Source organism: Bubalus kerabau, chromosome 2 (genome assembly GCF_029407905.1).
Source record: "Bubalus kerabau isolate K-KA32 ecotype Philippines breed swamp buffalo chromosome 2, PCC_UOA_SB_1v2, whole genome shotgun sequence".
Taxonomy (NCBI): Eukaryota; Metazoa; Chordata; class Mammalia; order Artiodactyla; family Bovidae; genus Bubalus; species Bubalus kerabau.
The window spans coordinates 50141093-50274721 of NC_073625.1; the positions used below are offsets into that span (position 1 = coordinate 50141093).

At 42.1% G+C, this 133629-nt stretch overlaps 2 protein-coding genes and 1 long non-coding RNA gene across 4 annotated transcripts; 1 reads left to right on the top strand and 2 right to left on the bottom strand.

Annotated features, from left to right (window-relative positions):
* Positions 1-8460: 8460 nt before the first annotated feature.
* LOC129644713 (uncharacterized) lies at positions 8461-14698 on the bottom strand. The gene is made up of 3 exons (XR_008710949.1): positions 14561-14698; positions 14090-14442; positions 8461-9194 (listed from the first exon to the last, which is right to left on the bottom strand). It is a non-coding gene; the product is annotated as an uncharacterized LOC129644713 (long non-coding RNA).
* Positions 14699-15213: 515 nt separating this feature from the next.
* Positions 15214-77244, top strand: SCAF4 (SR-related CTD associated factor 4). 2 transcript variants are annotated; one of them, XM_055567696.1, is made up of 20 exons: positions 15214-15347; positions 38419-38502; positions 39033-39077; positions 40278-40439; positions 41996-42131; positions 42456-42595; positions 43200-43376; positions 47350-47534; positions 47901-48009; positions 52268-52432; positions 52970-53055; positions 53762-53952; positions 56629-56729; positions 57164-57277; positions 57991-58147; positions 59223-59380; positions 60733-60898; positions 60988-61074; positions 61232-61423; positions 75934-77244. In XM_055567696.1, the coding sequence occupies exons 1-20, from the start codon at positions 15318-15320 to the stop codon at positions 76875-76877; spliced, it is 3429 nt and encodes a 1142-aa protein (XP_055423671.1). In that variant the 5' UTR covers positions 15214-15317; the 3' UTR covers positions 76878-77244. The 2 variants fall into 2 exon arrangements, with proteins under 2 accessions (XP_055423671.1, XP_055423672.1); XM_055567697.1 differs by having other exon boundaries at positions 61298-61423.
* Positions 77245-79360: 2116 nt separating this feature from the next.
* On the bottom strand, positions 79361-88104 carry SOD1 (superoxide dismutase 1). Its single transcript, XM_055567699.1, has 5 exons — positions 87917-88104; positions 84195-84285; positions 82353-82422; positions 81406-81523; positions 79361-79787 (listed from the first exon to the last, which is right to left on the bottom strand). The coding sequence occupies exons 1-5, from the start codon at positions 87986-87988 to the stop codon at positions 79680-79682; spliced, it is 459 nt and encodes a 152-aa protein (XP_055423674.1). The 5' UTR covers positions 87989-88104; the 3' UTR covers positions 79361-79679.
* Positions 88105-133629: the final 45525 nt, after the last annotated feature.

Sequence of the window (133629 nt, forward strand, 5' to 3'; positions counted from 1 at the left end):
ACTCAAAGACCCAGATATGAGATAACTCTCACACAGTCACTGTCTAATAGATCACTTTAAGCTGCAAAAAACATCAGGACATCCGGCCATGAAAACTGGATCTGTTTATGCAGGAGACATATGTCATGGGCCTGAAACTATTTTCCCAAGGGAGAAATCATAATGAATTTGATCTGATTCATTCAAATTTTCCCTAAATCTCTTGTAGGAACAGATGTAGAAGACGAGTATCTGAGATTAAGAGGATGACAGGCAATCATAAATGAGAACTGCTCTGCTTCAGGAAGTGTATGTTAGATGGGGGGGAGGGGCAGGGGACAGCCCTTGCAAGACCTAGGCTCCCACTCTGCTTTAATCTGATCTCGGGGGAGATGAATCACTCCTTTGATTGAAAGGGGAACCTCAGATCATAAGACATGTTTGAAGAAGGAAATGAATCTCCTCAAATACAGAAAAGCAAAATCCACAACTTCTTGGCAGCAGAGAGTAGGCAAAGACAATCTGCACTTAATGTAATAATAAAAATAATATTAATAATTGTCTTTTGCGACATAGGAAAGGTAGGTGAACAGTTTTATAGGGATCATTTATATTTGTAAACCAAAAGAAACAAGAAGGAAACAGTTATCTTTTTTGAATATAAAAAGTGTGAGATTTACTCTCTCTTAAAGATCTTAAAACTCCAAGTATGTCTCTAAAGAAGATGCATCTAAAATAGAAGTCAACAAACATTTTTTGTAAAGGGTCAGATAATAAATATTTTAGGCTTTATGGGCTATAAATTCTCTGTTATAACTTCAAAATTCTCCCATTATAGTGTGAAGCAGCCATAGGTGATATGCAAATGAATGGGTGAGGCTATGTTTCAATAAAACTTTATTTGTAAAAACAAGCAGTGGGCCAGATTTGGTCCACAGTAAGCCTATCCCAATCTAAAACATTGTTAAAGAAGTAACAAATAACACACTTTCACATAAAACATTTTTTCATGTGGTTAATATCAAGACTACAAATTAAAGTATCTGTAAAAAAATAAAAAATAAAATAATAGTATTTGAGAAGAAATACTCAAAATAACAATGGTGATGATGAAGGTAATAAGAAAGCAAGAAAAAAGCATGTCTATTTATTATTCAACAACTGATTATACTGTGCTTACTAAGTTTCAGGCTCTAGCCCAAATGCTTTATAAATATTAGCTCATTTAATTCCCAAAACACCCCAAGTATTACCATTATTATCTCCATCTTACAGATAAGGAAACTAAGACATAAGAGGCTATCACTTGCCCACCAGCAAAAAGCTAGTAATCATGGGAAGACAAGAAAGTCAAATTGAAAAGACTCTCAAAGGAATATTACTATCAGAAGACTGAATTAAAATTCTCCTTCCACAGCTAACTAGCTTGACCACATAACTAGCTGGTGTGCACTCCTCTCTAAGTACTTGGAAAGCTGTGGCCATAATTCTGCCCTCCCTTTGGACTGCACAGAGTTCCTGCATCTCTCAAATACATTGGAAAGGGGTTCATTACTTCTTTTTGCTTCCACAAAATGTTAGTATCACTACTCAGTTATCTAACAAATATATGTCTGTATGTGTGTGTGTGTGTGTGTATATATATATATATATATATATATATAAAACCAGTTATGAAGCACTAGAAGATACAATTTATTATTTTTTCAGCTCTGAAAATCAACAACCAAAATAGGACATCTAGTATTTATACTAGAACTAAAATTCATGAATGACCAGCCGGACTATTCTCAACCTTGCAGATTTCAGACAAGCATAAAACTCATCTCTTCACTGTCCTGGGCTCTATAATGATTTCTCACATATATGCATAAATCTGATACTAACAACAATTATTTTGCAGACTAGAAATCTAAAATTTAGAGAATTAAATTCACCCATATAAGTTCATATTAAAAACCAGTTCCTTGGATTCTTTCCAAGGCTTCATAATAATAAAGTAGTTCAAAGTGAGGGAAATGGCACAGTGAGGCCTAAGTTGGGTTTATTGTTTTACTTGTTTAAGCATTTTCTTAAATGTTTAATAGTTCATTCTGGAGGATGCTATTAAGAGCTATAAACACAGATTGTATATTGAATCAATTAGGATATTTTCAATCACAAATAATAGAAAACCCAACACAAACTGGCTTCCATAATAAGGGAATATATTGGTTTTCATAATTCCAAGTCCAGAAGTAGATTCAGGGTTGGTTTAATCCATCATCCTGTTCGGTTTTCCTCGGATTCTCTTGGTTCTGCTCCTCAGCCTATAGCAGCTTCATTCTCAGGCTGGTATCAAGATGGTTGCATATAGACCAAATACAGAAGATGCTACTGTCTTTCTTTCTGTCACTTTCTGGATCATGAGAAACTTTCCCCTAGAATCACCTAGAACATGTCATCTTGCATCTCTTTAGACTAAAATCTGTCAGATGCATATTCCTCAGCCAATCCTTGAGGTCAGAGGGACCACCCTGTGCTAACTGGTTTCGCTGTTGTTCAGTTGCTCAGTCATGTCCAGCTCTTTGTGACTGCATGGACTGCAGCACTCCAGGCTTCCCTGTCCTTCACCACCTCCCAGAGTTGGCTCAAACTCATGTCCATGGTTCGGTGATGCCATCCTACCATCTCACCCTCTGTTGCCCCCTTCTCCTCTATTTCTGAACAAATCACTAGCAAGGGGGATTGCATTGTTAAATTTGTCTTGGATAAAGCACAGGTTACCTTTGGAGTTGAGATTAATCTTCTTAACTTCACAGTTGTTAGACAACAGAGGGATGAAATGGATCAGGAAAAGCGTTTGTCACTGTTTTTGGCTGAGCAGCTCTGAACCTCCTTCTTATGTTGGGCATAAGAATCTGGATTTATTTCTCCAGATTATAAATCCTAGTGGAAAGCGGATTCTAATTCCCATCATTAAAAGTGAAAAACAGATTTTGTCACTCCTTAGATGCTTTTGTAGCTAGGAGGTGGGCAAATGACCTAGATTTAGCCAACTGGACCCTTTCCCTTCCTTCAGCCATCCCCAGAGAGCGAATCAGGAGCAAGTGACCCAAGGAAGCAGGGCCAGAATAGAATCTGAATGCTCTGGCTAGCAGGGCTCTTTCATCATGGCTAACTGACCATGGAATTTCTAAGGTCCAAAATCATAAGGAGCCCACTCATGTCTGACAAATCAGAGGAATGGTCTGAGACACTTTAATTAGATCAGATCAGATCAGTCACTCAGTCGTGTCCAACTCTTTGCGACCCCATGAATTGCAGCACGCCAGGCCACCCTGTCTATCACCAACCCCCGGAGTTCACTCAGACTCACGTCCATCGAGTCAGTGATGCCATCCAGCCATCTCATCCTCTGTCGTCCCCTTCTCCTCTTGCCCCCAATCCCTCCCAGCATCAGAGTCTTTTCCAATGAGTCAACTCTTCACATGACGTGGCCAAAGTGCTGGAGTTTCAGCTTTAGCATCATTTCTTCCAAAGAAATCCCAGGGCTCATCTCCTTCAGAATGGACTGGTTGGATCTCCTTGCAGTCCAAGGGACTCTCAAGAGTCTTCTCCAACACCACAGTTCAAAAGCATCAATTCTTCGGCGCTCAGCCTTCTTCACAGTCCAAAGAGAGTCTCAAATCTTAGACCTGAAGTAGCTTATAGACCCAGAGCCTCTTGAATGAAGGAACTACTGATGAATAACTACAATTTCATTGTTGTCGTTTTAGTCGCTAAGTCATGTTCGATTCTTTTGCCACCCCATGGACTGTAGCCCCTCGGGGCTCCTTTGTTCATGGGATTTCCCAGGCAAGAATACTGGAGTGGATTGCCATTTCCTTCTCCAAGGGATCTTCCCAACCCAGGGATTGAACCTTAGTCTCCTGCATTGACAAGGCAGACTCTTTATCACTGTACCACCTGGGAAGCCCAGATCTACAATAAGATCATAAATATGTATTGAAAATCCTCATCCTGATCTTCCTCTAAAATAGTTATCATCATTAGTCAGGGTAAATGTGTACTAAAGAAGGGGAAGTACCTAGATCTTCAGAGGATTATTACAAACTGGTCTATTACTAATGCTAATTCCTATGGAAACAGAATGCCACTGTTGTCTACCAGTCAGAGAGAAGATTATGGGCAATAAGGTAATAAATTGATTTGTTTGTCTTCATTAGGCTCAATGAGCCCCCAAATCTGTGTTCATTTCCTCAGCTTATGGAGTTATAACTGGAACTGATACATAGAACAAAGAGCAATTCTCCACATTGGCTCTCTAGTCCATGAAGTAAGGGCTATTATGATAGGAATGGTCAAGTGCAAAGTCTCCATATATAAAATAGCACATCATAAGTGATATCACATCCCTAGAAGAATTTCAGAGATTAAAAGGTCTGAAAGACCAAAGATGATGATTGCTACCACATTCCGATTTAACTTTCTAGATTGGTCAGTGAAGAAAACCAGGTGGGTCTTAGAGAGTGACAATAGATTATTATAATCTTATTTAATTACGTCTACATCTCAGCAGGCTTCATTTGACAGAAGCGAAAATACAGAGACCCTGGCACTTGGTATGCATCTGTGGATTTGCCAAAGTGTTTTTTCTCTATCCCAGCACACAGAGAGAACCGGAAGCAAGTGTTTGCTTGCTTGTTTTACCTGGAAAGGACAATAGTATACTTTTATTATCTTACCTCATTAAGTTACTTCTCTGGTTTTGTGTCACAGTTGGGTCTGAAGTGACCTCAATTGTCCAAAGGACATCAAGTTGATAGAATCTAGGAAACTGAAGCAGCAGATACGCAGGATGATTGGATTAGACAATTTACATCAAAGGGTGAGACATAAGTCTCAAAAAACTACACTGGATTTAGGGCAGTGGATTTTTGGAAGAGGTGGGGGAAAGGGTCTAATAATGGAGGACATATAGGGCTCTATCTCCAAAATGAAGAGTAAGTTGTTATACCTTGCAAGCCCTATCACTAGGAACCAGGTACCATGTTTGTGGACTTTAGATTTGTACAATACATTGCCATCTGACTCCATGGGTGACTCAACTCTCAATTTGGAGAATGAGATGGTCCAGAGCTGGTCCAGGCTATAGTACCAGCTACTCTGCCATTTAGCACTTGTGATCCAGCTGATCCAATGAGGCCCAAAATGTCTCTGGCCAATTGGGATGCAGTAGAGTCTAGGATGAGATGGATGGCATCACCGACTGAATGGACATAAGTTTGACCAAACTCCAGGAGACAATGAAGGACAAGGAAGCCTGGCGTGCTGCGGTTCATGGGGTTGCAAACAGTCGGACACAACTTAGGGACCAAACAACAACAAGTTTGTGGCAGGCCCTGATAGAAGAACCAAAGCAGACAACCGTATGGATCTAAGAAAAGCTAAGAACTCTGAGCAAATAGCAAACCTTTAGAGAACCGGCTCTAGGGTTAATATGCTACAAGGCAACATGATGTAGTGAGTGAGCAAAAGCTCGCCTGGCTCCAGGCTGCCAGAGTTTGAATCTCATCTCTGTCACTCACTAGCTGTGAGACTGTGGACCACAGCTTATCTTCCTTTTGTCTCAGTTCCCCACCCATAAAGCTGGCTTAACAGTAGGGACTTGTTGAGAGGATTAAATATGCTCATGCATGAGAAGTGCCTGGCATGGTATCCAGCACACGTGAGTGCTCCATAAGTATTAGTTATCACATCCAGTATGTTGAACAAGCATGGATCGTGCCACAAACAAAACCTTAGCTGTGGGTTTCCCCTCAATCCTTCAAGCTCTTCTCAGTGGAATTTATCTTCTCATCAAAAGAGCCTAGATGAAATTCTAGGAAGTCCCATAGCTTTTCCACTCATTTCTAGGTAATACATGAGTCATGTTAAGTCAGTTTTATTAGTTAGAATGTCAGAAAACTCAACTTGACAGTGTTAAGCCTTTACCCTCCCTTGACTTTTTGGCTGGAAGCTTCTGCTCCCCTTCTTCCCCTGCTCACATCCTCTCCAGATTGCCAGTTGTTGCTGCGGTGCCACTGGGGCAAAGCAGGGGTGGGCAAGGAGGAAACAAGGGGTCTAGACCAGCTCTCATTCAGCTGGTGCCTTCACACTGAGTCTCTGGGCTGACAGATGGTTGGTTCTGGCTCTCTCTCATGGGTTCATTTGTGGACTCTTTAAAGGTTTTCTTCTGGACCTTTTCTCCCCTTCTTCCTTTGACCACGAAGGATGTACCTATTCTGTGTGGTCTCTTATATGATCTTCTTTAATCTCTGGGCAAGCAACACCTGGTCAGCTCTGCCTAGGTCTCCAGGTGGCCTATCCAGTAAGACCCCAAATGAACCTTATCACCACTTTGTGCCTCCCATTCAGTCCTGACTGGTTCTCAGGAAACACTCAGAGTCATTTCCCCTCCCATCCTGGATCCAGGCATCACAGGATTGTTTCTGCCACCAGAAAAGGGCTCACCCTCTAGATTTCTTAGGAGTCAGATCCCAGCCCATGGGTTACCTTCATTGCCTGAGACATGGTTTATACCTGTCTCCAACATCCATAGATCTTTTCAATACTCTTCCACTGACCCCTGAAGTCTTCCTCATGAGGCATGAGATTAGAAGAGAGGTCAGCAAACTTTTCCTGAAGAGAGCTGGGTAGTATATTTTAGACTTTGTAGCCTCCAGCTCTGTGTCATAACTACTCAATTCTGCATTGTAGCTTGAAACACAGTATAGAGACAATACATAAGCCATTCAGCATAACTGCGTCCCAGTGAAACTTTATTTATGAAAAGGTGATGCTGAAGCTCCAATACTTTGGGCACCTGATGCAAAGAGCCGACTCATTGGAAAAGACCCTGATGCTGGGAAAGATTGAGGGCAGGAGGAGAAGGGGGAAACAGGGGATGAGATGGTTAGACAGCGTCACTGACTTGATGGACAAACTCCAGGAGATAGTGAAGGACAGGGAAGCCTGGCATGCTGCAGTCCATAGGATTGCAAAGAGTCGAATATGACTTAGCAACCAAACAACAACAACGACAACCAGGTTTGGCCTGCAGGCAAAAGCTTGCCGATCCCTGGGTTAGAGGTAGCATTCCTCCATTCTTCATTTCACTTCCCAAACAGATGGGGTGGAAGCCCGAGAAAGACAGTCACTGAAAAAAATATATTAATTTCTTTATCTATTTATTTATTTGGCCATGCCAGGTCTTAGTTGCGGCAGACTAGACCTGGTCAAACTTGGGCACCCTGCACTGGGAGCAGAGTGTTAGCCACTGGACCACCAGGGAAGCCCCAACAGCCGCTTTCTTATTTCCAGTCCTTACACCAAACCCTCTCTCTTGGTACCCTGACCACTTTTATCACCTCAAAGTGGGGGAGGGTGTTTAAGAGTTTAACAAACACTTTCTCAGACATTTCCCTTGAAAATGTTCATACATGGACTTGCTTCACAATCACTTTGGTAATTGATATCAAACTGGCACCTTAATTGGAAATGAGGCGGGAAATGTTTCAGATGTACTGAGCTGGAAGTGGCTGCAGACTCCAGCTGGCGCGTCCAGTAGACAGCCGAAGGTTGTACCTTGAAAGTCACAATGAGCTGGGCAGAGTTCCTTTCTCAAGAAATGCATAGCTATTCTAACATATGCTGTCTTGCTTTCTAAAAGAATGTGGTGCACACCCTCAATTTCCTTGTTAACTGGGGTCTGACATCACAGCAACCTTGTTGTGACTTTCTGCGAAAAGGATGCCAGCAGGGTTTGGGGGGGGGGGGGTGGTTATGGAAGTGCCTAGAACCAGTTTCTTTTAAAATGAATGGCCCTGACAGTTTTGTCTTGATGAGTTCTTGTGTCTGCTTTCTACAGATTTTTCTGTCTCCTTCCTCACTATGAGCCCTGCCGGCAGCCGCTTGGTGTTGCTGTGTTTACCGTTCTCCAGCAGCCTCCTTCCCTATTTCAGTGCTTTTAATGTGCTTGGACTTAAAAGACTCAAGGTATTATAACTGTTGGATAATTCTAAGAGTGAGGGCTGAGTGACTGTCCAGTCGGTGGCAGGTATGATCTTTATATGTGGACAATAAGACATCTATTTTGGTTGTTTGAAGACTTGTGTTTGTTTAGCTGGAATATCTATTGGGGCTGCTTCCAGACATTATTCATTCACTCGCCCTTCATTTACTTATCTTTTGGTTGAATGCAGGTGCTCAGCCATATTGCTGATATTTTGCCATTCCACCCCTCAAATGACCTTTGTTTTGGATGGGGTTGGAGCCGCTTTTTTAATCTTCCAATTGATTTATGTACATCTGTGAGTACTCTTTATCTATGAATGTTTTTCTGGGCTCTTCAGGAGTGAGCTGCTTTCTAGTTTCCACCCCTACAGACTGTAGCCAGCATTCAAGAGAATGTGTTGAGTACTCACAGATGTACATAATTTCATGTAAATACATATAAATACAAATATTCATTTATATAAATATTCTATGTATTTTTAGAACATTTGTGTGTGTGTGTGCGCTTTCTTCCTCTCCTGCTTCATCCATATTAGGGCCCCTTTCCCAACTGTGATGGATCATGCGCCAACAACTGTACATATATCCTTCCATATATCCTGCATGTGTATACAGTCATACAGCACACACTCACACACCAAGTATCTTTAGATGGCAGTCAATCTTTGTTGTTCATTCAACAGCCATACCTTAGGGCTCTTCCTCACCCTTCTTTTTTTTCAGGTTTTTTTTTTTAAATGTGGACCATTTTTAAGGTTCTTAATGAATCTGTTACAATATTGCTTGTTTCATGTTTTGTTTTTTTGGCTGCAAGGCATGTGGGATCTTAGCTCCCAACCAGGGACTGAACCCACATTCCCTGCACTGGAAGGTGATATCTTAACCACTGGACCACCAGGGAAGTCTCTGCACCTTCTTATTCTTTTCTAAAAATTGTTATTTTTTTAAGTTTTGGTTGTGCTGGATCTTCATTGCTGTGCATGAGCTCTTCCTTCTTCCACTTTCCTTTCCTCAGAGCTCATTCCACTATTTTGGCGCCAACCACATAAAGAGCTCGGAGACAGAGGCTGACACAAAAACAAACCAGGTGGGTCCCTTGAGGACAAAGGAGGATGTCCACATGGAATTTTCTAGTCGGTAGCTGGAAATACAGTTGCCAACCAGGGGAGATTTCAGACCTGTAAGTGGGGAGGGACAGCAATCACTGAGATGTCAGGTGAAATCTCAGGAAGGGGAGGACGCTGGCCAGAGAAGGAAAGCAGACCAAGAAGAAAGAAGAGTCTTGTACAGTATCATTAGTTTATACTTGCTCCGGAAAGCATACAGGCTAAAGCATTAGAAACAATGCTGTTTCCTCTTGAACTCTTTATCTATGAATGTTTTTCTGAGCTCTTCAGGAGTGAGCTGCTTTCTAGTTTCCACCCCTACAGACTGTAGCCAGCATTCAAGAGAATGTGTTGACATGTGAAGGGCACAGAATTAACCGGAATATTGCTTTCTGAGTGTCATCTTTTCTTTCCTCTGAATTGATTTCATCTACTCTTTTTAAAAACAAGTTTGTTTGGAATGGCTTTTAAGAACTATTTCCACACCCACATTATGAACACATGAATCTAAGTCAATGTTCTTTGAGCAAAGGAAAGTCTGCAGGTGGATAAAATGTCTTGCTGACTTCTGCCACATGTGTTTACGATTCAGCAGCCATCTTTCTAACAGGCTGCATTCCTCTGCTTCAAGGTCTGCTCACAAAGGATGGTCCTCATGAATTTTTGTTATTCTCCCAAAATTTCCTATTGGAGGATTTGATTTGTGTGCCTGGAGAGTCAGAGATGGAAGTCTGGCAGTAGCTCTGCAAATGGTTGCCAGGCTTCCCTGGTGGCTGAGATGGTAAAGAATCTTCCTGCCATGCAGGAGACCCAGGTGTGATCCCTGGGTTGGGAAGATTCCCTGGAGAAGGGCATGGCAACCCACTCCAGTATTCTTGCCTGGAGAATTCCATGGACTGAGGAGCCTGGCAGGCTACAGTCCATATCGCAGAGTCAGACACGACTGAGCAACTAACATTTTCACTTCCTATTGGAGGGTTTGATTTGTATGCCTGGAGAGACAGAGATGGAAGTCCGGCAGTAGTTCTGCAAATGGTTGTCAGATATCCTGAAGCAAATAGAGGTGCTGCCATCTTCTGAACCGAAAACTTGTAGTAAATGCTGCCAAGGCACCCAAAGCCTAGCTGATAACACATATTCCCTAAACAACTTGTCTAAAAGACCTCCCAAATACTATCAACATATAAACCAAACAACCCTATTCAGAATAGCACCCCTGCATCTAAATTATCTACTGCAAACAGAAGGATGTGTGCTCAGTCTCATCCGATTCTTTGCAACCCCATGGACTGTACCCTGCCAGGCTCCTTTGCCCATGGAATTCTCCAGGCAAGAATACTAGAATGGGTTGCCATTTCCTTCTCTAAGAAATCTTCCTGACCCAGGGATTGAATCACATCTCTTGCTGTCTGCGCCACTTAAAAAGCCCTCAAACTTAAGGATGGTGCTGGGTGCTCAGATGTGTCCGACTCTTTTCAACCCCATGGACTGTACCCTGCCAGGCTCCTCTGTCTATGGGATTCTCCAGGCAAGAATACTGGAGTGGGTGGCCATTCCCTCCACCAGGGGATCTTCCCAATCCAGGGATCGGACTTGTGTCTCTTGTGTCTCCTGCACTGGCAGGTGGATTCTTTACCTATGCGCCACCTGGGATAGCTAGTGGGAAGTTGCTGTAAAACATAAGGATATCAGATGTCAAATCTCATTCCTTATACATTCAAATCTCAATAGAACGGTACACAGAAAATGTTTTCCTCTGGGCCATCATTCCCTCAGCTCTCATGCAGACTTCCCTGGTGGTCCAGTGGCTAAGACTCCAGGCATTTCTGGTCAGGGAACTAGATCCCATATGCCGCATCTTAAGACCCAGCACAGTCAAATAAAGAAATATTTTTTAAAAATAGCTGCTGCTGCTGCTAAGTCACTTCAGTCGTGTCCGACTCTGTGTGACCCCATAGACGGCAGCCCACCAGGCTCCCCCATCCCTGGGATTCTCCAGGCAAGAACGCTGGAGTGGGTTGCCATTGCCTTCTCCAATGCATGAAGGTGAAAAGTGAAAGGGAAGTCGCTCAGTCGTGTCCGACTCTTCACAACCCCACGGACTGCAGCCCACCAGGCTCCTCCATCCATGGGATTTTCCAGGCAAGAGTACTGGAGTGGGGTGCCATCGCTGAGTCCCAAATGCCAAATATCTGAAGCTGAAGTCACCACCTTCCCCCCAGCTCAAGACTTCAAACTTCCTTGGCCAAATCTAATCCTGAATCACAGGAGGAAAGAAGACTGCAGTTATGAATTGAGGGAGAAGGAACTCCATTAGACTCTGTAGATCCCTTTTAAAATTCTGCTGGTGTTCACAGAAAGAGGTAGAGGAAGGCCAACGGCACAACAGACCTTCCCCCCCCCCCCTTTTCAGATAATAGCAATATAAGGTAAGAGGTGCTGGGGTCATGGAAGCATATGGTGGGAGATGTTGAGTCCGGCTGGGAGGAGAAGAGAGAAGCTGTTCTGCACAGTGCCTGACACAAAGTAGGTATCTGAGAAGTGATTAATAATTGAAAGGAAGTATCATCTGAATGGGCTTCCCTGGTGGCTCACACAGTAAAGAATCTACCTGCCAGTGCAGGAGACCTGGGTTCGATCCCTGGGTTGGGAAGATTCCCCTGAAGGGTATGGCAACCCACACCAGTATTCTTGCCTGGAGCCTGGAGAATTCCATGGACAGAGGAGCCTGGCGGGCTACAGTTCATGGGGTTGCGAAGAGTCAGACACGACTGAGTGAGTAACACACACATACACAATGTCTGAACATCAACCAGGTGCTAAATCGGCCTGCCTACACGAGACGCAGGGAGGGGTTTTACATAAGCGCAAAGGTGTGTCCAGGGAATGACCAAACTTGGGTTGGGCCCCTGGCCATAGGCTGGAAACATGGTGTGGGAGTCTTGGATAGTCTTTGGTAGACTATGGAATATCCAGAAAAGCCAAGAGGAAGATCTTCTAAGAACTGTATTTTCTAACGCAATGGCCCTATGGGTAACTACTTCTACAGAAGCCAAATGGGTTTTAAAAAACATAATGGTAGTTCAACTGAGAGAGAAAAAAGGGAGTGTAATGAAGTAGAGGCCAGATGGGCCCTGAAAGAATATTCTGCTTGTTCCTTCAACAAAATTAAGAGTGCACTTCTCACAACCTAAAAGAAACAAGCACAGTCTTCCTTCATTCTACAGCTCTTTCCTGGGGCCCTTACAAACTTGCTTTCGTAGTCAAGACTGTCGAATACCTCCTGCTGCCTTCCGCTGAGTGCAAGTCAGTTTGGCTTCGGCTCTCCATTCTCACCCACATTCCTGTGGAGGTCCCCAATGCTCTCAGGTACTTTCCAATCTTTACCTTGCTGACTTCCAACTCCAGCATCAGAGGAGGCTGACCTCTCCTGCAGTATTCTTCCTCCGCCTTTTCTCACTCCAGCTTTTCTCCTCTCACACAGCTCAGTTCCCAGCCTCCTTTCCCCTTGTCTGTTTCACTGAGCTGTCAGTTTCAGCTCCTCCCATCACTATGTGCACTAACGACTCCCAGATCTCCACCTCCTCTCAGCATCTCTCCTGACTCCACTGTTTACCCAACTGCCTCTTAGACATCTTCACTTATTTGCCCCAAGTGGCAGCTCAAACTCCACAGGCCCCGGAAGGAAATCATCTGGCCTTGGGCCCGGTAGTTAACTGGGCCTCACTGCCTCAACTCTAAAACAGGGAAGTTACCTATAGTCACATCATACAGAAGCCCATTATGCAGATTAAATGAAATAACACAGACTAGCATGTCAGATAGGGCTTCCCAGGTCGTGCTAGAGGAAAAGAACCCACCTGCCAATGCAGGAGACATAAGTGACACGGGTTCAATCCTTGGGTCAGGAAGATCCCTTGGAATAGGAAATGGCAACACACTCCAGTATTCTTGCCTGGAGAATCCCATGGACCAGAGGACCCTGGCGGGCTACAGTCCATAGCGTCACAAAGAGTTGGGCACAACTGAAGTGACTTAGCTCACACACTCCTTCTAATTATATCACACAATACCCGGGATGGGAAGATCCCCTGGAGGAGGGCATGGAAACCCACTCCAGTATTCCTGCCTGGAGAATCCCATGGACAGAGGAGCCTGGAGGGCTATGGTTCAAAGGGTCATAAAGAGTGGGACAGGACTGAATCGACTTAGCATTCAGGCATACATACGTGAAAGATAAACAATAAAGACTAGAATGCAAAAAGAATCCACCTTCCAATGCAGGGGACACAGGTTCGATCCCTGGTTGGGAACTACGGTCCCACATGCTGCAGCACAACTAAGCCTGCATGCTGGAATGAAGACCCTGAATGCCAATAAATAAATTAATATATATACATATATATAATAAATTAAAAAATAAACCCATGCACTTCATTGAGCCAGAACCTACAGCATCCTCCTTGATGTCTCCCTCTACCTTAACGTCAATTGTTCTGTCCCAGCCCATCCATTCCCCCTTCATAAGGTATCTGACCTTGTCTCTCTACTCCATTGCCTTAAACCCTCAGCATCCCCTGGGGCTAGGGCTATTCTTTCCCTGACCCCACTCTCCTACTCTACACAGTAGTCTTGAAAGAGCGCACTGGACACCATCCTCCTTTTAAAAAACCTTTCAATGGCGCCCTTGGGGACAAAACCCAGACTCCTTGGAAGGGCACAGACTGCTCAGGGCCTGGTCACAGTCCTTGGCACTCTCTAAACTCCAGCTGGTTCTCCTTGAGTTAATGCCACCGTGCTCAGCAAGCTCAGTCAAGCGAGAGTGCCTTCTTCAACCACTCTGGCCGCTTTTTCCAGATACAGGAAGATGCCACTTCCTCTAAGAAGCCTTCCTGGACTTCCAGTCAGACGAGTATCTTTATTCCCCAGGGTCCCTGCCCTAACACTTACCATGCCATCGTTATTACCTGTTCATTTGCCTGTCCTCTCCCACTAAAACGAGCTGTCTGCGGCAAGAGAAATTATCCTTTAATTTCCATATTCCCAGAACCCAGCACAGCGCCCGGCTGACAGTAAGGTTGCGAGGGAAGTGAATCAGAACAGTGTGGCCACCGAAAAAGGAAACAACGCGGTTGTAAGCGAATCCACTCCTCCCGCGGCCGGCAGTACAGGGCTCCCTTTAGGCCTGCGTGGACGTCCAGGGCCTGCATGTCCTTCTCGGGGCTTCAGCTTGAGCAGATGTAACCCGCACCATCAGGGCAGACGGGGGACAGCATCGGCAGAGGCTGCGCGGGGAGCCCGCAAATGCACGCCTAGCGGGCTGAGGTAAAAAAAAAAAAAAGCCTGAGCCCTTTGTTCCAGGCGGCGGAGGATAAGCGGCTCCGAGTCCCCCGACGGGTGCAGGGCCTGCCTGGGCAGGATGGCACACAAAAACGCACCGGGCAGCGCCGCGTCCGGTAGGGGCGCGCGTGTCCGCGGGCCTTCTCCGTGCCCCCTTCCCGGCCCTGAGATTTTCCCCGAACTCTCCAGCGCCCCTCGCGGGGACCCGGTGTAAGTGCCTGGCGGTCTCCCCGGCCTGAGGCAGCAGCAGGCGGGAAAAGGCTCGGCGTTCCGGCGTCACGCGCTAGCGGCTGGGCGGGCGGCGAGCGCACGCGCGCGGGGCGGGGCGGACGCGGGGGCGTGGCCGGCGTGGGCGGGGCGGGGCGGGGCGGGGCGGGAGCCGGGCACAGGAAGCGCTGGGAGGCCGGAGCCGTCCCAGTGTGCCCCGCGCGGCGTGGACTCGGGTCGCTGCCGCCATCCCGCTGGCGAGAGGCAGAGGAGAGGCCCGCCCGCTTGCCGGTCGGGCCAGTGTGGGCCAGTGCGTGAGGGCGCGGGGGGCCGTGTCAGCGAGACGCAGAGCGCAGCCGCCGCCACCGAACGGACATGTTGGAGCCCAGCGCCGCCGCCGCCGCCTCTTTTTCCTCATCCTCCGAACGGGACTGAGAGGGGGCCCGCCACCCCTCTGCCTCCTCAGCCTCAGCCGCCTGCCCCGCCGCCTCGGCCGAGCCTCTTCCTGCCCGGCCTCCGGCTACGCCGCTCGTTGCCTCCGCCGGCCCCTCAAGGCCCGGCCGGTTCCTCAGCTCCTCTCCGCCGCGGCGCGAGGTCTTATGTGACCGGCGGGCCCGGAGCAGCCGCCGTCGCCGCCGCAGCGCGAACATGGACGCCGTCAACGCCTTCAACCAAGAGGTGAGGGGTGATCGGGACAAGGGGGTGCCGGGGGCCTACCAGGGGGAGCCGGGCCGTCGTTTCTCCCGCCGCCTGAGGTTTAAAGCTTAGGTCGGGGTGGGGACGCTTCCTGCCCCGGTTCCGGGGCGGCGGGCCTGCGCGGAGCGGGCCTGTGTGGCCCGGGGAGGTCGCGGCGGCCCGGTCGCCGACCCCACACCCCACACCCCTCCCCCACCGCTCACCCCCGGGCGGCGACCTCAGGCTGCCCCCTCTCGCCCCCTTCCGGCCTCGTCCAGCCCAGCGACGGCCGCCGGTGCCTTTAACTTCGCCCCCCACCCTTTTCAGGTCTGGGCGCTCTCGCCCTCTGCTCCCGTTATTGGCTTCGCGGTGCCGGGAGCCCGCAAGGGGCTAAGAAAGAAACGCGGGCGGGCCTGGGTCGGGGGGGTGGGTGGGGAAGCCGGGAGCATCTGCCGGTCGCGGGGCCGGCAGAGCGGTGGCCTGGGCTTCTCCTGTTGCTCGGGCCGCGCGGCGCGCCGGCTGCTGGACTCTGATCTCGGGTCGGGGAGGAGTTGGTGAGGGTATTCATCCCCCCTCCCTTCGGGATTCCTGCACTTGGGAAATAGAGTTAATAGACGGGGCTCTTTACCCTCCCGAGTCGTGAACTCAACCCTGTTACGGGCTCCATGGCCCCAACGTGACACCTAAAAAGTTGAATGGGAGAGGACAGCATTTGCTCCGCCTTAGACCGCTAGAAAGCCGGCTTTGGCCTCCAGTCCTCCCACCCTCGCACCCTCCTCGCGGTTGGTTAATCCTTGGCTCCCTTCTTTGGGAACATTTACATGTGAAAAACCTCCCAAAACCGGTAACAAAGCTGCCTGCCGCCCTAAAGCTCTCTGGTTTTATCTCAAAACCTTCCAGGTGCTGCTTTTGAAGTGTCGAGTCCACCGATTCTATTTTTCAGAATCCATTTCAGGGGGAGGGGTCTTGACCATTGATAGCAAACGTACCTACAAAATAGAAACAATTGGCATATGTTGAGTTGGATTATCTTCCTTTTCCAAATACCTCCGATCAACCCAACACTGAAAAAAACAGATGTAGCAGTGCTAGATGCCTTGGGACCACGTTGATGACTTGGTGCACCCTGCACAACGTGATTTTGTAGTTTCACTTGTAACAATTAGGGTGCAGTAACTTTCACTTTGTAGTGCCTCCAGTAACACTGCAGTTAGGACCGTTCATTGCCTTGTCAGTTATCCTAGACATGATTTGTCTTTAACTGATGGATACAGAAAGTTGGACAGTGTCTTTTAAAGTTCTATATTGCCTATTTTCAAAATGATGAAATAGTATTTCCTGATTTTCTTTGCTGGCTAGGGAGTTTGTGATAATGCCCCAAAGATTTCAGGATTGGAAGTTGACTTTGTTTCCTGAAGGCAAAATATACTGGAATGTTGGCTTCATGAGGGTGGAGAGTTTCTGTCCTTTGCTTCCTCATAGCACATGCTTGGAAAAAACTTGTTGAATGAATGAGAACTTATACAAATGACACAGTGTTTTAAAAGATAGGTACATAACTTATATAAATGACACAATGTTTTAAAAGATAGGTACATTTCTTTCTCAAGATGAAAACTTTCTGGATGTCTTCAATGAACAAAGAGGAAGGGTTTTAGCATATTCTTAAGACCAGAATTATTCAATTATGATTGAGGCATTATGGACATTAAGCACGTTATTAAGTAAAGTATCATGTTAATTCTGGGAAAATGTGATCAGTAGTTTTTACATTGAAAACCAAGATTAGGAATGATAGTGTCTTCTTGAAAAAGGAAAATGGCATTTTGACCTTTTAAAATGTACAAAGTAAGAGTTTTCCTATCATTGGTCATTTTCCTCTTTAAATAATTTTTATTTCTGTTCCTAGTCTTTATTAACTGCATTATGTTAGGTGTATGTTACCAATTCCAGCTCTTTTCTGCCAAACTTTCTTCCCCAAAAACTTTCTTCTGGAGAAATTAGTCTGACTTCGAAATCCATCTCCTTGTCCCTGCTTGATGTAGTGCTTCTCAGTTAATTCTCCCCATTCATAAAATGTTAGTGGTTAGTTGCTTGTAACCTTAAATCTCCCAAATCTTCATTTTACAAATATTTGAGAGCCTGCCTAGCTGTAAAGCTGTGTCCTAATTAGGATGGCACTGCCACTAAGGATCTCTGCCCCCTAGGAGCCTAAACTAATAGAGGACACAAAACTTAGACAAGTAACTTTAATGTGTGCTGGAACAATTTCCTTTGGGGTCTTTTTAAAGTACTGTGGAGTGGCCATGGGGCATTAGATCTGGGAGAAGAGAGTGTCAGTCTCAGAATTTCCAAAGGTGTAGGAAAAGTCATCCAAAGGCAACATTGGTGAGAAATAAGGAACAGTAGTTTGACTCCTGAGGCTACTGAAAGGGTGGTTAAGGTAGTTTGGGGCCTGACAAGTTTCAAGTCTGTCTAATATGTTTGAATTCCTTTTTCTTTTTTTCCTAGTCTATGGATAAATTGAAAGTTTTAGGTAGGGGAGTAATATAGTCAAAATACTGCTTGATTTATAGTATGTATTGTAGAAGGCAAAGGTTTGGGGAAACATGGTGGGTTGGGGACTGAGGTGGGAGAAGAAAGTAGAATCTGAGCTTGGCATGTCTATAAAGGGACTAGAGAGGAGGGGAAGGATGTGGACCTGAAGAATCTGTGGATTTGACATCTGATAGATTTATAGGCACCTTTTGCCCTGGACATGTAAGCTCTGGGAGAGGGGTGACACATCAAGCAGTCATCAAAAGTATATTTAGTGGAGGGGGAAATATGTTTGATTTTGAACAGTTTATGTTTGAGTGAAACAGTCATGTGGAAATTTTTGGCTAGCAGTTGATCATATTGGACTCAAACTTGGAAGCAACAAAGAGTTGGAGGAAGACATCAAAGAGTCACTCTCAGATTGCCCTAGAGAAAATTGAGAGGGGGAGACAAAATGAATTAATAATAAGCATCTATAGCATGCGAGGTGCTTTGTATATACATATCGAAGTTAATACTCCTTCAACCTTGCGTAGACGAAAGCTGATTTTCAGTTTCAAAGAAATCAAATAGTAGTTCACCCAGGGGCATACTACTAGTTCATGGCAGAGCTGAAGTTTAAATACAGATGGTCCCATCTTAATTACTGCCTGAAAATAATATTTTACATAATACCAAGGGAATGGTCATAGGTTAAGTAATACAAAGGCCACAAAATTTTTTGAGCATATGGGATCTGTAGTTTAAGATCGAATGGTGATGGGAGAGATATGGATAAGAGGTAGCAAATATAAAGTAGTTGGGTGTTTTGGGATTTATTGTTGTTTTAGAAGTTTGGTTGTAAGGTGTTCTGGGGTAAAGTCTCTTCAAGGATGAAGGGAAGAAAGAGCAATTGACAATGTAGTAGACGCTGGTGCTAGCCCTTTGATATGTTTTTATATATATAGTGTATATATAAGGTCTTAACCTAAGTAAGTGGTGTTCAAGCCCTGGTCTTTATCAGATGGGTGTAGATGCTAGAGCATGTTCAGGGAGGGGATGTGCAAAAAAGCATAGTTCAAGTGGCTAGAGGGATTGGTTAACTTAGAACAAAATTGTGGATGAAAGGAAGGGGACGGATCAGAAGCACAGGTAAAAGTATGTATCTGTGATACAGAAAAAGAGGAAGATAAAGATAAGGTTAAAGACCTTTTGAGAGAACTTTCATGGCAAGTGTTGTAAAGAATGGAAAGATGAGTTTAAAAATCAGTGATCACTTAATTGTGTTCTATATTTATATACTCCTTATTGTGAAGGTTTGTTACGTGGATAAAGATTATAGATTGGAATTTTTTAATCCATTGATTGCATTTTTACCCTTTAATCAGTCTTCTCTAAATCAAAAAGAATAACTCTTCCCTCATCCTCGCTTTTCTTTTTGCAGCATCTGTGATTTTAAGATCTTTAATTAAAGTACAAAAAAAGTGCAGAGGATATAACAAAAATTGACAGTTGTTATTAGGTGTTTTTAATTTAAAAATAAAATATTATGATGTCTTCCTTTCCTCCCTTTCCCACCCCTCTACCCACCCACCAACCCCCCAGTCAGAAGCAATCAGGTAATGAATTTAGTATCAATCTCTGTGGTCCCTAAACTGTGTGTGTGTGTGTGTGTGTGTGTGTGTGTATAAAATCTGTTTTGATAACATATTCCCCAGTGTTTTGTGTGTAAAAATTACTAATGCTGTATGTTAAGAACTGTATTGTTCGTTCTGACCATTGTGTAGTATTCTATCATTTGAATAAACCGAATTTTATCTGGTTCCCCAGTTGATGAACGTTTGTTTCTCATTTGTTACTGATAGACACTGCAATCAACGAACTTTCTCAGACATGTCTCTGTGTAAGAGTTTCTCTCAGACAGCTGTTCTCAAACTTTGGATTTTGACTCCTTCAAGCTCTAGAAGTTAAGGACCACAGAGACTTTTTGTATCTATGGATTATATCTTGATATTTGCTGTATGAGAAATTCAAACCAAGAATAAGATTTATTAAAAATAATAAACCTGTTACATATTATCATAAATAACATTTCTAATGAAAAATAATATTTCCAAGACCAAAAAAACCTAGTGAGAAGAATGACATGGTTTTATCTGTTTGCAGATCTCATTTAAACTTAGGTTTAATAAAACTTGAATTCTTGTATATACTTCATTCAGTTTCCAGCTGTTACACAAGTCAGGTAGCCTTTGGAAAACTCCACTGTATACTTGTGAGATTAAGGATAAGGAATGTCTTAGCATTAACATGAAAACAGTTTTTACCTCACAGACCACTGAAAGGAAGTCAGACACCCCTGCCCACCCCCCTCCATCCTGGAGTGACTTTCTAAGAACTACAACATAGAGATGGCATGCATATAATGATACTTTAAAGTGCAGGAAGAAAACAGGAGTACTTTTATATTTGTGTTTATCTTTTTTTTTTTTTGGGCTGCTCCTGATGTTAGTGACAAATGGGATCTTTTAGTTTCAGCATGTGAATTCTTAGTTGCATTATGTGAGATCTGGTTCCCTGACAAGGGATTCAAACTGGGCCCCCTGCAGTGAGAGCACGGACTCTTAGCCACTGGACCACTAAGGAAGTCTCTTTTGTTTATCTTTAAAATCAGACAAATTAAACTTTATGAGTACTTTTAACATATGAGTTGACATTACTGCCCTTAACCACTTAGTTGTCAGTCTTGAACCATGTTACTCTGAAGAAGAATTGAGTTCCACATCTCATTAGGGAGCTTCCTAGTCCCAGTGGAAATTGTTCTATATAAACTGTTCTGTATTTTACCTCTTGATTACTAGTATGATTGTCTTCTAGACTTTAGATCATATGATGACAGTACCTTGTTAACTTTTTTTTTTAACCTGTAATGTTAATCTGGTTGTTTTTGATTATTCCCTTGTTCTCTGAGAGATCTGTCTAAAGAAGCGGACCAGGATTTGAAACAAGTTCTTAACTGTATGGAAGAAACGTATCGGACCAGGGCAACAGAAGTAAATTTTGAGGTTTCTCATGACTCATCTGACTGTTAACGCTATTTATGACAGGGGTTGGAATATTAAAAGTTAGTTGTAATTTTGTTCCTCTTGACTTGCAGAGATTTACTTATCTCTGACAATAGTAGAAGTCTGGCTTTATGATGAGTGGAATAAAGCTGGCTCTTCAGAGCTTTCTGTAGCAGAATTTATCATTGATGTTCTTGTTGAAAACAGCCCACTCCCTAGTCTATCATTTTGTTTAGAATTTTGTTTCAGAAGAAAAAAATACGTCGACATATGATAAGGAACTGATTCAGAGAATAATTGGAATAATGGAAAAGTTGGCTTGTAAATCTTGTGGAACAGAAATCGCAGGGTGGGGGGAGTACCTGATAAACAGTTGACAAGATGGCCGTTGGTTTTTGTGGGAGAGTTTTGTTTTTGTTTTTTATGTGCTCAGTCGTGTCCAACTCTTTTCAACCCCAAGGACTGTAGCCCGCCAGGCTCCTCTGTCCATGGGGATTCTCCAGGCAAGAATACTGGAGTGTGTTGCCATACCCTCCTCCAGGGGATTTTCCCAACTCATGGATCGAACCCACATCTCCTGCATTATGCGCAGATTCTTTACCATCTGAGCCACCAGGAAAGCCCAAGAATACTGGAGTGGTTAGCCTATCCCTTCTCCAGTGGAACTTCTTGACCCAGGAGTCGAACTGGGGTCTCCTGCATTGCAGGTGTATAGTTGATTAACAATATTGTGTTAGTTTCAGGTGTACAGCATAGTGATTCCAGGCTTTTCTTTTTTTTCAAATTCTATTCCATTATTATTATGTTATTACAGAGATACCTTGTTATCTTGTAGTATCAATTGTCCCTTCCCCTCTCCAGCTCCTTTTCTGTTAACCATAAGTTTGTTTGTTATGTGAGTCTGTTTCTGTTTTGAATATAAATTCCTTTGTATTATTTTTTGGATTACATATATGTGATATCAATACTTTTCTGTTATTTCACTAAGCACTCTCCAGATTCATCCACATTGCTGTCAATGACAGTATTTCAGTTTTTATGTCCATGTAATGTTCCGTTACGGAAAGAGTCAGACACAACCGGGTGACTGAACAACAACAACAAAGATCCACTGTGTATATTTACCACATGTTCTTAAGCCAGTCATCTGTTGGTGGGCACTTAGGGCTGCTGTGGAACATTGGGGTGCATGTATCTTTTCAAATTAGAGGGGTGTTTTTTTCCCCTAGATATATACCAGGAATAGAATTGCTAAATCATGTGGTAGTTCTATTTTAGTATTTTAAGGAACCTCCATACTGTTTTCCATAGAGGCTGCACCAATTTACATTCCCACCAACAGTATATAAGAGGGTTCCCTTTTCTCAAAACCTTTTTCAGTACTTATTATTTGTAGACTCTGATGATGGCCATTCTGAATGATGTGAGGTGATACCTCATTGTAATAGTTTTTATTTGCATATCTCTGATCATTAGCGATTTAAGCATCTTTCCATATGCCAGTTAGCCATCTGTTTATCTTCTTCGGAAAAACATCTATTTAAGTCTTTTGCCCATTTTTTGATTGGGGATTTTTTTTTTTTTTGGTTGTATGACAGGTAATTTTTCTGTAGATAATCTGCATGTGTTTAAAACTCATTTCAAATATACTTTGATAACATAGGGAAAACATTGTTATGTAAATGGTCAACCTTTAGAAGTTTGTGATAACGTTTGTTAAGATAATATACAGAATCATTTCAGAGTGACACCATACAACTTTTTAACAATAAGCTAAAAACAAGCTGTACTATGTTATTAGGTAGTGTATAGGATAAGCAGCTATTAACAATTGAAGTTTTGATAGAGTTGGTAATAGTTAAATTTGGTTAGGCTTTACCAAGTTCCGTTGTGAGCTTAGTCAAGAAGAGACATGTTAACATTTCTGTGTTAATATTAAGTATAATTAACAATGTACTGTTCATGATTTTTTTTTTTGCGAACTAGAAGATTAATTGCTGAAACGGTATTATAATTTATTATGCTTCAGTCACCTTCATCCTTTTCAATATTTGCATGGTTTATCAATTAACATTTTATTGTGTTAGGACTCTTTATCGGTGCTTGTGAAGCCATAGGTATTTATAGAAACTTTGATAATATTGAGAAAGCATTGTATAGGTTAGTAGTGAATTCAGCAAGAAATCCAGTGACACTCTGAAGGGGATTTAAGAATTAGAAGCCAAGGTTCAGATGGGTTGGGGGAAATAGCAGGGCTCTTGAAAAGTGGAGAGCCATACAGGTACCCCTTAAAAGTTATAATTGGTGTTTGGATAATTCATGATTTTTGGTATAAATCCAAGTGGATCATGTGGAGGACATTGTAGACAGTAGCATACCTAACATATTTGACATCCTGAGAACTTTTTTTTTTTAGCTTAATTCCTCTTTTACAACAAAATTATTTTCAAATATAATCATGAAATTAGCCAGGAAAGAAATTTGAACTTGATGTCACTTACAAATAAATATTACAACAAAGAAATAATTGATTAATGTTTTAAAATTTCATTAATACTTCTTTCTGTTATATGTAGAAAATCTTACCTACATACTGCTCTATAACAGTAATGAATAATAATATTCAGGCTCTTTTAAGTCTTAACTTCTGCATAATTATTAAATGATTGTCAGTGTTGATCTTCACAGTATTTGAGTTCAGTAGACAATTGTATGGAGAAGGCAATGGCACCCCACTCCAGTACTCTTGCCTGGAAAATCCCATGGACAGAGGAGCCTGGTAGGCTGTAGTCCATTGGGTCGCTAAGAGTCGGACACGACTGAGTGACTTCACTTTCACTTTTCGCTTTCATGCATTGGAGAAGGAAATGGCAACCCACTCCAGTGTTTTTGCCTGGAGAATCCCAGGGACAGCAGAGCCTGGTGGGCTGCCGTCTATGGGGTCACACAGAGTCGGACACTACTGAAGCGACTTAGCAGCAGCAGCAGCAGCAGACAATTGTAGTCAGATTTAGCAGTGTTATCTCCACCTCTAAGTGGTTAAAGAACACTTCTCATTAATTCTATTTACTAAAGCTTGTATGTGTAGCGGCAGATACACAATAGTTGGGAAATCTTAAACATAAAGTTATCTTTGGCAGAAATTTAAGAAAAGCTCACTTCACAATAAATTCTGGAAATCAAAATACTACCCATGTCTTTTTTGACATCAATTCTAGTGACTTTGCCTGGTGACTCAGTGGTAATGAATCCATCTGCCAATGCAGGAGACATGTGTTCGATCCCTGGGTCAGGATGATCGCCTGAAGAAGGAAATGGTAACCCATTCCAGTATCTTGCCTGGGAAATCCCACGGACAGAGGAGCCTAGCAGGCTTTAGTCCATGGGGTCGCAAAGAGTTGGATATGACTTCTCTGCTAAACAACTAGTGACTTCCAAATGTACTGTCAGTCAAAAAAATTTCACTAAAATATTTTCACTCACAGTTTCTATATAGGTCTCTATTGTAATTGATGAACCTCTTTAAAATTATGTGTAATGGCATTCTCCATAATTTTTATTCATGGATCATTAAGCTTTGTGTTTTCTTTAAGACTCACTCTGCTGTTTATAAATATTTATACCACAAAAAAAAAGATATATCAGGAATGAAGAACTGCAGCTATCATACTTTAAATGTACTGTTTAAATATTTGAATATATACACTTAGGAACTGCAGAATTGGAGATGTAAAATGAGCCTGAGGAGAGTACAGGCTATCCTGAAAAACAATCTCGGTCAACCAAATATTTTAGGGAAAGGAATATTTTATCCCTGATATCATTTAGAATTGCTAGTATTTGCTGATGATAAAACAGTTTTCAAACAGTTTTATTATTTTGTAAGTCTTTAAAGACAATTCACCCACTTTTTGCCTGCCCCTGGGTGGACTTCTCCCATTGTTCCACTCTAGGTGTGTTATTACTCTGGAGAGCAGTAACTATCTAATGCTATAGTCTGTAAATCTTCTGCAGTATCCCCTGTGTATCTTTATGCCCTTTATCGTGAATACTCCACTTTAATCCTTCTTTTGTCAGAGTTTAGTCTTAGCTGATGTAGAATTAGAATACCCTATAGAAAGCCTATAATAGGGAAATTTATGGTAATACCCTTTTAAGTTTTCAGAAAACATAAACTATTCTTTAAATAAACAGTCACATATGACCTGGTCCACTGTAATTACAAGTTGCTGAATGATATAAATCACTTTATCAAGGACAGCTGAGTTTGGGGTTCAGTTGGAGATATGTTCAAATCTATATGAAGACCTTAAACATTGTTGACTAATGTAAGAGCATATTTTATAAAGTTTGGAGTTTTGTTTTAATATAGTAGTCCAAAATGGGCAAATCTATATAGAGAGAAAGTAGCTTATTCATGAGGGGATGGAGGAAGAATGGGGATGACTACTAATGGGTATGGGATTTCTTTGAAGTACAATGAAAATAATTCTAAAATTACATAGTGTTGATGGTTGTAACTCTGAATATAGCAAAAGCCACTGAGATGTACACTTTAAAGAAGTGAGTTTTATGGTATATGAATTATATCTCAGAGCTCTTTTAAAAATAACACAGAAAAGTTATGTTTTAACACCATTTTCATTATTTTATTGCTTGATTTGATTGACAGATTGAAAACAATATCTATTAGCTGCTGAGTGGCTCTGCAGGTTGTTTTGTTGATCCTGAATCATAAGTTTGTTGAAAGGATATCTTTAGTTTTTACATGCTATTTTAAGAAGTAATCCAGCAGAGACCGTTCAAGGGAAGGACAGTAAATGAATCTTGCATTTGCTTATTCCCAACTAGATACTAGCATATGGGTTAGGTGTCTTATATATACCTTTCTTTATATTTTATATATACCTTTCTTTCTATTTTATATATTCTATGTATTTCTTATATATACCTTTCTTTCTATTTTAGAGGTAAGGAAGCTGGAAGGGATGGTGTTATTTGACCGAGAACTCTTAAGAGGCTGCTTGAGTCCAATCCACAGCCCCACAATACTGCTCTGAAGTTTTTTGAGCAGCTCATCTTTGTCTACTGTATTGTTTATGAAGGGAGAGGGCTTCCCAAACAACTTTTGTATATTTGACTCAAAGTAACAAGGGCACTGTAATGTATATTTGTGGGAGGATTTGCCAGAGTTGAAGAATGATGAAGTTTGGGAGTTTTTAAGTCATCTACAGTAATGCAGTAGATGCAGTCAGTGTTTTAAACTTAAGATTTGCTTTTTAGATGTTATATTTCATTTGCTAATTTATATTCACAATTAAAAATTTTAATTAATTGGGGGTTTTATAAATGTTAACCTTTTCAGTTTTAATCCCATGCTTGTGTGTAGATCTAGTCATTACAACTTGGTGGGGAGAGAAGTAGATATGGATAAAACATACAATGTATAGGTTAATGTTTTTCTTCTAATCAAATGATTTTATATCCTGGAACCAGTTTTTATTTGTTCAATTAGCCTGGAAGGAACTGTTTAATTCATTAAAATGTTTGATAGCCAGCTTTGGGTAAACACAAAGTTTACTTAGTGAGGCACAATAAAAGCAATTTTGAAACCTGGCAGCTATGCTAGTAAAATGGGGAGTAATGGTATGGGTAGAGTATTTGGCAGTTGCAAAGATAAATCCTGGCCTATTTCCTGAGCAAGTGAAGACAAAGGAGTTAAGGATTGATTGCAGTTCAGTGAATCAAAATGGAGGTAAGGAATAAAGAATGACCTAGTAAGTGGAACTGAGGGGGTTAAAAGGCCTGACAGCGGGGGTGCAGCAGCCTTGGTTCTAAAGTAAAAAGTTTAATTGAAAGATAGACCCTTGTAAATTGTAAGGGAGTTAGTCTTACATGAAGAATAAATTAGGGCATAGTTTGTGGAGTGAGTCATCAGAAATTAACTGCTTAGAAAATTAGTTCTGGCAGCGGCAAATGGTAACAGAATTAGGGATTGGTGATATAATTAAATAGGGAGGAAGTTTAAACTACTGTTTGCTATATTACTATATTCTATTTTCATAATGCACATAGAAACATAAATAGTTAACTTGAAAGTGGTTTCATACATAATTTAACAGTATATGTTTGCGTTTATATGTGTGTATTTTGTAAAGCATTTCCCTTGGTTCTGGAACCAGGAGAAAAATTGGTGAGTTTGTGGGTAAGTGTAGTAAGGTAAAGAAGTGTAGAAAGGAGTAAGTATGAAAAATTTTAAGACTCTTTAAACTTGAGAATAGTATATGCATCTTTGCTGTTTGTAAAAATACCTGGTTTGTAACCTTATGGGGAAATAAGTAGAACTGATTTGTAGAGTTTAAGTAAAGACCCTGCTCCATAGGAGCAGAGGAACTGTGTAGTTTCTTTTTTCCCATCTAAAGAGCCATGTAAATTTGCCCTGTTATTAGACATACTGTATATTAGTGCCAGACCTGTCTTATCTCCATACATTCCTTTAACCAGGTGGAAAATTGATTAAATATTTGGGTTTCAAAGGATTTGACTCTCTGGAAGGTAAATATAACTTACATGGGAGTAAATCCCTGGATTGGGAAGATCCTCTGGAGAAGGAAATGGCAACCCACTCTAGTGTTCTTGCCTTGGAAATCCCATGGGCAGAAGAGCCTGGAGGGCAACAGTACATGGGGTCATAAGAGTCAGACACAAGTTAGTGACTAAAACAAAACAACAAAAATCATGTATCAGTAGTTAAAGGGATGCTTTCTTTAATGCACAGAAGTCAAAAAATATACTTAAGTGATGTTTCAGTTTTGGGTTTTATGCACAAAGACTTCAGATATAAAGATTTTAAATGGCAGATTTTATGTTTATTTTAAAAATTTTGTTTTAGCAGTTTGAAAAGTTATATTAAAGATTTATAAGGCATTAATTTAAACATATGTGTTAACTTCAAAGATATGGTTTACTCCACAGACAAGTCGTACTTGGTAATGATGGTCCTATATATTGACAATCAAGTTGGAGAAATGCATTTCTGTGTCTCAGACACAAATGTAAAGTTTTCCATTTTTAACCCATGATTTTAATTTATTTATTTTTGAACTAATGCAAATTAGGTAAATTTAAGTAAGAAAATATCCCACAAAATATCTTTAACATTTTAGAGTATGTCAGTCTTTTTTTCCCCTTCCACTTGTGTTTGGATATGGTTACCAGATCTTTTTGATAACATGAATTACTTTCTGATTTTAAAAGCCATCTTGGGGATTTGGGGAACATCTGATTTAGATAAATTTCTAAAAGTGGAATTGTTGGTTTAAAAGATATGGACTTTTTGAGTTCTTGATATATATAGCTTTAGATTTCTCTCTGAAATTGAAACTTGCCCGTTAGTTCTCATCAGCAGAGTGCTTTCTTTGCTTTTTGCTAATCTACACTCATGCCTATTAGATACCTAAGTGAACTGTTATCTCATTGTCTTAATTTGTACTTTTTTGACTATTGGTAAGACTGAACATTTTTTTCCATGTTTATTAATTAGTTTCTGGCTCTATTTGTTATACTTTGTACAGTTTCCAGTTTTATTGTTTTTCTTAGTGTTTGTTATTGATTAACTCATGCACAGTATTCTGCTTTAGGGTAGAGTGGTATAATGGTACTTGTCTAACATGCTTGGCTTGCAGCTCTTCTTTCCTTCCCTGCCCCACCCGCTCTCTCTCTCTGTCTCTTTGTCTCACGTACATTCACACGGTCACATTAAGTGCCCAGTATTAAAGAATTAGCTCAAAGTTTTGGTAAAGGCATAAAAGGAAATGCCAGTTAAGAAGAGACTGTAAACTATCTCTTAACTGATTGTTCTAGCACTATTTTATAGAGCTGGCTTCAGGCTATAATTAGAGGGACAAAGCATCTTTGTGGAGATGATTTTAAGATTTTCCCCCTGTGTTTTCTTTTGTTAAATTTAATGTGTGCTTTTATAAAGTATATTTTATCAGTAAACATTTAAGTTAAGTTGGCTTTAACTCTTGATTTGGTTGAAGCCAATGTATCAGATTTGATGAGACAGATGAACAAAAGAGGGAGGGAGATTGTAGACTTGAACACTTTGATAACTTGATCCGTCAGAAGGGAGATTTGAGTACCAGCCTGTTACTGTGAGTATGTGTATGTATTTTTGGAAGCATCCAAATTTTTTCTTTAAACTTTGTAATTAATTATTAATAACTGGAGCTTAAGGCAGAATTTGTCATCACGGAGATCATAATAGCAAAGGAAAGGAATACTAGATATCATAAAGTATAATTCATTATAGTAAGTTTAAGAGGATAAGATGGGATAAGTACACCATTGAAAGAGATTCTGCCTAGAGATTTCTAGTCACTTGGAGCTAGAACATATTCTCACAGACCAAATTAAACATTTTTCTTTCATAAGGTGTGTTTCATCTAGTGAGGACTCCATATATTTCAGATATTTGTCATGATTTCATCTTGAATAAATTAGAAAAAATATTGATAAGTTGAGAGTATTGTTAAGTGAATTTTATCTAACTGGCAGGTCCACGGAATATTAGATAAAGTCTTCCTACAAGTTGCAAGTATCAGTTCAGTTCAGTCTCTCAGTCGAGTCCGACTCTTTGCGACCCCATGAATTTCAGCACGCCAGGCCTCCCTGTCCATCACCAACTCCCGGCGTTCACTCAGACTCACGTCCATCGAGTCGGTGATACCTTCCAGCCATCACATCCTCTGTCGTCCCCTTTTCCTCCTGCCCCCAATTCCTCCAAGCATCAGAGTCTTTTCCAATGAGTCAACTCTTCACATGAGGTGGCCAAAGTACTGGAGTTTCAGCTTTAGCATCATTTATTCCAAAGAACACCCAGGGCTGATCTCCTTTAGAATGGACTGGTTGGATCTCCTTGCAGTCCAAGGGACTCGCAAGAGTCTTCTCCAACACCACAGTTCAAAAGCATCAATTCTTCGGCGCTCAGCCTTCTTCACAGTCCAACTCTCACATCCATACATGACCACAGGAAAAACCATAGCCTTGACTAGACGGACCTTTGTTGGCAAAGTAATGTCTCTGCTTTTCAATATGCTATCTAGGTTGGTCATAACTTTCCTTCCAAGGAGTAAGTGTCTTTTAATTTCATGGCTGCAGTCACCATCTTCAGTGATTTTGGAGCCCAGAAAAATAAAGTCTGACACTGTTTCCACTGTTTACCCATCTATTTGCCATGAAGTGATGGGACCAGATGCCATGATCTTCGTTTTCTGAATGTTGAGCTTTAAGCCGACTTTTTCACTCTCCACTTTCACTTTCATCAAGAGGCTTTTTAGTGCCTCTTCACTGTCTGCCATAAGGGGGATGTCATCTGCATATCTGAGGTTATTGGTATTCCTCCCGGCAATCTTGATTCCAGCTTGTGCTTCCTCCAGTCCAGCGTTTCTCATGATGTACTCTGCATATAAGTTAAATAAGCAGGATGACAGTATACAGCCTTGACGTACTCCTTTTCCTCTTTGGAACCAGTCTGTTGTTCCATGTCCAGTTCTAACTGTTTCTTCCTGACCTGCATACAGGTTTCTCAAGATGCAGGTCAGGTGGTAGTTGCAAGTATAGGTCTTTCTAATTTTTAAAAAACCGTGGTGTTGGAAAAAGCCATCTATATAGCAGATTCATGAAAGTTACAAACTAATTGGAATAGCTGCTACGTTGAAAACAGAAAGTGATTTCTAGACTACCTAAGTAGATTGAAGGACTGTCAGAAACCAACATAAAATCAACATGAAGTTCTAGTTCTGATGAAGATTGCAGTGAAACAGTCTGAGAGTTTTAATTGGTTATAAATATGAGTTAATAATGAATTGAGCACTATATATTTAAACTGCACTGGATCTTCATTGCTTCATTGGCTTTCCCTAGTTGTGGTGAGGGAGGGCTACTGTTTATTGCAGAACGTGGGCCTCTCATTGCACTGGCTTCTCTTGTTGTGGAGCACAGGCTTATGGGATCTTTCAAGACCAGGGATTGAGCCCATGACCCCTCCCTTGGTAGGGAGACTCCTATCCACTGGACCACCAGGAAAGCCCCAACTATTTAACTTATATGCAGAGTACATCATGAGAAACGCTGGACTGGAGGAAGCACAAGCTGGAATCAAGATTGCCGGGAGGAATATCAATAACCTCAGATATGCAGATGACATCCCCCTTATGGCAGACAGTGAAGAGGCACTAAAAAGCCTCTTGATGAAAGTGAAAGTGGAGAGTGAAAAAGTCGGCTTAAAGCTCAACATTCAGAAAACGAAGATCATGGCATCTGGTCCCATCACTTCATGGCAAACAGATGGGTAAACAGTGGAAACAGTGTCAGACTTTATTTTTCTGGGCTCCAAAATCACTGAAGATGGTGACTGCAGCCATGAAATTAAAAGACACTTACTCCTTGGAAGGAAAGTTATGACCAACCTAGATAGCATATTGAAAAGCAGAGACATTACTTTGCCAACAAAGATTTGTCTAATCAAGGCTATGGTTTTTCCTGTGGTCATGTATGGATGTGAGAGTTGGACTGTGAAGAAGGCTGAGCGCCGAAGAATTGATGCTTTTGAAGTGTGGTGTTGGAGAAGACTCTTGAGAGTCCCTTGGACTGCAAGGAGATCCAACCAGTCCATTCTGAAGGAGATCAGCCCTGGGATTTCTTTGGAAGAATGATGCTAAAGCTGGAAGTCCAGTACTTTGGCCACCTCATGTGAAGAGTTGACTCATTGGAAAAGACTCTGATGTTGGGAGGGATTGGGGGCAGGAGGAAAAGGGGGCAACCAGAGGATGAGATGGCTGGAAGGTATCACCGACTCGATGGACGTGAGTCTGGGTGAACTCTGGGAGTTGGTGATGGACAGGGAGGCCTGGCGTGCTGCGATTCATGGGGTCGCAGAGTCGGACACGACTGAGCGACTGAACTGAACTGAACTGAAGCAGTATTTTAAAAAAAATAATAATAGATTATTTCCCCTACCCTAGAGTGACCATGTTCTGAATCCTAGAACCTGTGAATGTGTTACCTTACTTGGCAAAGAGACTTTGCAGATGTGAATAAGGGTTTGAGTTGAGTTAATTGTCCCATGTTATCTGGATGAACCAAGTGTAACCCCAAGGGTCCTTAAATGAGAGAGACATGAAAGTCAGAGAAAGTGAGGTACAGTGAAAGCAGAGGCTAAGGAAGGACAGAAGATGCTATGCTGCCAGCTTTGAAGATGGAAGAGCCAAAGGAATTTAGGCACCCTTTGGCTAGAAAAGGAAAGAAATAGATTTTGACCTAGAGTGCCCAGAAGGAAGGCAGCCCTACCAATGCCTTGATTTCAGACTAATGAAGTTGTGAATTCCATAAGTGTTGTTTTAAGTTACTGAGTTTGTGGTAATGTGTTCCTGCAAGAAGAGGAAACTGATACAAAAGACAACCCACTAGATTCCACAGGAATATATCCAGGCCCTCTTTATTTTGTTTTATCATACTTTTAAAAGGAATTAGCCAGTGTATAGTCAGATCTAGAAATCATATCATTTGGCTAACAGTTGAAGCCGATAAGAAAACATGCTTACTTATGTTTATTTTCTCACATGAGAAAGATCACTATTGTTCTGTGCTCCAGAGGCAGAACTAGAGCAGGAAAAGGGAGGGAAGGTTATCAGAAGGGAGATTTGGGGTCAGTACAAAGATGACAGCTGTAACCGTTGGAGCTGATTAGTTATGAGTTAGTAACCCTGTGAACTAATATGGGACCTGCCAGATACATTGTGAAAGCAGTTCTGAATTTAGTATGAATACTAGATTAGGTAGTAGGTGCTATACAGCTGCAGAAGTCTTTGATACTGCTGTGTTTTCAGTATAGAGAAAATTTCTCCAAATGCAGCACTTGAATAGTAGATGTAACACAATAAAGTTTTTATGCTAAGCCATAATAAAAAATTGGGCTTCCCTGGTGGCTCACATGGTAAAGAATCCACCTGCAAATGCAGGAGACCTAGGTTCAATCCCTGGGTCGGAAAGATCCCCTGAAAGGAATGGATACCCACTCCAGTATTCTTGCCTGAAGAATTCCATGGACAGAGAAGCCTGGCAGGCTACAGTTCATGGGTCACTAAGAGTTGGACACAGCTGAACCACTAATGCCTTCAGTTTCACGACAAAAACTTGAGATCTATGTTAAGATTCCCAGGGCATTATGTACTTCTTTTTACCGAGCCATTTATGTGTCAGATCTAGGCCAAGAGATTTATATATACATTATCTCATTTAATCCTAACAGTTTTATGAAAGTGAAATCGCTCAGTTGTGTCCGACTCTTTGCAGTGCCGTGGACTGCAGCCCACCAGGCTCCTCCGCCCATGGGATTCTCCAGGCAAGAATACTGGAGTGGGTTGTCATTTCCTTCTCCAGGGGATCTTCCCAACCCTGGGATCAAGCCCAGGTCTCCCGCATTGCAGGCAGATGCTTTAACCTCTGAGCCACCAGGGAAGCCCAACAGTTTTACGAAGTGAATTGAATATTACTAATCCTCTTTTTCATACATCATTGAAATTCAGAAAAGTTTTAACTAAACTTGTCAAAGTTTATGCAGTCAATAAATAGTAGAGTATCATGTTATTTTGACTAACCCTCAAACCCTGTGAATTCTACAGGTGTGATGGGCCAAATTTAAAATTGTTCTTTATTGATAATAGGAATCATTGTGAGTGATTTTTTTTTTCATAATTTTTAGAATACTTTGTATATCAGGCACCCAGGAGAACAGTATTCATGTTTAGGTTTTCTAATAGTCATTCAACTGATGACAACAAAAAAAACAAACTTGTGTCTGTTGCTAGCAAGTATGTTTTTCTTACTAAGGCTTTCTAAGGAGGTTTTGTACCTTTTGGGGCCTACTGCTGCTATTATCCTGTATAACAGAATTGCATCATTTTCTGTGGGTGCGTTGACACTTTATGTTTTTTGACAGATCACATTAATTCTGAATGCAGATGTGTAGTAGCAAAGAGAATGCTGCACCTAGTGATGTTTATTGAGCATTTGCCCAGTTGCAGATGATAATACTAATCATTCAGTTTAGTCGCTCAGTCGTGTCTGACTCTTTGCAACCCCATGGACTGCAGGATGCTAGGCTTCCCTGTCTGTCACCAACACCCGGAGCTTGCTCAAACTCATGTCCATGCCATTGAATGGCATCGGTGATGCCATTCAACCAGCTCATCCTCTGTCATCCCCTTCTCCTTCTGCCTTCAATCTTTCCCAGCATCAGGGTCTTTTCAAATGAGTCAGTTCTTCGCATCAGGTGGCCAAAGTATTGGAGTTTCAGCTTCAGTATCAGTCCTTCCAGTGAACACTCCGGACTGATTTCCTTTAGGATGGACTGGTTGGATTTCCTTGCAGTCCAAGGGACTCTCAAGAGTCTTCTCCGACACCACAGTTCAAAAGCATCAATTCTTCGGCACTCAGCTTTCTTTACAGTCCAACTCTCACATCCACACATGACTACTGGAAAAACCATAGCCTTGACTAGGTGGACCTTTGTTGACAAAATAATATCTCTGCTTTTTAATATGCTGTCTAGGTTGGTCATAACTTTTCTTCAAAGGAGCAAGCGTCTTTTAATTTCATGGTCGCAGTCACCATCTGCAGTGATTTTGGAGTCCAAGAAAAGAAAGTCTCTCACTGTTTCCATTATTTCTCCATCTGTTTGTCATGAATTGATGGGCCTGGATGCCATAATCTTAGGTTTTTCAATGTTAAGTGTTAAGCCAGCTTTTTCACTCTTCCTCTTTCACTTTTGGGCTTCCCTTGTGGCTCAGCTGGTAAAGAATCTGCCTACAATGTGGTAGACCTGGGTTTGATCCCTGGGTTGGGAAGATCCCCTGGAGGAGGGAAAGGCTACCCACTCCAATATTCTGGCCTGGAGAATTCCATGGACAGAGGAGCCTGGCAGGCTACAGTCCATGGGGTCGCAAAGAGTCGGATACTACTGAGCGACTTTCACTTTCATCAAGAGGCTCTTTGGGTCCTCTTTGCTTTCTGCCATAAGGGTGGCATCATCTGTATATCTGAGGTTATTGATATTTCTCCCGGCAGTCTTGATTCCAGTTTGTGCTTCATCCAGCCTGGCATTTTACATGATGGAATGTTAGTCAAGCCATATGAAAAAAACTATAGCATTAAAGGTTTAGTTTCTGGCGTTTGTCCTGGTGTTCCTTTGTGTCGCCCCCTTTTCTGTGCTACATTGAAATATTTGGTATACTGTAGTTAGTTGTATCTGTGTTCCCTTCTTACTCATCTTCATGGTTTTGATTCTGTAACCTCTCAATTTCTAGCAGGACGTCTGCTTTTTCAAGATCCATATTCCAGTCTGCTGAAATCTCTGCCTGGATTTTCAGTAGGCATCCCAAGTTAAATTCAGTATGTCTCATCGTTATCCCTGAACCAATGCAATATATATAGAGAGAGATGAGCACAGATGCCTACTTGGTATTTTGCCTGCATTCTCCATCAGAGTTAATGGTCTTTGCATGTATTTACAACAAGCAGCATTGTATAAGGAGTTGACTACATGGTTTATCCAGTGGTCATGTATGGATGTGAGAGTTGGACTATAAAGAAAGCTGAGTGCCGAAGAATTGATGCTTTTGAACTGTGGTGTTAGAGAATACTCCTGAGAGTCCCTTGGACTGCAAGGAGACCCAACCAGTCCATCCTAAAGGAAATCAGTCCTGAGTAATCATGGGAAAGACTGATGCTGAAGCTGAAACTCCAATACTTTGGCCACCTGATGCAAAGAACTGACTCACTGGAAAAGACCCTAATACTGGGAAAGATTGAAGGCAGAAGGAGAAGAGGACAACAGAGAATGAGATGGTTGGATGGCATCACTGACTCAATGGACATGAGTTTGAGCAAGCTCCGGGAGTTGGTGATTGACAGGGAGGCCTGGCATGCTGCAGTCATGGGGTCGCAGAGTTGGACAGGACTGAGCGACTGAACTGAACTGATAATCTTAAGGATTGTGAGCTTTACAATCAACAAATTCTAGGGCAACTTCCCTGGTGGTCTAGTGGTTAAGAATCTGCCTCGCAATGCCAGGGGTGCAGGTTCGATCCCTGGTTGGGAAACTAAGATCCCACATGCTGTGGAGCCGCTGAGCCTGCCTGCCACAGTGAAAAGGTCCCACATGACGTAATGAAGATCTCGTGTGCCACGACTAAGGTCTGGCACAGCCAAATAAATTAAAAAAAAAAAAAAAACAATCAACAAATTCTAGTCCAGACACATTCCCTGGGAATCATTTGAAAGCAGATGTAATCCTTTTTGGTATCGGCTCAAAACAGCTGTGACAATCTATGTTAATTGTTAATATGATTAAATAAGATGATGTACCACCTTATACTTAGGCACTTAGTGTTGATTCAAAATCAACTTCCTCTTTTCTTGAGTTGTGCCTTCTTTAGTGGAATAAATACCCTTCTTCTGTCTGTCTCTTAAATGGTAGCACTTAAATGCTCTCTTGCTGGTTTATTGCCTGAGTGATAGTTATACTGCTATATGGTATAATCTGTACTTTAATTTTTTAAGATAAATGATTTAAATATAAACTGTAGAGCATTTCATCAGAAGATAACACTAATCTGTCTTGTCTCCTCAGTTGGCTGGGGTTTTTTGTGTGTGTGTTGTTTTTTTTTTTTAATATGGGGAGTTCCTTACTGTAGAAATAATCAAGAATGTGGGACATTAAATGAATATTCGTCCTGGCTTAGGCTTCAGAGAAATATGATTCTCTACGCTTTTAATGGCCAGAAAAGTAGTTCTCGCTGTTACTCATTCTTGAGATTGTGTATAAACTTTTTTTGTATCCAGTTTCTCTGCTTTAAGATCCAGAAAAGGAAATAGAACTGTAGTAATAAATAACTGTTTCAATAGCTTTTGTAACTTAGAAATGGGCAGAATATGCCCTTTTATAAACTGTGTGCTGCATATATTTTTCAGTTTGTATTGGAGCTGAAATACTTAAAATCGTTTCTTAGTTTCTCATTGGTTTATATAGTTTTAAAGATTACTGTCTCTAGTTGTTTTTCAATTAGTGAGCATTTATTTTCACGGAGAATTTTTATTTTGTTGGAAATAAAGAATCATGACCCGAATTGGATAATGCCTTTTTAAAAAAATCAGTCTTTGTGTTAGTATCTTTGTTTTTCCCATTCTCTGTATTTTAGTATTGTTTTTCTTGTTCAGTCCTAAGTCATGTCCAACTCTTTGTGACCCCATGAGCTGCAGCATGCCAGGCTTCCCTGTCCTTCACGATCTCCCGGAGTTTAGTCAAATCCATCTTAGTATCATTTATCAAAAAATTCTACCTTTCTCTGCTTAAACAAAGTACGTTTTTAGTTCTTATATTGATCATATCTTGCATTGCATACTTTTTTAAAAAATTACTGTTACCACTATCTATAGTCCCATTGTGTCTGTAGTTTTGAAAAACTGCAAAAATTCTGTTGCCAGAGTATTTTGTTGACAGGTAGGGCTATTTATTCTGGAAAAGGAGACTTGTTCTTTAGGGTACCTTTTTAGTAGGTGTCCAGTAAAGATAGTCTGTGTCTTAGGGGTTCCGTATTTGAAATTCCAGCATTAGTTGGAGAGAAATGGAAATATGATTCATGTAAGACTGATAATGCTTAGAAGGCCCTGAAACTTATTTCAAAATGTATTTTTAGAAGAATATGTATGCCTATGGTTAAAACAAAAACAAGATTTTAAGAAACTAGATATAAGCTTCTTCTTAATGTCAGAATTTTATCTTTATTACTCTTTATGGGCTCTCATTATATCTTGGTTGGGTTTAAATTTTAGGGGAAAGGAGTGTGCCTGTGTGGTTTCATCTCCTGGGACTCCCTGATTGTTGGATTTACTGTAGTGAAATTTGTTAAATACGGTGTCATTTTTATTCCTGACTAATCAAGAAATTGTGAATTCATGTTTTATAATGACGTGTTAAGTTTCTTACCTGATGTAATACATGTGTATCTCCAAATGAACATCAGAATTATTTGAAGTCCTCCAAAATCTCAGTGAGGTTTGGATTTGAAATATTAAATATTGAGTCACAGTATTGCCATTTTCAGTATAGGAACATGGTGTGTTTGTTTCCATTCAAATCAGTTTTGAGTTCTTCAGTAGGGTTTTATAAATTTTCTGTTATAGATTTTGTCAATTTTTTTTACCTTTTCCCCCTTTTTTGCTGATTTTAGCATAATCTTTTCCCATTCTGTTTTCAAAGTGGTGATGCTAGTATGTAAGAAAGCTCTTCGTTTTTCTTTACCAGACAAATTATTAAACCTAGTTTCAGAAATTTTATTATTTAGTTAGAAATATATTTGTCGAAATGAAGGGTAAACCTCTAATTTTACTTTTAATTAAAACTTTTTTCCTTTTTTTTTTTTTTAAAGCTCTTTTCACTTATGGATATGAAACCTCCCATCTCTCGAGCCAAGATGATTCTCATCACGAAAGCTGCTATTAAAGCTATAAAGGTAAGAGTAAAAGAAATATATTAATTTGGAAAGTGTTTTTAAAATGTTGAAAATATTATTGTTAAATTTGAGGTTTCATACTGTGAAGTACTTCAGGCCTAAGTCAAAGAGCACTAACCAGGTTTTGCTGAAAGTACATAATAACAACTGTATGATGTATCTACATTGTAACATATTTCAAAATCTGTTATGTTGTATTTCCTCTTTATATTTTTTAACTTTATTGAGGTATAGTTGACAGATTTAGTAGTTAGGTAATAGAGCACGGTTTGATGCATATGTACATTGTGAAATAATTACCTTATACTAATTGACACATCCATCACCTCACATAATTACCTTGTTTATGTGTGGTTAAGAATTTTTTGAGTTGTTGACTATGGATTATTTACTAGGGTTCTTTCAGTATTACCTTGAGAATTATTCAAATTGTACAAATTTTGAGGTTTTCGGTATTTTCTAATTATAGGAAATGTATTGAAGAGAAAAGTGTGTTAGCTGGATAATGATATTCTTTTTGTTCTTTTCAGCTTTATAAGCATGTGGTTCAAATAGTAGAAAAGTTCATCAAAAAGGTAACTATCCATTTTATTATTACCTCATTTTAGTTATGATCAGTATTGTAATGTACTTTGTGAGTTGTAATTTGAATAATTACTTCTAAAGTCACTCTACAGAAAAGTTGTCACTGGGAGTCTTGTTTTTTTGTTTCATAACAAAACAAAAATATATAGCAGTACTGTTGATTGAGTACTTACTATGAGTCAGGATTCAAAATAGGTTTTTGTCTGCTTGAGCCTTCTCTCCCCATTGCCCTGACGACTCTTTTGACTTTTAACTTATCTTGTAGTAGTACTTCAAATGAAATCACTCTGGTGTTTTCAACTTCCCTTTCTCCCATCATAATTAAACCACTTTTCACTTCTACAGTTATATGTTGTTTGATAACATATGTAACATTAGCACATGTCTATGTCAGTAAAGGACTGAGAAAGGAGACTTAGACATCATTGTCTTCTCCCCCAACCTAGAACTGTACCTTTTTTTTCTTTAACTGTTTTGGCCATGCCACGTGGCTTGCAGAATCTTAGTTCCCCAACCAGGGATCAAGCTGTGCCCCCTGCATTGGAAATATGGAGTCTGTTTTCCTTAGTATAAATTTCTAGAAATAGGGTTGTTGGATCAAACAAGGCTTTGTGTTTATTTCTAAATTATTTTTCATAAAGGTTGTACCACCAGAAATGTTTGCAGGTGTCTGTCTATTCATTTTATCTTGTCAGTTTGTAAGGCCAAGAATGACTTTGCCTTTTGGGTTTTGTTTCTCTGATACTGTACTTTAATAGAATGGAAATTAATATTTTGGTTAAAATTGGCTTTTTGATAATTTTAAAAGTTAAAAATTATTTTTTGAGCAGGATGAATGAGAGTAGATTTTTCCATAATAAGTAGATCTGTATGGAGGTGGCTTAGGCATTGATAAAGTAATGCTGATTCTAGGAAGTTGGAAGGCGGGGAGGACAGAGGGATCAGAAAAAAGTAAAATATTGGGAGTCTGAAACATCAAGAGAATGGTAGTTCTCTACAGACCTGTGGGAATCTTGACAGGCTTGCCAATAAGAGAATTTAACATTTAAGTAGTTAATTACTTAAATTAATAACTTTAGTTATTTCTGTAGAAATAACCTTGGATATATAGTTTCATAAGAGTGAGATTAATGGGTGTCAAATTGTGATTTACTTTTCTTGTATTGACTTTACATCTTTAATCTTTGTAGTGTAAACCAGAATACAAGGTTCCAGGATTATATGTAATCGACTCAATTGTGCGACAGTCTCGTCATCAGTTTGGAACTGATAAAGATGTTTTTGGGCCAAGATTCTCTAAAAACATAACTGCCACATTCCAATATCTGTATCTTTGTCCATCTGAAGATAAGGTATAGTTCATAATTTTTAAATTAAACTTGTATTCTTACTCTATTCTTAAATGTATATTAGGTATTTAAAGCCTACTGTATTATTAGAAAGGTAATCATATAGTGATCTCTGTGAACTTGAAACAAAACCCAATTTTTTTCTATAGTAGTCATATCTATTTTCTTGTGAAGTCCTTCAGAAATGTTGTACTATTGAAATACAAAAGGAGCATCAGTTCAGTTCAGTCGCTCAGTTGTGTCCAACTCTTTGAAACCCCATGAGTCGCAGCACACCAGGCCTCCCTGTCCATCACCAACTCCCGGAGTTCACCCAGACTCACGTCCATCGAGTCGGTGATGCCATCCAGCCATCTCATCTTCTGTTGTCCCCTTCTCCTCCTGCACCCAATCCCTCCCAGCATCAGAGTCTTTTCCAATGAGTCAACTCTTCACATGAGGTGGCCAAAGTATTGGAGTTTCAGCTTTAGCATCAGTCCTTCCAAAGAACACTCAGGACTGATCTCCTTTAGAATGGACTGGTTGGATCTCCTTGCAGTTCAAGGGACTCTCAATAGTCTTCTCCAGCAACACCACAGTTCAAAAGCATCAATTCTTCGGTGCTCAGCTTTCTTCACAGTCCAACTCTCACATCCGTACATGACCACTGGAAAAAAAAAAAAAAGGAGCATCATCTTTCTTTAAAGAAAACATTATTAGAAAGATTTCTTGTGACTGAATGGTAAAGAAATTCTGCAGTAGAGGAAGACAACAGTGCTTATCTCAAATTGTTGTTTATTCCAGAAGGAAGGGACCAATCATTGACTTTCCCCATCATATAGAGATGTTGAAGTATAAATGATATTCATTAGCAATCAGACTACTGTATTTAATTCCTCACATTTATAGCTGGTTTTACTCTGTACTATAAAAAGAAAAACATAGACAAAAAACTAGACTCTAATAGATAGGAGAAATACACTGGTAAGCTCAGAATGATGAAGACTAGAGCCTGTATAATAAAGGACATATGAATTTGCATGTTATGGATTCTCTGTATTCTTGGAGGAATGCTCTTGTGGGAAAGATGTACTACAAGAGAAAAGTTCATTCCTAGAGTAGGAGATAAGAGTTGTAACCACGAATAACACATTTTCTCTGGATCTCCTTCAAATTTGGTAACCCACAAAACAACTTACCTAGCAATTAGAGGCCAGTTAATTGTGTTAAATATTTTAACTATTAAAATCATCCTGGATTTTAGTCTTCTTAGATAACTGAATTTTTTGGTTTCTTTGTAATCATAAATATGAAAATTTCAAGTAATTCTAATGCATTTCTTTTGACTCTCTAGGTTAATTTTTTGTTTTTTTTTCTCTCCCTGTTTCTTACCCTGGATTACACTACTGAAGGAAGGCCAGTTAGAGTAGTTTAATGAGGCTGTAATTCTGATGATAGATTGTTTTCTAACAGATATAGCATGGAAATGTTAGCCTGTGGGGTTTTGTTCTCTCTTTTCATAAGAGGTATAATTATTTATGCTAATACTTATTATATATTCATGTTTTTTCACATAACAGAGTAAAATAGTTCGTGTATTGAACCTTTGGCAAAAAAATGGAGTATTCAAAATTGAAATTATTCAGCCTCTTTTGGACATGGCAGCAGGAACCAGTAATGCTGCTCCAGTAACAGAAAATGTTACTAATAATGAAGGTAAGGTCAGGTGTGTCTGTGCACTTAGAGAATTGTATCATTTTTTGTACATGATATGTTTGGAATCTGTTTATAGTGATGGAATTTTTCTATAAGAAGGAAACTTGAGTTTACATCTTGGAAGATAAAGTTTTCTTCCCATCATTATTTCTAATAAAAGTATTCAGTGCTTGTTGCAGTATAGGCTGTAATACCATAATCTATATTTTTTACTGTATGTTAAACTGAATGGAGTATTGTTTTAGTAAAGAAGCTTAATGGAGTTTAAAGGAAATATTTATGAGTTAAAAGTTTTTGAGGCCTTAATGATCTTTTCTTTTTTAGGTTCACCTCCACCTCCAGTTAAAGTTTCTTCTGAACCTCCACAAGCCACTACAAACTCTGTACCAACTGTACCGCAGTTGCCCAGCTCTGATGCTTTTGCTGCTGTGGCCCAACTGTTTCAGACAACTCAAGGTCAACAGGTAAACTGTCTATCCAAAGATGAAATAGTTTGCAGTTAGGTACTGTTGTCAGTTCTTATTTTACTTTCCTGGTTACCGAGCACATTGTGAGGAGGGAATATATCTACTGGAAAAGCCTTTGCGAGGAAGGTAAATTCACAAGGATACTAGGGGACATGTGGGAGAGGTAAGCAAGGGAGCAGCACACTGAGGAATGGTGTGCCCCTTTGGAGAGAGCTGCAGAGCTCTCAGGGTGGTGGAGTTGCTCACAGTGCTAGTTACAAAATTATATGAATTAATGCAGATGATTTTTTTACACTTTTTTAGAAAACATATACATTGTTCACAATTCAGTGTATTTTCTCTTCTCTCTGACCATCATTGTCTACCATTGGCGTCATCAGCATATACTTTTAACCTTAAGTGACACACATTGTATCCCTGATATATTTATTCAGGATAAACTTAACCATTACTAAAAGGTTGGTTCCTTTTTCCAAGTTCCTCTGTGCCTGTGCTATTTTGATTCACGATTAAGTTTTTTTTTTTTTTTTTTAAGTCAATTAACTTTTGATACTGTGATTATCCTTTGTTGTGTGGTTTATCAGTTTTCCCATTCTTTAAGCTTCAGCAGATCCTTCAGACTTTTCAACAGCCTCCAAAACCACAGTCTCCTGCCATTGACAATGCCGTGATGGCTCAGGTTCAGGCTATCACAGCTCAGTTAAAGACAGCTCCTACACAACCACCTGAACAAAAAGCTGCTTTCCCCCCACCTGAACAAAAAACTGCATTTGACAAGGTATGCTTCTCTCACATAACCCATCCCATTGTTTATATCGCTCTGTAGAAGTTAACCCTTTTCTGACTTACCTGGATTGTTCATTTAGTTATTTGAAGGATTTTCCCCCTCGACATCAAAACATTGACTCTTATTCTTGGTTATAAATGTGATATATATTCATTGCAGAATTTTCAATATAAGAGAAAAGTAAACAGTATAAAGGAAACAGAGCATTCACCATTAACCCCCTTACTCAAGGATAACTACTGTAACATTCTGCTATATATCTTTTCAGAATTGATTTCCTGTGGATATAGTCTTTTCTTTTTTGGTCATTATGTATCTGTGTGTTTGTGTGTATGTGTGTGTACATACATATATAAAAATAGGTATTTTTAATCTATATACATAAATATATATACACATTGTTTTTAACTGGCTTATTTTTCATCTTAATCCTCATGTCTCTGGGTGGTTGTTAAGGTTAATAGATATAAATCTACTATGTACTGAGTGCTCATTAGGATTATTCCATTACATGGACACATCAGTTTAACCATTTCCCCTGTTGAAAGACATTTAAGTTGCTTTCTGTTTTCTGTTGTTGAAAACATTAGTTACCTTATCTATAATATGAAGGTTTGGGTTGGTTTAGTGTCTTCAAACTTCTCTTTTGGGCCTTAGTTATGTTTAAGGAGCTCCCACTAAGGGTATGCTGCTGCTGCTGCTGCTAAGTCACTTCAGTTGTGTCCGACTCTTTAACCCCATAGACGGCAGCCCACCAGGCTCTGCCGTCCCTGGGATTCTCCAGGCAAGAACACTGGAGTGGGTTGCCATTGCCTTCTCCATTGTGTGAAGGTGAAAAGTGAAAGTGAAGTCGCTCAGTCGCTTCCGACTTGTAGCGACCCCATGGACTGCAGCCTACCAGGCTCCTCCATCCATGGGATTTTCTAGGCAAGAGTACTGGAGTGGCTTGCCATTGCCTTCTCCGCACTAAGGGTATAGGTGTGTTGAAAATGCACAGCTCAGAGCTTCCTGTTGAAATGTTTGCCTAAACAACTCCACTCTTACCTGTTTGTGTCTTGTCTATATATGACAATATAAAATTTAATCTCATTTTACAAGTTGCAGTACAAAAAAACACAGAAGTTTGATAATCCTAGAAAGAACTTTTAATTTAATCATCTCTAAATATCTGTTTCTTTCTAGCATTCTAAGATACAGTAACTGTTGCTAGTAGTTAATATTAAGAATCTATATGGAAATTACTGCTTGTTATTCTATCTATATGATTTATGAGTGACTACTGATTAAAAGAAGGTTGGATTAAAATTTTTGAGTACAAAAGAAGTACATGCTTTTAGGGGGAAGAAATGCAGATAATACAGAAAGTTCTGAAGTGAAAAGGGAAATCAGTTCCACTGATTTGTGTATGGTTTTTCAGACCTGTTTCCTCTGCATATGTGAACATAAACTGTTAAGTGCTGTGGTTTTGTTTTTTAGTCTTCTGTTCTATGTTGTGATTGGGAAAATTCTCCCCACTTGTATTAAAAATTCTCTATTTCTCCTAGTAGTTTTACATTTCTGTTTTTTATGTTTGTCTCAATGTATCAAGAACTTATATTAGCATATAGTTCAAGATAGTTAAACCTTTATATTTTTGGAAATAGCCAATTCTCCCTCACAATTTTTGTCATACACTTTTTTCTATGTCTGTCTCTAGATACCATTTTGTCCCACTAGTATCTGCGTTTGTTTTGGCATCATAGCAGTTTAAACACTTGCAACTTACAGTTCATTTCTGGATGTGTTTTCTGCCTTTATTCTTTTTCAGACATTCCTTGCCTATTCTTGGGCATGTGAATTGGTATGTTCCAGAGAAACAGGACCAGTTACAGGCACAGACACACAAAGGGGAGAAGGGGGGGATTTTTTTTTAAGGGATTGGTTCATGTAGTTGTCAAGTGTAAGTTAGAGTGTCAGGCTGGAAATCCAGGTAAAAGTTAATGCTGCAGTCTTGAGTCTAAATTCTACAAAGCAAAAGGTTTTCCTGTTGCTGTCTTGAGAATGCCGTCTTTGGGAAACCCTGCTATAAGGCCTTTGACTGATTGATTGAGGCACACCCATATTGTGGAAGGTGTTTCTTTATTCACAGTCCACTAATTTAAATGTTAGTCACTTTTCTTTTTCTTTGCTGCTCCACGCAGCTTAAAGGATTTTAGTTCCCCAACCAGGGATTGAACCTCAGGCTCATGGTGGTGAAAGTGCAGAGTACTAACCACTGGATCACCAGGGAATTCCCTGTTAATCACATTTTTAAAATACCATCAGAGCAAATCTAGGTTAATATTTGACCAAACAACTGGACATCATAACCGAGCCAAGTTGGCACACATACAGTTGACCATCACAGCATGCTTTTCCAGATGAGCTGAGTGTTAGCATAAATTTTTATGAATTTACAAGTTAATTTAAGAAGTACTGATAATTTCTTATATAGAATCTCAATTTACTAGGTTTCTGATTTTTTTTATATTTGTTTCATTTATTCTTAGATAATTTACTCATTTTTCGTGTTTAGTGTTTCATAACACTTCCATGTCCAAATCTTTGCAATCCTATGGACTGTAGCCCACTAGATTCCTCTGTCCATAGGATTTTCCAGGCAAGAATACTGGAGTGGGTTGCCATTTCCTCCTCCAGGGGATCTTCCCAACCCAGGGATCAAACTGGCACCTCCTATGGCCCCTGCATTCCAGGCAGATTCTTTACTTCTGAGCCACCCTGGAAGCCCAATTGATGCTGTCGAGGGAAACTATTGAATTTTTATGTTATCTTGTAAATTACCTTGTTTTCTCTAGTTGGTTCTCTCAGATTTTGTAGGCTGCTAAATTTGACTTTTCCCCTTCAACATCTAGACCTGTTTCTTTTTTTTTTCTTTACTGTCTGATGGCTAGGACTTCCAGAAAAATAAAATGTTGAGTAATAGCAGTGCTAGCAGTGGCATTCATATTTTGTTGTTCATTTGAATTGCGACTAATTCCTCTAGTGTTTTATCTTAAGTGGATTGATCAATGTTTGTTAGTTACATTAAGTTTAGAAAAAGGAATTGTGCTTTGCTTTTGACTGAAAAGGTCTATTTTAAGCTAGTCAAACAGCTGACTGGGAACAGCTTGTCTGTTTCAGCCTCTTCATAGATGTTCAGTTTCCTTAAAAGCAGCAGAAATATCTTTTTAGATAGTAGGGCTCAGTTAAATTTTTTAATTGCTTCAGATGTTTTCCCAAAGCAATAGGTTTGAATCGTAAAACTTTTGAGGAACATGTCTGTATGTCATAAACTGCAGAGAGTTCTTTTGTTTGTTTTTGTAGATAGTTTAAACCTAAGTTTTTTTGTTTTGTTTTTTATATTTTATTTATTTTTGGCTGTGCCGAGTCTTCGTTGCTGTGCAGGCTTTTTCTAGTTGCAGCAAGCGGGGGCTACTCTCTAGTCTCCTTGTGTTGGCTTTTCTTGTTGTGGAGCACAGGCGCTAGGACACGCAGGCTGCAGGAGCTGCGGCTCCCGGGCTCTCGAGCACGGGCGCGTTAGTTGTGGCACACAGGCTTAGCTGCTCCACGGCATATGGAATCTTCCCAGACCAGGGATCAAACCTGTGTCTCTCGCACTGGCAGGCAGAGTCTTCACCCCTGAGCCGATCATCAGGGAAGCCCTAGACCCGAGTTTTAATTTTGGCTCCTGTCATTGACTCTGTTGATGTTGAGTTACTTAAATATTCACTCTATACCTCTGTAAAAGAGCAATGGTAGTACCTTTTTTGTGTGTGCAAAAATTGTCTGTGCGCCAAAGTCCCTAAGAGGCATGTGGGAAAATGAAATTGTACATCACAGCATAGCAGGATTATAGATGATGGTGAATGTCTGTTTTTATCAAGTTTTTTTGTGCAGTGAATCATAACCTGAATTTTAAAACAGAATATTGGCATACCTCTTGCAGAAGCTACTTGATAGATTTGATTATGATGATGAGCCAGAAGCTGTGGAAGAATCCAAGAAAGAAGATGCTGTTGCCGCCTCGGCCACCACAACACCTGCTCCTGCCGCTGTTGTGCCCACTACGCCTGCCACCGCCGCCGCACCTTCTGTGGCTGCGCCCACTGCCTCTCCTCCACAGGCACCCTTGTACGTCACTTTCTTTTGATTCCTCAGCAGATAGAACTTTGGTAGTCATTACAAGGCATAATGCAAGTAACACTTAATAACAGTCATTTTTCATATAGCGTCTTCTAAAATTTTTTAAAAATTGTGGTATTTGGAGATTTCTTCTGAATGGGGAGGGGATCCTGTCAGATTTACAATAAAAAATGACTTTTATTTTGGGAATAATGCTGAGTTTTTAAGTTAATATAGGTAAATAAATAAATGATTAAATAAAATGTTGATTGTTAACAACTCCTGAACAGCATTCTGTAAGTTTCTGTAGTGTAAATGTGGCCAAGAATGATGTGTTTTTGAATGGGTAAAAAGAAGACTGCTCATCTCTTTTAGTGGGTTTCCTGGAGATGGCATGCCGCAACCCACATATGCCCAACATCAGAACATGGATCAGTTTCCGCCTCGAATGATGCCAGTGCAGCAGGACCCAGTGCACCACCAGGTAGCGGCATTTCTAATTACCTAAGATGTGTTCATTAGCGCATCTGGGTTGCACTTGCCAGAGTAGTAGTATTTAGCTGTGTGGGTGGCTGAATAGTCCTTAAGCTGTACTAAAAGCTGTCAAGCACATAACTGATTTGAGTTGCTTTTTTGCTTTAACTAAAACAAGGATGCTAAATATTCATACTAATAATTTAATAGGTATTTTTATTTAAATAGTTTAGAGAGAGATGGTTGGTTCTATTTTAAGGAACTGAGCTATTCAGTTATACACCTTTTCCCCTTCTGAGAAGCCTTTCCCCCCACCCCCTTTTCACTTTTATTTATTAATTTTTGTGGTACACTGTGTTTTGCAGGATCTTAGTTCCCCAGCCATGGGTTGAACCTGTGCTGCCTGCATTGGGAGCACAGAGTCTTAACCACTGTACTGCCAGGGAAGTCTCCCTTTTTTCTTTATTAATGTTGTGTGACTTACTGCTTTAGAGGGCTTTCAGCTTTTCAGCATTCAGGAATATAGTTTGAAATCTGCAGTATAAGGTAAGGAGGACATCATACTGGAGAATTGCAGGAAGTTAGACTAAGTTTGTTCGTTGGATCTATTTTAATAAATTCTCTAATTCAGAGTTTTCTGAACTTGTCTGTACATCTCAGTTGGAGGAACATACTACAAAATACATATCCTAGACTTCTGCTGCTATAGTCAATCTTAGAGAATCTTTATTTATTTTAATTATGTGACAATTCTGTTGTATCACCAGCCTTTGGGAAATGCTCCTTTTAGACTTAATTTAGAAAGTGTTCTAAGAAACCTTTTAGAATATATTCATTTTCTTATCTGTATCATGTTCAATCCATTATATATAAAGGCATACCTTGTTTTTTTATTTTTCACAGATCCTGCACTTGTTTATTTTTAAACAAATTGAAGGTTTATGGCAACCATGGGTTGTCAAATGATGATTGGCATTTTTTTTAGCAAGATAGTACTTTTTAGTTAAAGCATATACATTGTTTTATTTGGATATATTGCACACTTACTGAACTGCAGTAAGTGTGAGCATAAGTTTTAAATGCTGTGAAAACCAAAATATTCATGTGACTCACTTTATTGAAGTATTCATTTTATTACAGTGGTCTGCAATCAAATCCATCATATTTTGAGATATGCTTGTATTTGGTCATATGAAACTGACATTGTGATTTAGTGACTTGTTGATCAGTTCAGTTCAGTCGCTCAGTCGTGTCTGACTCTTTGTGACCCCATAGACTGCAGCACGCCAGGCTTCCCTGTCCATCGGCAACTCCTGGAGTTTACCCAAACTCATGTCTTTTGAGTCGGTGATGCCATCCAACCATCTCATCCTCTGTCGTCTCCTTCTCCTCCTGCCCTCAATCTTTCCTAGCATCAGGGTCTTTTCAAATGAGTCAGTTCTTCGCATCAGGTGGCCAGAGTATGGGAGTTTCAGCTTCAACATCAGTCCTTCCAATGAAAACCCAGGACTGATCTCCTTTAGGATGGACGGGTTGGATCTCCTTGCAGTCCAAGGGACTCTCAAGAGTCTTCTCCAACACCACAGTTCAAAAGCATCAATTCTTTGGCACTTAGCTTTCTTCATAGTCCAACTCTCACATCCATACGTGACTACTGGAAAAACCATAGCCTTGACTAGATGGACCTTTGTTGGCAAAGTAATGTCTCTACTTTTTAATATGCTGTCTAGGTTGGTCATAACTTTCCTTCCAAGGAGTAAGCGTCTTTTAATTTCATGGCTGCAGTCACCATCTGCAGTGATTCTGGAGCCCCAAAAAATAAAGTCAGCCACTGTTTCCCCATCTGTTTGCCATGAAGTGATGTGACCAGATGCCATGATCTTTGTTTTCTGAATCTTGAGCTTAAACCAACTTTTTCACTCTCCTCTTTCACTTTCATCAAGAGGCTTTTTAGTTCCCCTTCACTTTCTGCCATAAAGGTGGTGTCATCTGCATATCTGAGGTTATTGATATTTCTCCTGGCAATCTTGAGTCCAGCTTGTGCTTCCTCCAGCCCAGCGTTTCTCATGAAGTACTCTGCATGTAAGTTCAATGAGCAGGGTGACAATATGCAGCCTTGACGTACTCCTTTTCCTGTTTGGAACCGGTCTTGTTCCATGTCCAGTTCTAACTGTTGCCTCCTGACCTACATACAGATTTCTCAAGAGGCAGGTCAGGTGGTCTGGTATTCCCATCTCTTTCAGAATTTTCCACAGTTTATTGTGATCCACACAGTCAAAGGCTTTGGCATGGTCCATAAAGCAGAAATAGATGTTTTTCTGGAACTCTCTTGCTTTTTCCATGATCCAGTGGATGTTGGCAATTTGATCTCTGGTTCCTCTGCCTTTTCTAAAATCAGCTTGAACATCAGGAAGTTCACGATTCACGTATTGCTGAAGCCTGGCTTGGAGAATTTTGAGCATTACTTTACTAGCATGTGAGATGAGTGCAATTGTGCAGTAGTTTGAGCATTCTTTGGCATTGCCTTTCTTTGGGATTGGATTGAAAACTGACCTTTTCCAGTCCTGTGGCCACTGCTGAGTTTTCCAAATTTGCTGGCATATTGAGCACTTTCACAGCATCATCTTTCAGGATTTGAAATAGCTCAACTGGAATTCCATCACTTCCACTAGCTTTGTTCATAGTGATGCTTCCTAAGGCCCACTTGACTTCACATTGCAGAATGTCTGGCTCTAGGTGAGTGGTCACAGTATCGTGATTATCTGGATCATGAAGATCTTTTTTGTACAGTTCTTCTGTGTATTCTTGCCACCTCTTCTTAACATTTTCTGCTTCTGCTAGGTCCATACGATTTCTGTCCCTTATTGAGCCCATCTTTGCATGAAATATTCCCTTGGTACCTCTTAATTTTCTTGAAGTGATCTCTGTTCTTTCCCATTCTATTGTTTTCCTCTATTTCTTTGCACTGATCACTGAGGAAGGCTTTCTTATCTCTCCTTGCTATTCTTTGGAACTCGGCATTCAAATGGGTATATCTTTCCTTTTCTCCTTTGCTTTTTGCTTCTCTTCTTTTCACAGCTATTTGTAAGGCCTCCTCAGACAGCCATTTTGCCTTTTTGCATTTCTTTTTCTTGGGGATGGTCTTGCTACCTGTCTCCTGTACAATGTCATGAACCTCCGTCCATAGTTCATCAGGCACTCTATCAGATCTAGTCCCTTAAATCTATTTCTCACTTCCACTGTATAATCATTAGGGATTGATTTAATTTAGGTCATAGCTGAATGGTCTAGTGATTTTCCCTTCTTTCTTCAATTTAAGTCTGAATTTGGTAATAGAGGAGTTCATGATCTGAGCTACAGTCAGCTCCCGGTCTGGATTTTGCTGATTGTATAGAGCTTCTCCATCTTTGGCTGCAAAGAATATAATCATTCCGATTTCGGTGTTGACCATCTGGTGATGTCCATGTAGAGTCTTCTCTTGTTTTGTTGGAAGAGGGTATTTGCTATGACCAATGTGTTCTCTTGACAAAACTCTATGACTTGTTGATAGATGAAATTTAAAAAATATTTTCTCATCCTGTTTAAAATACAGATGAACTTAATTCCAAATGTTTAACAATTATTGATAGTTTATTAATAATTTAGAGAGACTGCTTTTTTATATTATAGTAATATTACAATTATACTTTCTATTGTATTGGCATTAGAATGTTAAGTGTATAAAATTGTTAGATTGTGACATAATACTCTCATTATTATGATATTTCAAACCCTAAATAAATTCAGTCGTAGGCATGTTGGCTGAAACTCCCCTTGGAGTAAAACTGAAACAAACTTAGAAGTCAGTACTTCTAAATACTTTTCTCCCCTAAAGCTTAATTGCCTTTAAAGTTGAAGAGAGAATATTTGCAGTAGAGTACCTCTGAGTTTAAGTTTAGTCTGTCACATTGCTTTCTCATATAAATGAAGGTATGTTTTTATAAATGAAGGTATGTTTTTAAATTATAAAACCTAACATTTGTGTTAATTTTAAAATGAGTTGTAGGGTTTTTAAGCTGTGTTCTTAGATATAGGCAGTTTCTTTGGATAAAAATTATGTATGTAGAAATTGTTGGTCATGGTTGAATGTCATAGTTTTTCCTTGATCAAAATTTATTGAAGATGTTTTAGTTTTATATAAAGTTAACTAAAATTTTTTAAAAATTATTTTTGGTAGCAGTTACTTAAAATCTACTCATACAGTTTTTTTTTGTTTTAAAACAAACAAGGTTCCACTTCCTCCTAATGGACAGATGCCAGGCTTTGGCCTTCTTCCTACACCTCCGTTTCCTCCCATGGCTCAGCCCGTGATTCCTCCAACTCCACCTGTGCAGCAGCCCTTCCAAACTTCCTTTCAGGCACAAAATGAGCCACTTACACAGAAGGCACATCAGGTAAAGCTTCATTCTCCAGTTGCTGATTATTTTTTGGTTCCCTTGATTTACAAGCAGATTCCTGCCTATTTGTTGGCTTTCTATCTTCAGTTTTGAATATGAAGAAAAACTATTAACTGTGGGCATATATTCACCTTTTCTGTGACCTGACTTATTCTTTTGGGAAGCGGACATAATAATACTATAAATTTTCATAGGGTTCATGAGGATTGAGATAGAATATGGAATGCTTAAACAGTGCCTAATTCATTGCTTTAGGTGATGGTTTGTTAACACAGTATGTTAACTTTCACAAAATAATTTCCAGAAGTAGATAAGTATTTCTTCTTTGTTTGTGAGCCATATGAAAAAAACTTTTTCCACTCATGCCCAGTCATCATTAAGCTAGTAATTAGGTCTCAAGTAATCAAAAGAGAACTTTCTGGGCAAGAGATTTGTAATTTAGCATTTTGTAAGTTTTTGGCCTCTTTTTTTCTATTTGTAATTTCCATTTTCTCCTTTAATGATGGGTTTTGTATTTTGTTTTTCTTTTTAAAGGAAATGGAAGTAGAACAACCTTGTATTCAAGAGGCTAAGCGGCACATATCTGATCACAGAAAGTCAAGATCTAGATCAGCATCCAGGTAGTTTATAGAAAATGTTAATCCAGATGTTCATGTTTTGAGAGACTTAGTATTTAAAATCAAGTTGGATTGTTTTTAGATGTATGGGTTTAATAAAATAACACTTAGTATGTTTGTGTGTATGAGTAGAATGGGGGCAGGAGACATATTAGTTTTAAAAAACTAAGTCATCTTAACCAGTATTTTTTCCCTCTGAGTTTCTCTAATGCCTGTTTACAGATATGCATGGAATTGTAAGGTTTATGTATTCAAAGTTCCTTTACCAATTTATCAAGCCCAAAAAAAAAAAGTGGAAAGAAAGTAAGGAATACTATAATCAGATCACATATTTTTAATTGCTACAGAAAAAAAGACTTTTCTGAGAAGATAGAGAATAGCATTCACAGCATATCTCTGTGATGACATTAGCTTTTTCATTACAAAGATGTCATTTAAAATAGTACTAGAGGTATCAAAGATGAGAGATACTTTTTTATAAGTTAGCAAACTTATCTTGTTTATCATATATATGTGCTTTCTAACTTTGTGCATATTAAAAATCCTTAAAATCAATTCCCTACTGCCAAATTCTTACACATCTTACAAATTCTTACATATCTTACATTAAATTCCCTAGTTGTATTTTTTTCTTCTTGTGATTAACACATGCTGAAGTTTTCTTTATTTCCGTATATTAATCCATTCTCCTTTGTCCTGAAAATATTAGGTCACCGAAAAGGAGGCGATCTCGATCTGGTTCTAGATCTCGAAGGTCTCGGCATCGACGTTCTCGATCTAGGTCCAGAGATAGACGCCGACATTCTCCTCGGTCTCGATCCCAAGAAAGACGAGATCGAGAAAAGGAAAGAGAACGCCGACAAAAAGGCCTTCCTCAGATCAAAGCAGAAACCGCAAGTGGTAAGTGAACGTTTAAAATTCACATTTCCTGCATTTTTTTTTCATGTCATAAGTTTTAAATGCTTTGTAACCAGTTAGCAAAATACTGCTTTATTGGGTCTTGTCTGTTTGTACTCTGGCGTATGCCTTTAGATTTGCTTTTGTACCTATAGCTGGCTGTGAAGCAGCAACGAGAAGTGAGCCAAACTAACAGTGATAAGTAATAGTGTGTCTTGAGTCAAGTGTATAAGATATAGTTGTTAACTAGTTCTGCACACTGAAGAAACGTGGGAGTGCCCCTCCAGAACAACTAATATCCTCTTACTTTATAAAGATACACAGTTTATAGGGTGTGTTAGCTTGCATTATTTCCTGAATTTCATGATGTGTTTAGAATATGTTTAATAATGTATAGTAGATATTCTTGATATAAGTCTATAGCTGTTAATAAAATTTTAATTGATAATATGACTTGGGCATATATAAAACTTCTGACTGCAGGTCTTATTATCTAGGACACAGCATGAAACAAAAATCATTACACTCGACAATTGAAAAGGGACAGCTACTTACAGTGAACAAAAGCACTGAATTGGTTGGTGATCAAGGTCTTTGGGATCAAGGCTTTAACTCCTTTGTTCACTTGCCAAGGGCATTCTTGGGCAAGATGCTGCTTCTCTGACTCTTTACATAGATGAAATCTTTAGATGTGTCTTCAAAAGACCAGTTTTTTCCCACCTCATCGGTTTACCTTTCACTATCCTGGTTCCTAGAATGTCGACATTCACTCTTGCCGTCTCTTGTTTGACCACTTCCAATTTACCTTGATTCATGGACCTGACATTCCAGGTTCCTATGCAATATTGATCTTTATAGCATCGGACTTTGCTTCTATCACCAGTCACATCCACAGCTGGGTATTCTTTTTGCTTTGGCTCCATCCCTTCATTCTTTCTGGAGTTATTTCTCCACTGATTTCCAGTAGCATATTGGGCACCTACTGACCTGGGTAGTAGGTCACATGCTAGTAAAGTAATGCTCAAAATTCTCCAAGCCAGGCTTCAGCAATATGTGAACCGTGAACTTCCTGATGTTCAAGCTGGTTTTCGAAAAGGCAGAGGAACCAGAGATCAAATTGCCAACATCCACTGGATCATGGAAAAAGCAAGAGAGTTCCAGAAAAACATCTATTTCTGCTTTACTGACCATGCCAAAGCCTTTGACTGTGTGGATCACAATAAACTGTGGAAAATTCTGAAAGAGATGGGAATACTAGACCACCTGATCTGCCTCTTGAGAAATTTGTATGCAGGTCAGGAAGCAACAGTTAGAACTGGACATGGAACAACAGACTAGTTCCAAATAGGAAAAGGAGTACGTCGAAGCTCTATATTGTCACCCTGCTTACTTAACTTACATGCAGAGTACATCATGAGAAACGCTGGACTGGAAGAAACACAAGCTGGAATCAAGATTGCCGGGAGAAATATCAATCACCTCAGATATGCAGATGACACCACCCTTATGGCAGAAAGTAAAGAGGAACTCAAAAGCCTCTTGATGAAAGTGAAAGTGGAGAGTGAAAAGGTTGGCTTAAAGCTCAACATTCAGAAAACAAAGATCATGGCATCCGGTCCCATCACTTCATGGGAAATAGATGGGGAAACAGTGTCAGACTTTATTTTTGGGGGCTCCAAAATCACTGCAGATGGTGACTGCAGCCATGAAATTAAAAGACGCTTACTCCTTGGAAGGAAAGTTATGTCCAACCTAGATAGCATATTCAAAAGCAGAGACATTACTTTGCCAACAGAGGTTCGTCTAGTCAAGGCTATGGTTTTTCCAGTGGTCATGTATGGATGTGAGAGTTGGACTGTGAAGAAGGCTGAGCGCCAAAGAATTGATGCTTTTGAACTGTGGTGTTGGAGAAGACTCTTGCGAGTCCCTTGGACTGCAAGGAGATCCAACCAGTCCATTCTGAAGGAGAGCAGCCCTGGGATTTCTTTGGAAGGAATGATGCTAAAGCTGAAACTCTAGTACTTTGGCCACCTCATGTGAAGAGTTGACTCATTGGAAAAGACTCTGATGCTGGGAGGGATTGGGGGCAAGAGGAGAAGGGGACGACAGAGAATGAGATAGCTGGATGGCATCACTGACTCGATGGACATGAGTCTGAGTGAACTCCGGGAGTTGGTGATGGACAGGGAGGCCTGGCGTGCTGCAATTCATGGGGTTGCAAAGAGTCGGACACAACTGAGCAACTGATCTTATCTGATCTGATCTGATCCTGGTTCCATTTCTGGAAGTACTACTGTAATTTTCTAGAATTTTTAAAACTTATATGGGGTTTTGGGCTTTCCAGGTGGCTCAGTGGTAAAGAATCTGCCTGTAGTTTCAGGAGACACAAGAGACCTGGATCATGAAGATCCCCTGGAGGAGGAAATGGCAACCCACTCCAGTATTCCTGCCTGGGAAATTCCATAGACAGAGGCGCCTGGTGGGCAACAGTCCATGGGATCAAAAAGAGTCGTACGGGACTGAGCAATTGAGCCGTAGCACATATGGTGCTTTATACTTAAACTTGTGGCTGTCATAATGTAACTCATGCATGTTTTCTGTAATGATTTTTTTCATTTAAAGTACAGAGCTGCTCAGTATGGAATGTGTATATTTTTATGATTATAATTTTATTTTAAGTTTGTAGTACTACACTCTGGGTGGGACAGCTGGACAAAAGGACTACTCAGCAGGATGTTGCCAGTCTTTTAGAAGAGTTTGGTCCAATTGAATCAATTAATGTGAGTATTTATTAAATTTCTTAACCACAGTAGATAGAAGTGGTTAATATTATTTTGCGAAATTAAGGACTTGAGACCTAAGTTAAAATTGGTCTAGGTTTGTAGAAGATGTGGCTGGAGTTGAGGTGTTTGTTCTAAGTTTTTGTTTAGCATTTTAAGTACATTTTTTGGATAACCAAATTTAATCTAAAATCTTTTTCTAAAAATGACTTTATATAACAAAGCTTGGGGCTGTAGATTGTTGATGATCGGCAGTTGAGACTAAACTGGAGCCACCAATTTTCAAATTTTTTTAAACTCCAGTTATAGAACACAGGCTCTGGAGGGTGCAGGGGATTGGAATTGAGGTTGTTGGAACTGACTGCCTAATATTATGTCTTGTTACTTTTTGGTTTTGTTATCATGTTTTATAATATTAAAATCTTTTGGAGCAGATGATTCCTCCCAGAGGTTGTGCCTATATTGTTATGGTTCATAGGCAAGATGCTTATCGTGCCCTGCAGAAACTGAGCCGAGGGAACTACAAAGTGAACCAGAAATCCATAAAGGTACTGTTTTATCATTTATAATTCATTTTTTTAAATGTAACATATATTATGAGACTTTTAAAAACTGTAGTTTTGGACACTGGGGTATTATTACATGTGCATCTTTTTTTTAAGAGGTTATCTCCTAAGAGTCACAATTTTAAACGCTAGGTATATGGTAGAATTTTGTCTTTTTTTTTTTTTTTTTTTTTTTTTTTTAAGTTTGCCATCTCAGAACTATGAAAAATAATCACTGAAGACAGAGGGAAAGATATAGGTACATGGGTGTTCTTCCTCTGAGGGGTCAGAGTCAGTGTTTCCTTAAAGTCCCAATACCCTGTTCTACACTTGGATTTCACTGCAAAAGGATTTTGTCTAATGTTGAGTAATTCTGATGTACCCAAGACTTTTAAAAGTGTTCCCTACTTTCTTATACCCAATCAGCCAGTCCCTGATAAAATTTTCCCTTTTCTCTTAGTTTTATGCTGTCTGAGTAGGGGTGATTGGAAGAGTGAGAAAGAAGGTCATTGACAGTCAGATTTCCTTCTAGGACAAACAAGAGTGGGATGAAAGGGTAACCAGATTCCTGGTGCCAAAGATACTTTGAGTGAGCCCCATGGGTAGCCAGGCCAGATTGTTCCCTTGCTGACCAAGTCTGAGTGATTGGAGAATCATGGGAAAGTTTATGACATTCTTCTCCCTTCCTTTTTATATTTTAACAAATGTTGAACTAGATTGCCTGGGCCCTAAACAAAGGAATAAAGGCAGATTATAAGCAGTATTGGGATGTAGAACTTGGTGTTACTTATATTCCATGGGACAAAGTCAAGCCTGAAGAACTGGAGAGTTTCTGTGAAGGAGGAATGTTGGACAGTGATACACTTAATCCAGGTAAAGTAGTATTTAATTTTTTTTAATGTATTTATTTCCTTGGTAGTACTATGACAAATGTTTATTCTTTGCCTTAGGAAATGTTTTTTGAGATTTTTCAAATACCCACTATGTGGGTGCTAGTCTCTCCATTATAAACTAAGGGAACAATGGTGAATAAGACAAATGTGGCCTTTGCCCTTATGCAACTTATATTTAGTGGGAGAGATGCAGACACAAATAATTACTGATGGTGGGGTTCATTATTCATTACAATATTAAGTGGATCTTAAGTAGACTTTTTCAGTGTAAAAAACTAACAGATCAGATGAGTCTTAAACTGAACGTTGTTAGTAAGATCCACTGCCTCATAATAATTTCTTTGAAAATGTTTAAATGTCCAGAGAAGCCATCAAAAGTAAACATGTAAGATGAGGAGATGCAGTTATTTGAAGCCTGGATATTAAAAACGCCATGTTGATAGTGGAATTTTCATTGGGGAAAATGCCAGCCTGTGGGGACATGACCTGGAGAATGAGAGATAGCAGGACAAAGAGGAGCACAGGATGGCATGGCAAAATAGAGTAAATATTTCACACATTACAGAACTTCAGTCAGGAGTACGGAGCTGGATTTGCCGCACACACCACCTCCTCCCTGCGCGTGCACAGCCCCTTCACTTACGGATAGAGCTAGGCGTTTCCGTTCAGGCAGACAGGTGTTGAAGGTCTGTGCTCTAGGTGTTCTGGGCGTCTCTGGTCCAGGATAAAAAGAACTCTGCTCCTCCCTCCCAGGGTCTTTGATCCAAAGACCTCCTCCTCCACCATTGTGGTTAAGAATAGAGACTTAAGAGCCGGATGTATCTGGGTTGAATCCCATCTCTGCCTCTGCCAAGTGTGTGTGACTTTGTTTTCCTCTCTCATAAAATGGGAATAATAATAAGTAGAACTGTTACATCTGTGTATATATGCATGTGTGTATGTAACAAAGGCTTACATTTTCAGTTTATAATTTTAAACGCAGAAATGATTTTTTTTAATGTTGATGATATTAAAATCAGAGAGCTTTCTGATTATATTTCTTTAACTCTTCATAGATTGGAAGGGAATTCCCAAGAAGCATGAAAACGAAGTTGCTCAAAATGGAGGAGCTGAAACCTCACACACAGAGCCAGTGTCGCCCACACCTAAGCCTCTGCCTGTGCCTGTGCCTCCTATTCCTGTTCCCACACCGATAACAGTACCGCCTCCACAGGTAAGAGTACTTGGGGCATTGTTGAAGCTTTCAAGCATCTAAAAGATACCTTTCTAAATCTTACTGGTGATGTATGTCTAGATTCATAGTCAAAAGATGTGAGTACATAGACGTACGTATTAATTTCTTATATATTGGTATGTCAGACCTAATATTTATAAATGCTTTCAAAAACCAGAGTAAATTTCATTTTGCCTTACATCTGCCCAGATTATTCAGTATCTTATTACCTCATAAACTTTTTGACCTGAAATGTGATTTTCCTGCTACATGTTAAGAGCTAAGTAACTAATGTGTTAGTAAGAATTAGAAGTATTTGATCCATACTTTCATGTGTGAGTCACTAGATTTTTCTTTTCTTTCAGTACCTTCTTTCCTCAGTTTCTCACATTAAAACTGAATAAGATAAATCTAAGCTATCTCAGGGCTGGGTTGCCTAGCTTCTTGATTTTTCTCAATGTTAGGAGAAAAGTACATGCTTTGGTACATTCTTAGCGGTGATATTTTATACATGGATTCCCCAAATTGGCACTCTTTACGCAACCTTTTGGATATGACTTCCAGTGCAGGTTTCAGTGTATGTCAGCACTCACTTAAAGAAACTTGACTAATCTGTTAAGATTGATACTTTTTTTTTTTAAGCAATAACTAAAGTGTTGGGTATGTATTAAATGTCAGGCATTAGCACTCAACATTTATTTATTCTCTAATCTCCATAATTATGTGAGGTTGGCACTTTTTCATCTTACAGATGAGTAAACTGAGGTCTGCAGAGTGTAGTGTAAGTCGCTTTCTCAGGGTCACAAGATGACTTAAAAGGGGGAACAGGCAGTTTGACCCCAGGAACTGTGATCTTAATCACAGTTAAGTGCAAATTACCTGGTAGCTTTTCTTAGAGTTGTATTCCTCAAACTTAATTGACCTGACCGTGATACATTTTTTAACATTAATATTCTGGCAGAACACCAGTGTAGGTGATGGTGAATCACAGTGTGGTATTTGCTTTGATAAGTATAGGGCAAACTGTGATTTCTGGAAATTCCGTGGTAGCTCAGTGGTTAGAACTCCATGCTCCCACTGCAGAGTTGCAGCTTCAATCCCTGGTGGGGGAACAAAGATCCTGCAAGCCACATGGAGCAAGCAGCCCAGAATTTTTAGAAAGGGGGAAAAGTATGTAGTTTCCATTGTTTTGGAGTGGGTACAGATTACCACTGTTATCTAATAAATGTATTCACATAATAAGCACAATTTAGAGATACTGGTTTTTTTCAGCAAGGTATTTTCTTTGTCTCTACCCACTATATGAGTGAGAGGGTGGCTAGATATGCGGCTTCATTTTCCTTTCTTTCTAGGTCCCACCACATCAGCCAGGACCTCCTGTAGTTGGTGCTCTCCAGCCACCTGCTTTCACGCCTCCTTTGGGAATTCCACCTCCAGGCTTTGGGCCTGGTGTTCCTCCTCCTCCACCTCCACCACCGTTTTTGCGCCCAGGATTCAACCCAATGCATCTGCCACCAGGTACACTAAGTTATTTGAGAAGATACTCTCTTTTAAGAGCCTGAAATAAAGTGACACAACTTAAGTTGGCATTGTTTTTCTTATTCTAGGTTTTCTTCCCCCTGGACCCCCACCTCCTATAACTCCACCAGTATCCATTCCTCCTCCTCACACTCCACCAATAAGCATCCCAAACTGTAAGCATGTTTTTCCTTTGTGTTCACTTGTCCTCTTGGAGTTGGGAGTAGGAGGGAGAATGGACCAGTAATAGGTTCTGTAGTATGGCAAAAGCATGTTAACCAGGGTGATAATTAATTATTCAGCTTCACATGTTGATGTAATTATATTCCTTAGCTACTATCGCTGGTATAAATGAAGACACTACAAAAGACTTATCTATTGGAAATCCCATTCCAACAGTGGTGTCTGGGGCTAGAGGAAACGCCGAGTCTGGTGACAGTGTGAAAATGTATGGCTCTGCTGTGCCACCTGCTGCACCCACGAATCTGCCTACCCCTCCTGTAACCCAGCCTGTTTCACTTCTTGGTAAGTTCATTTTTTTTATCATTAGTTTTCTTTCCCCTTCCCAAGTTAGGCTTTTTAGAAACAGTGTTCATTTTGGTAAATTATTCTCTGAGGCTGTTTTCCTTGGAGGAAGACCTTTCTTTTAAATATGTGTACATGGTCTTCACCAAGTCTACCCTTAAGAGACAGCCTCAAAAATGAAATCTTATTCGTTTCTCTGTCTTGAATAAAACTTTGGATTTGCACATCTTAATTTGGTATAAAAAAGTGATCAGACTAATCTCTATGAACAGGAATTGGTACATAGTCCATGATTAACAAAACCCCAGACATCCTGGCATAATAAGATACAGACTTTTTTTTAAGCAACATAGGTTTTTTTTCTGTCTGGATGAATTTTTATATATTTAAAATTCCTGGACTTTGATAGCATTCTCTGTAGGCTGGCAAAGAGACTACCTTTGATACATTGCAATAAAATGGCTTTGTTACCTGAGTGAGAGCTGCGCAGCCCGAGGCAGTGCTTTTCCACTGACCCCTCAGTTTCTTACAAGACTTAACCTGTTGTATTCTTTACCCACAACTCAACTTCTAAGGTCCAAGGAAGTGTGGTTTAGATTGTTCACATCTTTAAGAGGCCTTACCCTTGCTTGCTTGAATTTAAATGAATATGCCATATACTTGTTTCAAGTGTTAATAACAAATTAATTATATTTGAAGTGGTATTGCTAACTATAATTAACACTTGATTCTGATAATGGGTAGTTAATTTATCCTTACTATTGTAATGTTTCAATCCTGTGAACCCATTGTATGTTTTAAAGATGTGTGTTTGTGCACAAATGTTTGTTTTCCTAATCTTAGATTTTTTAAGGAAAGAGCCCTATACTCCTGGGATATAGGGCTGTGGGACATTGGTTTGTGATGTAGGATTTTTACTTTTCACCTGCAGTTTTCAGGACTGTTGGAAATTTTACTTTGTTGCGTGTACTACATTTATAATAAAAATTAATTTGTTTTTAAATGGCATGCTGTCTTCTGCCCTCTCCAAGACTGAGGTTAGGTTAATAATAAACTTGATTTTTATTTTAGTACACAGACTGAGTAATAGTAAAAGAGGATTTATGGTTAAACTTTGTCACAAGTAGTGTACAGTAGTCATTGTAATGATGCAAAATGATTTGTCTGATGGGGAAGTTGCTTAAGAGGTCTGTGCCCTGATGGAAGGCATAGTAGAAGGAACAGTAGTAGACTGGGAGCCAGGAAACCTCAGTATCTTTGGATCTCAGTTTTGTTACAAACCCCCCCCCCAGTATTTGTAATAAGATGATTATACAAGAATCATAGTGAATCTAAGTTGGGTAGAATTTTCTGATCACCCTCTTTCCTTCACCCCACACCCATGCCCCTGATTATGAATTCTCATTAAAATGAAATTTCCTACTCTGGTGTCCGTAGATATTAGGTCACCTGAGACTGTTTGCTTGCATTTGTGCTTTTTTTCTGGGTTTAGTAAATTCATTAAATCAGTGAAAAGATTTCATCATCTCTAAGACTTTGATAACCACTACTTTTGAACAACCTTCAAGAATAAATAACCCAGGGAGTTCCCCTGGTGGCCTGATGGTTAGGATTCCAGGCTTTCACTGCCGTGCCTTAGGTTCAGTCCCTGGGCTGGGAACCAAGATCCTGCAAGCCACAGGCACAGCCAAAAACAAAGAAGAATAAACAGCCTACCTTTTATTTAACATTTAGGCTTTGGAAACTCTGCCCTTAATTTCTCATCACTACTGAAATGTATAATTTAAACTCTCAGCCAACATGTGAAACAAAACATATCAAAGCTAGTCAGTGCTAGAAAAATAATCAAATTTCTTAGCATTTTTTGTTATGTAACATACCTGCTTAGATGTCCATCTCTTCCTACCCACCAGACCGGAAGCTCCATGAGAGAGGAACATTTATTATGTAAGTGGATGGATGGATGCTTTTCAGTGTAGGGCTGTTTATACTTCACCTCTATGATCTTTGTCCTTAACTTTTAAAACAAAAAATTTAGGGAATAAAGGTTGTTCCAGATCTGGAAAGGTTAAATTCTGATATAGCATAAAAATAAGAACAGTTTTGTTAAAATAAGCACTTTTAAGTAAAATGCAGTAGTTTTATTTGAATCATGAAAAAAATACACTTCTGTTTCCCTTCAATTAGAAATCTTGAAAAGAGTATCCCATGAATTTTGACCTTTTATAGAAGTGAGACTTTTTAATGTATATGCAAATAAAGGAGGATTTATCCAAAAGACTGATCACAATTCCATCATTTTGATAAAGGAATATAGTAATCACATGCGGTATTGTAGTACTAAAGGATCAGTTAAGTAGGTTGGATATTGTTGATGTCAACCGCGAAACAGAAGACTAGAACTAAGATGCTTTCATGTTTTCTCTTGGTGCTCTAATGTTTTCTCTTAAGATAATAAAAACCAACATTACACTATACAGAAAATTTTAAGCCTAGGAGGTGATACTTAAACTTCAGCTTCTTCATCTGTGAGACAAGAAATAAAAATGTTAAACCAGGGTGTTGGGATGATTCAGTTGGACTAACATAAACATATATAAACAGCTGACGTGGGGCCTGTCACAAAGTAGGCACTCAGTGAATAGTGGGTGCTTATTACAGGTAAGAAATATCATAGACAATATTTAGAATAAAGAAGAGTATTTATACTTGGAAATTCTAAAATTATATTACTGTACCTATAATTTATTTTAAATTGTTCTAATTGTCAGCAGGAGAAGTAGCTTGTTTAGGGAAGTATGTATCTTGGCATGGTTGCCTCAGATATTTTTACAGTATATTAAACCAGGTGATAAGTTCACATATATAGACATTCCATCATGGCTTAGTGATAAAATGTGTATTGGTTATATAGTAGTGGCATTTCATTTAAATAGCATGATATGGTATCTGTATTTATCCTATTAGTGATACTCAAATTGTTTTCTTAAAATGAAAGGTAAATATATCCTTGAGAGTTAACTGAGTTCTTGGATCTTAATTTCTGAAATGTGGCAATGATATTTTTAAACTAGAGGGGCCAGTAAAATGTTCAACAGATATTCCAAAATTCTGTTGTGGGCCTTGGTTATGAAGGAGGCAGTGGGGTGCTTTAAGGATGGTTTGGTTTAAAGAGTTTTCTGAATGATCAGACTTAAGTTTAGGTGTTAGTTTGGAAGTGATGACTCTCTGTTTCTGGAATTGGGCTGAGGTAGCCCACACCACCAGATTTATAGAGAACCACCTCCATCTTCTAGAGATTTTTATTGTTTTAGTAACCGATAATCTGAAAACATAAAAACTATTTGATGCACAATAATAACTCATTACTTGATTTTAAAGGAATCTGTGCTTAATACCTCACACTCCCAAGTAGCTTGCTAGAGCAGTGGTCATTTCATTAAAGTTAATAGTTCATAGTTGTTGACCATTTAGAAGAGAAGGAATATGAAAGATGATAGCAATTCAGTACATTCTCTTTACTGTATAAGTGTATGTATTTATTACTTTTCCAAATTTATGTATAACATGTATCTCTCATACGATGTACAACATATTCTTATTTAAAATTTCATTGTAATGTGAAATTTGGGTTACTTTGGTGTTCCAAACAATAAAAAAATACACAAAAAAAATGTTTGTTTGTGTTACATATCTATTGTGTTACCAGCATATCCAAAATATCTTTTCAAGGAAGAAATTAAGCTAAGTCAGACTCATTGCTATTGTGCAAAATTAAAGTCTCTTCTCTTGTCAGGTACATACATTCATTAATTATTATTATACAGAGATTCTCCCCGGTTTTGTCACAGTGCTATAAATGATGGTGAACTTTATAAGTAAGAATTGGGTATGTGTTAGATTGCTTCTTTTTGATAATATTTGTTACCAAAGATTTAAAGCACAAGTCACAGGTCAGTGGCCTACAAGCTGAATTGCTAGACAGTAGTATGATGTATTTCGAGCTTGATTTTTCACACTTCCTTGCCTGGCGTTTGATTTTCCGAAATGTGAACACGTCAAGAATTATGTAGACCAAATTGGTTTGTAAATTAAACAGTTATATTTGCTTTTATGCCATAGCTGTGACCTTAATACTGTCTTGAAGATGAACAATTTTATTGTCAACTTCTGTAATTCCACTTCATTCTTGAACAGTGCTGGGATTAGGGGCTTCAACTCCCGTGCAGTTGAAAATCCACTTTAAATTTTATAGTTGGCCCTCAGTAACCGAGGTCCCACATCTGTAGATTCAACCAACTACATACCCTGTAGTATATATTTACTGGGAAAGCAGTCTGTGTAAGTGGGTCTGTCCAGTTCAAATCTGTTTTTCAAGGGTCAACTGTGCTTTAAAATTGATATTTTAAGTTGTGATTTCACTTAGCTTTAGAGTTTTCTCCCCAGAATTTTGATTTTTTGATAATTTTTAATATTTTAAATTAGAACATTAGAGCACCAATCTAATAGTGTGAATAACATTTAAAGGAATTCTGAAGAAAATTCTCAATGTTTTTTTAATGGTAATGTCTTAATTTTTAAAACAGTTTGCATTTTAATTTTTTTCTTATTGTAGACTTGGTTATGATGTTGGTTATATTAAATTATAACCTAGAGGGGTCTACCAAATGTTCCTTTGTCCTATAAAAGTGTTCTTTGAAAGCTTTAAAATATTTGAATTGGTACTCTAAATATTGCGTTTTATTATTCCACTAGTGTTTTATACTTAGAAATGCTTCCAAAATACTCAACACAGTGTTTCTTTCAACTTTGTATAAAAAACATTGTTCAATGAATGATTAATAGTGATCAATCCACAACAAATACTTACTTTGGGTATGAATTTATACATGAGTATACTGTATTTTCTCAGAAGGTGAAGCACTTCAAACAAAACCTTGGGAAAGTCTTGCACAAAAACGTGAAAGGTGCTTATCACATTGTCTCCATCTCTGTCTGCACCTTCTAGGCTGCAGAACTCCAACCTAAAGAGTCTTTTTAATTTAAACCTGACAGCTTTTGGGGCCGAAGGAAGGTAGGAGGGACAGAAACTCTGGGCTCTAGATTGATTTTTGGTAGACAAGTATAATGCTATGAAGAATTGCAGGTAAGATTTTTTCCAGATAACACTGAGAATTATGGATGATCTCATTCAGTGATGGATTACCAGTATATCCCAGACTTCTTGACTCCAGTAGTACAACTCCTAACTCCAAGTCACACCTGTTATGCTTCTGTATACAAACTGAAATTCTAAAAAGCAACTATAAAAGATCTATAGGAAAATTGACCAAACCTTATTGTAGATTGTTTTGAAAAAAAAAAAAAAAAAAAAAAAAAACACCAAGAAGTCATTTTTAAGAGATAATGGCTTCTGGTTTTTTCATTTAAAATTAGGGTTTTCATGTCCTATGCCATGCTAAAAATAGATATACGTCTTAGTGTACTTACACTATATATTATTGAAACTCAAATTTCTTTTAAGTCTTTGCTACCATACCTTTTTTTTCTTTTTTTGGTGTAGTAATGTATAATGCAATGTAACATGTGCTCTCTCTCTCATTCTTAAAAAACTAGCTCATTTTTTTCATTCTCCCCAGCTCCCAACACAGTACCTGCTAGAAGAATCACCTGGGAGTCTCTTCAGAATAATTATGCCCTATTTGTTATTAATTGGTGAATCTAGGCAAAGGAGATACATGTTTGGGTTGTACTATTATTTCAATTTCCTGAAGGTCTGTAGTTTAAAAGAAACAAGACAGCTTTCAATGGTTCAACAACCATATATCTGTATGCCTAGAGGCTCTCAGGGCGTTGATGGGAGAGAGAAGAGTGGCTGGTATATCTTTTTCCTTGTGTGAACAGATTTCGAATTAGGTTCATGCACAGTGCCACAGTGGCATTCTTTTGGAATCAAAAAAGGTGGAACTGCAACTGGGAGCGGAAAAGGAGGTTGTGAAAGAACATTGCAGCTTTTCTCAAAATAAATTTCAGGCCTTCATAGGTAAGGAAAGAGACCACCATGGGGAGAGACTGTTTTTGCCCCCTGAGAGGTATCTTGTCTATGAGTTTAGTTGTCAGTTTATGCCACCACCATACATTTATATGTTCAACATGTTTACTCCCAATACCTACTGTGGACCAGGCACTGTTCTGGGTACTAGAGATACCTGAATGACAAGAGAAGGCCTGTCTTCCTGGAGCTTACATTCTAGCAGGGACTTAGATAAATAAGTAAACTAATAATTTCACATGAAGATATTCCTGTGAAGAGAATAAAGCAGAGAACGGGATTGGAGGGATGTCGTGTAAAGTGTACTGTTTTGAATAAAATGGCTGGAGAAGGCTTCTGAGGAGGTAATATAGAGAGGAATAATAAGAGGAAAGAGTCATGTAGATACAGAGGAAGAACATCTCATTTAGAGAAGACAGAAGGGGAGCCTGGACTGAGAACAAACTACAGAGGGCTGTAGGGCTGGAACAAGGTGAACATAAGAGCAGCCGTGATGAGTTCAGAGCTAGTGACCAAGGGTCAGTCAGGAGTGCAACAGGAAGTGTAGGTTTGAACACTGTTGTGAACTAGTTTCCATTTTTCAAAGGATTGTATATGGCAGTTCTGGAGAAAGCAAACTGCAAGAGTTGGTAAGAGTGGAATGAGGGGACTATTTTGGATGAAGATAGAGCCTTTAAAGTGACTCTCCTAACTTACATACGTGAGAGAAGAGCCAAGAATGACTATGTTTTGTTGTTTGGTTTTTTTTTAACCTGAGCATTTGGTAGTGTAATCGCCATTCCTGAAATGGGAAAATCTCAAAGAGGCGTGGGTTTAGGGTGAGGATGTCAAGTTAAATATGTTGGATTTTGACATTTAGGTGCAGATGTCAGCTAAACAACTGGTAAAGATAAGTTCTGGTGTTGTCAGCAAATATAAACGACATTTACAGCCACCAGTCGTGAAATTACCTAGGGAGGGGATGTAGTGCGAGGGATGAGCCCAGGAATACTGCAGCATTTAGCAGTTGAAAATACAGTATGGAGAACTAAGAGTTTGTGTGTATCAATCATTTAAGCCTTACAATTCTCTGAAGTTGACACAGTTATCCCCATTTTGTAGATAGAGCGTAAGAGGCATAAAGAGATGAAATAACCTGCCCAAGGTCACAGCTCCAAGTGGCAGTGCCTAGAATTCAAGGTACCCTCGTTCCAACACCCATGCTTTTAGCCACTGTCCTGTGCTGTTCCATCCAGCAAAGGCACAGCCAGGGAGCTAGGAAACAGTAGAGGGAGGTACTCTGGAAGCTGAGTAAAGGAAAGTTCCTAGGGAGGAGGGAGACGGCAACCGTCACAGGCCATTGTTGGGTCAAAGAGGAGTGCTGAGACTTGCCAACTGGATTTAGCAAAACGAAAGCTTCTGGGTGACTTTGGGAAATGTGGTTTTATTGGAGTGATGGGTTCAAAAGCCTGTATAAGTGTGTGTGTGTGTGTGTATATATATATATATATATAGGAGAGAAGGAGAGATGAGGCAGTGGTACAGTGATTCTGGACATCCTACTCTGAGGAGATGTGCCATATGGGGGAACATTAAAATGGGGGTGAGAGCTGAAGGGAAATCCACAGCGAGGGAGGGATTTTTTGTTTTTATTTCTAAAAGATAGACAAAACTCCAGCATGTTATTACTGGAAAACCCGGGACGGGAAATTTTTGATGCAGCAAAAAAGAGAGATTTGCTAGGTTGATATTCTTAGGTAGATGAGAGGGGAGCCTAGGTTTGGGGTTTGAGTGTGGGGCTTCATTTAGCCTTTGGAACACATGTTCCAAACATGTTCACAGACGGAAGGAGCAATACGGATACAGGTGCAGGTAAAGGGTAGGTTTGGTGGTAGGTGGGTGGATGAAAAAGTCTTTCTAAATGCCTTCTTTTAATGCTATACCAACTAGGATAAATAAAACTTATTTCCATTTAACATTACTTGGTAATGAAATGAAGTACTTTGGATGGGCCTTGAAAAGATACGCTAAGTGGAAGAATCTAGTCACAGAGGGTCGTGTATTGTATGATTCCACTTACATGAAATGTCCAGAATAGCCAAGTCCATAGAGACAGGAAATGGGATGTATGGTTGCCTGGAGGTTGGGGGGAAATGGGGAATGGTAGTTAATGAATACAGGGTTTCTTTTTGAGATGATAAAAATTGTTCTAAAATTTATTTTGATGGTTGCCGAACTCTGAATATATTTAAAAACATTGAACTACACCCTTTACATGGGTGAATTGTAGGCTATATGAATTTTACCTCTCAAAAGCTATATAAAACCAACCAGGTAAGGGCAGACAATTAAGGAAAAATGAACATTTGAAACAGATACCTAGAAGCATATGAATGTGAATTGACTCACGAAATTAGAATTGGTGGCCAGGATTAAGGGAGAATTTGTGGTTGTAGTTACAAATAAAATGAGGCCAGTCAGCATGTTGGGGGTGGTGCCCAGCCATATTCAGGTGCAGATTAGGTAGAAGAGTTGCATTTAAAACCAATTTCTGAGCAGCATGGTGAGGGAGAACCATGGACTCCCAAGACAGGTAAGGAGGAAAGGAAAGACGTTGCGGGCATGGGGAACATGATCCTAGTGGGATTGACGGTTGTTTGGGGCACTTGAAAATGAGAATTTTGAAGTAACGAAGTTGCTTCTGATGAAAAGTCCAGGACTTCCCAGAGGTATTGGCTGTGGTAGAATGAAAGACAAGATGATTGGTGGAGAAGAGGCAGAAGAACCATCCTTTCTGCTGATTGGCCTTTTCAGATGTTCCCTCTGCCCTTCCTCCCCTTGCTTTCCCCCCTTTCCTTCTTCACATAGCAGATCCTTGTTTTAAAAAAAAAAATCCAACTTAAATTTACATCATCTGTGAAAGAATACAACTAACACATTCAGCTGGTCTCTGCCACAGTAAATAAGTCAAGCCTTATTCTGAGATTTCAAGGTCCACACTGGTCCCCAACCATATCAACCTTCCCCTCCCACACCACCCCTTTAGCCTTTTAACATACTTGTTTCTTATTTCCCATGATCACCAACATCTTTGCTATAGAAAGCAGTGGCATCTCTCTAATCTTGATACTTGTTTTTTAGTTGTGGAACAGTTGAGGGCTTTTTGACTCATAGGAAATAGCCTTGGCTATTTAAACTCCAATGAGTTTCTTCCCCAGTGGCTTGGACGTTAAAGAATCCACCTGCAATGCAGGAGACCCAAGTTTGATCTCTGGGTCAGGAGGACCCCCTGGAGGAGGGTATGGCAACCCACTCCAGTATTCTTGCCTGGAGAATTCCATGGACAGGAGAGCCTGGCGGGCTACAATTCATGGGGTCGCAAAGAGTCCAACATGACTGAAGTGACTTAGCGCACACGCACGAGTTTCTTCTTCTCCTTGAATTTAAATAATTTGTCTGCCTTAAAATCTTGCTGTATTAGAAAATTTGGAGTTTTCTATCTACTGTGCTGTTTCCCCAGGTCTGAATTCCTCCCTTTTTTGTTTCATCCATATTCTGGATAAGTTAACACCATGACTCTTAATCTTCTGGGCTCTATACATTTAATCAATCTCTTGAGCACATTTCCATCAGGTGTAGCCCAGGCCTCTCCAACCCTCAGTGTTACCATGTGAAGTTTGTCGTCTCTCTCCAAAAATTGCTTCTGTTATTAAATTTCTGCATTGCACAGATGCCTCCATCCTCTCATTCAAAGCAGAGAGCTGTGTTCCTCCAGCTCTTGGATTCTTCCGGTCCTGCTGTTGAAAAGCTTAAATGTTCCTCCTTCTCTAGCACCTCTTTCAGTTGTCTCTCACCTCTGTCCCCTGGATTCTTGAAATAAGAGCCTCACTACTCTCTAGTATCCTCCCTCCTCCCCCTTCTTGCTTTCCTCAGGAAGAGGGATTTTCCAAAAACGAACATAGGACCATCCCTGCTAAAAATCCCTGTGTGGTTTTCCCACCTCTCTAGATCAGTCCAAGTTCCTTATCACGCATGGAAGACCTGGATGCCCCAGCCTACCTTGTTCAGCCTCACACATCTCCTCTTTTTTTCTTTTTCTAATTTTTAATTGATAGCGATTTATATTTGTACAGATTCTAGCTGCTTCAATAATAAACCTCACCTCGATTTTCATTCAAAAGACATTCTGCTGCAATAACAGCACACTTTACTGCTTCAGCTTGCTAATAGGCCTTTTCAGCAGCGCCATCCTCTTGATCGTAACATCCTTCCTTCCTAATGTTGGCCTGAATGTTTTTCTCTTCTGCTGACACCTAATTCAGACATGTCATGGGACTCCTGCTCATTTTCACACACACCAACTTGTATCAGTTTTACTTTTGTCACCATCCTAGTGTGTGCCATCTCTTAGAGCAATTAACATTTGTTTCTACTAGGCTGTATTCTGTTTGAAGGAAAAGATGATTATTTTTAGTCCTTATATCCCCAGCACATGCTTCCCTGGTGGCTCAGTGTTAAAGAATCCACCTGCCAATGCATGTTTGATCCCTGAGTTGGAAAATTCCCCTGGAGAACGAAATGGCAACCCACTCCAGTTTTCTTGCCTGAGAAATCCCATGGACAAAGGAGCCTGGCAGGCAACAGTCCACAGGGTAGACACAGGTTGGGACACAGCCACTAAAGAACAACATCCCCAGCACAGTAAATGTGGTAACAATGTAAAAAAAGCTTCGATGGTCAACATACCTATGGGTGAATTTTTTTTTTTTTTTGAAGTTTGTAACTCTGGAAAACTTGTCCATGGTATATTGCACATCAAACTTTGAAATAAAATGAATAATTACGTTGAATGTCCTTTAGACCTGGGGAACTCACTACATATCCACTGGTGTGTGTGTAACATCAGCTTTCCTAATGAAAATGAAATTCAGCTGTTATCCCTACCAGGAACTTATACCACCTGATATATTTTTTTAATCAAATGTAACTTTAATTAAAAGAAGTACTTTTTTGTTCACTGCAGAACAACAACAGATGAGCAAAAAAATCAGTAATTCTACCACTTGTGTATTTTGAAGGCCAACATTTGAAACTATGGAAATACTGTCAGAGGAGTCTGTACTTTGTTGGCCCATAAAGGGTTAAAGGGAAATCAGCTTATTTATGAAAGAGAAAAATTATTTGAGTGTATAATATTTTAAGTAAACCCCAAATATCCACATGTGTTAGATAGATAAATTAGGCAATGGGTTTTTTTCTTTATAAAAATACGCTTTGGGGAATTCCCTGGTGGTCCAGTTGTTAGGACCCTGCATTCACTGCCATGGGCTCTGGTTCAATACCTTGTTGGGGAACTAAGATCCCAAAAGCTTTATGTCGTGGCCAAAAATTAAAAATAAATTAAAAAAAAATTTGTTTGTAGGAGGTTTCATTATATGGGACTTCCCTGGTGGTCCAGTGGCTGAGACTTCACTCTCCCAGTGCAGGGGCTTGGGGTTCAGTCCCTGGCCAGGGTACTAGATCCCACATGCCACAACTAAAGATCCGGTTTGACAAGATAAATATTTATTTATATATATATATATATATATATATGCATGCATGTACTGTAAAAGTTAACCCTGTTAAGTCAGTCTGTATGTACCCTCAGATGCATGTTACAAAGAACTTAGAAATGCGTTCCTAGAGATGGGTTTACCAAGAATCATTGCCCATTTGATCTCTGTACAAAGATAGAGGTTGGCTTTTGGCAGCTGTCAAATTGGTAGTTGAGGAAGCCATCAGTATTCCCATTGTCCTGCAAAGGTCTGTTTCCTCTTAAAGATTCATCTGAACTTAATTCTTTTGTTATAAGATACTTTTAATCCCTTCCCCATCCCTGTAGTGTAATTTAAAACTTGCTATTGGCCCCTTGAGCTTATAGTTAGGTACTAGAATGTGCCACACCAAGTCTTTTAACAGAGTAAACATTTATCATTTTTATCCTTGAGTAAAAGCTGGTGGGAAATGAAAATTTTATTTAGGTGCTTCTGTATATGATAAACTATTGAAAGAGACTGTACATGGGTACATACACTTTATGTTGCTTGTTTTGAGTTAAAGTCCACAAGTGTTGGTACTGTATGATTTCTTTAAAAAGTGGGAGCAAGGAAATAACCTTAGATGCCGGGTTGTCTCACTATATGGTCCAGTCTCAGTAAATGTACAGTAAGTGGCATCAAGAAAGTTTGCTGTGAATTTCATATCATTCTGAGGTAGAGTATAAGTTCTGTATTATGCTCACTGTCTGGGATTTTCTTAAGAGTGTGAAGAGTCTATGAAGGGCTGAGGTCTTTGCCTCATTCATCCAGTTCATCATTTGTGGGTTTTCATTATGGTAATTAACATTTTCTTAGGCCTGGTATATGGAAGCTTAATTGCTTTCAATTACCAAACTGCTTGACTCTAAACTGTGGTGGATATTGGGGGACCAGGAGAGGCTAATAAAATCTTAATGATCAGAAATACAAAACATAGTGTTTTTGCAAGGTGAAATACTTAGTGTTAAGACATTTACCATCTGTCAGAATAGATGTGTAGAATAATAACTGCAGCACTTAGCAATGTGCCAAGCTCTTAGCTCATGCTTAAGTGTTTTATCCCATTTAATATCAGCAAAAAGCAGGTATTATTATCTGTATTTCTGAGGCATGTGTCCAGGGTCACTCCTGTGTGAGGTTTTTTTCACCAAATGTTTCTCTTTAAGCATTTAAAAGAAGGTGCTCTAAGTAAAGTGATAAGAGTTATAACTTCATGTTAAGAGTTATAACTGATACACGTACATTTTCAGTCCACTCTTTTTAGTTCTTAAGTCTGACAGAGTAGTATTGGACCATATGTTCAGAGGAGCAAAAACTGAAGTAGAAATTCTTGTCTTCCATATTAGTAATAATTGTGTATACAGAAAATCTATTGTTAGGATTTAGTAGGACTTCCTTAAATGTTTGCTAAAGTGAGTGGGAGGAAGTGATTGAAACTGTAAACATAAAATAACATGATGTTGGGGATGGGGGAAAGATGCAAAAGTATTGGGTTTGCTTTCAGGTTATTTTTCTGTCAGTGTTGCACAAGCATTTCTCTCACCATTGCCACCTGATAGTCATAACCTACAACTTGCCAAAGACATCTCTGCAGTATGTGAGGAGCCCTTCTGATAATACCTGAACGTTTTCCTTTTTAGAGTAACTTGTTGTATTGTTAATATTTGCAGAGAAATGAGAGAGGTGATGATACCTGTTACTTAATTAAGTTGTGAAACAAATCCTCTTTTTCTGTATCATACATGATGGGTTGAATTTGACTGTTACACTAAAGCATAAGTAAAATGCCTCCTGTAAGTAGGAAATAAGACCAGTAGTCATTGTCACTTTCAGCAGCACTAACTTTTATCAGTCTTGCCATCTTCGGGAAAATGAATAGAAGGTGAATAGCTGAGCACTCAGCATAGTTCAGCAGTCATTTTGGCATAGCAGTTCACATGTTATGCTGTGCTTTAAAAAGAGACTTGTGAAAACAAACTCACCGTTCTTGTGTTGATCTTTGTTTTACAAGCATTAGTGTTTTCAATCCATGGGTTGGGAAGATCCCCTGGAGAAGGAAAAGGGCAACGCATTCCAGTTGACCGAGTCTGCCTGCAGTGCACGAGGCCAGGGTTCAATTCCGGGGTCCGGGAGATCCCCTGGAGAAGGATATGGCAACCCACTCCAGTATTCTTGACTGGAAAATCCCATGGAGAGAGGAGCCTGGCGGTCTATACAGTTCAGTTAACATTATAATACTGGACCACCACCAGTATTCTTGCCTGAAAAATTCTAAGAGGAGCCTGGCAGGCTATAGTCCATGGGGTCACAAAGCGGCTGAGCAACTGAGCACATGACTGCACGTTAACTACGTAAAGCATTTTAGTGTCATAGACTCAAAGAAACCTCCCTCTTCACTGGATTTTCTGGGTCATTGACCCCATTTTTTTCTCATAGAAAGTCAAAGTAAGACTTAGAGTAAAAAATTTCTAAGAGTACACCTGAAATAAGTTTCAGTTGGCTCAGCTAGTTCATTTCTTTATCTCATTAGGACATAGTACATTGTGTTTCTCAAGTATTTTGAGTGGTAAAACAGCTGCTAATCAGGGCTGTGCGGAAGGATGTTTAGATATACTTTTTCCAAAATGTGGTATATTAGTCTCCTTATGTGACATATTTGGACCTCTACCTGTATTAGGTAGGTGTGTGTACATAACTGTATAATGTATCTTTAGGACTGCTTGCCGTGGATTGTTGCTGGGACTTCACATTGAGTTTCTCCTGGGTAGACTGGCAAACAGTATGACATTGGAAGATTGTGAATTTCATTTTGCTCCAAGCACCACAGGAAACAGCTGAAAATAGAATATGCCGTCTTCTGTGTTGCTTTATTTACAGTCTCATTTTTATTGCCTCATTAGGTACACAAGGAGTTGCACCAGGTCCCGTCATTGGGCTCCAGGCCCCATCCACTGGTCTTCTCGGTGCCCGACCTGGCCTGATCCCACTCCAGCGCCCGCCGGGAATGCCTCCACCTCACTTACAGCGGTTTCCCTTGATGCCACCTCGGCCCATGCCTCCACACATGATGCACCGAGGTCCACCACCAGGCCCGGGGGGCTTCGGAATGCCTCCGCCTCATGGAATGAAAGGCCCATTCCCACCCCACGGCCCCTTCGTCAGGCCTGGCGGGATGCCAGGGCTCGGGGGCCCGGGGCCGGGCCCGGGGGGTCCTGAGGACCGAGACGGAAGGCAGCCGCCGCCGCAGCAGCAGCAGCAGCAGCAGCAGCCACCTGCACAGCCGCCGCCGCAGCAGCCGCCGCCAGCCCAGCAGCCGCCGCCGGCTCAGCAGCAGCCACAGCCGTTCAGAAATGACAGCAGGCAGCAGCAGTTCAATTCAGGTAGAGACCAAGAAAGGTTTGGAAGAAGATCCTTTGGAAATAGGGTGGAGAATGACCGGGAACGGTACGGGAACCGTAACGATGATCGAGAGAATAGTAACCGTGAGAGGAGAGAGTGGGGAAGGAGGAGCCCCGACCGGGACAGGCACAGAGACTTGGAAGACAGGAATAGACGTTCTAGCGGGCATCGAGACAGAGAGAGAGATTCTAGAGATAGAGAGTCTCGTAGAGAGAAGGAAGAAAACCGAGGCAAGGAGAAGCCCGAGGTGGCAGACAGGGCAGGCAGTAACAAGACCGTGGAACCTCCCATTAGCCAAGCGGGAAACGTAGACACTGTTTCAGAACTTCCTAAGGGGGAGCCTGGGCCTGCAGTCGCAAAGCCTTCTGAAGAGTTACCTGCTGAGGCTACCTCATCCGTCAACCCCGAGAAGGACCCCGGCTCAGCAGCAGAGGCTCCTCGTTAAGAGAGACTGGGATCTGTCGGATATGACAGCAACACAGGAGGGTAGGGCTTGGGGTGTACAGATGCTGTATTATACCTGCTCCCGCTATGTCACAGCCCCGCAGTAGTTGGTGGGAGCTGTAAGCAATTTGATTGCTTCCCTTCTATTTAAAAATAGCCACAAAATAACAACAAAAAAATACTGAAAATATGAATAAATATTACCCTTTTTGCTGTAACTTTTTAAAAGTTTTGACTTTAAAAAGTTTACAAATCGTAATTAGAAGTGCTCTCTATTTTTTTTTTTTTTTAATTTAAGACAAGGTAACGGTGAAAGCTCCTCAAAAAACAATAGGGATGTTTTTAATAAACTCTATTTTCGTAACAAACTTTAACGTGTGCTATTCTTCCTACACTGCATTAAGGTGGAAAAGGACTGTTCATCGAAGTTTGAGCGGTTAATGCTGTATTAGTCTAAATTAGACGTGTTGATTTTATGGAAACAGACATCTTTATGTAGTTATTTTCAAACACTTCATCTGTAATACTTTTGATTTTTAGCATTTCAATCTTAAGGCAAAAGTTAGTGGTTTTAATGTTAACTGAAAAGCTTGAGTTTTGGGATTCAATCAAGGTGTTCTCCTCCTCCCCACCCGCCACCCATTGGCTTTGTGATAAATGTTGCCCTAAATAATTGGTAAAAGAAATTCTTTGCTAAGGGAACATTGGACCCCAACATTGCCAATTGTACTATAAATTATTGCCTGGGTATTACTTCTTTAGAAGGCTGGTTGTCTTTCTTACCATCCCATTAAATTTTTCAAAAAGGTGAAAGAAAATCAAGGTTAGTGTCTGCAGCTTTAAAAGCTTCTTGTCTCATCTGTTTAAGAACTTAAATGCAGCCCCCACTGTTTCTATAACCCTTGCCTGTTGCCTCTCTTTTCCCCTGCTGAGCAGAGGTAAACTGAGCTTTTCAGCCCTGCAAAGTACTCGCTCTTCTTTAAAATAATTGGGTTAACTAGGAAGAACAGTTGTGAGTTATCCAAGAACTGTTACATGAAGACATTCAAAGGGAAATCAAACCTGTACCTGAAGTAGTACAGAGAAGCGGTTACATAAAGCTGCTGAGCCAGTGCCAAGGAAAAGACCAACCGTTAACACAACCCAGGTATTTATGGCCTTGAAGCCCTTTTCTCCTTAAATTATGGATCTAAACTGTCCTAGTTTGTGTGCTGGTACAGGTTCTTCACCCTCATCCCGAGGCCAAGCTGCTTTATTTGGTTTTGAGTTTTCTGCAGCAAGATCCTTAATGGGTGGTGGGGGGAAAGGTACCTAGGGCAACGTTTGGAAAATAACAGAAAATCCCGTTTCACATATGTAGACCTGAGTTATAAGCTTACCCTGGTGTATGTTGGCCCACTGAGTGTCAAAAGGCCTAGCTGAAACTGCTTCTGGAAATAGACATCTGATTAGTGTTCGGGTTTCAAGGAAACAGTCCAGTATTTCCAATTGAAAGTATTAAGGTCACCCTATTTGCTCATGACAAAACCCCAGAAGTATTAAGTGGTAGTAATTACATTTGAGGCTTTAAAGACCCAAGCAAGTCCATTTATGTAACAAACTGTACCTTAAGAAATGTTAGTGTTGGTTTTTAAATTCCCTACCTGATGGTCATCTTAACTGTTAATTTGTGAGCATACTGTTATCACCAACTTAAAACTTTGAATACACTACATTTATTTTTCTAAATTAGCTTTTCCTCTCCAAGTGATCTTCACTTGCTAAAGTCCAACCAAAACAGTTGCTTATTTCTGGCTTCTCTGTCAAATACCCTATAATTTTCAATTAATAAACTATAACCCACAGTCAAACCTGTGTTAAGATCAACACTTCATTTTAAAGCATTCTTCTATAGGCATACGTGTTTAGAGAAACAGACTTGAATTACTAATTGGGTGTAGAAATTCTTGTATTTAAACGGGCAGAACCCACAACTAAGTCATTTCTTTGCTTCCACCTTACAGTGGGTATAATGTATTTCTTTAAAGGGTATATCTGAAAGCAGGTTGTGCCAAACTCTACTGTTATTAGAAATAAGTGGCCATGGGTCTATAAAAATGGGAGTATGTGCCATTTTGACAGGTAGGTAAATTAATCTTACTCTTTGCTAAGGCTGTAACTTGCCATTTACAATTTCACTAAGTTATCAAAGGGTTCTCTTAAATTGTAAACAGCTACTTTTTAAGTTACCACCTTAACTTCCCTAAAGCTAAGAATGGCCTATTTGTCTGAGATTAAAGTTCAGCTTAGTCTTAGCTAATTTTACCAGTCGCTAAAATTTTAACATTTGAATGATCTCATTTAAAAACACTTTCAAAAAAAAGTTCTATAAGATAGTTAATACCCGTCAACATATTACTAAGAGATTTAGTAATAATTCACGCTCTATGTATGAATATCAAGTTAATTTAGAATTTCAATTTAAATACTTCAACAGGCTCAAAATACAGTGCCACAGAGAATGTTTATTGCAGGCTTGAGAGAATCGAAGAAATTCAGACAAATAATATACACGGGATTAAGTCTGGCAAAATACAGAGATCAATGAAACAGACATTTTAATTGCATATGAGTTTTATAAAATTATACAAATCTTTCAAGTGATCATAAGTCAGTTCTCATTACAGGTACTTAAAGCAATTTTTAAAAAGTCACACAAATTACACTTTAAGTTTACAGTGTTAAATGCTTATCAAGTTAAATTTCTACAACTAGCAAGATAACAGATGAGTTACTAGGACTCAGACCACGTCCCAAGGAATGTTTACTTGGCAATTCCAATTACACCACAGGCCAAACGACTTCCAGCGTTTCCAGTCTTTGTACTTTCGTCATTTCCACCTCTGCCCAAGTCATCTGGTTTTTCATGGACCTTTAAAAAATTTTAAGAACAAATTAACTCAGGCTATCAAGCAATTACCATCTCCTCAACAATACCCAAAAGACTTTTAAGAACCACTGAATATTAGAAAATACCATGTTAAAATAATCCTACTAGTAGGAAAATACATAAATATTTAGTAGTAAAAAGTAGAAACTACTATTCAGAGCTTTTTCTTGATGATGCAGACATCATAAAACACTAGGTTAGCAGTACTATCTCAAAAAGACACGAGAAACCCATAGAATTAGGTTACAAAGTATCCACATGCTAAATCTACCATGAGAAATTTTAGTAATATCAGAGTAGACATTCTTTCATAGTACAAACTGGTTTGAGGGGAAAGGTGAACCAAAAAAAACTATAAACTTATAAAAACTGTGCCTAATTAGGTACAGACCCATAAATAAGAGATAAACCTAAAAATATCTTGAATATTCAAATCAGAATACTGGAGTGGGTTGCCATGCCCTTCTCCAGAGGATCTTCCAGACCCTGGAATCAAACCCAGGTCTCCTGCATTGCAGGCAGATTCTTTACCAACTGAAGCTATGAGGGAGGCCCTAAAAATATCTTGAATATTCAAGCAGTAGCCTTTTAAATTTTGCTCATAAAATATTAAGCCACCACTTGGTGGCTCAGATGGTAAAGAATCTGCCTGCAATGCAGGACACTTGGGTTCGATCCCTGGGTTGGGAGGATCCCCTGGAGGAGGGCATGGCAGTCCACCCCAGTATTCTTGCCCGGAGAATGCCATGGACAGAGCCTGGCGTGCTGCAAGTCCAACGGTGGCACAGAGTCAGACACAGCTGAGCGACTAAGCACAGCACATCAAACATTGATAAGTGACTTTACTGCTTCATAACTACAGAAGGAAATTAATTCTAAGGATAAAAGGGTGAACTGATAGGAAGTGTCTACTGAAAGTTAACTGTCCTCTGGGAGCCTTCAGGAGGCGTTCCGTAGGAACCAGATGCAGTGCTATATAACCTGGGGCAACAGCCTCCCACATGTTAAACAGTCACAACAACCTGCAGACATGAATGAACACTGGTACCGAGGTCCACCCCAGATTTTAGATTTCAAATGCTCTGGTTAACTGCAAGGGGGAAACCCAGTAGTGACAGAAGGCCTGGTCATTTGAAAACCAAATAAAGACAGCTTCTGTTTCCATCGGAGAAGGCGGTGGCACCCCACTCCAGTACTCTTGCCTGGGAAATCCCATGGACGGAGGAGCCTGGTGGACTGCGGTCCATGGGATCGCAGAGAGTCAGACACGACTGAGCGACTTCACTTTCACTTTCCACTTTCATGCACTGGAGAGGAAAATGGCTACCCACTCCAGTGTTCTTGCCTCGAGAATCCCAGGGTTGATCAAAGGTAATCTGCTTTATTACTGCATCTTAGCAAAACTGGTCTTAACCAACCTTGACCATTAATTCACCTTCAATGTAAGTGTCCAACAAAATAACTGCTTTTCCTAATCTGAACGGAAAGTACAATTTATATGGAAGCTTAGAAGCCAGGATTAACAATCATGAAGTCATGACAACATACATGATCATGTTAGAAGAAATTTCATGCATATCCTTATTATATGAAAACTTACCACCATCGTGCGGCCAATGATGGAATATTCTCCTGAGAGTGAGATCAGAGAATCTACAATATCCACGACGGCAACACCGTTTTTGTCAGCCGTCACGTTGCCCAGGTCTCCAACATGCCTAACATTGAAAAAGCAGAGGGATTAGGACTGATTTCTGTCTATCTAACTTTAGTTCATAAGCCAAATTAAAAATGGATGAGTCAGATATATAAGGGTGGCTTGAGAGAGCGATACAGTCTGTTATCAAATAGAATCCACTTTTCCATACTGACAAAACTTTGAAAACATACAAATTTAACAACAAGATGTTCCAGACACACAGCTCTTCAAGCAAGGCTTCAAGTCTATAAAGCAACGCTCTGGAAAGACTTGGGGTGCACCCCTAACTTCAGAGGTAAAGTAAACTTAAGAGGGTAAACTCTAAGTTACTGAGTTATGCCTATTAATACTTGGCATGGCTAAAAGAGTTATGCCCCTAGCCCTTTGATATAAACGTAAATTAATCCTTGTCCTTAAAATTTAGTATTTTCCTGAAAGGCTTTCAGAAAACGAACACATACAAGGGGAGTCTCACTGAATGTTCAACATCAAATTTTTACCTACAAAGTTTCCAGTGTTTCACAATGATGTTTTAATTTTGCTAGTAGTTGACAGTACTGTTATTCATGACATTTCCTGTATTAGTTCCCTTTGACACTTGTATTAGTTCTTTATTCAATAAACGCTACAAAACCCAAATCGTTTGCAGTGTCCCCATTTGTCAATTCCTTAGCCCAGGGAGTAATGCCATTCCAGTACTCGGGGGCAAGGCGTTACGTGGAGCAACAAATTCAAAAGCACAACTGCAATTATCTTAGCATACAATCTGCAGGTAGTAAACCATACTGACCACCCCTGCCCAAAGCCAGCACTAATATTTCAAAAAAGAATTAATTAAGGTCACTCACCTCTCTTCATCTTTTGGCCCACCGTGTTTTTTGGACAGAGGATTAAAGTGAGGACCTGCACTGGTACAGCCTGTTTGCCAGGGAAAAAAAAAAAAAGGCAGCTAAATTATAAATCAAAATTCCAAAATAAATTCTAAAAACGAAACTGGTCATTGCTAAAAGCCTCAGCTGGAGAAAAGGACTGACCCACAATGTGACTTCTGGGCCAGTAACAACAGCAACAGAGGGCAGGGAGTAGAGACGAATTCTAACTACTGTGTGACGCTGGTCAAGGTAACACCGTTCTCTGGGCTTGGCTGCTTCTGCCCCGACTTGCACTTCAATGGTCCTTCTATTAAAATCCCATGATTATGATCCTACTTCCTAAGACGACAGGATACCTCAACTACAAAAAGCATGCCTCCCCAGCAACACACTGCCAGACAGCTGCTGTCTGGGTCTTGGTGCTTGTGGAATATAAAGCAGCATCCTAGTCCAAGGGCTGCTGCCCTGCACAACTCTGGGCCTTCAGGTTGTACTCTGTGAAAACGGCACTCCTGAGCACCAGGGAAGAGCACTGCCACACAACTATGGAGGCGGCTCTTTAGGAACATGGGTCTTCACTCGATGGCTGTCAGGTGGGGTGGGGGGTGGATAAAGGCTGTGAACAGCCCCCACCCTCCCCACTCAGGGAGACGACACGCAGGTTACAGGACGTGGCAGAGTAAGTTGAAGCCAAACAGCAGTCGCCTCCCACCGCAGAGGCGGGAATGTTTTTCCTTTGGCTGCGCCAGGTCTCAGCTGCTGCACACGTGATCTCTAGTTGAGGCACGCAGGGTCCTTAGGCAGCAGCATGTGGCCTCTGGGTTGTGGCCTGCATGTGGGGACTCCTCTCCCTGACCAGGCATCCAACCCAGGTCCCCTGCATTGGGAACTAGGGGGAGTCTTACCCACTGGACCACCTCTTAGTCCCAGGTATTTTTATAATTGTTGAAGTGGATCACATCTGACCCTTAAATCACTATTTAAAGGAACCAAATTATGGGACATTAAAAACAGGTTCCAGCAAAATGAATTAAGTTCTCATCACAGAAGGGTGAAACACTAAGTTTACTCAAATACAGCAACTTAACCCATAAATTTTGTTAACTTGCTTCTGATCCCAAATGGAGAAAATCAAACCCAATCCACAGCAGCAGCACTTCACAGGCCATCATCAGTTTGTCTCTTCCTTCCCCCCAACCCCGTCCCAACTAAGGCTCTTGTGTTGGAGCTGTGGAGCTGTTCTTCCAGGGTAATGATACATGTACCCCCTGCCTGTCACACCCACCCTCAACCCCCAGCTCACAAGGACCAAAGGCCAAGAAGGTCAGAAAGCAGCAGTATTGTTTTCTATTGTTAAAAATACCTGAGGCTCTTACATAATCAACCGATAGTAAGATAAAATAAAAACATCAATTTCCCTTTCCATTCCATGAGTCAGTCATTTTTGTCCCTGAGGCTGACTTGAGTAGTCCTACTGACTTTTAAAAAAATTGTTGGCAAGTTTTTAATGTGTGGGGGTGGCTTCCTGGATGGCTCAGCAGATAGACAATCCACCTGCAATGCAGGAGACACAGAAGACTCGGGTTCAATCCCTGGGTCGGGAAGATCTCCTGGAGAAGGAAATGGCAACCACTGTAGTACTCTTGCCTGAAAAATCCCATGGACAGAGAGCCTGGAGGGCTACAGTCCACAGGTTGCCGAGTCAGACACAACTGAGCGTCTAAGTACACACGCGCACGTGAACACACACACACACAACTAGGTTTATCTCACTAGGTGAGGTGACTGTGAATCGCTCGTCACCAGGACAGCACCCACCTTGTGTATTGTCTCCAAACTGATGGACGTGGAATCCATGATCACCTTCGGTCAATCCTGTAATGGATCCAGTTACCACGACTGTATTTCCCTTTAGTCAAAGGAAAGTGCGAGAAGTTTGAAAAGAGGGCAAATGCTTCTGAGCAAAGAAAACGACTGAATTACCTTTACCACTCACAGGAAAAGTGAAAAGAACAGCAACTCGGGAGTCGAAAGCCTGTGTCCAAGGTTTTTGGCTAGAAAGGCCCACCACGTTCTAGCAATGAACCCCCAGGTAGCTGCTTAACCACTCGTGTAATACGAGTAAGTTCTTGCTTATTATGTAAATACTTCAAATAGGTTGTGCTCGTGTGCAGCTAAGTATATGTGCATGTATCAAACTTGTGAACCCAACTGTTTGCATGTCATACACTTTTCAGCATCTTCTTCATGCAGACGCTGCTGTATTATCAAACACACAGATTGTCTTAAAAAGAAAAAAAAAAAGGTTTCCTGGAAATACTCAACTTGCTATCCCATGGTCCCTCTTCTCCACTTCTCCCAGGAGAGGGATGTTTATCAGTTTCCCACATGGATATTTTTGGTTTGTAGCCAGAGAATATCCTCCTCACTGCCACTGGGAAGCTGATCCTAGTCTAACCAGAAGTACTGCTTTCTCGAGGCTTTTCAGGCATTGAAACCTAGATAACCTTTCCACTCCTGAGATCAAAAAGAAGGGACAATAAAACACCGAAGCAGGTGAAGAAAAAAAAACACACTGCAATCCCAGCAAAGGTGATGGGTAATGGTACTGCACGCTGCATAGACAAATCAAAGAAGTTACTTCCACAGCTACAGAGAGATCTTAGCAACTAAAATAAAACATAACACAGCAACCACACCATATAGGAATACCAGATGGTGTTTCTGTTTTTTTAAAAAGCCAGGACCGACAGTTACAAGAGGTGTTAGGCCTTAAAGATCTGATTTTCCACTGGCTAGGTATCACTGCTCCTGGAAAGTAGCATGGCGACTGCTGCCTCTTGTATTTCTTTTTGAAGACAGATACACTATGATTCCTCTAGGTAAAGAAAAACCCGAAATTTAATAGAACATTCTGGAAAAAGCTAAATGTGACCGTTATCCCCCAAACCCGGGCCCCCTTAGTTTTTACACCTTTCCTGCGCAGCTTGTATGGCTCCCTCTTCTGGGTTCTGAACCTCCATTCTGGTGGTGCTCTTTGCACCATGTTATCAAGAGCACAGAGAGGCAAACACGCAGGCTCTTCCACACCCCCACTCAACTGGTAATGCACAGGAGAAGTTCAAGGGTAAGCAGCCTGGTACACCCTGGGGGAACCGGGCTATTCTCTCAAATGGGTGAAACAGGTCAGGGAAGCAGGAGCAAGGGAAACGAGCCGCCCTGTCACTCTAGGCTAACAAAGGCTCAGCAGGGGCCTTCTCCAGATGATTTTCAAGACGAGCTAGGACTTTGGACTTAAGATGTGAAAATTTCTGATTTTTGAAAACTGGAAACTAATCCAAAAATTTTAAACACTCAATAAGCCAAGAAATACAGTTGATAGTTTACTGACAGTTTAATACATCTGCATACCCAAGGGTCTTTTATCAGGTGCAGAGAGCACCACCAAAACGGAGGTTCAGAACCCAGAAGAGGGAGCCATACAAGCTGCGCAGGGAAAGTGTAAAAACTAAGGGGGCCCGGGGTTGCGTCAGGTTGCACAGTTTGGCTTCTGAATCTAAGTAACACCAGGAGCTGCCTCTCAGTGGAGGAGGGAAAGAATTCCTCAGAGGCTTCTTAGGTTCTCTAGTGAGAGGCAAGAGGAGAGACAAAACAGAGTCTGGCAAATGAAAAGAGCAAAGTTTAGTCTAATGTCAAAAAGCCTTTTCGGAAAATTTGGAAACCACCGAAAGGAAAAAATTAAGCTCAAATATTTTAAGTTCTCCTTGTATAAATCTCACATAGGACACTTTGCATATCCTCTCATGTTTCCATAAACCACTGTAAATCTCACTGGTACCTTAAATACTCCCTCAAGATTAACAAGCCAACACAATTTTCCACCCACTTGCAACCTAAGATCTGGGACTGTCTTTTCACAACATCTGTGAAAAGATGTTTCACACTCCTCACAACATCTGTGTTTCACAGTATTATCACTGAGTGTTTCTGTACACTTTATTTTACATGATTCGTGCAGAGGTTTGTCCAATACCCTCTCAGTAACAGGCCTACCGGTAAAGAAATTTCAAAGTCACATGACTGAAAATGTTTACAGGAATACTCCAAGCACAGAAATGACAATTTCGTGCAAAGGAAATACTCTAGCCCTCCTCTCCTTGGACTCCCAAACCGCATCCACTGCCCTCTATCAACAGGAATTCTCAATCTTCCATGCACTGTTAAGAACCACTTTGGAGGCTTTAAAAACACCAAATCTCAGACTGCACCGCACCAGATCCTGACGTAATTGATCCGGAGTTGAGCCCTGGAATCTCTATTTTAAAAAGCTCTGCCAGTGACTCTGGGGCTTCCCTAACGGCTCAGCGGGTAAAGAATCTGCCTGCAATGCAGCAGAGCTGGGTTCGATCCCTGGACTGGGAAGATCCCCTGGAGGAGGAAACGTCAACACACTCCAGTTCCTCTTGCCTAGAGAATCCCATGGACAGAGGATCCTAACGGGTTACAGTCCATGGGGTCGCCAAGAGCTGGACACGACTGAAGCCACTTAGCACGCACGCGGTGAGTCTGAATCTGCCGTGCACCTAGGATTAATATCGCTCTCCAGAAAATCCCCCAAACAAGGGAGTCTGTTAGATCTCTGGTTTTTTTGGAGCTCTGACCAGGGCCGTCTTCTCTGTCCTCACAGAGCCTGACCATGACCTAGAGCAGGGTGTGTCAGCAAACTTTTTTGTAAAGGGTCACTGTTGCATACTCGTGTTTTCCTTTAAACACAAACATTAAAACAAAACAAAAATACAAAGACCTGAACAGATAAAACCACTCAGCTCGAGGGCTGTACAAACACCAACCCCGGCACAGACTGTGCGCGTGGTTTGCAGATCCCTGAGCTGGAGCACTCGAGCTGCAAAGGAAGCCCCAAAGGGATAACGGATGCCACGAGAATCCTAGAAGCCCGGCCGCACCCCGCCACCCCCGAGATCTCAAGGACGGGCCAGGCCTCGGGACTGCGCAACTCAAGAATCCGCAGGATGTCAGGACCCAGACACTGACCCCGCCGAGAAGGGGGTAAGGGGGTAGGGGGGTAGGGGGGTGGGGGGTGGGGTGGGGTGTGGATAGCCACACGGCCTCCTCAAAGCAGGGCAGGTCTCCGTCGGGGCCTGCGGACGTCGAAGGGGCGCCGCGGCATCCGGTTCTCCTCCTCCCTCGCTTTCTCTCCGCCCTCCCGGGCCCGGGGTTGTCGGCCTCCCCGCCCCCCTACACACAAAGGGGCCGACCGGGTGTTCCCTTCCTGCACCCCCGCCCAGGCCTCGCCTCGCACCGCACCGCCGCCGGGCTCGCCCGGTGACTCAGCACTTTGCGGGCGCGCGGGGCGGCCCGGGGGTGGGAGTGGACCGCGGACCCGCCGAACCGCGCGCCGGGGGAGGGAGGCGTGGCGAGGGCGGCCCGAGGCCCGGCGGGGCCGGCCTCCCGCTCCAGGGCACAGGTTGGCGCTCAGGCGCTCGCCGCTGGCCTCCCCTCTCGCCCCCGGCAGCCCTTGCCTTTGCCTCGAAGTGGATGGTGCCTTGCACCGGGCCGTCGCCCTTCAGCACGCAGATGGCCTTCGTCGCCATGACTCGGGGGAAAGGCTCTCAGGCCCGGACCGCTAGGAACGCCCCAACCAAGTACAGCAGGAGACGCCGCAGAACACACGCCGACGCAAAACCGAGGCGAGCCCGCCGCCGCACTTTTATAGGGCCGGACGGCCGCGCCCCGCCCAACCTGGCCCTCAACCAATCGCCGCCCGCGCTCTCAGCGCGCTCCCCCGCTACGGGGTGGCCTCGGAGCGGCCCCTGACGGACCGGGGGCGGAGCCAAGGCGCGGTGTGGGGAGCCCGTCACTCAAGCGCCGCTGGCCCCCTATCCCCTGGGGCTGTGTGAAAACGCGCAGTAAAACCTGGATCCGTGGAAAAAAAAAAAAACAACCTCCACCCAGGCTTTCTCCTCGAAAGTGTGTGATCTGCGGATTGCAGTACACGAAAGTGGGACAGGGAGGTATATACGTGGCACGCCTTGAAGATATGAAGTCCCTTTGTCCGCAAATGTTAATGAGTGATAACTGACTTTGGTCCTGACTGTGTCGCCTTTGTGTTTCACAAGTTGAGACTCTCATGCTGGGTGTTTGTGATAATTTCCTTTTTTTTTTTAATTGCGTTGTGGCTTTCTGAGGGTCTGTAAAGACGGTGGATCTCCGTCCCGGGTCTCACCTTTTCTTCTCCGCAATTTTCGTCGTCCTAAACACATAAGACTTACGTATTTGATTGTCAGAATTACGTCTTTTCGAATATTTCCTGTGTGGCAAGGCCACAAACCTGAAAATGCCAAAAAAAAAAAAAAAAAGCCAACTGATTGATTTCTACATCCCTCTGTGTTTTGTCTGCTGCCCCAACAGTCAAGGAGAATGGGTGAATGATACCTCCATACATTTTTAAACTTCAAGGAAGACGTTTCATGAAACTAGCTAACAGCACAAACCACTTCTGTGGGTTTTTATTTAAAAGTATAAACATATTTACTTGTGTGCTCAGAAATCTCTAGAAAGATGTACAGGAGACTGTGGGTGGCTACCTTTGGGAAATGCAAATTTAACTTTTACTAATATTCTCTCCAAATATTTTTTTTACAGTGACTATGCATTTGCTTCTCTCCTGGCTCAGATGGTAAAAATCTGCCTGCAATGCAGGAGACCTGGGTTCACTCCCTGGCTGAGAAGGATCCCCTGGAGAAGGGAAGGGCTACCCACTCCAGTATTCTTGTCTGGAGAATTCCATGGAGAGAGGAGCCTGGCCAACTGCAGTCCAGTGGGGTCCGCAAAGAGTTGGACAGGACTGAGTGACGGACACTTTCACTTTTACACTTTTCACTGTGCATTTGTCTGCAACAGTTTGGCTCAGAAGGAGAATCCCCACCACCGCCACCATCTGGCCCCACCCCCACAAACATGCTTTTCTTGGCAAAATAGTTTGATAACCATGGGATTGCCAGGGGGCATCAAGAGAATAATCTTCCTCTTCCCTCCTCAGCGGGCTGCCTGAGTAACAAAGATGAGTGAACTATTTTCAGAGATGCTGCTACTGCTGCTGCTGCTAAGTCACGTCAGTTGTGTCCGACTCTGTGCGACCCCATAGACGGCGGCCCACCAGGCTCCCCCGTCCCTGGGATTCTCCAGGCAAGAACACTGGAGTGGGTTGCCATTTCTTTCTCCAATGCATGAAAGGGAAAAGTGAAAGTGAAGTTGCTCAGTCGTGTCTGACACTTCGTGACCCCATGGTCTGCAGCCTACCAGGCTCCTCCGTCCATGGGATTTTCCAGGCAAGGGTACTGGAGTGGGGTGCCATTGCCTTCTCCATTTCAGAGATGAGGTTAATTTAATCTGGAAGCATGCTTTGGACTCATCTAAAAGGCTCATTAAACTGCAGATTGCTGTGTTTCTGACCCAGTGGGTCTGCGGTGGGAACCTGGAATTTACCTTCCTCCCTTGTTCCCAGGGAGCTTTGATGTTGGCAGGTTCAGAAATTCTGACCTGCAGGTGTTTTTCATGCCCAGTGCAGTAGGCAAGTTGAGGGCAAGAGCTGGATCTACTTGACTCAAAAGAGGAGACGGGAAAGTATACTGAAAAGAAACAGGGAGTTAAGGAGACCCAGACAGGGGCCGATGAGGGACACACCTAAGGGAGGAGAGCTCTGGCTGCTAGGGACTTCTGTTGAAATCCTCCGCTTCTCCCAGTGAACTCCCAACACAATCTGCCTTTCTGTCTAATGTAGGGAGGATTTACTTGTAGTGCTAGTGGTAAACCTGCCAGTGCCGGAGATGTGAGAGACCCAGGTCCGATGCCTTGGTGGTGAAGATCCCCTGGAGAAGGATATGGCAACACACTCTAGTATTCTTGCCTGGAGAATCCCATGGACCGAGGAGACTGGTGGGCTACAGTCCATGGGGTAGCGAAGAGTCGGACACAACTGAAGTGACGTAATACACACACACAATTGTGGGGATGGTGAAATGCTGAGTGAGACCTAGTTCAAGGTCAGAGTGAAACAAGGCAGAAACTACTTCAGCCACATCTTGGCTGCACATGACTTATTTAATTCTACCTTTGGGCTCAAATTGTCATCTGTCACAGATACACAGTTCACTTTTTTTTTTTATCATCCTCTTGAAAGTATACATATTTGTAATTTTGCTTGTTGTACTCAACTAGCATTTTCTAGTTAGCCTGTAAGTTGCATAAATGTGCAAATCACAGCCAAAGGTCCTTTGCCCAAGGCCAAAGTCTCTTTGGCTTCCAGGAAGTTGGAATCAGATTTCGGTTCACATGCCAACAAACTACCCCATGTGCAGTGGCGCTGGGATCCAGGTTCCTCCTCTTTTGAGATAGGTAGACAAAGCCTGGGTCAGTGCCAGGGCTGTGTCATGCAGGATTCAAGGACCCCTGAGGTTCATTCCTAGAACTACCCTCACACCTAGGCAAGGGGTCCCACACTGCAGAGGGCCCTGTTCTGTTCCTCCTTAGGCGGTATTTCCCCTGGGGAGAGGTGTGGAGCTGAGAAGATGCTCCCACAAGAGTCTTACCCCTTCCTGTAGAACAGGGTTGTGTGTGTGTTAGTCGCTCAGTCGTGTCCGACTCTTTGCAACCCCAAGGACTATAGCCCTCCAGGTTCCTCTGTCCATGGGATTCTCCAGGCAAGAATACTGGAGTGGGTTGCCATGCACTCCTCCTGGGGAATCTTCCCGACCCAGTGATGGAACCCATCTCCTGCATTAGCAGATGAATTCTTTACCACTGAGCCACCAGGGAAGCCCACACAATACCCTGGACTGACTTCAAAGAGTTAATGATCAGGAAACGTGAAGATGAAGAAACAAAGACTAGCTGTTGAACTGAGGAACTGCTAGCAATTTAGACATAAGCCAGCCACAAAGCAGTGTTACCCAGCTCCCAGGTCCCTGAAGGATGAAGGTCTGACACACATTCCTAAGTTGTTTTGTAGGAAGGAGATCCATGTGGTCCAAAGGCCTCCCTTTATGCCCTTGCCCCTGTCCTGTGTTCAGTTCAGTTCAGTTCAGTCACTCAGTCGTGTCCGACTCTTTGCGACCCCATGAATCGCAGCATGCCAGGCCTCCCTGTCCATCACCAACTCCCGGAGTTCACTCAGACTCATGTCCATTGAGTCAGTGATGCCATCCAGCCATCTCATCCTCTGTCGTCCCCTTTTCCTCCTGCCACCAATCCCTCCCAGCATCAGAGTCTTTTCCAATGAGTCAACTCTTCGCATGAGGTGGCCAAAGTACTGGAGTTTCAGCTTTAGCATCATTCCTTCCAAAGAAATCCCAGGGCTGATCTCCTTCAGAATGGACTGGTTGGATCTCCTTGCAGTCCAAGGGACTCTCAAGAGTCCTCTCCAACACCACAGTTCAAAAGCATCAATTCTTCGGCACTCAGCCTTCTTCACAGTCCAACTCTCACATCCATACATGACCACTGGAAAAACCATAGCCTTGATCAGATGGACCTTTCTTGGCAAAGTAATGTCTCTGCTTTTGAATATGCTATCTAGGTTGGCCATAACTTTCCTTCCAAGGAGTAAGCATCTTTTAATTTCATGGCTGCAGTCACCATCTGCAGTGATTTTGGAGCCCAGAAAAATAAAGTCTGACACTGTTTCCACTGTTTCCCCATCTATTTCCCATGAAGTGATGGGACCAGATGCCATGATCTTCGTTTTCTGAATGTTGAGCTTTAAGCCAACTTTTTCTCTCTCCACTTTCACTTTCATCAAGAGGCTTTTGAGTTCCTCTTCACTTTCTGCCATAAGGGTGGTGTCATCTGCATATCTGAGGTGATTGATATTTCTCCCGGCAATCTTGATTCCAGCTTGTGCTTCTTCCAGTCCAGCGTTTCTCATAATGTACTCTGCATATAAGTTAAATAAGCAGGGTGATAATATACAGCCTTGACATACTCCTTTTCCTATTTGGCACCAGTCTGTTGTTCCATGTCCGGTTCGAACTGTTGCTTCCTGACCTGCATACAGGTTTCTCAAGAGGCAGGTCAGGTGGTCTGGTATTCCCATTTCTTTCAGAATTTTCCACAGTTTATTGTGATCCACACAGTCAAAGGCTTTGGCATAGTCAATAAAGCAGAAATAGATGTTTTTCTGGAACTCTCTTGCTTTTTCCATGATCCAGCGGATGTTGGCAATTTGATCTCTGGTTCCTCTGTCTTTTCTAAAACCAGCTTGAACATCAAGAAGTTCACGGTTCACGTATTGCTGAAGCCTGGTTTGGAGAATTTTGAGCATTACTTTACTAGCATGTGAGATGAGTGCAATTGTGCAGTAGTTTGAGCATTCTTTGGCAGGCCTATTCATTTCAACCTTGAGATTCCACGATTCTGTGGCTTTGGGGTGCTCCTGCCCCCTAATCTAGTCCCAAAGGTCATGTGTGTGATCAGAGAACCCAGATGGTTTTGAAAAGTTCAAATCCCATTGAGAGTCATTCTCTCCAGGAAGTCGAGGGAATCCAAAAGGAGGTTGGGTTGTGTTGAGCCCAGGAATGTGGCTGGCCTCTGACAGTCAGGATGAGGCACGTTGACCCAGAGAGACTTGAGTTTTGTAGGGAACGGAGAGGACTGGGTGCCTCGGACCAGATTGCCTCATGTGCAGATGACTCAGCAGTTTACCGTGTGTCCTTCTGGCGTTCCTGAGCATGATCAGTGTTTGGATAAGAAGTGAGAAGGTAGACCAGCTGTTCAGTCTTGTATTTCCACCCCTTTCCTCTTCTTTTCTTTTCTTAGGATTCATTCCTCCCTTTCTCCCTTATTTCAGGCTTCCCTGGTGGCTCCAACAGGAAAGAATCTGCCTGCAATGTGGGAGACCTGGGTTCGATCCATGGGTTGGGAAGATCCCCTGGAGGAGAGCATGGCAACCCACTCCAGTATTCTTGCCTGGAGAATCCCATGGACAGAGGAGCCTGGTGGGCTGCAGTCCATGGGGTTGCAAAGAGTCAGACACAACTCAGCCACTAAGCACAGCACAGCACAGCACTCCTTTATTTCATCTCCCCTTTTCCCCAAAATCATTCCCAAGGCAGTTCCTCCTTTATACCTTCATGGTGCTCAATAAATAAGTAGGTTTCTTTTCATCTGCTTCACATCACACATCACAAAGGGATTATCACCAAAACTTTTGCTGATGAAAAATATGTTTTTGTATATGTGCTTAGTTGCTCATTTGTGTCTGACTCTTTGTGACCCCATGGACCCAGGAGATTTTTGAAAACAGTGTGCTTGGGCCCGATTACATTCACATCTTTAAATTGTGTTTATTTAAATGGTAGATGCACTTGACATTGCTGTAAGTTACATAAGAAACTGGTAATGGCCTTCATTGGAAATGGGCTGCTTACCTTGGCACTTTCTATCCTACGAATAAATAAAACATATTTGGTTAAACAAGCATAACCAGGCTTCTGTTACATGCAGTTCAAAGTAAGTTCCAACTGAAAGAGAGAAGAAGCCACCAGGGGAGTTTTATCAGGAAGGGACTTGATTATGTGCGTAAGTAAGATGGATCCTAGGATCCTCAAGTGGGTAGATCAGAAGAGAGTGAAGTGAAACTGAGGGCAGAAAGGCTATTTGGGAGTAGTGATATAAGGTCCTGGTCAGAGGCCATTGCTAGAAAATAGGGCAGAGAAAATGAAAAAGGAACCTTCAGCCTTAGGGCCTGACCAAACCTTGCAGCGTGAGGGAGAAGCAGGGCAAAGGGTAGCTCCCAGATGTGGGGCTTGGGTGCCAGAGTGGAGGATAGAGCTGCCACTTATTGATACCATGAAAAGAAAGGTCCAGATTAAGACCTTCATTCAGGACAAGGGTGCGTCTGGGTGCCTGAAGAACCTGGAAGTGCTGAGGTGGATGCATCCTTCTGAACACAGATGTGAACCTCAGGGTGGCCCTACACGGCATGGCTCATAGTTTCATTGAGTTAGACGAGGCTGTGGTCCATGTGATTAGATTGGTTAGTTTTCTGAGATTGTGGTTTTCAGTCTGTCTGCTTGGAGAAGGCAATGGCACCCCACTCCAGTACTCTTGCCTGGAGAATCCCATGGATGGAGGAGCCTGGTAGGCTGCAGTCCATGGGGTCACTGAGGGTCGGACACGACTGAGCGACTTCACTTTCACTTTTCACTTTCATGCATTGGAGAAGGAAATGGCAACCCACTCCAGTGTTCTTGCCTGGAGAATCCCAGGGACGGGGGAGCCTGGTGGGCTGTCGTCTATTGGGTCGCACAGGGTTGGACACGAGTGAAGCAACTTAGCAGCAGCAGCCCTCTGATGGAGAAGGATAAGAGGCTTATGGAAGCTTCCTGATGGGAGAGACTGACTGAGGGGGAAACTGGGTCTTGTTCTGATGGTCGGGGCCATGCTCAGTAAATCTTTAATGCAATTTTCTGTTGATGGGTTGAGCTGTGTTCCCCCCCTGCTATTTACTTGGGGCCAAACTATGGTGGAGGTAATGAAGATAATGGTGACCTCCCTCAAAAGATCCCATGCATGTACTGCTACACTCAGTGCCCCCAACCTTGCAGCAGGCCACCACCAACCCACACCTCTGCCAGAGACTCCCAGACACCCACAGGCAAGTCCAGGACAGTCTCCTGTGGGGTCACTGCTCCTTTCTCCTTGGACCAGGTGCACAAGGTTCTGCTTGTGCCCTCCGAGAGTCTGTTTCCCAGTCCTATGTAGTTCTGGCTGCTCTATGATGGGGTCAATGGTGACCTCCTCCGAGAGGACTTATGCCGTACCCAAGTCTGCTGCACCCAGAGCCCCTGCCCCTGCAGCAGACCACTGCCGACCCGCACCTCCACAGGAGACACACACAGTTCTGTCTCAAGTCTCTGTGGGATCCCTGGGTCCTGGTGCGCACAAGGTTTGTTTTAGCCCTCTGAGCGTCTCTGGCTGGAATGGGGTTTGATTCTAAACATGAATTCGCCCCTTCTACCATCTTGCCAGGGCTTCTCCTTTGCCCTTGGACGTGGGGAATCTCCTCACAGCCACTCCAGCGCCCACGATCCTACCGGATCACCGACTCAATGGACATGAGTTTGAGTAAACTCTGGGAGTTGGTGATGGACAGGGAAGCCTGGCATGCTGCAGTCCATGAGGTCACAAAGAGTCAGACACGACTGAGCGACTGCACTGAACTGAACTGTGAACCTCAGGGTCACCCAAAGTGTGGGCTCTGTATCAGACCCAGTACACATGCTGTTCAGATTTGTACCGAAAATGTAGTTACTTACTCCCTTTGTTTGTGTGCACACTCAGTGGTGTCTGACTCTTTGCAACCCCATGGACTATAGCCCACCAGGCTCCTCTGTCCGTGGAATTCTCCAGACAAGAATACTGGAGTGGGTTGCCATTTCCTTCTCCAGGGGATCTTCCTGACCCAGGGATTGAACTCATGTCTTTCGCGTCTCTGCATTGGCAGGCAGATTCTTTACCAGCAAAGCCACTAGTTAAGCCCATTTATTCCTTTTAGGGGATATAATTGTCGTCATGATTCTCTACCACACTGGGTAGGAAACTGGTGAGGCTTAAGCTTCCCAGGTGGCTCAGTGGTAAAGAATCCTCCTACCAACGCAGGAGACTCAGGTTCAGTTCCTGAGTAGAGAAGATCCCCTGGAGAAGGAAATGGCAACCCACTCCAGTATTCTTGCCTGGAGAATCCTATGGACAGAGGAGCCTGTTCAGCTACAGTCCATGGGGGTCACAAAGAGTTGGACAGGACCGAGCACACACACATACACACACAGGAACCATTGACATTTTCTCAAGTTCATCTGGTTAAAACAGATTCTTTAGAGCAGTGATTCTCAAATGTTGATATCCTGGGTTTTTTTTTTTTTTTTTTTTTGGCCATGCCACATGGCATGTGGGATCTTAGTTCCACAACCAGAGATGAACTTGTGCCCCCTGCATTGGAAGCATGGTGTCTTAACGACTATACTGCCAGGGAAGTCCCTCAGATGTTAGTATACTTTAGAGCTGGCTAGAAGGCTTATTAAAATTCAGATTGCTGGTCCACCCGCAGAGGTTTGTTGTGTTTTTTTTTTTTAAGTTAAAAAAAAAACAAAATAGCCTTATTACTATATAATTCATGTACTATAAAAAATTCACCCATTGTAAGTATACACTTCAGCAGTATTTTTAGTAAATTTTTGTAATTAGCAACACTTCCCAAAATGCAGTTTTAGAACATTTCCATCAGCCCAGCAAGTTTCCTCATGCTGGTTTTTGCTTAAGCCCTTCTCCCACTCCAAGCCCTAGGCAACTACTAATCTGCTTTTTACCCTGTAAATTTGCTTTTCTGAACATTTCTTATAAATGGAAACAGTATGTAGTCTTTTGCATCTGGCTTATCAGCATAATGTTTCAGAGCTTAATCTTTGTTGGTAGTTTGTTCCTTTTTATGTCTAAAGAGTATTCCATGGCATGGAAACACCATAAGTTGTTTTCCAGTCACAAATTGGTGGACATTTGGATTTATTATGTGTTGTTGAATTGTGAACCTCCAAAATACATATGTTGAAGTCCTAACCCCCATGAAATGTCACCTAGTTTGGAAATAGGATTTTTGAAATTAAATTAGTTAATATAAGATCATACTGGAGTAGGGTGGACCCCTTACCCAATACGATTAGTGACCTTATAAAAAAGGAAATTTGGACACGGGCAGAGAGAACACCATGTGAAGATGAAGGCAGAGATCAGGATGCTGCTGCTGCTGCTGCTGCTAAGTCGCTTCAGTCGTGTCCAACTCTGTGCGACCCCATAGACAGCAGCCCACCAGGCTACAAAGCCAAGGAAAACCTGACATTGCCAGAAGCTAGGGGAGGGACATGGGACAAGTTCTCTCTCAAAGCCCAGAAGGAACCCATCCTGCTGACACCTTCATCTCAGACTTCAGGTCTCCAGAACTGTGAGCCAATCAATTTCTGTTATTTAAGCTACTTTGTTACAGAAGCCCTAGCAAACCAATACAAGATTATTTCCGAGTTTTGAGTGTTGTAAATAATCCTGCTAAGAATATTGGTATACACATCTGTGTGGACATACAATTTCATTTCTCTTTGATTTGCTTTTTAACTTTGGCTCAAAATAAGTGCTAGACAATATTTCAGTGGGCTACATCAGCAACGCAAAGATTTCACTTTCTCCACATCCTTGCCAACTCTTGCTATTATTTTTTTTTTAATTATAGCCATTCCAGTGAGTATGTAGTATCTTATTGTGGTTTTAATCTGCATTTCCCTAACAGCTAATGATGCTGAGCATCTTTTCATGTGCTTGTTAGCTGTTTATCTTCTTTGATGAATTGTCTCTGTGGGTCTTTTCCCATTTTGGGCCTTATAAACACTGTTTGGAACCTCCAGCATAATGTTGTAGAAGTGGTAACAGGTGGAGATCTTTAGGTTGTTCTCCATAGCTGGGGGAAGAATTCAGTCTCTTACACTTAAGTGTGATATTAGTTGTAGGTTTTTCATAGATGCCCTTTATCCAGGTTGAGGAAGTGAAGTGAAGTGAAGTGAAGTCTCTCTGTCGTGTCCGACTCCTAGCGACCCCATGGACTGTAGCCTACCAGGCTCCTCCGTCCATGGGATTTTCCAGGCAAGAATACTGGAGTTGGTTCCCATCTATTTCTAGTTAGTTGACATGAAGGGTGTTAGCTTTTGTCAGATGGTGTTTCTGCACCTGTTAACACGATCATGTGGTCTTTGTCCTTTGTTCTATATATCTAGTATATTACATTGAGTTTCAGATGTTTAATTGACCGTGTATTCCTGTAATAAATTCCATTTGAATGAAGTGTATAATCCTTTGTATATGTTGCTGAACTTGATTTGTTAATATCTATAATGTTATTTTCTTGTGCTGTCTTTATTTGATATCAGGATAATACTGGTGTCATTGAATGAGTTGACAAATCATCTCGATTTAGGCTTTTCTTTGTGGGAAGATTGTTAATTACTAATTCAGGTTCTTATTAGAATTCACATCAGATTTTCTATTTCTTCTTCGTTCAGTTTTGGTCATTTGTGTCTTCTAAGGAATTTGTCCACTTCACCTAAATTGTGTAGTTTGTTAATACAGAGTTGTTCATGATATTTTCTTATAAATTTTAAATCTCTATAGGGTTAGAAATAGTGTCCCCTCTTTCATTACTGATTTTGGCTATTTCTTTGTCGCTCTAATTTTCTTTTTCAGTCTAACTAAGCAGTTGTCAATTTTGTTAATTCATTTTGAAGGAACTGGCTTCTGTCTTTGTTTCGTTTCTTGGCTGTGTCACAGGGCTTAGGGGATCTTAGTTCCCCCGGCAGGGATCAAACCCCAGGTGGGGTCCTAACCACTGGACTGCCAGGGAATTCCCCCAGAGTACCGACTTCGGTTTCATTGGTTTTCTCTACTGCTTGTCTGTTTTCTGTCTTACTGATTTCCAATGTCATCTTTCTTATGTCTGTCCTTCTGCTTACCTTGGGCTTATTTTGCTTTTCTTTTGTCTAGTTTCTTAAGGTGAAAGCATTGTTTATTGATGTGAGATCTTTGTTCTTTCCTAGTGTGGATATGTAAAACTATAAATTTCCCTCTAAGCCTTGCATTAGCTACGCCCATAACATGATATGTCATATTTTTATTTTCATTTAATTTGAAATATTCTCTAATTGCTCTCATGACTTCTTTTTTCACCCAGGCATTACTTTATAGTGCTTGCCTTCCAAATATTAGGGTTCCCCAAATTTCCTTCTGTTATTGCATCCTAGTTTAATTCCACAGTAAATTGAAAGAATACACTTTGTATGATTTCATTCCTTTTAAATATATCGAGATTTATTTTATGATCTAATATGATCTATTCTGGGGAATATTCTATCTGCTATTGAAATGAATGTGTATTCTGCAGTTGTTTGGTGAAACATTCTACATATATCACTAAGTTTCATTGGTTGATAGTGTTTCTTAAGTTCTCTGTACCTTTGCTGATTTTCTGTCTGGTTTTTCTATAAGTAATTGAGAGTGGGATATTGAAATCTCCAAGTACTATTGCTGTATTGTCTACATTTCCTTTTATAAATGATTGAAGTATAGTTGATTTACAGTGTTCTGTTAGTTTCTGATGTATGGCAGGTGATTCAGATTCATTTCTTTTATAGCTTATTACAAAATATTAAATGCAGTTCCTTGTGCTGTACGATAGGACCTTGTTGTTTTTTCTGTTTTATATATAGCATTTCATATCTGCTAATCCCAAAGTCCTATTTTATCCCTGCCCCCAAACCCTTGCCCTTTCGCCGTTTCCTCTTTGGTAACTGTAAGTTTTTTTCCTATGGCTGTGTGTTTTATAAATAGGTTCATTTGTATCATTTTTTAGATTCCATATATAAGCTGTATCATATGATATTTGTCTTTGTCTGACTTACTTCACTTAGTATGATAATCTCTAGATCCACCCATGTTGCTGCAAATGGCATTATTTCAGTTTTTTATGGCTGAGTAATATTTCATTGTGTGTATAAGGTCCGTCTAGTCAAGGCTATGGTTTTTCCAGTGGTCATGTATGGATATGAGAGTTGGACTATAAAGAAAGCTGAGCACGGAAGAATTGATGCTTTTGAACTGTGGTGCTGGAGAAGACTCTTGAGAGTCCCTTTGACTGCAAGGATAACCCACCAGTCCATCCTAAAGGAGATCAGTCCTGGGTGTTCACTGGAAGGACTGATGTTGAAGCTGAAACCCCAATACTTTGGCCACCTCATGCGAAGAGCTGATTCATTTGAAAAGACCCTGATGCTGGGAAAAATTGAAGGCGAGAGGAGAAGGGGATGACAGAGGATGAGATGGTTGGATGGCATCACCAACTCAATGGACATGGGTTTGGGTGAACTCTGGGAGCTGGTGATGGACAGGGAGGCCTGGCGTGCTGCAGTTCATGGGGTCGCAAAGAGTCGGACACGACTGAGCGACTGAACTGAACTGAACTGATACACACACACACACACACACACACACACACATCACATCTTTACCGTTCATCTGTCAATGAGCATTTAGGTTGCTTCCAGGTCTTAGGTATTGCAAATAGTGCTGCCATGAACACTGAGGTGCATTTATCTTTTTCAAATTGGCGTTTTCTCTGGATATAGGCCCAGGAGCGGGATTGTTGGATCATACAGTAACCCTATTTTTGTTTTTTTAAGGAACCTCCATGCTTTTCTCCACAGTGGCTGCAGCATTTTACGTTCCCACCAACAGTTCAGGAGGGTTCCCTTTTCTTCACACCCTCACCATATTTATTATTTGTGTCCACGTTTCCTTTTAATTCTGTCCCTTTCGTTTCATGTCTCTGAGGCTCTGGGAGTAGATGCATATACATTTATAATTGTTATGCTTTCCTGTTATAGTGACTCTTTTATCATTTTAGAACATCTCTCTTTGTCTATGGGAATTTTTTTTTGCTTTAACATCTATTTTAGCTGCTATCCATAGCTACTTCAACTCTCTTATGGTACTGTTTTCATGGCATATCTTTTTCAGTCTTTTTAGTTTCAGTGTATTTATGTCTCAGAATCTAAGGTGTTCTCTTGCAGACAGCACATAATTGACTCTTGCTTTTGTCTTGTCTTTTTGTATATCCCTGCTCTTTGATTGGATTGTAGACCATTCACATTTAATTTAATCAATATCTGTTTGGATTTACAATTGCCATTTGTTTCCTCTGTGTCTCCTATTTTCTTTGTTTCTCTGTCCTTCTTTTACTGCTTTCTTTTGTGTTAAAAAAATTTTAGTATAGCATTTAAATTCCTCTGTTAATTTTTTTTTACTATTTTAAAATTTATTTTATTAGTGGTTACTCTGTAGACTGCAACATCTTAACTTACCAAAATCCAGTTGTGATTAATACTGATCCAAAATCACTGCAGATGGTGATTGCAGCCATGAAATTAAAGGACGCTTACTCCTTGGAAGGAAAGTTATGACCAACCTAGATAGCATATTCAAAAGCAGAGACATCACTTTGCCAACAAAGGTTTGTCTAGTCAAGGCTATGGTTTTTCCTGTGGTCATGTATGGATGTGAGAGTTGGACTGTGAAGAAGGCTGAGCGCCGAAGAATTGATGCTTTTGAACTGTGGTGTTGGAGAAGATTCTTGAGAGTCCCTTGGACTGCCAGGAAATCCAACCAGTCCATTCCAAAGGAGATCAGTCCTGGGATTTCTTTGGAAGGAATGATGCTAAGGCTGAAACTCCAGTACTTTGGCCACCTCATGCGAAGAGCTGACTCATTGGAAAAGACTCTGATGTTGGGAGGGATTGGGTGCAGGAGGAGAAGGGGACGACAGAGGATGAGATGGCTGGATGGCATCATCAACTCAATGGACGTGAGTTTGAGTGAACTCCGGGAGTTGGTGGTGGACAGGGAGGCCTGGCGTGCTGCAATTCATGGGGTCGCAAAAAGTCGGACACGACTGAGCAACTGAACTGAACTGAATTCTGGTAAAATACAGAAACCTTGCCCCAGGGTAGCTCCATTCTCTACCCTCACCTTTGTGTTATTGCAGTTATATATAATATACATTTATATGTAGTATAAACCCAGCAATATAGTGTGACAATTATTGCTTTATACAATTTTATGTCTTTTAAAGACATCAGGAGAAGAAATGAGGAAAATATATAGAGTCTTTTATATTTACCCACACATTTACCATTTTCAGGACTTTTCATTTCTTCCTGTGCATTCAAATTGTGATCTGATGTCACTAACTTTCAATCTGAAGGGGTTTCTGTAGTATTTCTTGAAAAGCTGTCATCCCTTCTATTAACAGTGCCTCTGGACGTGGGCATTACCCACTATACCAAATCAATTGAGTCCCCTTCGGTAACAGCACCGTGTTGGTCCCCATGGCCTGGCCAGCACTGGCAGGGCCTCTACACCCAGTGGGCTGGAGGAGATGGAAGCAGTCCTCACAGGCATGCCTCAGGTATCCACTAGCCTTACCCAAGGTTCAGCAGTTTTCAAACATAAACATGCCTCAGACTATTATACCTGTTTGTTCACCTTCTAGAGCCCTTAATGTTGTTCGTGTCAATTTTATCTAGCTTTATAGTTGCTTCCTGGGGAAGGGAGTCGCTAACCATTTCACTTGGCCCTACCCAGAAGTCTGTTTCCTCCCCGCTATGTTTCTGATTCATTAACCCTGAGGTGTAGCTGGGAATTTTAAATTTTAATGAGTTCTCAGGTGATACTCATGCTGCTGGCCCAGGGCCCACACTTTGAAACCTACTGCTTTAGATTAAATCCATCTCTTTTCGATGTGAAAACAACTTTCTCAAGTATGAATTCATTAGGAGCACACATGAAATTTTTTTAAACTTGCTGCAGGGGAACAAGGCATCCAATAAAACCAATCCAGATATTTCTGTTTTATAGAAACTTTCAATCGCAGGAAAGGTGACTAGATAATACTGTTAACATTAGGTTCAAGAAAGGCTTGTCTGTTCAGCACAAGCCTGCTGGTCTGGTCAGCAATTTCGGTGATTCATAACAAGACCGTTCAAGTAAATCTAACAGCCCATGAGGGCTCTTAATCTCATCAAAGTCTGTAAGAAAATTGCTGTTATTTTATCATGAATGCCAGACACTTTCCCCGGGAGGGTGTTGATTATCCCAAGCCGCTCCGGTCTTCTCCAGGCTGCCTTGCTCAGATGGTGGAAGTGCTCTCTCACCTGAGCAAATCCAGTTTCCCCGCTTTCCTGCTGTTGTGCCCTAGGAGGCACACCGGGCATCTAGTTGGCAGAGGTCAGGCAGCAGTAGAGGCGGGCACTTCCCGTGCACGTGGCGTCATCAGGGCCCTCATTGGTTTCCGCCGCACAGCAGCTGGTCCAGTCTGGTTCTGGACCAGTGACAGCTGCAGCAGGACTGTCCTCCACTGTCGTCGGTGGCTCTGACTATTGCCCGCTTGTCACCAGATCCCAGCTTCTTTGCATTTGCCCCAGTCTTCTGCTGGTCCACGGGTCAACTCAGCCTTTTCATATCCCAGCAGTGGGGTGCACAGGAACATCGGGGGCTCTAGGTACCAAACAGAGGCTACATTTTACTGCTCTGACTTCCCTATCCTGACAGCTCTCTCTGCACCCACTGCCCGCCCTGGCACCCTGTTGGGATGCCTCCACGTGGACCCTCTGCACCCCACTGCCCACCCTGGCCATGTTGGAATGTCTCCATGAGGACCCTCTGCACCCACTGCCCGCCCTGGCCACGTTGGGATGCCTTCACGCAGAACCTCTGTGCCCACTGCCCGCCCTGGTGCCATGTTGGGATGCTTCCACACGGACCCTCTCCTAAAGCTTTATTCCTCCTCCACCCACTGTGATATGAATGCCGCTAGCTTTCATAAAGTTCTCAGGATCTTCCATTTCATCTAGGTGTTTCTACCTCAGCAGTCACAGGGAGAGAGGAAGTGAGGACCCGAGTGGCCATGCCGCTTGCTCCGCCTATGGCCCTCTTTCCTTTCCGTCTCTTCCCATCACATGAAGGACAGCATGTTTTACTTTCTCCACCTCAGAGGATCTCTGACGTGAGCTACATCAGAATCCCTTGAAGGGCTTGTGAAAGCACAGATGACTCAACCCCATCCCCAGCGCTTCTGATTCAGCAGCTCTGAGATGGGGCCTGAGAAGGTGCATGTCTTTTATTTTTTAAGATTTCTTATTTATTTATTTGGCTGCACCGGATCACGGCATGTGGGATCTAATTCCCCAACCCGGGATTGAACCCGGGTCTCCTGCATTAGGAGCACGGGGTCTTAACCACTGGACAACCAGGGAAGTCGCAAAAATGTGCATTTTTTCTTAAATTTCATGCATTTATTTTATTTATGATTTTTTGGCTGTCCTGGGTCTTTGCTGCTGCAAGGGCGTTTCTCTAGTTGTGGTGAAGGGGGGCTGCTCTTCACTGTGGTGCACAGGCTTCTCCTTGCGGTGGCTTCTCTCGTGGCGCTCAGGCATCAGCAGCTGTGGCGTATGAGCTCAGTAGTTGCAGCTCCTGGGCTCTAGATCGAGGGCTCAGTAGTTGTGGCGCATGGGCTTAGTTGCTTCCAGGCACACGGGATCTTCCCAGATTAGGGATCGAACCCGTGTCTCCTGCATTAGCAGGTGGATTCTCTACCACTGAGCCACCAGGGAAGCCCAAGAATGTGCATTTGTTACAGGCCTCCTGGTGATGCTGTTGCTGCTGGTCTTCTAACCACACTGCAAGAACCACTGATCTACCTTCTACCCTGATTTCTTGTTCCCCTCAATTTAAAGTGAAATTCTAAGGTCTTTTCGAAGACTTGATACGTGAGTTGTTAGTGGATGCTAAAGGAACTTAAAAAATCCTTTTTCTCAACAAAAATCTTTCTATTGGCCTATAAGGTGGGGGGTGACTATAATTTATTTGTCCAAACGGGGATACCTTTAATGGTTAGGTGCATTAATATTAATAACAATAATGCCAAGATCACGAGAGTCATTGGGACTGCCCTAGGCAAACCAGGATGCCTGTTTACCCCATGCTACAGCTCAAGAAAATCATCTTTGGAACGCAAAGCCATAACTTCCTTGTTCTAGGAGTAAACGGACTCTCCTGGGACAAAGAGGCTGGCGGCTCAAACTTGGAGTTGGAACGCTGCCAGGGAATGTGATTAAGAGGGAAACAAAAACATAAAGCTTTAATATCTTCAAAACATCATCCCGATCGCACTCATTTGAGTTTCCCACCTATAGCACCAAGGTGACCCAGTGGTAAAGAATACACCTACAATGCAGGAGACACAAAACTCAGGTTTGATCCCTGGGTTGGGAAGAGCCCCTGGAGAAGGGAATCGCTATCCACTCTGGTACTCTTGCCATGGAGAATCCCATGGACAGAAAAGCCTGGCAGGCTATACAGTACATGGGGGTCACAAAGAGTTGAACGTGACTGAGCTACGAACCACGCACCTATAGCACCAAAGAGCCTGATTATCCTTCAGCCACGAAATAAAAGCTGTTTGCACTTCCTTCCAGGCGCAAGCGCCACCAGCTCTGTTGGATATCAGCCCTCTTCTCCATCCCCCAGTGTCCTTAGCTATTTCTGGGCATGCCCCAAGTAGCAGCTCACAGGTGCCCACAAACCAGAATGTCAGTTGCAGCCCCCCACGAGGCCTTCTCCTTCCTCTTCTACTCTGGCTTCTTGTTCCCCTCCGTGGTCCCCAGAGCCACCTGGAGCAGTTTCGCTTCTGCAGCTTCCCATCACAAGGGCCCCCAGTTCCACGCCAGGATGCTGCCTCCAGATGCTCCCTTGTCTCTGGTACCAAAGTGTGGCCTCTCAACTCCCTGCCGCTCTTTGTGTCCTGGGGCCCAGGGTGGATGAGTTTTGAAGGCAATGCCAGTAGGAGTTGCTTGATGGTTGGAATACTGGGTGCAAGAGGAGAGAAGTCGAGGATGATTCCAGGATTTCGATTCACTGTGTGAGATTGTTGTTATTTAGGATGGTTGGGAAGACTGGAAGACTATGGGTGGAGCAGGTTTTCTTTGTGAGGAAAAGGAAAGATCAGTAGTTTCATTTTGGTCATAGTAAAGTCTGTGATGTCACTTGGATATCTAAGATAAGAAAGGGAACAATGGACCTTCCCTTTCAACTTCTACACAGAGTTGAACCGAACTATAAAGATTATTTTCCAATTCCAGCAGGCACTGTTGCCTGCCTGCCTGACGGCCCTGTTTTCTTTTCTCCGTGCAGCCTGGCAGAGTGTAGATTTTGCTCCAGTGTCTGACGTCAGCTGTGTGACTGGAGAAAACAGTCTAAACCAGCCAGGTCACCCCATTCTGCATGTCATTGAGAAGTAGAGCCGTAAGTCTGACACTCAGTTCTGGTCAGTGAGACATGGTGGGGAGGGGGGCAGTCATTTAGGGACTCTGGGGAATGTTTGCTTTCTTTAAAAAAGATTCACTGGTACACAGGATATGATAAGGCTATTGGCACAGATACCCTCACAGTGTGAAATGCTGTGAAGTTGAAGCTGAAAGGCAAAGTCCATTGTTACCTTTCTTATCTTAGATATCCACAAGACAACACGAACTTAACTATGACCAGGACTTCCCTGGTGGTCCAGTGGTTAAGAATCTGCCTTGCAGTGCAGGGGATGCAGGTTCAATTCCTGGTCGGGGAACTAAGATGGAACATGGAGCTAACAGTGTCGTGCTGCAGGGCAACTAACCCGATTGCCACAGTTACAGAACCTACACACTCCCAAGCCTGCATGCTACACCTAGAAAGTATGTGCGCTGCAACGAAAGATCCCACATAACACAACTAAGACCCGACACAGCCAAATAAATAAATAAATATTTTTTAAAAAGAAATGACTTTATTAAAAAAAAAAAAGATACATGAAAATAATTTGGCTTTTCCTCCTGAATGTCCTAGGGCAACCATCCTGCACACATGATGTGGGTAAAAACACGCTAAGGATGGTCAACCTGAAAGATAGCGTTTTCTAGCCCATTAGTTAACTAACTGGAACCCATCCCTTCTCTGGATCTCTTCTGCAAGATAATGCACTCTATGACCAGTTAAGCCATTCTGAGAAGCGTTTTCTTCACTTGCCTGTTAAAGTATCCTAACTGGCACACAAAGCCAGGAGAGAAAGTCAGCCTGAGGAGAACACCTTAGAACCTTCAGGGCAGTGATGAAGATGCCCAGGTGGTCACTAGCAATGTCAAGCCGGACCATCCCCAGTGCAAGGAACTGACTTGGTTATGAACGTGAGCTTGCAGCTGCTTGTTTTGTGATAGGTCTGTACTTTTTTCTTTGATAGAGAGGGCTGGCATTTCACACTGTGAGGGTATCAGTGCCAACAGCCTTATCATCTGTCTACCCAGAGCTCCTCCCTCCTACACAAAACTGTCCTTGGCACAGAGAGTCGAGTCCGTGAATTGCTCTCACACTTCCTGTTCCACTTTGCACTCACAAGCACATGTTAGGAAGCCAGGCAAGTATCATATCCCCAAATTACAGACTGAGAATTAATACTCTGAGGTGATCACAGCCTAGAAATGGCAAAACCCGGACGAGCACCAGGGTCCATTCTAGGCCAGCAGTCTTGGAAGCACACCATGAAATTTGTTTTAAGTCTAAAATGATGTGTTGTCGTTGTCCTCACTTGGTTATTCTAATTTTGCAGGTTAAGCCTGATTAAAGTGACTAATCGCTGTAAGACTCTCACGTGTCTTGATTCAGACAAAACACATACTAAGTACCTAAGGTCTCTAAGGTCTATTTGGCTTTCTATTACTCAAAGTAATAGTAATTTTCCTTCAAATGCCACTTGATCAGGACTGTTTTCCCCCTTACAGTTTTCTTACAAGCGTGTTTTGAGTTTACTTTTAGTGCCGTATATAACAGGACTCATAATCACAGTAATTCCAGAGATGATCAGGTATTTAAATTAATAGAAGTCCTGCTACATATGCAATTAGTTGTGCATGAACCAACATGGTATATATATTCTTTTTCTCGTAAAGCTCTTCATTTGCATGGGAATAAGACCTCTGAACTGGTTTGAAGTGAGAAATTCAGTCCAATTTTACCAGGAAGACAAGTCACACCAGTTCAGTTGGTGGGAGAGTGTTTCAGTCAGGTTTTGTTGGGAACTAGGTATTTTACCAGGAAGACGAGTTTGTTTGCGTAATAGCAGAGAAATTAACAATTTAGGACAAGCACATTATGGCGAACCATAGGCAAGTTCTGAAAAAGTGGTTCTTAATAAGTTGGTTTGAGAGTGACTGGGGAATGTCCTTATTGTTTACTTTTGTTTTGGAGATAAAATGTTCCAGAAATGTTAACAAGCTGGAGTTTTCAAAGAGCAAGTCATTTTTTTTTTTTTTTAATGTTCTAGGAATATTTGATTTGTCGTTAAGAGTGGTGGGGAAGCGGGTAGATTTTGCCCTGTTTCTCACATCAGGTACTCATCCACCCACCCCTTCCTAGCTCTTCACCTCCAAGATGCTGTACCCCAAAAGTCTAGATCAGTGTTGTACTCAGGAGCATTTGACAATGAGTGACTTCCAGCCCCACCTAAACAGCTAGTTAGATATGTGAATCCAATGCCTTTCTTGGGGACTGGGGACTTATCTCATCCCCACCATCACTCTCTCTGGCCAGCAAGCCAGAGCCCTCTGGTCCAAGCATCTAGAACAGGCCTGAGAAGAAAGGAGAGCTTACCAGGACCTCCCCTCCCCCCGACCCAGGCCCTAAACCAAAACTTCCCCTATCAGCTCTGGGGAAGGGAGGTGCTGACTTACCTGCTCACCCTTTTGGGCCATTTGAATTTACCATGCTCATGTATTTTCCAAAAAATATTTTAGTACATATATCTTTAAATGCTTAACTATTAAAAATACCACTAAGATAAATTTTACACCTCTGGCTGAGGCTGTTTAAAACAAGATAACAGGCTCCCAGTGGAATCGCTTGTGTTAAGCCCCATGTTACCAAGCTGTAATTTAATTACAGTTTCAGCTCTCCCAGAAATGGAATCTTTAACTAGTCAATCAGAAATTGTCAGATTCCTACACTGGTTAAGGTAGCACTGGTGTTGTGTGCAGAGGGCCTGTGTAAATAACCTGCTTTAGCTCCAGCCAAAGCTACAGTTTTTCCAGTAGTCATGTGCAGATGTGAGAGTGGGAACATAAAGAAGGCTGAGTGTTGAAGAACTGATGCTTTCGAATTGTGATACTAGAGAAGACTCTTGAGAGTCCCTTGGACTGCCAGGAGATCAAACCAATCATAAAGGAAATCAGTCCTGAATATTCACTAGAAGGACTGATGCTGAAGCTGAAGTTTCAATAGTTTGGCCACTTGGTGCGAAGAGCCAACTCATTGGAAAAGACCCTGATGCTGGGGAAGACTGAAGGCAGGAGAAGGGGATGGCACCGAATGAGATGGATAGCATCACTGACTCGATGGACATGGATTTGAGCTGACTCTGGGATAGATGGTCCAGGACAGAGGAGCCTGGCGTGCTGAAGTCCATGGGGTCACAAAGGGTCAGACCCAAATTATCAATTTGACTTAGCAACTGAATAAGAACAACTTTAAAAGTGGCAGTTGGGATTTTTTTTTTTTTTTGGTCTCTTTGTATCTTTTCTCCAAAATTTGCCCCAACTGCTCATGCAGGCAGTTATTTTTATTTTTAGTCCCATACAGTTTCTTTGTATTTTGTTGCTAGAGGAGAGGTGTGTCCAGGTACAAGCACTGCCACAAAGGGTCCCAGGTCCTAGCCTGTCTCGCTGCCCCCTTGTTTCTGCTCCCTCTGCCTTTAGGACTCTTTCATTTTGTACGGCTCCTCAGAGATGCTCTGTTTCCTAGATTGGATGCTGACTGACTCAAATTACTCTTTGCTCAAATAAACTATTAAAACATTTAATATACCTCAGTTTAACTTTTTACAAGACTGAGGTAAGGCTTTCAGTTCTCAGAGAGTTTTTTCTCCCAGAATTGAAAATAATGGGAAGCCATCTCAGAGTGGTGCCTTTCTTCAACTTTCACCTTGCCTCCTTTGCTCATCAGCAAGCCTCCGGTGCCAGTCTAGTGCCCGGACACAAGTTCAGTTCAGTTCAGCTCAGTCGTGTCCGACTCTTTGCAACCCCACGAACCGCAGCACACCAGGCCTCCCTGTCTATCACCAACTCCCAGAGTCCACCCAAACCCATGTCCATTGAGTCAATGATGCCTTCCAACCATCTCATCCTCTGTTGTCCCCTTCTCCTCCTGTCCCTAATCTTTCCCAACATCAGGGGCTTTTCCAATGGGTCAGCTCTTCACATGAGGTGGCCACGTATTGGAGTTTCAGCTTCAACATCAATCCTTCCAATGAACACCCAGGACTGATCTCCTTTAGAATGGACTGGGTGGATCTTCTCGCAGTCCAAGGGACTCGCAAGAGTCTTCTCCAGCACCACAGTTCAAAAGCATCAGTTCTTTGGCACTCAGCTTTCTTTATAGTCCAACTCACACATCCATACATGACCACTGGAAAAACCATAGCCTTGACCAGATGGACCTTTCTTGGCAAAGTAATGTCTCTCCTTTTTAATATGCTATCTAAGTTGGTCATAACTTTCCTTCCAAGGAGCAAGCGTCTTTTAATTTCATGGCTGCAGTCACCATCTGCAGTGATTTTGGAGCCCAGAAAAATAAAGTCTGACACTGTTTCCACTGTTTCCCCATCTATTTGCCATGAAGTGATAAGGACCGGCTGCTATGATTTTAGTTTTCTGAACATTGAGCTCTAAGCCCAGACACAAAGTAAACCCTTAAATATTTGATGAGTAAATCAACTGGTGTCAAAACGAAATACAGGCTGCTTATGTTCCCCAATTCTGCATTTCCCTAAAGAAAGCATGTTTGTGTCGTAGTAGCGTGGCTGCAGCTTGGCCTCTGTTCTCTGGTGTCAAATAGAAACTCGGAGACAGAGTTTTGGGTAAAGTAGAAAAGAGTAGCTTTACTTGATTTTCCAGGCAAAGGGGGTCACAGTGGGCTGATACCCTGAAGACCCTGTGACCCACCCTGGAGGGGGTGGTGAAGAGTTTTATAGTGCTCAAGGAGCAGGCTGTGATCAACTCGTGGACAGTTCTTAGATGGGTTGGCATCAAAGTGAGGTTTCAAGCATCATTACCCTTCTGGTTTTAGCTGGTCTAGGGTCTGTGTTCTTGTGATCAGCAGTTTTCATGTGGAGAGGGGTCTGCTTCCTGTAAAAACAGTTTAGGAATGTGTGTCAGGCTTCTGTCTGTATCTTTCAAGGAACTGGCAGTTGGTGATTCTGTTATGTTCCAGAATTATCATCTACATTGTTGCTAGTTCCTTAGCCCAACAGCTCTTCTTTGTCTCTCACTTCAGTTCAGTTCAGTTTAGTCGCTCAGTCCTGTCCAACTCTCTGTGACCCCATGAATCGCAGCACGCCAGGCCTCCCTGTCCATCACCAACTCCCGGAGTTCACTCAGACTCACGTCCATCGAGTCCGTGATGCCATCTAGCCATCTCATCCTCTGTCGTCCCCTTCTCCTCCTGCCCCCAATCCAACCCAGCATCAGAGTCTTTTTCCAATGAGTCAACTCATGAGGTGGCCAAAATACTGGACTTTCAGCTTTAGCATCATTCCTTCCAAAGAAATCCCAGGGCTGATCTCCTCCAGAATGGACTGCTAGGATCTCCTGGCAGTCCAAGGGACTCTCTAGTGTCTTCCCCAACACCACAGTTCAAAAGCATCAATTCTTTGGCACTCAGCCTTCTTCACAGTCCAACTCTCACATCCATACATGACCACTGGAAAAACCATAGCCTTGATTAGACAAACCTTTGTTGGCAAAGTAATGTCTCTGCTTTTGAATATGCTATCTAGGTTGGTCATAACTTTCCTTCCAAGGAGTAAGCGTCTTTTAATTTCATGGCTGCAGTCACCATCTTCAGTGATTTTGCAGCCCCCAAAAATAAAGTCTGACACTGTTTCAACTGTTTCCCCATCTATTTCCCATGAAGTGATAGGACCGGATGCCATGATCTTCGTTTTCTGAATGTTGAGCTTTAAGCCAACTTTTTCTCTCTCCACTTTCACTTTCATCAAGAGGCTTTTGAGTTCCTCTTCACTTTCTGCCATAAGGGTGGTGTCATCTGCATATCTGAGGTGATTGATATTTCTCCCGGCAATCTTGATTCCAGCTTGTGTTTCTTCCAGTCCAGCATTTCTCATGATGTACTCTGCATGTAAGTTAAATAAGCAGGGTGACAATATACAGCCTTGACGAACTCCTTTTCCTATCTGGAACCAGTCTGTTGTTCCATGTCCAGTTCTAACTGTTGCTTCCTGACCTGCATACAGATTTCTCAAGAGGCAGGTCAGGTGGTCTGGTATTCCCATCTCTCTCAGAATTTTCCACAGTTTACTGTGATCCACACAGTCAAAGGCTTTGGCATAGTCAATAAAGCAGAAATAGATGTTTTTCTGGAACTCTCTTGCTTTTTCCATGATCCAGCGGATGTTGGCAATTTGATCTCTGGTTCCTCTGCCTTTTCTAAAACCAGCCTGAACATCAGGAAGTTCACGGTTCACGTATTGCTGAAGCCTGGCTTGGAGAATTTTGAGCATTATTCTCTACATGGTCACATTTCCCAGTCATTAACTCTTGTGTGCCTGCCAAGTTGCTTCAGTCGTGCCCCACTCTTCGTGACCCTATGAACTGTAGCCCACCAGGCTCCTCTGTCAGTGGGATTCTCCAGGCAAGAATACTGGAGTGGGTTGTTATGATGTCCTCCTGTGGATCTTCCCGACCCGGGAACGGACCTGCGTCTCTTATGTCTCCTGCATTGGCAGGTGGGTTCTTTACCACTAGCGCCACCTGGGGAGCCCAATTAACTCTTAAGTCAGCATTTTACTTCAGAAGACAAGGACACAGGGGCTTGTACACGGGTTCAGTTTGATAACGTAATGAAATAAATATTTGGTCCTCGTCCATTTCCAACACAGAGATCCTAAAATCCTTGCTATTTTCTAGGCGACTAGAGAGATAAAGATGTCCTTTTTTAATAATTATATGTTTAAAATTTTTTATCTATCTTTGGCTGCACTGGGTCTTCTTTGCTGCACGAGGCTTTCTCTCATCTCCAGGAATGGGGGCTACTCTCTAGTTGCGGTGCACGGGCTTTTCATTGCAGTGGTTTCTCTTGTGAAGCATGGGCCCTTGGTGCTTTGGCTCAGTTGTGGCACACGGGCTTAGTTGCCCTGCAGCTTGTGGAATCTCCCTGGACCAGGCTTCAAAACCATGTTCCTGCATTGGCAGGCAGATCCTTAACTGCTGGACCACCAGGGAAGTCCAAAGTGTCTTTTTTTATGTTAATGAGATGACTTTTGGTTCCACCTAAGGATGGGAGTAAAGTAATGCTGAAAATTCTCCAAGCCAGGCTTCAGCAATATGTGAACCGTGAACTTCCTGATGTTCAAGCTGGTTTTAGAAAAGACAGAGGAACCAGAGATCAAATTGCCAATATCCGCTGGATCATGAAAAAAGCAAGAGAGTTCCAGAAAAACATCTATCTCTGCTTTATTGACTATGCCAAAGCCTTTGACTGTGTGGATCACAATAAACTGGAAAATTCTGAAAGAGATGGGAATACCAGACCACCTGACCTGCCTCTTGAGAAATCTGTATGCAGGTCAGGAAGCAACAGTTAGAACTGGACATGGAACAACAGACTGGTTCCAAATAGGAAAAGGAGTATGTCAAGGCTGTATATTGTCACCCTGCTTATTTAACTTACATGCAGAGTACATCATGAGAAATGCTGGACTGGAAGAAACACAAGCTGGAATCAAGATTGCCGGGAGAAATATCAATCACCTCAGATATGCAGATGACACCACCCTTATGGCAGAAAGTGAAGAGGAACTCAAAAGCCTCTTGATGAAAGTGAAAGTGGAGAGAGAAAAAGTTGGCTTAAAGCTCAACATTCAGAAAACGAAGATCATGGCATCTGGTCCCATCACTTCATGGGAAATAGATGGGGAAACAGTTGAAACAGTGTCAGACTTTATTTTTGGGGGCTGCAAAATCACTGAAGATGGTGACTGCAGCCATGAAATTAAAAGACGCTTACTCCTTGGAAGGAAAGTTATGGCCAACCTAGATAGCATATTCAAAAGCAGAGACATTACTTTGCCAACAAATGCCCGTCTAGTCAAGGCTATGATTTTTCCAGTAGTCATGTATGGATGTGAGAGTTGGACTGTGAAGAAGGCTGAGCGCCAAAGAATTGATGCTTTTGAACTGTGGTGTTGGAGAATACTCTTGAGATTCCCTTGGACTGCAAGGAGATCCAACCAGTCTATTCTGAAGGAGATCAGCCCTGGGATTTCTTTGGAGGGAATGATGAGGAAGCTGAAAGTCCAGTACTTTGGCCACCTCATGCGAAGAGTTGACTCATTGGAAAAAGACTCTGATGCTGGGAGGGATTGGGGGCGGGAGAAGGGGACGACAGAGGATGAGATGACTGGATGGCATCACTGCCTCGATGGACATGAGTCTGAGTGAACTCCGGGTGTTTGTGATGGTCAGGGAGGCTTGGCATGCTGAGATTCATGGGGTCACAAAGAGTCGGACACGACTGAGCGAGTGAAATGAACTGAACTGAACTGAAGGATGGGAGTTGGTTGCCAGGAGAAACTGATCAGAGGTTGGCCCCTCCGGGAGAGGGACTGAAGATTGAATCAGTCACCAATGATGATTTAATCAATGATGCCTACATAATGAAGCAGAGATAGGCTGAGACCTGGGGCTCTCTGCTACAGAGTGGCAGTGATTGCACCTGGACACAACTTGCCTCAAGCAACAAAATACACAGAAACTGTATGAGACTAAAAATAACTCTGTGAGTGAGCCTACCCATTTGGGGCAAATTCTGGACCCAAAGATATAAAGAGACCAAAAATCCCACTGCCACTTTTGAGCAGCCTACTCTGGGAGATAGTGAAGGACAGGGAGGGAAGCCTGCTGTGCTGCAGTCCCTGGGGTCACAAAGGGTGGCAAACAGCAGGCCGGACAGACCCGACTGAGTGAACAAGAGTGAAAGCTTGGTGTTGGGGGCCAAAGCAGGGCACTGCGCATGCCCCCTGCGCTCAGCACCACCTAAGGGGTGGGCAGACCGCCCAAGCCACCCCTCTGGCCTGACCCATAGACACACCCCTACCTTCACCCCATATAAGGAACAAGCCTGCTCCCCAGCCCAACCCCGGCTGCTCCCGTCTGGGACCTAGCAAGCATGGGAGCCTGTGCTCTTCACTGCTCACTGCCGCAGTAGCGGCCCGAAATTTCTTATCTGGCCTCTAGTCAGTTTCTATTGACTGGGGAAGACCAAGAACCCTGCTCAGTAACAAAGCCTCCAGAAAACCTCCAAAAGATAGGATCTGGAGAGCTTCTGAACTGGTGAACACGTGAAGGTGGGGGAGACAAGGACGCCTAGAAAGGAAGCTCCACATCCCCTATGCATGCCTTTCCTTACACGTCGCGTCCATCTGGCTGTTCATATCCTTTTAGGCGTGCGTGCTAAGTTGCTTCAGGCGTGTCTGACTCTGGGCGGACACCCTGTGGGCTGTAGCCTGCCAGGCTCCTCTGTCCATGGGATTCTCCAGGCAAAAATATTGGAGTGGGATCTTCCCAACCCAGGGATCAAACCCTTGTCTCTCATGTCTCCTGCATTGGCAGGCGGGTTCTTTACCACTAGTGCCACCTGGGAAGCCCTTTCCTTTTATAATACACTGATGATCTAGTGAGTTCAGTGTTTCTCTGAGTTCTGTGAGCCACCCTGAAAGTGAAAAAGTCGCTCAAGCCTTGTCTGACTCTTTGCGACCACATGGACTATACAGTTCATGGTATTCTCTAGGCCAGAATACTGGACTGGGTAGCCTTTCCCTTCTCCAGGGGATCTTCCCAACCCAGGGATCGAACCCGGGTCTCCCACATTGCAGGTGGATTCTTTACCAGCTGAGCCACAAGGGAAGCCCTCCCTAAGCTACTAGGGTTAGCCACCCTAGTAAATTAATTAAATCCAAGGAAGAGAGTTGTTGGAATCAATCTGCAGCTGATAAACTGGCCTTAAGACTGACTTCCCTGATGGCTCAGCCAGTAAGGAACCTGCCTGCCAATGCAGGAGACACAAGAGACTTGGTTCCGATCCCTGGGTCAGGAAGAGCCCCTGGAGGAGGAAACAGCAAGCCACTTCAGTATTCTCGCCTGGAAAATTCCATGGATAGAGGAGTGTGGTGGGCTACAGTCCATGGGATCGCAAAAGAGTTGGATGTGACAGCAAAAATGCATGCAAGATGCCCTGACGCTTAAATTTGGAGAAAGATGGGAAGTATCTAACTGGAGTCACGGAGGCTCACGGCGCTTGGAGATCCCCTTTAGGGTGGCTAGAATGGCCCACCCATATTTTGACTGAGTCACAATCACACTGAAGAAATAGAGAAAGAGACAGCCATGAAATGGTGGGTGAACATATCAGGTGTCTGCAATCAATCTGCAGAACTTCAGGTTTGGAAGACGGTAGCAGACCTCCATCTGGGAACACTAGCTGAAGCCCCAAGCCACTAATATGAATGATAGGGGACAGGTCCCTGATATTCTAAAGAGAGATGTAAGGATATCCCCTCATAATTTGCTAAGAGGAGGCTGGACCAATCTTTTGACCTGGAATGCTCCTGTAAACAATATGAGAGAAAGTGAAGAATCTATCAGCCAGATCAGAGTGAGCATTTCTTTGAAGAGCATGGTTGGCTTGGGGTGAAAGGGTGTTTTCTACTTCCTCGCCCCCCCAAACTCAAGGCAAATAGCAGGGCTTCAAGAGAAGCCTGCCTAGCTTCAAAAGGATATATGTACCCCAATGTCCATTGCAGCACTGTTAACAATAGCTCAGACATGGAAGCAACCTAAATATCCATTAACAGATGACTGGATAAAGAAGATATGGTACTATGAACAATGGAATATTATTCAGCCATTAAAAAGAATGAAATAATGCCATTTGCAGCAGCGTGATGGACCTGGAGATGATCATACTAAGTGAAATAAGTCAGACAGAGAAAGATAAATCATATTATTATATCACTTATATGCAGAATTTTTAAAAAAAAATGATACAAATGAACATATTTATAAAACAGAAACAGACTCACAGAGTTAGAGAACAAATTTATGGTTACAGGGGAAGGGAGAGAGGGGGGTTAGATGGGCAGTTTGAGACTGACATGCACACACTGCTATATTTAAAATTAAATGCCTTTCCATGAAAAAAAGAGAGAGAGGCCTGACTGGAGTGTGGATGGGCTGCCAGGAAGAAAGAAAGGCTGAACATGAGGTTGAGCTTGAAGACATTTAGAGAATGGTTATTGGAAGGCAGAGGCTGGGGGGTGTTGTGGATTGAAGGGGAGTTCTGGGCTGAAAAAGGACTTTGCTTTTCACTTTCACTGTCTTACTTAATGTGTTCTTTATGAATATATGTTTCTTATCTTCTAAAAAGCCAGTCGTACTTACATTCAATTTGTTTAAATGCCACTCTGGCCGCTCATTTAGGAGAGAAAGTCTCAGAATAGTAAGTCAATGCTTCTCAAGCTTCAACATGCATAAAATCCCCTGGAGATCTGGTTAACGATGTAGGCTCTGATACAGTAAATCTGGGGTGTGGCTGAAACTCTGCCTTTCCAACAAGCTCCCAGTGCCCAGAATGCTAATGCGTGGACCACACTTTGAGTAGCAAGGGGTAAGTGACTTGTGCAAGCCTCCCCAACCAGGGCTAGAATTCTGATCGCCTGCCTTCCCAGAGAAGATGGGCTTACTCTTGCCTTTTACTTTCAGTTTATATTAACTGCCACCATTAATCAGAACCTCATAGGTGGTGGGGAACCACCTGCACTGACTGTTAGGCTTGCTCTTTCCGTGTTGGTGTGGGGAAATGGTTTATTTTATTATTTTTTAACTATTATTGTTATTATTTTGGCTGCACCATGCAGCATGTGAGATCTTAGTTCCCTGACCGTGGATCGAACCCGGGCCCCCTGCAGTGTGGAGTCTTAGCCACTGGACCTCCAGGGAAGTCTGGAAATGGTGTATTTTAAAGCAATTACAGATGATCCTGTTAAATCTCAGACTTCAGTAGAGCTATGCTTCCCTTAAGCAGTTACATAAGCAGTTATGTAACCGTAGCCCGAGAACGTGATGTTTTTCTTTTGCCAAGAAGAGCGTGCTAGAAAAGAGCCCTTAAGGTAGTAAAGGCATTTCCTCCTTTCTGAGGCCTCGGAACACCCGAGGGAACCCTGTCTATCCCACTGCGCTGTCTATCCCCTGGGCCACAAGGACCTTTGCTGTGTGTCTTTCCCCACCCTCTGGGGCCCTTGGTGCCTGACTCTGTGACAGCAGTCCCCACAGGCCATCACATCTGGCCCTCCTGACCTCCATGGGAGGGCTCGTTAGACCCCTTTTACAGATGAGGAAACTGAGGCTTCAATGCATCAAGTATTTGCCTGAAATCACACACCTAGAATTCAAAGCTTTGCGCCTCTGACTCTGGAGTCCGCATTGTCACCAGCCCACCGTGCTCAGCCTGATGTGGGTCACCACGAGGGTTAGTTAGCCTTGGAGGAACCCCTGGAGCAGTCAACCCAAGGCCTGGTTCTTTTCCCAGCCTTCCCCTTCCGTGATAAGGATTGTGCGTGCATGCGTGTGTGCTCAGTCGTGTCTGACTCTTTGCGACCGCATGGACTCTACCCCGCCAGGCTCCTCTGTCCATGCGATTCTCCAGGCAAGAATACTGGAGTGGGAAAAAGGACCCCAGTCAGATGTCATCTAATTACCCTTGGAATTTTCAAAGGTATAAGGTGGGGTCTTATGCAAAATTCCAAGCTACCATGCAACGTCTTTTAACTGTAATGAAGAGGAGGAATTGTTCCCAACCTTATTTGCATGTTGTGCTTTTTGGTTCAGAAATGCTGAATCTTTCAAGAGATGGTACAACTTTGAGTCCTTGGCTTGACTATACAACTTTGAGCTTCATGGCACGTCAGTTTTGCCATATTTAAAAGAGAGTTATTCTGTGTATAACAGCTCACAGTTGCAAGTACCGCATGTGAACAATATGGTAACTTTAAAAAATGTTTGTGTTGTATTTGAAGACTGTTTGCCATAAATCTGAAGTTTGAACTTAATGTATTTCAATTTGGTATGCTAAAAAAAAAGCATTGAATTAGTTTAGCAGCCTTTTTTTTTTTTAAAAAAATCAATACTGTAAGTTTAGAATTTAACTGAAAATATAAAATCCAAATGATTTCTATATAGTAAATTGAACTGTAAAGGTAACTTATGTGTGATTCTGAATACACAGATAAAATGTTTTTAATTCCTCCTTAAAGGAAAAAAAAAAAATACTGGAGTGGGTTGCCATTTCCCCTACTCCATTTCAACCCAGGGATCAAACTGGCATCTCCTGTATCTCTTGCGTTGGCAGGTGGATTCTTTACCACTGCGCCACCTGGGAAGCACAATGAAGATTGTAGCTTTGTTAATTTTCCTGTGGCTGAACTTAATTTCTACTTTGAACATTCATACCACAAGGTGTAGAAGCAACATCTCAGCCAGTTCAGTTCAAGGCTTACATAGTCCAATCAAGGTTTTTTTTCCCTCTTCCTTCTTAGCTTTGCTTGCTCCTTCTCCTTTTTTTGGTGTGTGTGTGTGTGTGTGTGTGTGTGTGTCTGTGTGTGTCTGTGTGTGTGTCTTTATTGAATTTGTTACAATATTGCTTCTGTTTTATGTTTTGGTTTTTTGGCCCGGAGGCATGTGGGATCTTAGTTTCCCTGAGCAGGGATCAAACCTACAACCCTTTCATTGGAAGGCGAAGTCTTAACCACTGGACTGCCAGGGAAGTCCCCTGGTGTGTGTGTGTGTGTGTGTGTGCTTTTAATTGATTTATTTGGCTGCACTGGGTCTCTACTGTGGCATGCAGGATCTTTAGTTGTGACACGTGGGATCTAGTTCCCTGACTAGGGATTGAACCCTGGCCCCCTGCATTGGGAGCGCAGAGTCTTAGCCACTGGACCACCAGGGAAGTCCCTCAACATCACTTTCTTTTTATTTTTTTTCAACGTCACTTTCTTAAAGACACAGTTCCTGTGCACTTTCACCCAGTCATTCCAGCACTCTTTTACTCCTTGTTTGTTTTTATCGGCTGTGTCTCTCTGTCATCACTCCCACCAATGCTTGGCAGTAATGGATGCTCAGTATTAATAAGTACGTATTCAGTTCAGTTCAGTTCAGTCGCTCAGTCGTGTCCAACTCTTTGAGACCCCATGAATCGCAGCACACCAGGCCTCCCTGCCTATCACCAGCTCCTGGAGTTCACTCAGACTCATGTCCGTCGAGTCAGTGATGCCATCCAGCCATCTCATCCTCTGTCGTCCCCTTCTCCTCCTGCCCCCAATCCCTCCCAGCATCAAGGTCTTTTCCAATGAGTCAACTCTTTGCATGAGGTGGCCAAAGTACTGGAGTTTCAGCCTCAGCATCAGTGCTTCCAATGAACACCCAGAACTGATTTCCTTTAGGATGGACTGGTTGGATCTCCATGTAGTCCAAGGGACTCACAAGAGTCTTCTCCAGCACCACAGTTCAAAAGCATCAATTCTTTGGGGCTCAGCTTTTTTTATAGTTCAACTCTCACATCCATACATGACCACTGGAAAAACCATTGCCTTAACTAGGCAGAACTTTGCTGGCTAAGTAACATCTCTGCTTTTTAATATGCTATCTAGGTTGGTCATAACTTTCCTTCCAAGGAGTAAGCGTCTTTTAATTTGCTAGCTACAATCACCATCTGCAGTGATTTTGGAGCCCAGAAAAATAAAGTCTGACCCTGTTTCCACTGTTTCTCCATCTATTTCCTGGGAAGTGATGGGACCAGATGCCATGATCTTCGTTTTCTGAATGTTGAGCTTTAAGCCAACTTTTTCTCTCTCCTCTTTCACTTTCATCAAGAGGCTTTTTAGTTCCTCTTCACTTTCTGCCATAAAGGTGGTGTCATCTGCATATCTGAGGTGATTGATATTTCTCCCGGCAATCTTGATTCCAGCTTGTGCTTCTTCCAGCCCAGTGTTTCTCATAATTAAAATATCCCCAGGAGGAAGCTACTGGGTCCTCTAGGAATGAGGCACAGGAGGGAAAGTGGGGTTGGGGGGAAGAGCAAAAATCCACTCTTGTCCTTATAATAGGCCCCCAAGGAGGCTTTGGTCACCCAGGCTGTTGGGTTTGGGTGGTTTTTTTTTTTTGCTGCTTGTCCATGTTATGAAGGAATAAAGCATCTGTCTGTGGCTCTGGCTTCCTATCGGAGGAAAGCTGGAGGAGAATGGAAATCCTGAGGACACTGGGGGGTTGGAGAACCTCCGGAGAAAAGAGACTCTCCCCTCCTCCTTCGGGATAGCCCAGGGTGTAGAGAGAACTTGTGAGGTCAAGTGAAAAGGTTTTCTCCTTCCTTCTAGTCCCTTTCTCACCCCTTCCCCATTCCCTGCATCCTCAGGCCCAAAGTTGTCTTCCTTTCCTCTCGCCTCCTCCATCCATAAACAGTAAGACTGGTGGCCCCCATCTATTGAACTTTGTCTGTGGTGCAGGCGGAAGACTTTTTCAAGTGTCAGCAAGGTCCCAGAATGAATAAAGATGTGAACTTCCCCCTCCTGTACAGATTGAAAGGCAGTCTTCATGGTAACATTACCTCACTGGGAAAGGCAACGTGATAGAGGCAAGAAGCTTGTTAATCTTTGGGATTCCACCCCTGCCTCCTTTTTAAGAAAAAATGATTTGCTGCTCCAACTGAAAATTGATGCCGACTATGGGTTCTGAGTGCAACCAAATCAGAAATGAGGCCAACCGGGCCTGACACAAGAGCTTCGTGGGGTCAGACTGACATTTCTCTTCCATATTGGATGAATAGAGAAAAACGCTGGGGGGGATTTCTCAACAACCAGAGTTTGTTGCACATTTTGTTGCAGACTGGCTGTCGGTGTCTGTTTCCCAGTCCTGTTGTCTAGCCAAGTGGGATTCCTCTTCATGCCAGTTACGTGAGCACAGAGGCTGGCTCTTCCTCCAAGGTCATGAGCAGGTATGAATGTATCACAAGAAAACGGCCCTGTATAATAAACAATTTACCCTTTCCCAGAGAGAGATCTGGTCTTTGCCTTCAGCTCCCCAGAGGTGGTCTCTAAGCCGTTGACTCTGATAACAGCAAATGTAGGTCCATTAACCCACAGGCAGTAAAGCCAATCTACTGACTCTGCTTGCCATGAAGGAGTTTAGTATTTATTGTAAGGTGCCAAACAAGGAGTCCAGGGCAGCGAATACACAAAATACTCCAACTCAGGGAGGCATTTTAAAAAAAGTATTTATTTTAATTGGAGGCTAATTACTTGATAATATTGTAGTGGTTTTTGCCGTACATTGACATGAATCAGCCATGGGTATACATGTGTTCCTCATCCTGAACCCTTTTCCCACCCTCCTCCCCATCCCATCCCTCTGGGTCATCCCTGTGCACCAGCCCTGAGCGCCCTGTCTTATGCATCAAACCTGCGCTGGTCATCTATTTCACATATGATAATATACATATTTCAATGCTATCTCTCAAATCATCCCACCCTCACCTTCTCGCACAGAGTCCAAAAGTCTCTTCTTTACATCTTTGTCTCTTTTGCTGTCTCGCATACAGGGTTATCGTTACCATGTTTCTAAATTCCATATATATGCGTTAGTATACTATATTGGTGTTTTTCTTTCTGGCTTACTTCACTCGGTATAATACGCTCCAGTTTCATCCACTTCATTAGAACTGATTCAAATGCATTCTTTTTAATAGTTGAGTAATATTCCATTGTGTATATGTACCACAGCTTTCTTATCCATTCATCTGCCGATGGACATCTAGGTTGCTTCCATGTCCTGGCTATTGTAAACAGTGCTGCGATGAACATTGGGGTACACGTGTCTCTTTCAATTCTGGTTTTCAGGGAGGCATTTTTAAAGGCCGCGTGAGGGAGGGGAGTTACAGGTCTGTAGTCGGCTCACGCGCGATTCTCTGGTTGGTTGATTGGTATCAGGGCAGCCTCCCGCAGCAGGTGGTGGGGGTGACATTACCAGCTGTGAGGTGTAGGTAGGTCTGGGGGCTGAGCGCTCATGTCCATCAAGGAGTTAACATATTCCCTTTGGTGGGGGTTTTTCACATCTGTAAAAATAACTCCAGAAATGTATATCAAATAATGTTATCTTAGTGCTTCGGAGAGGAGCTAAAGCAGAGGACATGGAGGGAGGGGGTCTGTCCCCAGAAAGCCCCACTGAGTCCTGCTCCGTTACATTTGTTTTCCTGGATGCCAAGTAGGGACCTCTCCTGACTCCACCCTGTGTGTCTCTTCTCTTGGCTGATTTTAACCTTTATCTGATTGTAATCTAGATTTACATTTAAAGGAGATCATTCCTGGGTGTTCATTGGAAGGACTGATGTTGAAGCTGAAAGTCCAATACTTTGGCTACCTGATGGGAAGAGCTGACTCATTGGAAAAGACCCTGATGCTGGGAAAGATTGAAGGCGGGAGGAGAAGGGGACGACAGAGGATGAGATGGTCAGATGGCATCACTGACTCAATGGACATGGGTTTGAGTAAACTCCAGGAGTCAATGATGGACAGGGAGGCTTGGCGTGCTGCAGTCTATGGGGTCGCAAAGAGTCAGACACGACTGAGAGACTGAACTGAACTGAACCACTAGACCACCAGGGAATTCCCTGGTTTGCTCTACTGTCTGTCTTTCCTATTGCCTTTTCTGTTTTTTCTACATCTCAGAAGCACCTAACCCAGTGCTGGAACACTGTTTATGGCTAAGAAATGCTCCCGGAGTTGAACAGATGCAGATTCCCCGCTTTGGAACAAGAACAGTCAGGCTCAGGTTACAAGAAATAACAGTTGGCAGCCCCAGGGCTAGAACTCAAGTCTTCTGGTCCCTGGTCTGATCCACCTCTGAGCACCAAGGGCCTGACCAGTTTGCTATCATGACCCTGAATTTCTCTCAAACAGCTGTTAAATTTTTGTTGTTAGTGGTGGATTTTTTTTTAATTGGATAAACAGCCTTTCTGAGACAGGCTTATTGCAAAGTTAAATATATTAGTAACTATTATATCCATCAATTTCTGTTTGAATGTGACTTCTTAAATGTTAAATGACTTCTGAAACTTCTGAATTTATTCTTCCTAGGAGCCCCATGGACCCATTTTAACTTTTGTATAAGAAGATTTTTAAATATTCAGAAAAGTACAAAGAATTTCTTAATGAACCCATCACTTAGATTCACCAAGGATCGTTTGCCCTCTTTTTGCTTCTCATTTTGTTTTACGTAATTTCCTGAAACATTTTAAAGTAAATTACAAACATCATAGCATCTCAAACCTAAATAAAAAGGACAGCATCTTTCAGAACCATAATTCTTTTGTCACACATACGAAAATTAATTCCCTAATACCATCATGGACGGAGGAGCCTGGTAGCCTGCAGTCCATGGGGTCGCGAAGAATTGAACATGACTGAGCGACTTCACTTTCACTTTTCACTTTCATGCATTGGAGAAGAAAATGGAAACCCACTCCAGTGTTCTTGCCTGGAGAATCCCAGGGACGGGGGAGCCTGGTGGGCTTTCATCTATGGGTCGCACAGAGTCGGACATGACTGAAGCGACTTTGCAGCAGCAGCAGGAGCAGCAGCAATACCATTTTATACACAGCCTCTATTTGGATTTTCCCAATTGTCCTTAAAAAACCACTTTATTACAGTTGATTTGAGTTCATGTAGAACAATTCCATGCTTTTTCTTTATTAAATGCCAGTGTTTTATTGAGACAGCTAAATCAGTCTTTCTGCAAAACGCCCCACATTCTGGATTTGGTTGGTTGCTCCCTCATGGAGTCATTTAGCCTCTCCCCTTCTTGGGCTTCCCAGTTGGTGCTAATGGTAAAGAACCTGCCTGCCAATGCAAGAGACATAAAAGACACGAGTTCCATTCCTGGGTCAGGAAGATCCCCTGGAGAAGGAAATGGCAACCCACTCCAGTATTTTTGCCTGAAGAATCCCATGGACAGAGGAGGCTGCCTGGCAGGCTATAATCCATAGCGTTGCAAAGAGCTAGACACGACTGAAGCGACTTAGCACAGACACAGTTCTACTTCTTGTCACCTGTAATTTAGACCTAAAATCCTGCTCAAGCTTAATAAAAATATTAAGCATTTTTGGTAAGAATACTTTAAAGATGATGTCTTGTGCTTTGTGTTTCAACATACCAGGGTGCTCGAAATATCTGGCTGCCCCATTACTAATATGATGCTAAGATCTGATGAGTTCCGGTAATGAAAGCCTAGTTCCTCATGGAAGAACCCTTTCCCTCTTTCAACCAGCAAGTAATCTCTGGCATGGTGCTTGACACTCTGCTCCCCATCAGTCTTTCACCCAAAGTTTTTCTCATCTAATGATGAATGTTGCCTGAATCAATTATTTTATTAGAGTTTGCAAAATGGTAATTTTAATACTGTTATTTTTTTACATTTATTAACTGGCTTTTTCTCATTATTCATGCCTATTTGGCCACTCTGAAATATAGTTCCTAAAGTAAAGGCAAGATAAATGTTCAATTATTTTCCTTCAATGATCAATTTTCAGAGTATGGAGCTGGACCCATAGCTACCTCCAATGGTGACAGGCACATTATTCTGGAGGGCAGGGAGGGGGACTTCCTCCTTTGATTGAATATCATAGTGAGTTCATGGTTTGGGAAGGCAATTATTTTAGGTCTCATTCTAGGGTCTCAAATACAAATAGGATGACAGTTGGCCTCTGTATTTGTGGATTCAAATAGCCATGGATCAAAAATATTCCAAAGGAAAGAAAATTCCAGAAGTTTCCAAAAATCAAAACTTGCATTTACTGTGCAACAGCAACTAACATTTACCTTGTACTTGCAACTATTTACACAGTATTTACACTGTATTAAGTTTTATAAGTGATCTAAAGTAAAAGTGAAGTCTCTCAGCTGTGTCTGACTCTTTGTGACCCCATGGACTGTAGCCTACCAGGCTCCTCCATCCATGGGGTTTTCCAGGCAAGAGTACTGGAGTGGGCTGCCATTTCCTTCTCCAGGGGATCTTCCCACCCCAGGGATCGAACCTGGGTCTCCCGCATTGCAGACAGGTGCTTTACCATCTGAGCCACCAGGGAAGCCTGATCTAAAGATGAATTAAAGTATATAGGAGGATGTGGGGAGTTTATATGCAACTACTTCCCCATTTTGTATAGCTGATTTGAGCATCCTTGGATTTTCGTATCTGTGGAAGGTCCTGAAACCAGTCTCCTGCAGGTGCGTTGGTTCTGCTTCTCTGGAGAACTCTAATTCTCTTTGCTAACCAGGATGTACCTTCTCATACATATTACGTTGTGCCTCTCTCCAAAATGAACCTGATACATGTTCGGGTACCTACACACTGAACTTTCCAGTGTTCTGGGCACTCTCCTCTAGACTGGATGAATTGGTGCGCGAGAGTCTGTGATTCTATACATCCTGACACTGTATTTTCAGGTTTTAAATTTACGGTGCCCCTTCTCTGCCCCATGGCTTTAATGGCTTCCTGCCTCCCTCAGCAGAAAGTCCACAGGAGTCCACATGTCCTTCCCTCACCTTCTCACGGGCCTGCTCTCTGCCCCACCCACCTCTTACCCTCTAACTATTCTCTCCTGCTTCCTGTCAGTGGGCTTCCTGCTGCTCTTCAGCCTCACCATCTCCATCCCACCTCAAGTCCTTTCTCTTTGCTGTTTGCTCTGGGCTCACTCCACAACTGCTCCTCGAATGTTTCTGCAATACTGTGGTTTATAATAAAAAATATATGTTTGGTCTTTGTCCTCATCCCTTGGACAAACTTCCTAAAACCGTTGGAATTTCCTAAGTGATGAGTGATAAAAGAAAGAAAAGAAAGTGAAGTCGCTCAGTCGTGTCCGACTCTTTGCGACCCCTTGGACTGTAGCCCACCAGGCTCCTCCATCCATGGGATTCTCCAGGCAAGAGTACTGGAGTGGATTGCTGTTTCCTGCTCCAGGGGATCTTCCTGACCCAGGGATCAAACCCAGGTCTCCTGCATTGCAGGCAGACACTTTACCATCTGAGCCACCAGGGAAGCACCAAAAGGGATAAAGCTGTCTTGCTATTATTAACAAACCCATTTCAACCCTGACTGAGTTAATGAGGTGACGTTTGGAAAGCCTCCAAGGATGTGGGCTGGATGCCAGGGGAACCAACCACGTGCGGGGAGGGTGTAACTGTCAAGTTCTACCTCCCTGACCTCCTGAGAGGGGAGAGAGGTTAAAGGTCACATCAATCACCAATGGCCAGTGGTTTAATCAGTCACACCTGTGTAATGAAACCCCCATAAAACCCCAGAAGGATGGTGTTTGAAGAGCTTCTGAGTCAGTGAACACGTGGAAAAGCCAGGAGAGTGATGCGCCCAAGGGGAAGGATGGAGTCTACAGCCCTTCCTACATGCCTTGCCCTCTGCAGTTCTTCCATCTGGCTGTTCCTGAGTTATATATCCTTTCATAATAAACCAGTCATCTAGTAAGACTACAGATGTTAGTAACTTATTATTATCGGTATTATGTTATGCTATCAGTAATATATTAGGAATTAACATATACAGATGCTGCTGCTGCTGCTGCTGCTGCTGCTGCTGCTGCTAAGTCGCTTCAGTCGTGTCCGACTCTGTGCGACCCCATAGACGGCAGCCCACCAGGCTCCCCTGTCCCTGGGATTCTCCAGGCAAGAACACTGGAGTGGGATGCCATTGCCTTCTCCAGTGCAAGAAAGTGAAAAGGGAAAATGAAGTCGCTCAGTCGTCTCTGACTCTTCGAGACCCCATGGACTGCAGCTCACCAGGCTCCTCCATCCATGGGATTTTCCAGGCAAGAGTACTAGAGTGGGGGTGCCATCGCCTTCTCCGATACAGATGCTAGTAATTCCTAAACTGAAATCTTGGACTGAAAAACGTTTTTATAATTGTACGTAGTCTTCAATATCTAGAAACATATCCAGGCATGAAATTAAAAGATGCTTGCTCCTTGGAAGAAAAGCTGTGACAAACCAAGACTGTGTATTAAAAAGGAGAGACCTCGCTTTGCCAACAAAGGTCTGTCTAGTCAAAGCTGTGGTTTTTCCAGTCGTCATGTATGGATGTGAGAGTTGAACCATAAAGAAGGCTAAATGCCAAAGGATTGATGCTTTTGAACTGTGGTGTTGGAGAAGCCTCTTGAGAGCCCCTTGGACTACAAGGAGATCCAACAAGTCCCTCCTAAAGGAAATCAACCCTGAATGTTCATTGGAAAGACTGATGCTGAAGCTGAAGCTCTAATACTTTAGCTTGCTGATGTGAAGAGCCAATTCATTAGAGAAGACCCTGATGCTGGAAAAGATTGAGGGCAAGAGAAGCGGGTAGCCAAGGATGAGATGGTTGGATGGTATCACTGACTCAATGGATACACATCTGGGCAAACTCAGGGAAGGACAGGGAAGCCTGGTGTGCTGCAGTTCATGGGGTCAACGAGTCAGACACGACTTAATGACTGAGCAACAAGTAAGACAACTTACAGAGTACGAGTGCAGAAGTATATCAGTTACAAATCACAGGAATTGATATCGGACATGGTTCATTTCATCATTTTGCCACCACAAAAGTAATTTTAAAAATAAAATCATGTTCGATATTATCTCTATTAGTTATGTATTCCTGCTGTCAACTGAAAAAAAACGCACCACCTAAAAGTTGAGAACCATGTTTTATTTGGTGGACTTTCTCAGGACCTCACACCTCTCAGATTACTCTGAGGGACTGCTTGGAAGAGATAAAGGAGGAGCTGGGATATATAATGGTTTATGCAACGAAGACCAGGACATCACAATGAAAAGCAAAAGATGATTGTTAGGAAAGAAATCAGATATCTCAAAGAATTTAATGCTTTATGGGAAGAACCAGGAGTCTGTGCTCACTGAAATCATTCCTCGGATCTGCACCTTAGCTACCCAGGGCCAGCATCCTGTTCTTTCCCAGGACGCCCTGTTCTGAGTCCCCTCGGGCACACGGTTGGAGTGGCCACAGTGACGGAGCACTTGCCACTGCTTCGTCTCCATCTTCAGGTCCCTCAGGGCTCACTGTCCGGGCGGCTTCATGGTTGCAGCATCCTTTGTTTACTGATCTGGCAGGGAGCCCTTTATCCTTCTCAGTTCTAACAAATCACCTCTTACGTATGCAATGGCTTAAAACAGCAATAATGATCATTTATGATCTTTCAAGATTTCAAGAGTGGCTTGGCCGTGCACTTCTGGATTAAGGTCCCTCTTAAACTGGGGCTTGAGTTACACCTTGACCAGAGTTACAGGATGGGCTTCCGTCGTGGCTTCTGACGTGGCTGCAGGTCGGCACAGTCTCCACTCCTCTGTGCTTGAGCCTCTTACAAGGGCTGCTCGAGCGTATCTTCAGAGCGTGGCAGCTGACTCCCCTGAGAGCCGGTGATCCAGGAGAGCAGAGCAGAGCTGCAGTGTAGCTTATGATCCAGACCTGGAAGCCACATGCCACCACATTCACGGTCATCTATTGATCACATAGATCGGCCCAGGGTAGAAGGGGACTGCACAAATATGTGGACAGCAGAATGTAAGGATTCATAGAGAGGGCCCGTCTTACAAAGCTGGCTACCAGCTTCATATTATTATAATATAAGAACGTTACCAGAGTTAAACTAGACCTCTGATGAAGAACTACTCAAAAGAAAAGAAAAATTAGCTTCATACAAAAAGGTCTGAGAAGAAAAATAACAGGACATTTATCAGAAGTTTCCAATCTCTTTCGGTATGCACAGAACTGCACTTGAAATTTTCTTCAGATTCAGAAATGAGAGAAGCTAAGAAGAATGAAACTGCCTCTTCCCAGCTAATACATGTATTGTCTGTATATTTTACATCTCATGTGAGATACACGTACCAGGAAACTAGGTGGCTGTTAGGTATCGTGGCCAAACTCTTTTGCCAGTGTTGTGAAAAGAAACATTAAGGATATTATTTTTTAGTATAAGCGTAACTACTTTTACATCTCTACAGACATTGATATGCTATATGCTAAAAGTCAATTACATTTGTGATTTTTCAGTAGTGTATGAAGTATATATGCCTGTGTGCTCAGTCATGTCTGACTCTTTGTGACCCCATGGACTGTAGCCTGCCAGGCTCCTCTGTCCATGGGAGTTTCTAGGCAAGGATACTGGAGTAGGTTGCCATTTCCTCATCCAGGGGATCTTCCCAACCCAGGGATCAAACTCATGTCTCCTATGTTAGAAGGTGGATTCTTTACTACTGAGCCACCTGGGAATTCACATACATGGTGTATGGTAGGGCTTCTGTTCACAAAGAGGTCAACTGTTTTATTTTCTTTATTCTTTGGAAGCATTTGAATTTAGACTGATGGTTGCAGAGTCCAGTCTACAATTTTTTCTTTACCACACTGCATGGTGGCATGTGGGATCTTAATTCCCCAACCAGGGATTGAATCCATGCCCCCTGCACTGAAAGGTGGTGTTTTAACCACTGGCATGCCGGGAAGTCCCCAGTCAGCAATTTTTACAACAGACTTTCCATGGGGCTACTTATGCTGGCATTTTTGTGTCAAGATCAGAGAGGTCTCTCTCACATTTCTATCCAAACTTGATGACTCTTTTGGGGTCAGATATAAAAAGGCCTTATAATACAAAATCAGGCCACTTTAATAGCACACCATAGTCTCCGGAAATTTGTTCAGTAAATCTGATAGAAACCCAGACCATCACTCTTAATGTACAGTAAAGTCACATCCAACATGCATTTACATATAACTCACATCACATGGAGTTTCCCTCATGGCTAAGTGATTAAGAATCTGACTGCTGTGAAAAAGATGCAGGAGACATGGGTTCGATCCCTGGGTCCGGAAGATCTCCTGGAGGAGGAAATGGCAACCCACTCCAGCATTCTTGCCTGGAAAATCCCATGGACAGAGAAGCCTGGTGGGCTACAGTCCATGGGGTCTCAAGAATTGGACACAACTGAGCGTACAAGCACATAATATCAATTACAAATGCATATTGGGGGCAGAGAGAAACAGAGAGAGAACATGAAGGTAACTCATGAAGGAGATTTTTGCCTGCTATCCCCGTCAATAAATATATGGCCTAGAGTAGAAAAAAGACTGGAGGTTTGACTTAAATATTCCTTCAGAAGATCTCAGTTCCTTGGTAACTCTCAGTGTGAGGATCTCACCTTGTGAGTGCGATCCTACTATTTTACGTATATATTTATTTCTGTATAATAAGGCCCTGAATACCCAAGCAATTACTTCCACTGAGGCTCAGCTGAAAACAAGCACACAGAAGCTGCAATTGGCTCATCTCTCGGGACAGGGCAAAGGACTGTTTTGGACAGCTGATGTATCACTCACCAACATACTGTGTCAAGTTGGGCTCTTATTAAGAACTGGAGTTCATGAGGGTAATCTTGGCAATACTAAATTCTAGCCTTCTATATAGCACTTGAAACTAAGTTCCTGGGAAAACAGATTGCTTGATTTTTTTTTCCATTTTTTTAAAAATAATTTTATCTATTTCTTTGTTGCTGTTCTGGGTCTTTGCTGTCAGGACTTTTTTCTATTTGTGGTGAGCAGGGGCCACTCTCTAGTTGCAGCATGTGGGCTTCTCAAGGCTGTGTTTTCTCTTGTTGCAAAACTCGGGCTCCAGGGCATGAGGGCTTCGGTAGTTGCAGCTGCCGGGCTCTAGAGCTCAGGCTCAGTAGTCGTGGTGCACAGGCTTCGTTGCTGCACGGCGTGTGGGATCTTCCTGGGCCAGGGAGTGAACCCCTGGTGCCTGCATTGGCAGGAGGATTGTTTACCACTGAGCCACCAGGGAAGCCTGGATTGCTGTTTTTATCCTGCATAATTGCTGTATCAGTCAGGGTTCTCCAGAGAAAGAGAAGCAATAGGATGTGTGTGTGTGTATATATAACATATATATATATATATATATATAAGGTGAAGTGAAGTCGTTCAGTCGTGTCCGACTCTTTATGACCCCGTGGACTGTGGCCTACCAGGCTCCTCCGTCCACTGGATTCTCCAGGCAAGAATACTGGAGTGGTTTGCCATTTCCTTCTCCAGGGGATCTTCCCAACTAAGGGATCAAACCCGGGTCTCCCACACTGGAGGCAGACACTTTAACCTCTGAACCACCAGGAAAGCCCCATATATATATATATATATATATGTATATATTTAAGTATTTATGTGTGTGTGTGTTATACGTGAAATAGATTGATTTTAAGAAATTGGCTCATTTTTTAAAATTTATTTAACTTTTTAAAGTACTTTTTAATTCAAGTATAGTTGACTGCATGTCTTACTTCTCCTGAACTGCAGGCAGATTCTTTACCACTACACCACCACCGCTGCCGCTGCTGCTGCTAAGTCGCTTCAGTCGTGTCCGACTCTGTGCGACCCCATAGACGGCAGCCCACCAGGCTCCCCTGTCCCTGGGATTCTCCAGGCAAGAACACTGGAGTGGGTTGCCATTTCCTTCTCCAATGCATCAAAGTGAAAAGTGAAAGGGAAGTTGCTCAGTCGTGTCCGACTCTTCACGACCCCATGGACTGCAGCCCACCAAGCTCCTCCATCCATGGGATTCTCCAGGCAAGAGCACTGGAGTGGGTCACTACACCACTGGGGAAGCCCTATTCTATATATATATACATACACACACACATACACACATATATACTGTGCTTAGTTGCTCAGTCGTGTCCAACTCTTTCCAACCTTGTGGACTGTAGCCCACCAGGCTCCTCTGTCCAAGGGGATTCTTCAGGCAGGAACACTGGAGTGGGTAGCCTGTCCCTTGTGGCTCAGCTGGTAAAGAGTCTACCTGCAATGCAGGAGATTCCAGTTTGATTCCTGGGTTGGAAAGAGCCCCTGAAAAAGGGATAAGCTACCCATTTTTCTTGGGCTTCCCTGGTGGCTCAGACAGTAAAGAATCCACCTGCAATGAGGGAGACCTGGGTTCGATCCTTGAATTGGGAAGATCCCCTGGAGGAGGGCATGGCAACCCACTCCAGTATTCTTGCCTGGAGAATCCCCCTGGACAGAGGAGCCTGGTGGGCTACTGTCCATGGGGTTTCAAAGAGTCAAACACGACTGAGTGACTAAGGACGGCAGATACGTATGTGTGTGTGCATACACGCACACAGGGCTTCCCCAGTGGTGTAGTGGTAAAAAATCTGCCTGCAATTCAGGACATGCAAGAGACGCACGTTCAGTCCCTGGGTTGAAAAGATCTCCTGGAGAAGGAAATGGCAACCCACTCCAGCATCCTTGCCTGGGACATCCCATGAGCAGAGGAGCCTGGCAGCTACAGTCTATGGGGTCGCAAAGAGTTGGACATGACTGAGTGACTGAGCACACAGGCATATATAAAATTA

Coding starts and splice junctions, on each gene's coding strand:
- SCAF4 (XM_055567696.1), top strand. CDS start 15,318: ATGGACGCCGTCAACGCCTTCAACCAAGAG. Junction 15,348..38,418: donor TCAACGCCTTCAACCAAGAG/GTGAGGGGTGAT, acceptor TTTTTTTTAAAG/CTCTTTTCACTTATGGATAT. Junction 60,899..60,987: donor CCCAATGCATCTGCCACCAG/GTACACTAAGTT, acceptor TTCTTATTCTAG/GTTTTCTTCCCCCTGGACCC.
- SOD1 (XM_055567699.1), bottom strand. CDS start 87,988: ATGGCGACGAAGGCCATCTGCGTGCTGAAGGGCGACGGCCCGGTGCAA. Junction 82,423..84,194: donor GTTTGGAGACAATACACAAG/GTGGGTGCTGTC, acceptor CCTGGCAAACAG/GCTGTACCAGTGCAGGTCCT. Junction 81,524..82,352: donor GGGCCAAAAGATGAAGAGAG/GTGAGTGACCTT, acceptor TTTCAATGTTAG/GCATGTTGGAGACCTGGGCA.